This window comes from Leucoraja erinacea, chromosome 16 (assembly GCF_028641065.1).
Source record: "Leucoraja erinacea ecotype New England chromosome 16, Leri_hhj_1, whole genome shotgun sequence".
NCBI lineage: Eukaryota > Metazoa > Chordata > Chondrichthyes > Rajiformes > Rajidae > Leucoraja > Leucoraja erinaceus.
In genome coordinates this window covers 22,891,766-23,035,944 of record NC_073392.1, presented here as the reverse complement: position 1 = coordinate 23,035,944, position 144,179 = coordinate 22,891,766, and the positions used below count along the sequence as shown (strand labels likewise).

The window sequence follows — 144,179 nt, the reverse complement described above, 5'->3', positions numbered from 1 at the left end:
AATTGTACTAACTGCTGTGTGCACTCTAGGTATTTGGTACATCAAAAGGCATTAAAAAAAATACAAGCTTGTAAAGAGTCATAGAATCTTCATACAGCATGAAAACAGGTCTTTTGGCCCAACTCATCCATGCAGATTCATGTCCCATCTAACATTTGGTTGCATTTGGCCCAAATCCTTCTAAACCTTCACATCCATGTAGTTGTCCAAGTGTCTTATAAATATTGTTGTTGTACCTGCCTCTTCAACCTCCTTTGCTGCACATTTCACATACTTACCACCTTCTATGTGAAAAAGTTTCCCATCAGGACCCCTTTAAATCTTTCCCCTCTCTCCTCAAACCTAAGCCCTCTAGTTTTAGACTATCCACCTTATCTCTGCCCCCCTCATGATTGGATAAACCTCTTTCAGACCACCCCCTGGTTTCCAGGCATGAAGAAGTTAAACGCATTCCAGTTTCAATTGGCCCATTTCTTTTGATATCAGTGAATATGCTGTGTTGTGCATGGTCACTGACGAATGTAATGCGGTCTGTACTCCCATCAGCAGGTGTGTTGCATTGCAGGAGGCATCAGTAACCTGCCTCCAATGATCAGTGTATTAGTGACCAAAGGACATTTGATTAAAAAAAAACAAACAGCTGGAAGAACTTAGCAGGTGGAATGGAATGGGCAAATGATGCTTCAGGTCTTGACCATTCATCAGTCTGTTTGTTGTCTATGCAGAAAACAATAGTCACTAACAGTGTCGTCAATGTGGGTTGAAGGTGACTGTAAAGGTGCGTGGTGGTGCAGTGGTCAGTGCTGTTGCCTTGTAACTCCAGTGATCCTGCTTCAATTTGACCTCAGGTGCTGATTGTGGCGAGTTTTTTCCAGCCTGATAAAAAATGTCCACGAGTAAAAAACTAGTCGGGAGGATGCCCCGAGTACCTACAGCTGGCATAACGAGCCGTTACACTATATCTACGGACTCCTACAGACCCGTTACGAACATTCTGCCAGTTTGAATCAAGGGGAAAACTCGGCAGAATTTGTGAATAACTCGGGGAAATTCGTGAATAACTCTGGAAAGTGGGAAAAGGCCCTTGAGTGTTTCCAGAGCTCTGTTTGTACTTCAACATTTATACCCTGTCCAGAATTTCCCCTTGGGTCAGCTGATCAGGAAAGATTAGTTGTGTTATGTAGGTCAGAGTCAAAGACAAGCGAGGCCAAATAAAGGCAGTGAATTCCCTTCCCTTAAAGACATCAGAGGGATGTAAACAACAATAGTGGCTTCACAGGAACCATCACTAACACTGTGAATTGAATGTAAATTCCCCATCTCCTGTCTCTGATTATCCACCAGGTCTTTTGATATTTTTCAGGAGAGAAACAGCTATTACACAGTCCTCCTGGTAAACACCTCACCTCAGACATCAATGCCAAAACTGCCTCCTGACCTCTGTCACCCCCTCTGACCAGTATGTACCAGAACAGTCTCCCATGTCCCCCACCTTTCAAAATAGGGGGGGACGTGTCCCACCTGCCCCCCCCCCCCCCCCCCCCGGGATTTCCGCCCCTGGTTAGCAATACCTCCAGTCAGCCAGACCCTGAACTCTGGAATTTGCTCCTTGCATCTCTGTTGTTCTTTACAATGTTCCTTAATTTGACCTGGCCTTTGGTCACTTACCTGAGCCTCCCCACCTCCCGCAAGGAACATTGCAGTGATTTACCCCACATGAAATGCAAGTTGTTGTTGTTGTTGTTGAAGGAGGGATGCTAGCTAGCTTGCAGAGGACATAAAGACACTGTATAGAATCATACTTGATATCAGCAATACCAATATGTTTGCAAAGCACGAACTGTAATAGAAAGAAAAACAGCGGGAACTTATCAGAAATCAGCAAAGGAGTTTGAAGCGCAACAAGCCAAGTTCGGCTCCATCCCCTGTGTACGGATTTTCGTAAATGAGGTGGTAAATTCATTTGAGAAGATGTTGTGTGAGATCAGTTCATTTTGACAGCTGCGAGAGAGAGCAGCACTGAAGCTGGGGAATCCATCAAGATGTGCAATATGCTTTCTCCGCCAACAAAATCAATTCATGCATCTTCAGGAGAAATTTATCAAAGTAATGTTGTTTCTGTGTTTAGAAAACAGAGTCAACTCTGCAACCTTTGTGGAGAAAAATGTTTATTGGATTTTTATAAGATGCTATATCAGGTGCAGGGGCTCAGATGTACTCGTACAACATGAATGCGGTGAGATGGGGATGTAGGTAAAATATAGCCAATAGCCAGTCACTGAAACCATGGGAAAGCAAACAGCCATGTATCATTGCAAAACCTCCAGGACATCATAGAACATTAAATTGCAGCAGAATTAATAACAGGATATTTTACAATTGTTTCCCTCGGATGAATAACTGTAACATTTTGTTTCACTGCTACACGCACACAAGCTAGCACTTCCTCCTTTGTATACTTAACATTTGCCATGAGTTATCCTCAGTCCTCACTCCCTCCTTCTACCTACCAGATCTCAGACACCCGGACTCCAGTGGAAGGCATACGCTGGGGTGAGAACACACCTCTCTAGCCCAACAGAGGGGGCCACTCACATGACACTGGTGTCTCCAAGTCATTACTGTCTGGTCAGCACAGGCACAAGCAGCAGGGACCCAACCCCGTCACTCAGTTCAAACGCGGCTGACGGGGCCTTTGGCCTCAGGACTTACATGCGCCATTCCAAGTCCTCGAGAAATGACAAAATGTAATGATCCCACCCCCACACACCTGGAATTCTAAAGACTCACGACTCTCCTGTGGTCTCGTGCTCTATCCCGATCCTGAGAGTTTGCCTACTATTTCAGGACTCTCACCAGGGAAAGCAACCTGTTGATGTCCAATATATCACTCCCAGCAAGAAGCAAACAAAGACAGAACGTGCTGAAAATATCCAGCAGGTCAGGCAGCACCTATTAAGAGAGAAACAATGTTCCAGCATGGTGACTTTGCACCAGGACCAATCGGAATCTAAATGTTTCAATAAGAACCTTTCTCATTCTTCCAAATTCCACATGGTATTTACTCTCACCAATTTCTACAGATGCAACATAGAAAGCATCCTATCAGCTTGGTTTGGCAACCGCTCTGACCAAGACGGCAAGAACCTGCAAATAGTTGTGGACACAATTCAGACCATCACACAAACTAACTTCCCCACAATCAAAGGTAGACACAAAATGCTGCAGTAACTCAGCGTGACAGGCAGCGTCTCTGGATAGAAGGAATGGGTGATGTTTCGGGTCGAGACCCTTCTTCAGACTTCCCCCAATCAACTCCATTTATGCTTCATGCGGCCTTGGGAAAGCAGGCAACATAATCGAGGACCATTTACACCTACACTCCAGTCAGCCAAACGATACAAAAGCTTGAAAGCATGTAGCATCAACTTCAAGAATTATCTTCACTGCTGTTATCAGACTCTGGAACAGATCTGCAACATGCTAGTGATGAATTCATGTTCTAATCTACCTCACTGCTGCTCTCGCACTTTATTTTATCAACACACTCCCTTTAGCTGTACCATTCTGCACTCTGTAGATTTTCTCTTTTGCACTACCTGATGTATTCATGTATGGTATAATCTGCCAGGATTGGATAGTACACAAATAATGTTATCACTTTATCTCAGTACATGAGGCAATAAAAAATCAATTACCAATCCCAATTGGCAAATTCTATTCTGCCTTTCTCCCAAGGCAAATCCAGTGAAGCTTCACAGCTCCCCATTCTCTGTCAGCCTCTAAAGAACATAAGAGCAAGGATACACCATTTGGCCTTCAACCCTGCTCTGAATTTAAGATCGTGGCTGATCTTCCATCTCGGTTCCACTTCCCTACCCTATCCCCATATCCCTCAATTCTCCCAATATCTCAATTTTGAATGAACTTCGTGACTGAACCTCCAATCTTTGAGTTCAAGAATTATACATTTTCACCACCCCGTGAATGAAGAAAGGTCAGTATGGGAATGGTTCGCTAACAGGACCTCCAGCAGGACTTGGTGAACCAAGTACGTGTCCGGCAAAATGGTTGCGTAGTCTATGCTTGGTCTCGCTGATGGATAGGAGGCTGCAATGCAGTAGATGAGGTTTGAATAGGACACATGAACCCCTGTCTCACCTAGAAGGGCTGCTGAAGTCCCTGGATCGAGATGAAGGAGGAGGTGTACTCACAGAAGTCGGGGACCGTTGTTACATCTTACACAGTTGCAGTGGAAAGTTCCTGGGTTGCTTCGGGTTGGGTGGGGAGGGATGAATGAACCAAGAGTTGTGGAGGAGTGATCTCTATTGAAAGCAGAATATGTTAGGGACTGGAAAATGTGACTAATGGTGAGGTGAAGATGAAGGTGACAGAAATGTCAGAGAATGATGTGTTGGATGTGGAGGCTGGTGGGGTTCCCCAGGGCACTCTGGTTTCCACCCGTAAACATGCATGTTCATTAATTGGCCAGTGTAAATTATTCCTGTAGTCGTAGGAGAGTTGATGTCCATGTGAGACCAAATAGGTTAAGGGGGTATAGAGGGGCAATGAGCTTGATGGGAATGCTCTAACACTTGGCATAGACTTGGTGGGTTGAATTACCTCCTTCTCCATTGTAAAGAAATATGAAATTATGGAAGGAAATTGGGGGTAATGGTTTTTCCCTCTGCTTTTGCAGAGGATGAAGTGAGCACATACATACATGCACTTCAGCCTGGGATACGCATGCAGTTTTGTGAGCTGATCTTCGGTATTCTGATTATTTTGGCAATACATGGAACAAAATAGATCCTTAACTGTTGGCTTCAACCTCCCACTAAGGAACTGTCTGGTTTTTCACTTGCCAGCATAAGTCCAAGGATGAACAATGCCTACCTCAGCTCCTCAAGCCATCTCGCACTAATCAGTACCGATAGAAGTGCAGTTGCTGGTGCCTGATGAGATTAGCTTCAAAATGCTGAGAGAATGAATGAAGTTGTCCTTCCCAATTCAGCTCGAAAAACACTAGTCCACTTCATCAGGGCAAAACCCAGCCACACGGCTGCAAGAAGCATATTTCATTAATTATAAATCACAACCAGATTTAACACTGTACACATGGACATGTATAAATCTAATCTCCCTTGAGTCACACTCTACAAAGGTTGCACGGATATTTCAGTGTGTCATTGTAACTCGGTGCTAATGGACGTGATTATTAACTACAGCAGGGACCAGAGTCTGAAGTTACAAATTGGTCAGATTACTTTAACTGTGGTTCCTTTGAAAGCTTAACGAATAACTACTTTGAAAAGACACTGTTAAATGGCAGAAGTCGGTGTGTGTAATTAACAAGTTCTGAGGAAGTACATATTCACCGGTCTCTCCTCGGGATAGAGGCATTATCTTTTGGAATGAAGTCAAGCAACTCTTTTCACTTGGGGGGGAAAATACATTTAACTGGTAGATTCGAATGCAAGAAACTCAGAGAATGAATTTGAAATGTTGGCACATAAGAGATTGCTGATAAGAACACTTACATCTGGCTATTGTTCATCGGCTATAGCTCACCGTTCAATATCAACATCCCCACCAAACTTATTATTAAATGCATGGAGCTGGGTCTCTGCTCATTCCTATGCAGCTAGATCCTGGACTTCCTCATCGACAAATCACAATCAATACCTTCCTCCTCCACCAGCATAGGAGCACCTCGGGACTCACTGCTCTACTCACTCTATATCCAACTGTGTCGCCAGACACGTGTGCAACAGTAAATTTGCCGATGATACCACCATTGTTGGAGGAATAACAGCAATATTGAGTCGGAGGTAGACAAAAATGCTGGAGAAACTCAGCGGGTGAGGCAGCATCTATGGAGCGAAGGAAATAGAGCGGAGGAAATAGAAATTGAGTCGGAGTACTGGAGGGAGATTGAAAATGGTGCCTGAACAACAATCTGAGTCTCGTATTGCATTTGGGTAGCTTACAACCCATCAGTATGAACTTTAATTGATCTAATTTCAAGTAACTCCTGCATTCCCTCTCTCTCCACCTCCCCCATCCTAGTTGTCCTACCTGTTCCACTGGTCACATCCATGTATCCTTGTTATCACACCTTCCCCAGCCAATGATAGCCCATTATGGGCTCCACCCTTCCAGAAGTCGTCTGCTTTGGCCTTATTTCACCTCCACACCACACACCCACCTCTACTTTCAGTCAGAAGAAGGGTTCCGACCTGAAACGTCACCGACTCTTTTTCTCCAGAGATGCTGCCTGACCCGTTGAATTACACCAGCATTTTGTGCCAATTTTCTCTCAACATTGCTGTTGACAATATTATGTCACGTCAGGGTGAGTACCCCCCTCCCCCGCCACGGGTACCATGTAATCCTGTGCTACCCGCTCCATGGTCGGATAGTCGGCGACTAAACCGTCTCCCCCACCTGGTTTGCCAGGTGAGGAGGGGGTTGTGGACCTCCAGCAGGACTAAAAACAAGACCTGTCAAAGAGCAGATGAGCTCCTAGCGAGCCAACGGCCATCCACACTTCAGTAGAAGTTGCGATCACTGTGGTACATAGCATTGTAAGGCACCGTGCCCGTTGATGTTTTCACTGAGGATGACGATTCTCTCAACATAAGCAAAACCAAGGTGCTGATTGATCCTTTTAAAAGGGGAAAGCCGAGGATCCACAAACCTGTCTTCATCATTTGTTGGTGGTGGAGAAAGTCAACAACTTCATGTTTCTGGGTGTGCATATCTTTAAAGATCTATCTTGGGGCCCATCATAAAGAAAGCCATATTTATTCTACCGTTGGTGGAGAGATTCTTGGTAAAGCAATATGGTGCGAGGTTATTGTAGACAGTGACGCAGGATTGAGTTTACAATCAGTTCTGCTGTAATCTTACTAAACAGTTGAATACACTTCAAGGGTGGGGTAGGGTGGTAGTTATGATCATAATGTGAATGCACACACGTGTCATAGTCTGGCAGTAGTGTCAGTAGGGCTGAGAGAGGATAACAACCATTAATATGTTTCCGTAGCACTATTAATGAAGAATGGTTATACATGGAAGTTTAGATAAATATTTAAAAAATGACTCCCTTTCAAAGAAGAATGCACAGTCTTTACCCCAGGGTTGGGAATCAAGAGCATAGGTTTAAGCTGAAAGGGGAAATATTTAATAGGAACCTGAGGGACAACATTTTTACACAAAGGTGGTGGGTATATGGAACGAATTGCCAGAGAAAGTAGCTGAGGCAGGTACAATAACATTTAAAAGATATTTGAATAGATTCATGGATAGGAAAGGTTTATAGGCATACAGGCCAAATGTGAGCAATTGAGACTAGCTGAGATGGGTCATCTTGCTCGGCATGGATGGGTTCTGCCAAAGGGCCTGTTTCTGTGTTGTATCACTCTGAATTTATTTGGACAGATGACCAAATATTTGGCTGGTAATTGATGTTAGGATGTCTTTAATTAGGACAGAGCGACAGTAAGCCAAAGGTCGGGAGGAAGTTCTGGAGCTGATTGTGAATTTAAGCTTCAGGGATGGAGCAGTGAAAGCCAGAGAAGTGGGAAAAGCAAGTGGAATATGCTGACACTTCAAATGATAGATGAGTTTCCAAGGACTCTGGGGGATCTTTGTTGTAGAAAACTGGAATGTCAGTATTCAGTATGCAAGGGAAACTAAAATCAGGAAGTCTTGCTGCAATTGTATGGAGCATTACTGAGCCTTTTGTGGGGAAATGTGTACAGTTTACTTGTTGAGCTAAATATTTAATCTTCCAGAGGGTTATCTTCTTCTTGCGTAGGGCGTGCACAGCCTAAAGTTGTAGGACAACTTGTTCTATTTGATCTTACTTTATTGTGCACGCCAGGTTGATTGCATTCGTTGAAACAGGGCGGACCACGTGAAGGTTGCAATCTCCCACCCCCAGAGGGTTGATACTTTGGAACTCTCTACGCCCATCACCCCCCTCTCCCCCGCCCCCGTCCCCACCCCACCCCCACCCCGAGGGAGATCGCTGAGTATTTTCAAGGTAGATTTTGTTATTAAAACGGATCGGTGATTATGTGAAACAGAATGGAAAAAAGAGCTGAGGCCACAGTTAGCGCAATATTGATTGGCAGAAAAAGGTTTGAGTTGCTGAGAGTCTCCTTCGCCTGTTTCCTATATCCTGATCTATGTTCATGTCATTGATGGATTGATAACATGAAGTGCTTCCTAATTTGAATCTCTGACAGGGAGAATTTCAAAGAGATACGGAATCAGTTGCGTTCAGAACCGATTTAGTGATGGAATGATTTACATCACTGTCTGAGTTTTTTTTCTGTGATGGATTGAGCTAAACTAAAGAGATTAAATTGATGTGTAATTTGTATTAGTGATGGAGCGAGTTAAAATAGTTATTGACAGCTCTCCAATACCACGGAAAACGACTGGGACTAGTCTCATGGTTATTGGTTGCACTGTCGGAAAAAAAGAAATGGATTTTCCTGATGTCTGCAGACACTACTGTGCCGTTTGTCAGAACCAAGCTTGTGGACTGTGGATTTGGTGAAAGACCAGTGTTACTGTAGGCTCGTCCTGTGGCAGCCTTCCAATAAAACTTTGTGTTTTGTTTGCTTGAAATGAAATTACAAGCAGGGGGAATAACATTGATAGACCGGCAAATCTTCATCGCAAGTTTGTGATCATATCGGAAAGGAACTTTTGCTAATGTACAGTTTGCCTTATTATTGTGCAAATCCCATCCAAAGACCCTGGGACTAAAATTATGGTGGAGAATGCCTGATGGAATTGGCCAAAAAATTAGTTGTGTGGGGTTCATTGCTCCAGGGCAGAAGGCATCAGCTGGGCTCCATTGGACCACATGGCTCAAGTGACCTGATGCATTTGGAGTCACATCATGCAAATAGCTTCCTGAAACTTGTGAAATACATAGATCACAATGTCAACTTAAAGTTTACTGATCTGGTTTTCATTGTGTGGAATGATTGGGGATGCCATGATCACATTGAGTGGCGGTGCTGGGTTGAAGGGGCGAATGGCCTACTGTAGTGGCAGATTTTTATATTGTTCAAGAGATTACTCCCTCTAGCCACTAAAGTAGACTACATGATTAAGGAGAATATTCTCTCACTTCTTCCTTGAATGGGCCACCCATTATTTTGGCTGCTCTTGGCTCATGGGTCCCCATTCTAGATTCTCCCTCAATAGAATGTATGCTCTCCACATCTAATCTGTCATATCCCACAGGAAATCGTGTTTTGATCAAGTCCCCTCTAAAGGTCTCCATTATAAACGTATTTCCACTCTTCCAATCTACCTGGTTATGGCCTTTGCTTTTTTTTTTTAACTGTAACACTATATTCAGCACTGTTTATTTTCTCTTTTGCACAACATGACGTATTCATGTATGATATGATCTGCCTGGATAGTATGCAGTACAAAGTTTTACACTGTATCTCAGTACACGTGACAATAATAAATCAATACCAATACATCTCCTCTTCCAAACTCCGGGGAACCACTTCCAGTGTAATAAGATCCTTAGATAGGGAGACCAATCCTTGCATGGTGTTTCGGATGACATCCATACTCTGGAATTGTATGCACTCTAGACCTCAGAGATATATGGCAACCATACAGAATGCTCGGTAGAAACACAAAGTTCTTATGTTATTTTCAGTAACCTAATGCAAGCATTAATTTGCATTGATAGGTCATGCGTATGGTCTCATGAGACACACACAGGCATACTAGAATTCTGTGCTTGAGTTACAACTGTGCCCACAGCACCAGGCCCACTCATGTGCCCCAGAACTACAGCACTCATGGCCCATGCATGACCAGAGACCCAGTACTGCCAAATGTATGCATTGGGATTGTGTGTTTGTACTCATTCATCAGATCTTAGGGCTGCACCTGCATGCTTGTACCCCTTGCCAAGCACATGCTCCCATTGACCCCACAAATTTTGATTGATGCTTGGCCCCACACATGTGCATCAATGTATGGCCACACACATGTGCATGGATGCGTGGCCTCACATGTGTGCATCGATCTTGGCCCCACACATGTGTATTGGTACCTGGGTTTGCATCCACACTGGTACGCTAGCCATGTATGTGTACGGATGGGCATACACATTGATATCTGGTTATATAGACTGCAGAAGCCCCCTGGTGCGCACGCACCCTGTGTTTGGTGCTAAGGCTCTCACTGCAGCCTGAACACTTTGTAGTGTGTCTGTTGAAGAGTTCCCAGATAGAATGGATGGCTGTCGACACCATAAACTTCATCCCTACCATCTTAGCAGGCACATGATCCAGTGAGACTAGAGCCGTTGACTAACACAGCAAGTATTCTCTTTATATTGTGTAGAGCAAGCCCAGGGATGAAGTGTGTCTGGGCAAGGGTCTCGACCCAAAACGTCACCCATCCATGTTCCCTAGAGATGCTGCCTGACCTGCTGAGTTACTCCAGCACTTTGTGTCCTTTTGATGAAGTGAGAAGGTTCCCTCCAGTAAACCCTTGCACCACTGGAAATTCACTGTTGGTTCCAGTCCAGCCTGAATCCCACCATTGTATCATACACTGCACGGGCAAATTCATTTCATTTCTCATTTAAGTCTCATTTAATTTAGTAATCAGCAGCGGAGGTTTGTAAAGGTTGGTTTGTTGCTATAGTGACTGTTTTCATTTACTGATAACACTCTACCATGCAGCATTTTTCCATTCTCCTGACCCAGTGCCGTATCCCACAGGGCTGCTTCCTCATGCACAGTTTGTATCACAGACACAGACATTTATTCCCCAAAGAACCCTTCCAAACATGAACATTTATCTTTGCCTTAGAAGGATTGTAAGAATTTCTAGCCATTACACAGTGATATAAAGCTCCAACCAACAATTTCATCTCGTCCTTATTTACAAATCAGCATCATCTACCAATCATGCCTGCACTGACCCAGTCTGACATCGCATCATTTATTCTGAGCAGTGCCCAAAGATTCTGGAGGTAATTCCACGGACCTTGCTGACTCTGGGGTCACTGAGGTTGCAGGGGTGCAGGAAGTGGGTGAGGTGGCCGGTTCCCAACTCCTGGCCTGCGGGAGCTGAAGGGATTAACGAATCTCGAGAGACCCACACCAGGGTCACATACTTATAACCTACTTCCTACTCCTCTGTCTCCATGTTTCACCTAAACTACCCAGCAACGTGTGGAAAAGGGCCAACTCCTGCAGCGTTCAATGGGTCTTCCGAACCAACTGAACACAAGCCAGAGTCCCCAGCACATCCCACATACTGCCAAGATGGGGAGCGGGTCCCACTGGAAGCCGGGCAGGTGAAGAGGGTTCCCGACAAGCGAGGACATCAGTCAGGCTGACAGAGAATTGAGGTCAAGGGCAAGAGGTGGTCCATTTATCCCCAACCTGACATGCACGGCTGAAGGTTCCCAGCAGGCCACAGCCCTTGCATGGCCAAACTCAAGACCTGGATGGATCGCGGCTTAAGGGGGCGCCTGCCGAGCCGGGTCCTTGTGGCCGAACAGAACACCTGAAGGATCACAGCTTCAGAAGGAGCCCACTAAGCCATGCTCAATAGACCCAGCGGGAGGGGGAACCCGCCGTGCCCATTCCCCACATCCATACGGAAGACTTGGCGTATCACGGCTTCAGGGGGTGCCCGCTGAGCCAGACCCCGGTTTGTCCACGAAGACAAGAGACTAGGAGGATGGAGCTGGTGATGACAACGATGGGTAAAGAGTGAGGCCGGGAGGAGAGGGAACCGGGCTCTGGCCTACCGCGCCTCGTGGTCAGCTGCGGGAGGCACCCCCGGGGGTCAAAGGTGGATAAACGAGGTGATGGCTGGAGGCCTGTAACAGTCTGGGACTTGCCTGGAACAGGCACCGCTCATAAGAACTGGAGCATGGTCTTTGATAATGGCACCAATGCATGGCTCCCCTTGCATGCGGGCACAGTAGACTATACACTTTACACTTGCTAATCGAGGGTAGCAGTTATGGCAATACTCTACTGGATTGTTTGAAAGAAAAATAATTTCACTGTATTAGCACTTCACACATGTGACAATAAAAGCACCAATGGACAGGTGATGCAGCCCTTGTATACACACAAGGACCTACAAGGACCTACCGACTGCGAAGGCCGGTGAAGGACGCAAAAAGGAGGTACAGGGACAAGATGGAGTCACAGATGGAGCAGCAGGACACCAGACACCTGTGGCAGGGGCTACGGACTGTAACCAACTACTGGAGCACCCCACCCTCATCCGCAAGTGCCGGCACCTCCCTAGCTGATGACCTGAACTCCTTTTACACTCGTTTCGAGAGGGGCAACACCACCTCAGGTCTGCCGACTATCGACAATACCGCCAGCGGGCTGGCTACCGAAGCTGAAGGGAGGAATGTGCACACATTCTCGCTGTCCGAGCACGACGTGAGGAGGGCACTGACACGGGTGAACACGAGGAAAGCTGCAGGCCCCGATGGCATCTCGGGGCAAGTACTCAAGTCTTGTGCTACGCAGCTAGCTCCAGTGCTCACTACAATATTCAACCTCTCCTTGGACAAGTCCGTGGTCCCTGCCTGCTTCAAAAAATCCACCATTGTACCGGTACCAAAAAATGCCTCCCCAGCCTGTCTGAATGACTACCGTCCGGTGGCCCTTACCTCGGTAGTCATGAAATGCTTTGAGAGGCTGGTGAAGAAACACATCTGCGCCTTCCTCCCTCGGAACATGGACCCGTTGCAGTTCGCATACCGTCCAAACAGATCCACGGACGATGCGGTCTCCCAGGTTTTGCACACCGCTCTCTCTCATCTTGACAGCCAGAAGGGGGGCTACGTGAGGATGCTGTTCATAGACTTCAGTTCAGCCTTCAACACGATAGTCCCCACCAGACTGGCCGGGAAGCTAATGGAATTGGGGCTCAACACCTCCCTGTGTGCCTGGGTCCTGGACTTTCTCACTGCCAGGCCCCAGGTAGTCAAGATGGGAGGGAATACATCAAAGTCCCTCACCCTGAGCACAGGATCGCCCCAGGGTTGCGTCCTCAGCCCCCTATTGTACTCCCTGTACACACATGACTGTGTGGCTAGGTTCAGCTCCAACTCAATAATTAAGTTTGCTGATGACACTGTGGTGGTGGGCCTGATCTCAGACAATGATGAGAAGGCCTACCGGGAGGAGGTGGCTGATCTAGCACTCTGGTGCCAGGACAACAGCCTCCTCTTGAACATCAAAAAAACTAAGGAGCTGATCGTGGACTTTAGGAGGGCACATCATCCGAGGACGTACACTCCATTGAGGATAAATGGGGATCCTGTGGATAGGGTGAACTGTTTTAAATATCTGGCAGTCCACATCACTGAGGATATGACATGGACATCACACATCTCAGCACTCGTGAGTAAGGCAAGGCAGCGCCTTTACCACCTCAGGCAATTGAGGAAATTCAGAGTGTCTCCGAGGATCCTCCAGTGCTTCTACGCAGCGGCTGTGGAAAGCATCTTGTCCGGAAATATTACCATCTGGTTTGGGAATTGCTCTGCCCAGGACAAGAAGGCTCTGCAGAGAGAGTAGTGCGTTCGGCCGAACGCACTATGGGAACTTCACTCGCCCCCCTGCAGGAACTATACATAAGGAGATGCAACTCCAGAGCCAATAAAATCATGGGAGACCCCTTCCACCCATGCAACGGACTGTTCCAGCTGCTACGGTCAGGCAAACACCTCTCTTGTCATGCTGTTAGAACGGAGAGGTTGAGAAGGAGTTTATTCCCAGAGGTCATTCGGACTGTAAACGCCTATCTCACCAGGGACTAACTTTACTGAACGTTTTTCCTTCCAATATTTAATATGTAAAAGAATATGTGTGTGTTTATGATTGTGTCTATAGTTTGTTTGGTTGTTTGTTTGTTTGTCTTTTTGCACAAAGTCCGCGAGCATTGCCACTTTCTTTTCACTGCACATCTCATATGTGTATTTGACGAATAAACTTGACTTGACTTGACTTAAAATTGACACAAAAATCTGGGGTAACTCAGCAGGACAGGCAGCATTCCTGGAGAGAATTAATGGGTGAAGTTTTGGGTCAAGACCCTTCTTCAGGCCAACGTGGATCCACTTTAATTCTTACTGAAAGCCAACCCCACCGGAGGCTTTAAGCTCCCAAAGACAACACCTGTAGTCCAATGACTCGCATGAAAAGAGCAAAAGAAGTCACAGTTTGTTTCTCTGCCAGGGAAGCATCTGACTCACAATGTGAATTTCTCCCTCAACTGGCTGCGAAAAATCCTTCCAGTGAAATGCTTGTTGGAATTTGCACAGATGGCACCGACACATACTGTACATTGGAGGTGTTAAACAAGCTGGAAGAAACATTGCACGGTGAAGATTGTAGGCCAGTTGAAGGGAAGAGATATACGCAAGATGTCAAATTGGTGCTCACATCACTCATTCGTGTCAACAGACCATCTTCTGGGCCCGCCTTGAAGGGCTTTGCTATGAGATTCGATAAATATTTCCACATGCACGCTATCTGTGCAGAGGGACTGAAAGATTTCAGAATACTGCACTGCAGCACTTGTTTCCATGGACTAGTGGTGGATGAAGGCTTATAGAGTTCTGCAGGGCTGTGAGAAATGGCCAATGTTGAAAAAACCTTTGTTGGTAGACAGACTCATCAGAAGGAGGTAGAGTAGAGGCTATTGAGAAAATTGTCAGTGACTGAAGGTTTACTATATATCTGTGTGAACGCAACAAGGAGGTTCAGTGAAGCTTTGTCAATTCAATACTGAGATACATTCGCACTCTTCGGTGATAATGGGGAAATCGGTGAATCTCGTCAAGAGTCAAGAGTGTTTCATTGTCACATTCACTGGGAATGGAATATTTAAATTCTTCCTTGCTGCAAATTTACAGGCAGTAACACAACAACGCAAGATGCTGCCTGTCCCATTGAGTTACTCCAATGTTTTGTGTATCGCCTACAACAAATAAATATACACTAAGCACTAAAGCAATAAATCATCAGTTATACTAAATAACCAAACCATGCATTAGGCCAAACCACATTTGTGCAAGTTAAAATACGTCGTACAACCTTTATACATCACTCATACATGTCAACAGACCATCTTCTGCCTGCCTTGAAGTCCATCAAGTGCTGAGGGAGGGTTGTGATTAGGGTTGTTTGGGATAGATGGTTGAAGTGAAGAAGCTGTTCTTGAACCTGTTTCTATAATTAAGGTGATTTTGTTTGCAAGTTTGGCCTAAACTGCACAGATTTCCATGACAAACTTTTGAAAGACAAACAACTTACAAAAGATTGCTTCAAAGAAAAATATGTCCAAGCTGAAGCTTTGCAATCAGCACAGGGAGAAGAGTAGAGTTCTTCCTAATTACAAGGGGGCTCGAACATGGGGGGCATGGAGAGAGTGAAGGAAAGTAAAGCTGAGGCCAAGATCAGATCATCCATGAACATTAAATGGCAGAGCTGCTTGAGGAGCCTCCAGCTCCTGTTTTAATGTGCCCCTGTAAAGAACAATTACTGCTGAATTAGTCATAGACATATAGCACGGAAACACATCTTGCATATTAGTCATAAAGTTGTAAGGTCATTCAGCATGGAAACAGGCCCTATGACCCAAATTATTCATGCCAATCAAGAACCCATCTAAGCTGCATTTGACCCAAATCCCTCTAACCTTTCCTATCCATGATTCATGTACCTGTCCAAATGTCTTTTCAATGTTGCTGCCGTATCTGTTTCAATTACTTCCTCTCGCAGCTCGTTACATCTTTGTTCAACTCTATGTGTAAACAAATGACTCTTCAGGTTACTATAAAATTGTTTCTTTCTCATCTTAAACCTGTTCCTCACAAATTCTTGATTCCCCAACCATGGGGGGACAAGACCCTATCTATTCCACTCATGAATTTATACACTTCTGTAGGATCACCCCTCAGTCTCCTGCGCTCCAAGGAATACAGTCCAAACACTCCCTCGAGCTCTGTTGAGTCCCAGCAACATCAGGTTCTGGTCATGTGGTTTGTGGGTAATTGGCTTTCCTTACAGGATATACAATGTCTTACTCAGAAGGCAATTTATTCTTTACACAATACTACATATGGTTTAATATTGTACTGATACCTGATACATGCTCCAAGGCCAAGCTAGCACTAAAGCCTGAGGCTTGATTTTCCCATTCTTCATATTCTGAGTATCAAAGAACCAGAGACGCAATGAGCTTTCAAATGATTTTGCCGTGCCTAGACAGCCCGATGACCACGCAAAGTGATGATACCATTGTTTATTGATTGTTTGGTGCACCCTGCCATCAGTGACAGGTCCATCAAACTGTTCTATTTGGCTATATAACACATGGGGGTATGCACTTGCATGGCACTTTAATGCAGCAAAGCTGCTGATAAAGTGAAGCTTGATGACAAAATCCCTGAGATCTTACACTTTTTATTAAGGTGAGGCTCCAGGAGATGCAGGGGACAGTTTCAAAAGGTCAGGTACCAACAAAGAAAACCAGCTGGAAAGGATAATCCTGGAACATTAATCAGTCCAGACAGAGGTTTAGGTTTAGGTTTATTATTGTTATGTGTATCCAGGTACAGTGAAAAGCTTTGTTTTGCATGCTATCCAATCAAATCTATACTATTACTATTCATAAGTACAATCAAGTCGAACTCAAATGCAATAGATGGAGCAAAGTGAAATATACAGAGTGCAGAATATAGTTCTCAGCATTGTAGCACATCAGTTCTGTAAAAGCCCAATGTCTGCAATGGGATGGAGGAAAATTGAACAGCAGCCCTAGCTTATGGAAGGATATTTCAGAAGTCTGATAACAGAGGAGACAAATGTGTTCATGTGTCTGGTGCTGCAGCTTTCAAGCTTCTGCATCTTCTGCCCGATGGGAATGGGGAGAAGAAGCAACAACTGGGGTGGAACGTCTTTGATTATGTTAGCTGCTTTCTCGAGGCAGCAGGAAGTGAAGATTAATAAAATGGTGGGGAGGCTGGTCTGTGTGATGGACTGGGCTACTTCCACAAGTCTCTGCAATTTCTTCCAGTCTCAAGTAGAACTGTTTCCAAACCATGATGTAATGCAACCCAACAGTATGCTTCCTATGTTGCAACTGCAGAAATAACTGGAGACATACTGAATTTCCTCAGTCTTCTGAGGAACTAGAGGCATTGGTGTGGCTCTTGGCTGTCGCTTCAACGTGGTTGGTCACAACACATTGTTTGTAATATTGATTCCAAGAAACTTGAAACTCTCAACCATTTCCACTTCAGCACCATTGATGCTGATTGAGGCATGTACTCCACCATGCGTCCTCAAGTGTATAACTAGCTTCTTCATCTTGCTGACATTGAGGGAGAGATTGTTGTCCTGACACCATATGACTAAGTTCTATCTCCTTCCGGTGCTCTCTCTCATTATTGTTCATGACCCAGACCATCACAGTAGTGGGCCATCTACAAACCTGGAGATGGACTTGAGGCGTATTTGACCCCACAGTAATGAGTGTACAGAGAGTATATTAGAGGATGGAGAACGCATCCTTGCGAGGCACTGGTGTTGAGAATTATTGTGGAGAAGGTGTCGTCACCTATCCTCACTGATTGAGGTCTGTGGGTCAGGAAGTTGAGGATCAGGTGGCAGAGGGAGGAGTTGGGAGATGATTATGTTGAATGCGGAGCTCCAGTTTAGCATGTCCATGTGTCTTGTCAAAGGATCAAGGGCAGAACTGGCTTATTGAGCATGGCCCGCTCATAAATCAACTGAGCAGCATCCTCTCTCAGTGCGTATTAAAGTCCAATAGCTGCAGTGGATTTAGTCACAGAGTCATGCAGCACAGTCAGGCCTTTCAGCCCATCGTTGTCACGTTGACCTTTTTGCCTATTTACTCTAATCCTATTTGCCCACATTAGGATCGTATCCTCTGGGCCCTGCCTATTTCAAGATTCAAGAACTGCTTTTTCCCCGCTGTGTGATCAGACTCTTGAATGGACCTCCCATATTCTTGGGGTGAATTCCCATCTACCTTGATGCACCCCTTATACGTTTTATTTATCTGCACTTTCTCTGTAGTTATACTATTGGCTGCACTGTTTATTTTTCTCTTTGCATGACCCATTATACATATATACGGTTGCATTGTACTCGTGTATGGTATCATTTTGACTAGATAACATGCAAACAATGTTTTTCAATGCATCTTGATACACATGACCATACCATTCCAATATTTATGCCCCAAACTATGAAGGAAGAATGCCATATATCTTCTTCACTATCGTATCGATCTGTGTTGCCACTTTTGGAGAATGATGTTCTTGGGGCCCATGGTCTCTCTGCTGATCAATGTGATGATTGAAACTGAAACCGGGAAGAGGGCTGCTTTGCAGCTGATGCTGTGTGTAGCATCTCACCACAAAGTAAAACAGCACGATATACAAACAGTTAAGCACCAGGCCCTTTCTGGCTGTGTTATAAAAACTATTTCTAATAGAAAGTCTTTCAAATCAAAGAAGGGGATGCGGATTTTAATTGAGAGTGATGTTGGGGATTGTCAAGTGTGCCCTTGGTGCAGGGGATTGGCTGAGGAGCCTGGAGCTATATGTGTTCTCTCTGGAGACAATCAAGCAGAATATGAACTATGGGGCTGGCATTAGTGTCAATACAAACACAATTGCAGGCTTCTGACATATCTCACAACAAACTTCAATTACTGGAGCTTGGTCCTGCCTCTGGTAACGGCAGCGCACTAAGCTCTCATGCCTGATGACGAGCCATCCACCTCAAATGTCACCTCTGCTTCCCTCTCCACGGAAGCTGCCTGGCCTGCTAAGCGTTTCCAGCATTTCCTGAGTTATTTTCAGATTTCCAGATTTCTTTCAGACCTGAAACTTCTTGCCTTTCAACCTCACAGACGCTAGTTTGTGATCGCTGCTGATGATCCTCGACCCACTCGATGGTACGAACTGACCAACGTTACATTCAGGGCCTAGTGAACACAGGGCCAGGGATTCCATCAAGTTCTGCTGCAGAAACCACTTTTCACATCAACCATCCTCATTTGTCACCTCGCCAGTCCCCATCATAGTAAAATGCACAAACCCATTCTGACAGAGTCATGGTCAGAGTCAATAAACAGTCTCGCTGGTGGCCAGGGAAGGGTGGCAGACTGGGCCACCCCTTCACACAATCCCACTGCTTCATGTTTTGTAAGGCCCAGAATCTCCGTAGCAAAAATTATAGAGCAGAGCAAGATAGACAACTCCTCCGAAATCCAATGGGCTGACGTGTAGTACGGAACGTCACGGCCGCCATTTGTTTATGCCAAACGCGACATCTTTGGTAGCGGGGATGGACTCCAGTTATACAATCTGCTCTTACATCAGGTCGAAGGGAAAAGCAAAGATACTGGAGGCTCCTCTAGTATCTTTGGGGGAAGAGGACGTTTCCTCCACTCCTGAGTTGATCCAGGACTGATTCTTGGCCCCCCGATACCAGATGAAGGAAGGTGGCTGGTGGGAGAGCCTCAAGCGTCTGCCCGCGATCGGCGCTCCCGAGGCAGTGGGCAATGCTCCTCTAGTATCTTTGGTGTAATCCGTTCCAAAGATTGATCCATTCTAATACTTTGGTGTAATCAGTGTTGTAGGGAAAAGTGTGTTATATATAATCGATCACCGCATATTTAGTTAATATTATTGTAAATTTTATTAATATTATTGTAAATTGCTGCTCAATAAAATGGCGTTGTGTCATACCCATGTCATATTACGCTTTTTTTCGCAGTGGCGCATCTTGCTCTACTCTATAATCTTTGCTCCATAGGGTCTTACAGGCCTTGCAGAGGCCTCACGTGCTACTGTGCTCCAACCACTAGTGTGGCACAGAGCTTTGGCCCCTCCTCTTTTTAATTTTTCCTACAATGTTCCCTCTGAGGAATAGGGAGAGAACTTGGTCCATCCATTCAGTAAGGCCATATTTGGTCTGCTCCTTAACCCTCCCGCCTCTCGAAACCCATCATCTTCAGTTCTGGTTTCCACTGGTCCGGCCTTGCTGTGTCTGGGCAGTAAGTTTCAGCTTCCCCCTTCTTTCTGTTTGAGGAAGACCTTCCTGGATTCCTATACTGGGCAAGAAAGATTTAGAGGCATATCTTTCAAGCACAGGCAAATGGGACTGGCTTAGGTGGGCAACTTGGTCGGCATGGATGAGTTGGGTCAAATGACCTGTTTCAGTGTTGTATATCTCTCTGGTTCTATAACATCTTGGAACAGCCTGGCAGTAATTTAAAAACCAGTTGCCTTGAACTGTAGCCCTCCACCAGCAGAATCAGTTGCTGCCAAATCTTTAAAATATGAGAAATATCTCAACGCAATATTGAATGTCAAAACATTGCAGCTACTCAGTGGGTCAAACAGCATCTGTGCAGAGAAAAGAGAATTAACAGGTCAAGAACTTGAATCTCACATACTAATGAAAAACCAAATGATCTCCTTCTCCCGACTCATTTGACGTCCCACTCCTATCTCCAGAACTTTATAATTCATCAAACCTGGGCAGGATCTTCACAGTGAAAGGTCCTGGTGAGTGCAGTAGAGCAGAGGGACCCAGGAGTGCAGGTACATAGTTCCTTGAAAAGAACATCGCAGGTGGACAGGATGGTGAAGATTCTTTGGCATGCTGGCCTTAATCAGTAAAGGATTGAGTATAGAAGCAGGGATATTATGTTGCAGTTGTACAAGACATTGCTTAGGCTACACTTGGAGTATTGTGTTCTGTTTTAGTCACCCTGCTGTAGGAAAGATGTCATTAAGCTAAAAAGAGCACAGAGAAGATTTATGCAAATGTCGCCAGGACTTAGGAGTCTGAGTTATAGAGAGAGGTATGGGCAGGCTAGAACTTTATTCCTTGAAGGACAGGAGTCCGATGGGTGACCTTGTAGAGAAGCATTAATACGATAGGTGCATGGAGTCTTTTTCCCAGGTTTGGGGAATCAAGATCTAGAGGGCATAAGTTTAAGGTGTGAGGGGAAAGATTTTATAGGAACGTGAGCGACAACCTTTTCACACAGAGGGTCATATGTATATGGTACAAGCTTCTAGAGATAGTAGCTGAGGCAAGTACAATAGCAATATGTAAAATACATTTAGACAGGTCCGTGGAAAGGAAAGGTTTAGAGGAATATGGGTCAATGTGTGCAAATGGAGCTGGCTAGATGGTAATCTTGGTCAGTATGGACTATTTGGGTCAAACAGCCGCTTCTGTGCTCTATTTTTTTTATTTTTTTTTTTTATATTTTATTTTATTAGAAGTAAGCACAGTCATATGGCACCAAAGTGCCTAATATATATTTTCATAATACATTTTATGTACAACTTCTTTTTTTTTTGTTACATTGAAAAAAGATGAGAATAAGAAAAATAAGTTAGATAGTAAAGGATAGAAAAATGTGAAATATATAGTGTGTGAAGAAAGAAAACGAGTAAATGAAGAAAGTTGAGAGAGAAAATAGTGAAAAGAAAAGGAGATCATTATTTATAGTCTTGACCAACCCTCGTCCAGTCCTGAAACAGTTATTTTTTACAATTGTGTTGCACCATATGATTCCAAAAAAACGACGAATGGAGACCAACTCGTTATGAATTGGTCTGATTTATCCATTCTGTGCTCTATGACTATGATTCTTTAATTTAGTTTCAATTAGATTATTTCATTCAAGGAAGTACAAACTTGGTGTACTCCGCACTCCTCCTCACCGCTTTAATCTGCGTGCCCTGGTACTGTCAAAGTGACTCCTCCAAAGCTCATGTTTCCTTCTAACCCATGCAATATACAACCTTTTCCCATCCATTCTTCTTGAGAGAAGGATGACACCTCAGTTATGACATTTGAACCCAGTGGAGCAGTGGTGGACATCCAAAGAATGGCATTGTCCTAGAGTGTGTACAGTGTTGTTGTGAATTAGTGGAGATTCCAGGAATGAGTGCAGGACTGAGCGCAGTCCAGCGAGAGGTGTATCCAACCTGGCCCCGGTGTTGCAAGAGGAACAGCAGCTGGACTGAAAGCAGTAGAGGTCGGTGGCAGGTTCCTCACGCAACATTAAACCTGTCAACCCCCGCACTCTCCCTGATCTCTCTGATAAAGATGATGATTACGTGAAGTGGCACAGCACGAGCTTGCAGAATGCCAGTTGCTGCACTGACACAGGCTCGCAAGCACAATGCAGCCAGCCAGAAGATGACAGGCCTGTACCGAGGTTGACGCATCACAGGAATATACAGAACTAAGAACAACATCCCATGCAGACGAGGCATTTCTCTGAACTGAACAGTTCCGAAACATCATCCATTCCTTCTCCCCAGAGATGCTGCCTGTCCCACTGAGTTACTCCAGCATTTTGTGTCTATCATCAGTTTAAACCAGCATTTGCAGTTCCTTCCTACACAGTACCTCACTTTGGAATGTTTTGATTTTTAATAATTTACCCATGAGAGACTCAATATAGGGCCATGCTTTTGAACTTCCAGCAATGGATTCAGCAAGGATGGGACCACCTTGGACAGCAATGAGACAAATGCAAAGGCAGACCACACCCCAGGCCAGGTGGATACTGAAAGACCACTGATTCTCCTGGCCTGACAGAAATCATTCCAGAATTGTCCTCAGTGACACACTCTGGGGTTACCCAGACACTCCACCCCTGAAATGGGCAGGAACAGCATTTCCAAAATGGTCCAAATCTATGATGTTGAAGGCTCTCCATAAGTACGAGTGCTTGGTGTCTCTGAGCTGTTTGTAAAGGTTCTCTTCCATCCTCTGCAGGAGGCTGGTTGATGTCCAAGGACCCAGGATGGGTGGGACAAAAGGTGAGGAAGGATGTGAGAGGTTGCAGTGAAAGTTGTCTGGAGAACTGGGGTCACAAGGAGACGTTGAGATTGTGTCCTTAAGAAGAGAGAAGAGTGCAGGAAGAGTGGTTGAGCTGCATGGCATTCTGGGAAGGCTAAGCAGGATAAACTGTAAGGACAGTTCCCTCACCAAGGCCTCAATCTGAAGAAGGGTCCTCGACCCAAAACGTCACCTATTCCTTCGCTCCATAGATGCTGCCTCACCCGCTGAGTTTCTCCAGAATTGTTGTCTTCCCTCAGTAACACGCAGTTTGTTTGGTGGAATGGTAAGAAGAGAGATGAGGCTTACTGCCTGGGAGGGTGTTGGTGGCAGAAATCGCCATCACATTCAGCATGCAAGAGTAGGCAATAGAGGTATGAACCATGGAACCATAAACAAAGAATGGGAGTGATATTAAAGACCATTGCCCCTGGAGTGCACACACTGGACCAAATGGCCTCATTGTATGGGCTTATTTCTGTCCTTTCTAAACTGTTTTTGCATTGTTACATGGAGTCCACCTGTGTATGGCATATGTTGGACACACAGACGCACAAATGTACACACACACACACACACACACACAGATACAGATACTAATTATCTGTACATACTAAGCCTGGAGAACTGGTAATCCAAGAATTTGAGATTGAAGATAAAAACAGAAATTGCTGCAAACACTCAGCAGAAAAAGCAGCATTCACGGAGAGAGAAATCGGTAATATTTCAATCCAAAGATCCTTCACTAGTGTTTTAAGATAACATCCGATGAAGCAGGAAGATATACAGTAGTAACTGTACACAGGAGTCGTTATGCCTGAGAGTCCACAGTGCAAAAGGACAGAGTACCTAGATTCAATAGTAATTTTCCAGAGGAAAATTGGATGAATTGTTGAAAAGAAAACATTTGCCAACCATTCACCCGGTGAGTAATTTGTAGACTGAATAGAATCCTGATTCAGTTGCATTGGCCCATCACTGATCGCCTGCGCTTACATAGTGCACCCACGCGTGTTTCAAACAGTGAGCAGAGAAACAAAAAATGCTGCCTCCAGCACCGCAGGATCCAGCGCTGCGCCTTCCCTGTGCATCCTGTGATATTGCATTTCCAGAATGCATCACTGTTGGAAAGAGAGAGCTGCCTGTGTGTGGCTGGGATGTGCAGCGTGAGTGAACGACTGGTGAATCAGTCAATGTCTCCGAGTGTCCACAGCTCCTGATCACCGAAGCTGAATTTCAATGTAGCTACAATTTGTTCCTGCTCTGAGATGAAGTCTTGATTCCAACCTGACCCTCATTCCAAACAAATGCATGGAACTGATTTAACCAGCAGACAAAGCACATGATAAATGAATGTAGAAGAGGAAATAGGAGGTTGCCAGAATAAAAGGTGTGCAGAAGAAGCCCTGACATGGATACAAGCCCTTGTGCATTTTAATGGAGCTGATTATTCATTTTAGCTGCAGGAATATTAACATAAATGGAGTTTTATGTTAATGATTGTGGCCTTACAGGGAAATGTGTCTGTGAAAGCTCAAGAGGTCCTTGAATCACAAATGTACCACAGCTAAACTCGCAGATAATAAGCAGCCAATCATTTTGTTTACACCCATTCACCCATGGTGTATAATTTGTAAATTCGGCAGAAGACTGATTCACCGACACTGGCCCTTCACTGATTGTCGGCATCTCCGGCCAATCACATTGCACCAATGCTCCACACGGTCTATAAACGGGCAACACCTTCCTCTGCTCTTTGATGAGGCACCTGATCTGAACCATGTCATTTAAAATGCAGAGAACATCGCACGTTATCTGTGTGTGCTTTCTAGTGTTCAGCGTGTTTATGTTTTTGTGTGTATGTGTGTGGTGTGTGAGTCTATATGTGATGTGTGTGTATGTGTATGTATGCTGCCTGGTGTGTGTGGTGTGTGAGTCTATATGTGATGTATGTGTATGTATACTGCCTGGTGTGTGTGGCGGGTGTGGAGGGTTATATGCATGTGTGGTTGTGGCGTTTCTGCCTGTGTGGTGTGTGTGTATGTGCAGTGTGTGCGTATTGTATAGATGGTTGTGCGTATGAGTTCGCGTCTGTAGTTTTGTGTCAGTGTGTGTCTGTGTGCATGTGTCCTTGCGTGTGTCTGTGTGCATGTGTCTCTGTGTGTGTGCGTGCATGCATGTATGTGCGCATGTGTGTGCGCATGTATGTGTGTGTGCGCGCACGCATGTATGTGTGCGTGTGTGTGCGCATGTATGTGTGTGTGTTACTCTTGGGAATAAATGACATCTCACTCAAGTCCAAAATATTGGTGGTGAAGAACCCTAGTCACAAATCTACATTAACACTATCAACATGTGGGCGGAATCCATGATTGTATTTATGAAAAATATATCCAGAGGGCTCACCGCAGGGAAGGTCATCACCAATGTTCACCTCTACCACCTACCCTTGGCTGAATTGTTCCCCAATCCATCCACCCAGGGGCACAATGGATGTGATCTTCACTGTGTGACAACTCCAAGAGAAATGCAGGTAGCAGCACCCTCCACTATTCACCACCTTCCAAAGCCTCTGACTCCATCAATCAGCTGCTCACAGAAATCAGTCATTTAACTTGTTGTTCTTGACATGTGGAGATGACCTCGGACCATCTGTAATATAAGGCCACATCATCTGCACGTATCAAGAAACATGAGTTGAAAAATAAAATTTGTGGCGATTTATTTACGTTTTTACATAAATTACATTGGAGTGAATGTTATTCCACACCAGTAATTTTGGCTAATAATTTGTAAATTCTGTAAGGGAGAACTATTGTAAGGTCACAATGTTCCCCATGTGGAGTAGAGCAAGGTGCATTCAACCATGGTGACTGTACTCCACGACTAATGTATTGAGAACCTCAAGTTCATGCATCAAGAGCACACAGAAATCTTGTGGAAGAGGTACAACACCTCATAAACTACATACCCGCCCGGCACCATCAGCCACCAGTGGAAGAGTCTGCAGTTCACACTTTGGCCTCATCAGTCACAGCTGTACAAGAAGTTGGTGAGGCCGCACTTGAGGTATTGTATTCAGTTTTGGTCATCCTGCAAGAGAAAATATGCCATTAAATGGGAAACAGTTCAGAAAAGATTTATGAAGATGCTGCCAAGAACCAAGTGACCTGAGTTATACAAAGAGGTTTGGCAGGCTAAAGTGGGAAAAGGGGATTAGCTTAATTGGACACTTGGTTGGCATGGATGAGATGGGCCAAAGGGTCTGTTTCTGTGTTGTATGACTTTATAATCTTGTTTGAACCTACAAAACCAGAGTGGAGACAAGTCATTCATTATCCCATTGGACTGACTGAGAGTCAAGAGCCAAGAGTGTTTTATTGTCATATGTCCCAGATATAACAATGAAATTCTTACTTGCTGCAGCACAACAGGATATGTAAACATAGTACACTGTAAACAATATGATAAACGAGAGAGAGAAAAAAAGTTCAGTATGTATATATACACATACTCACAAGCACACACACACACTTATATATACACACACACACACATACACATATACACACACACACACACAGATATATATATATATATACACACACACACACACAGACATATATACACACAGATATATATACACACACACACATATATACACACACACACATATATATATACACATACACACACATATTCAAAAAACAAACAATAGTAGTGCAATAATAAAATAATAATAATAATAATAATAATAATAATAGTCTTTTGTAGTTCAGAGCTTATTTGAGGTTGTAGTGCTTAATAGCCTGATGACTGTAAGGAATAAGCTGTTCCTGAACCTGGACGTTACAGTTTTCAGGCTCTTGTCCATTCTTCCCGATGGCAGTGGTGAAACGAGTGTGTGGCTAGGATGGTGTGGGTCTCTGATGATGCTGGCTGCCTTTTTGAGGCAGCGACTCGGATAAATCCCTTCGATGGTGGGGAGGTCAGAGCCGGTGATGGACTGGGCAGTGTTCACAACTTTTTGCAGTCTTTTCCGCCCCCTGGGCGTTCAAGTTGCTGAACCAGGCCATGATGCAGCCAGTCAGTATGGTCTCTACTGTACACCTGTAGAAGTTCAAGAGAATCCTTCTCTGACAAACCAAATCTCTGTAATCTTCTCAGGAAGTAGAGGCGTTGATGTGCTTTATTTATAATTGCATCAGTGTGTTGGGTCCAGGAAAGATCTTCGGAAATATGCACGCCCATGAATTTAACGTTTTTGACTCTCTGCACCATCATCCCGTTGATATAAATAGGATTGTGGGTCCTCATCCTTCCTCATCCTAAGTCCACAGTCAGTTTGTTGGTTTTACTGATATTGAGAGCCAAGATGTTGTGTTGGCACCATTTAGTCAATCGGTCGATCTCACGTCTATACTCTGACTCATCACCTTCTGTAATTTATCCAACAACGGTGATGTTGTTGGCAAACTTGAAGATGGAGTTCGTACAGTGTCCGGCTACACAGTCATGAATATGGAGTGAGTAGAGCAGGGGGCTGAGCACGCAGCCTTGAGGTGCTCCCGTACTGATTGTTAACGAGGAACAAGTATTTTTGCCAATTCAAACAGACTGTGGTCTGTGGATGAGGAAGTCAAGGATCCAATTGCAGAGGGATGCGCAGAGAAACAGCTTGGTAACCAGCTTTTTTTGTATCAAAAGCAATTTATCTGATTTAATTTAATGATCAATTTAGCATGATATAAAAACCAAAAAAAAAACTGTGGTGACATACCCACCACCATATTACAAAATCACCAAATTATTTAGACACTGAATTCCAAACAACTATGTTACAAATATACTAATCACTACTATACAATCCTGGTAAAAAGGCAAGCATCTGGCCCGGGCAAAGCCCTCTTCTGCCTGGCGCCATGACACGCGGATGGCCAGTGGATGGCCTCCGGACCTTGGCTACAAGGAACGCTCTACAGGTCCCTCTACCCTCATCAGGAATGACACTGCACTTGATCTTGGAGTCCTCCAGGGCTGCCAAGAAGGACCTGAGCTGATGCCAGTTGTTCCCCTGCACCTCCTTGCCCATCCCCCTGCTTTTGAGGATGAGGTTCAGCAAGCAGGTGAGCCTGGGCAGGTTTGGCCACCGGAGGGAGGCCAGTCTGGACTGATGTTGGGCTCCTTCGGTGGCCTTGATGAACTCGCGGATTTCCTCCACTGGAATCAGTGGAGTGGCGCGGGGGGGAGGCGAGAACATCTATTTTCCATTGTCCGAGGAGTCCCCCTCCACTCGCTCACTGCAGATGGAGACACCATCCCCCATCCACGGACACCCCTTTAGTGCTCGACACTCCCCCCCCCCCCCCACCCTGTGCGGCGGTTACATCTTCACAACCTGCTGGCCTCTCCTCCACCTCAGTCCCAGCCCTGGGCCAGTGGCAGAGGAGCCTTCCCCAGGTGTACACGGGGAGTCAAGACTATTGGCAGTGGGAGCGTCTATCCCTCCCCCAGTTTGGCCCAGTGTGAACTCTGGTGCACCAGACTCAAGGAGTTCCGCTGGAGCCGGGTCCTGAGGGAGAGAAGGGCTGGTTTCCCCTCCCCGCCTACAATCTCTACTTCCAGTCTGGTGCCTGAATCTTGACAGAGTGTTGAGGTTAAAGCTTGGCCAGATGGGAGAAAGTAAGCTATCGGAGATCAAGGCCACTCAACCATGGAAAGTCAAGCTGTGCCAGCACTCAGGGTGGACAAGACAGCTGATTGATTCACATCCGCCAGTAGATTGATTTCCCCCACAAGCAACAGGAAGGAGGTGTAATGATACCCGTGTGAGCCAAGCTGCTCCTGGTGTTGCTCAGACAGCCACTGGCAATGACAGCCCTGGGGGTCTTCAGGCCCAAAGGCCAAGGACCAAATGCAAGAAACAACTCATTTCTTTCTCTTTATTCATCACTACCGGGAGCCATTAGTATTCCATCGCTGTAAATGTTAGCTGCTTTAGCTCTTTTCCAAAATGTCTTCCTCTCCTGACACTCTTCTCATCCCTGCCAAGCCATGCTTACAATGTAAATTCTGGAAAAGTTAACTAAAAAACTTTGGTCATGATTTAACACCTCACCACCAACTCCCTCACCTCCCCTGGGAGCAGGAGATTAAAACCTCAGAAGCCTGCTGAGGCTCACTTTCACAGGACTGTTTTGAGTACTCTCAGTGGAGTTAGAGAATAAAACACTGACACCAATTTGAAGTGACGTTTACAGGTGTGTGACTTTGTCGCACACTCCTTTCCCCTGCAGATTGGGCTGCAGTCGAACAAAGAATAAAGCTCCCCCATACTGTGCATGTTTCCCACCTTCTAAATGCCCAGCTCAAACACAGATATCAAAAACAAAGCTCCATGCACTCCTAGATCATCTCTTATACCACAGAGTATTCATGAACATGTACTGTAAGTGGGTGCCGGACAGTTAACCTCGCCAGCAGAGCTGTTTGTCAAGCCTGACTTGTATCTTATCCCCATTTACCCCCTGTGGTTCTCTGATCCTTAGGCTGCAGTTGCAGTCATAATTCTGGTTGTATATGAACCTCCAGGATCTGGGAAAGAGGATTCCAGACCTTCACCCATTTCTCTATGAGGAGATTACTCATCTGTCAGTTCAACTCTGCCAAAGTACCAAGGGCAGTGGCGGACTGACCAGGGTGTCAGCTTGCCCGATGGCAAGTGGGCCCCTGATGAAGTGATAGCAAGTGATGGCAAGTGGGCCCCTGTTAAATGATAGCATTGTAGTTGTGGGTGGGCCCCCTTTGTCTCCTGGCAACCAATATTTTTAAACCCAGTCCGCCACTGACCAAGGGTGCCAGATCATCGGAGATTTACTGTCGGTCGGTGAAAGAGGCAGATCCCCATGGATCATCCTGTTCCTGGGTGATCCCGTGGTGGGCATCTTCAGCATCAGCTGTTAAAGTGAAGCCGACTTTGCATGTCGAGTCGGGGAGCTCCTTCTGGATAGTATGAAGCACCGTGAGTTTTCTAACCATTACATTTTCATTCAAATCGACATTTTGCTTATCGGTGCAACAAGAGTTGTTCAACATCACCGGGGCACCTGACAAATATGATGTCAAATGAAACTCTGCCTGCACATGATCAATATCCCTCCATTCCCTGCATATCCATGTGTCTATCTCAAACCCTCAAATGTCACTATCATATCTTGTCCACCTTTACTCCTGGCAACGTGATCCAGGCTCCCACCACTCACTGTAAAAAAACAGCCATGCACATCTCCATTAAACATTGCTCTTCCCACCTTAAAGCTATGTTCTCCCAGTCGCCTCCTGGCGAGGATGCGACTATTCTCCGAGTCGCATCCTCGCCCCCGTCCTTGCAGCCTCCCACCTGGATTGGAGTGCCTTTCCTGCCGGGACCGGACCAGAGTTCCAGCAGCGGCGGCGCAGCGCTGGATACATCGCGGAGCAGGCGATGCCGTTTGAAGCTCCGGAGTGCTGGGCCTGCTGCAATAACATTGTGGGGCTGTGGTTTGAAGAGCTTCCAGTGCGGGCGGCGCTGGCTTCAACATCGTGGTGCCTGGGGCCCTTTGCTGAGGGCCGCCAGCGTGGGTTTCCGTTCGGCGCGGCCTGTGGATTTCGGGAGCCGCGGACTCCGGTAGGAAGTGGCCGATTCGGAGATCCATGCCGCTGAGGTTGTTCTCCCGTTCCGACGATGGGGTTCCATCATCCTGGCGAGAGGGCCTGAGCATCGAGCCACCCGTAGTTGCGACTGCAGAGGGCTGCGGAGGGCTCGAGAGGCCCCAACCACGGGTGTACATCAAAGACCATCAAAGAGAAGGATGACTGAACATTGGGCCTTCCCTCACAGTGGGAAACTGTGATTCCGGGGATATTTATGTTAAAATACTACCGTGTTTTGTTCTTTTTTTTTCGTATGGCTGTATGGTGACCCCAAATTTCACTGTACCAATTGGTGCAAGTGGCAATAAATGTCTCTTGTCTCTTATCTTGTCTATAATTATATAACACACACACATATATATTTTTCTAGTTTCTATTCACCTGAGCTACTGAGTGAGCTGCTGGCATGAGCACCCGACCCCGTCCTTCTCAACACTCCTGCCCTCCCCGCAACTTTATCCCTGGCAGTCCAGCCGTGCTAACCCGGGCCAGATTCCCCACTCTCTGTGGAAGGAACATAGGCACATTTTGGCTTTTTATTGTGATTTATGGATTATGCACCAACCCACTCAATTTTAAATAATTCAACATCGAAATTCATAAACAAGGATAACACTTTTTATTTCTGTCATTCATGGTAAGATTTACATAGTTGACATTGTTTTGTGTGCGTGATATACTGGGTTGCAGTGTTTCGAATATCAGCTAACTAATGACGGCAGTTCTTTGACAAGTACTCCGCAGTTCGATGTCGGAGGTCTTTCCGACGAGTATTCTGGTGACAAGTATTGACAGGCACTCCGTAGTTCAGCGTAGGAGATCTTGTCCATGAGTATTCTGGACCCATTGTCGACATCTGAAATTACAGAAAATATCATATAGGACTAACTTATAAGAACAAATTGATAATAACTACATACCTGCAGAATGAATGATATGTCACTTAAATGCAAAAATTGTTTTCAGGGGTGGGGAGAGACATGTATATTGAAAACACATTTTTCCTCTAATATGTCAATTTATCTTAAATGTAGAAGAGCTTATTAAAATCTTCTTACACTAGCATGCATACCTTATACAAGAACAAAACCAAAAATGTACAGCAGGTGCATAAATCCTTGTAGGAGATGGGCAGGTTGACAGAGCGATTAATGAAGCAAGTAGGATGCTGGACCTATTAACAAAGACATTAATATAAAAGTAAAAAAGTGATGCCATATAATATAATACATTGTTGGGATCATAAGAATAGAATTGTATATGGTTATATGTTATATGTATATGGTTACAGTGGGAAGGAAATGAAGGCTTTAATGTGTGCTCCTCGCGGCATGTCGTAGTTCCCTTAGATGTGGGAGCTGCACAAGTGCAACAGAGTCTAGATCAAAGATCATTGTCCCTTCTACGATCTTTGGTCTAGATGTTCAGCTGAATGAGAGGCTGAAAGAAATTACATTATTTAGCCTGCCCGATCTCTCCCACTTGATAGCTCAGTTAGTCGAGTCCTGGCAACGACTCGACTATCTGAGCTATAGGGAGAGGTCGGGCAGGCTAAATAATATTTTCACTACACAACAGAAAGTAAATACATTTTTTCTCACCTTTTGGTTTTTCATGGGGAACCTGCAGACAGGCCGGGTCGTCAACATTGGCAATTCGAGCAAATTATAGTGGAGCAGTACGATCCGCTTGTAGATGACAGAAGCCGGTTACGGGAATGTCGCTGAAGATTACCCATCAGCTACTACGGCTTTCTCGCGGAGTGAACCATCTTGCTCTGCTCTAAGATATTTAGTGAAAACTCCCTACACACTGTCATTGTGAGACAGCAGCTATACCAGTTGTGCAATTACGTTAATATCCCCAACCTGTCCCCCAGGGCACATGACTGATACCTGACAGCCTGGGTTCACACCAGTGGGGTAAACACAGGTGATCTATATCTGCTCTCTGCATTGTTATATAGACAAGTATGCAGTTCTGGTTGCCATACTATAGAATGTAATTAAGTTAGAGAGGGTGCAGAAAAGATTCACAAGGATGTTACTGGGTCCGGATGGCTTGACTTATTTGGAGAGACAGGATAGGCTGGGACTAATTTCCCTGGTGCGTAGGAGGCTAAGGTGTTTCCTCGTAGAGGTTTACAAAATGATGAGGGTTATAGATGAGATGAATTGTCACAGTATTTCTCCCAGGATTTGGGAGTCTAAAACGAGAGGGCATAGTTTTAAGGTGAAAGCAGCATGTTTTTCACACAGAGGGTGGTGAGTATATGAAACAAGCTGCCAGAGGAAGTGGAAATGGAGGGCAAAAATTACAATGTTTTAAAGGCATTTAGACAGGTACATAGATAAAAAAAAGGCGAGAGAGATCTAGGCCAAACACAGGCAAATACAGCTAGTTCGGGAAGGCACCATGATTGACAGGGACAAGGAAGCACATTTTGAGCAGAATTGCTGTTTCTCCTGGATAAAGATTTTGGTCATCTGGGCATTGGCAGAGAAAACGAAGGCCAGTGCTGTGATGTGACTTGAATTTTCGGGAGACGGTTCACAGATGTGTACAGCACAGGAATGTCGGTGTCGAACTTCATGCTTGACTGTATATTTTCCCCTCATATTCAACCTTCCAAAGCTCAGCTCCTCACACTTACTTTGGGAGGAGTATTACTTGTTTCTGTAAGTATCACCATGGAGACATAACTGTTACAGTTCAGCTCAGTAATTCTGCCAAGTGTGAAGCCCTTTTGAAAATATTAAGGTGTCAAAACACCTGGCAATGGTCATTTTGGGAAAAGGAGCGTGTGATAGAGAAGGGCTGGGAGAGTGGAGCAACACCTGGAAAACAGCAGCTGCCCTCTCTGCATCAGGGGCTGAGTGAATTGCTGCCTTTGAAACGGATTCCCGGTTGTAGATCATTGTGAAAGGCAGCGTGACATTTAAAGCACCGTGGCCGGGGAAGATGGAAGTCAATGTCCCTCAGTCTCCCTGCTGCTTATCATGTGTATTTTGTTTCTCTGCTCCCAGGAGCTGCGGTGACTGTAAACAAATTTAACTCCAATAATACACTGACAGAAGGCATTTGGTCTCCCATTTCAACCAATAATTGGCTTGCAATGTCATCATTCAGTCAGAAGCTGCCTTCAGAATAATAATTACTCCTGTTGAGAAGCTTGTAGAAATCTGTGCTCCGAGACTAGCCTCGTCTCCTCTGCTTTGTCCAGCACAGGGACAGGCACCACACAGTCACTTGCCTCTCACCCTACACTGGAATTGAAAGCAAGCGGGCACAACAACGATTTTTCTGGAGCTTTGCGGTTCAGATCTCACCTCATTTTACTTTGCTTTCTTTCCTCACATACATAAAAATATCATTATCAACAACTCATTTTCCAGCAGACCTGCCCACCTTCACCCTCTCCTCCCATTGCAAGGCACCATCTACCACCAATTATTTCCATCTCATTTTCCTTTTTTCCTTTTTTTGGGAGAACGATGGATGCGTCTCTCTCCCTCCCCCATCTGGCTCCTGCTGTCCATCACACTCCAGCACTCCTCAGTCCACCAATCTCACCCTCTCCCTCTCCTCTTTATTCCAGCATCTCCCCTCTTCACTCCGTCCTGATGCAGGATCTTGACCCGAAATGTTGACCATTCCTTCTCCCCCTCTGATGTTGCTTGACCCGCTGAGTTTCTTTTTTTTTTTTAATCTTTAAAAATATTTTCATTAAAAGTGATGTACAATAATATACTACATGAATAACATATTCCATTTCATGTACAACTTTTTATTTTTAATTTAATAGGAGAGAAAAAAAAGATATGAAAAGCAAGAAATATAGGGAGAGAGAATATTATACAGCTCGAGAAAGAAAAGAAAAAGGTGATGTGCATTAAGCAAGAAGAAAAAGAAAAAGAATAGGAGAGAGAAAAGAGAGAAGAAAAAAAAAAGAGAAAGAAATTGAAAGGGATATGCCCGCTGAGTTTCTAATAATGGCAACAACACCTTTCCTTCAAACGTCAGGAATCAAGATCAAGACTGGAGGAGGGAAGGAGCAGCCACTCCATGCTACCTTCCCACTGAGCACAGTGACTTGCTTCAATGGATGGTGTAGGTGAGTGGCATTGAGAATGGCTTGTGAGCAGCAAAGGCTGGTGTCCTTTTTCACTGGACAACAAGAATCAACTGAAGACTGAGTTAAGTTTAGTTTAGTTTTGAGATACAGTGTGGAAATAGGCCCTTCTGAGTCTGCGCCGGCCATCGATTCCCGCACATTAACACTGCCCACACACTAGGGATCATTTACAATTACACATACAAATCTGTAGATCTTTGTATTGTGGGAGGAAACCGGAGATCTCGGAGAAAACCCAACAAGGTCACAGGGAGAACGTTGAAACTCCATACAGACAGCACCCACAGTCAGGATCAAACCCGAGTCTCTGGATCTGTCAGGTAGCATCTCTGCCACTGAGCCACCATGCCACAGGAAACAGGAGTGAACAGGAAACAGCTGGGCTGTGTGACACATTGCTGGGTGTGCAAGGATCAACAGCGTAGATTCACAGAGTTCTGGAATAAGTGAGTTGTTGTGTGAGTTTAGAAGAATGAGTCAAACTCAATGAAATGTATACATTTCTCAAGCCTGCTCCGCCATTGAATATAGTCATGGCTGATCTCTGCTGGCCTCAACTTCCCTTATGTGCCAGTTCCCCAATGGGAAACCGAGTTGAGGCTTTTACAGTGTGACAAGTGCAGGGGATTTGGACATGTGATATTAGGGCAGATGATCAAAAGCTGATCCCACAAGGTTTCAAAGGAGGTCAAAGGAAGGTGCAAGATAATAGGGGGTAGGGTGGAGACAGACATAGAGAGAGAGCAAGTGAATGGAGAGAGATAAGGAGAGAGAGGGAGACAGAGTGGAGAGAAAGAGAGGGAGAGAGGTGGAGAGGGAGAGGTTGAGTGGGAGGGAGAGAAAGTTGGAGAATATGAGGGATGGACAAGGAGAACCAACGGGAGAGAGTTGGAGAGGAGAGAGAGAAAGTAGAAGAGAAAGGGTGACTGGGAGAGAAGGAATGAGGGAGAGTGATGGAGCAAAAGAAGGATAGTTTAGGAAAAAGGAGGAAAGGGAGAGAGAGAAAGTGGGATAGATAGGGAAGTAGGAAAAGAGAGAGAGGGGGAGAGATCTGCAGAGAGTGCTGGACTGAAGTCTTTTGTGTTAAGATAAATAAGTAAGACTCCCCTTCACTTAGCTTTCCTCCATTCTTCTCTCCACTGAGTTCCACCCTTGCCCTCCTCTCCCTCCAGCATTGGTGCAGCTTTGGCCAACAAAGGGTGCTTCAGTTTAGCCATGGAGTGCCTGTGCCGGAGCCCCTGATATTTAACCCTGTCGGACGATGATAGAATACTTCAGCTCAACCTGAAAGGAAATAAAAATCAATTTCCCAACAGATTTTTTACGTCCTCCACCATTCTTGCATGATGAAGTGTTGAAAATTGCAACTCGTGGGTGCCCAGTTATATGGTGAAATATGTCTGGGTGAGAAGGTTGAACAGTCATCAAAGTGTGACTGCTGTTTCAGCTCAATGACAGAGTGAGTAAGGGTCAATGTTCACACACGTCTCAACGAATAAGCCAGCAATGGTTGAAAACTGCCCGCAGCCATAGTGCCCGTTCCGTTGTGGATGCCCTTCTGATCTTTCCACAGATCACTGTAATCTGGGCTGTAACGTGTACTAGCTGTCCCATTGCAGACTCCCCTCACAGCCAAACCACAACAAAGAGGCAGCTGCATGGAACCTGCTCATTGGCTCTTCAAATCATGTTAACAAACACACATACACATGCACACACACGTACACGTGCACACGTACACGTGCTCCCACATATGCACATGCACATACACGTGCACAAGCACACGTGCTCCCACATGCACAAGCACACGTGCTCCCACATATGTGCATGCACACACACACACATGTACATCCACTCACACACTCCACATATATCTGAATCTACTCACATACCCAGTTACATCTGCACATTTCACTGAACAGGTTCAAGAACAATTCCAAACTACCATGGACTTTGTACTATTAAGGTTGCACTATGTACTTTTACTTGCACAATCATGGTCTGGTTTACTAGAATTTAGAACATGATGGAAGAAAGTAAAGCGGACAGAATGGGCATGACAGGGAGTGAGGAATGACTGTTGGATTGAATTGCACTTATTTTGATGCAAGAGGCCTGATGAGTAAGGCAGTTAAATTCAGGCCATGGATAAGTAGGTGTGACAGGGATGTTGTCGCCATTACAGAAACCTGGCTGAGAGAGGGACGTTCCAAGGTACAGGTTCTTCAAGAGAGCAAGAGGTGGGTGTAAAAGAAGAGGGGGTGTTACCTTATTAACCAAGGAGAATGTCATGGCAGTTGTCTGAGACGACATTACTGCCATTTCATCCAGTGAGTCTGTATGGGTGGAGCTAAGAAATTAAAAGGGGATATTCACCTTGTTGGGAGTGTCCACATAGGTCATGAGGATGTGGCTAGGGTCTCCATCCAGGCCATTTGTTTTGCACTGATTCACTCTCGGGAAGGCCAACATTACATCTGCCACAGTAACTGTTGGCCTGTACTTGTAAAGTTTTAGCAAGTAGGAATTTCATTATTCCAGTGCATCTGACAATTAAACAGTGTTGGACACTAGAAATACTCAACTATACACATTCAGACTCTTACATGTAAGTACAGAAGTCTTTTTGATACATGCATACAAACAGACCCCACACAGGCAAATAATATAAACATACACAAACAGACACATAGAGACGTCACGGTATTGAGTGCACAGAACATGCACGCGCAGCACAATTCCGGAAACATGGAAGCGTGCTCATAGAAATGAGCAAACCCATGCAGTAACCCGTGTGCTAACACAAACATTTTCTCCTCCTGTGGCAAACCCTCAGGATCGAGGGTGACTTAGTTCCAGTTACAAACTGTGGGTCCTGAGCTCACTGTGGGATTGCGGATTCTTCCACCGATGCAGCATGAGGTGCCCGAGAGGGAGAGAGCAATAGATAGTTGTGAGCTGGTGTGCTCACATGTCTGTGTGCTCCCCATGCAGGGCCTCAAGGTGTCAGTACCATCCTGAATGCTCCTTCCCAACTTTGAGCACTGTCAGGAGTCTATGGAGATGTACTTCGTTAAGGAGGCTTTGGGTAATTGTTACTCTGTCCCATTTTGTTACTTAATTGTTACCTCTGTCCACCTGATAATCTTTTGTCATGCCCGAGCATGGAAACGGATGTCTTTTACTGAGTAGTGTGCCCCTGTCCCACTTAGGAAACCTGAACGGAAACCTCTGGAGACTTTGCGCCCCACCCAAGGTTTCCGTGCGGTTCCCGGAGGTTCCCGGAGGTTTTTGTCAGTCTCCCTACCTGCTTCCAATACCTGCAACTTCCGGCAACCACCTGCAACCTCCGGGAACCGCACGGAATCCTTGAGTGGGGCGCAAAGTCTCCAGAGGATTCCGTTCAGGTTTCCTAAGTGGGACAGGGGCATAGTGGACACATCACACATACAATCAAACACATATACACATGCAAATCGACATCACAGACAAACAGACATGCAAATAGACACACAAGGACACACCCTCACGCATGCAAACAAACACGCATTTTCAATCCGGGGAGCGCTGCATGATGGCTGCCTCTGCCTACAGTCTGTTTGTTTTTTTAATCTTTTTTAATTTTTAGTTTGTTTGGAGTATGTTTGGCGGATTTTTTTTCCGGTGTTTTATGTGGGGGAGGGGGGTAGTGTAAAGGGGAAACCGTTTTTCAGTCACTTCCTGGCGAGGATGCGACTATTCTCTGAGTCGCACCCTCGCCCCCCCCCTCCTCGCAGCCTACCAACTGGATTGGCACGGCCTTTCCTGCCGGGGAACGGACCAGAGCTTCAGCAGCGGCGGCGCAGCGCTGGATACATCGCGGAGCAGGCGATGCCTCACCTGGGATCGCTGTTTGAAGCTCCGGAGTGTTGGGCCTGCAGCATCAACATCGTGGAGCTGTGGTTTGTAGAGCTTCCAGCACGGGCGGAGCTTACCAACATCGCGGAGTCTTGGGACCCTTTGCCGAGAGCCGCCAGCGTTGAATCTCTGCCCAGCCTGGCCTGTGGACTTCGGGAGCCGTGGACTCTGGTAGGAAGTGGCCGATTCGGAGGTCCAAGCCACTGAGGATAACATCAACGAGGAGGTTGACTGAACTTTGGTGCCTTCCCTAACAGGGGGAAACTTTGATACCGCTGTGGGGATGTCTATGTTATACACTATCGTGTTCTGTGCTTGTATTTTGTTTTATTCGTATGGCTGTATGGGAAAAAGCATTTTGTTGTCCCAGTACTTGTACTATGGACAATGACAATAAAGTTGAATCAAATCAAATCAAATAGACACATGCACATGCACACAAATACAAAACCACACGCATACTAATGCAAACATACACACACGCAACTGGACACGCGTACACACACACACACACACACACACACACACACACACACACACACACACACACACACACACACACACACACACACACACACACACACACACACACACACACACACACACACAATATGCGTTTGGTTTAAATCTCAGTTGGAGCTAAGTGCAGTTTGAAAAGCTAATTTCAGGGAATGAGTGTGAACTAATTGAAGTGATGCTGAGTGGATTGTAAAGAAGCAGCACATTGATTATCACACAAGTAGGAGTCGTTTGGAAACCGGCAGCAGGGCTATAAAGGAGCTGGGTTTGAGCCAGGTCTGTCAGCATGTTTTCAAGTCGACAGAATCGCATCAGCCATGTTCTCAGTGGATGTCCTGCTTGCGCATTCTCCGTGCTGATGCTTGTCTGCCTGCAATGCTTTCTGTTCTGTGCAGAATGGCTGCAAAATGATTCCTTTCTTCAGACCATTAGATTGTGCTTCTATTATTTTACAATAAAAGCAAGGTGTTGTATCTAGTGTCACTGACAACGAAGTGAAAGGTAATGACAAGGATGATTCAGCACTTAACCCTGATCATAAATCAACATTCTCCGGCCCCAATCCCATCTCACAGACAGATGCCCGACAGACAACTCAGGCTAAGTGCTGGGAAATGGAATCAGTATACGTAGGTACTTAATGGTAGTTATGGGCATGGTCTGCCAAAAGGCCTGATTCCATACTGGAAGACAATGATCCCATCGTATATCATGTGACAATCAGGATAACACAACCAGACACTGACCCAGAGACACATACAGACCTGGCGTGATATTCACACACACACACACACACACACACACACACACACACACACACACACACACACACACACACACACACACACACACACACACACACACACACACACACACACACACACACACACACACACACACACACACACACATTGGTTCATGCTTTTCCCAGGCTCTCCTCCCTTCCTTTGTCTCTCTCATTCCTCCCTTCGCCCCTCCAGAGGCCGCCCACAATAGTGGGAGTGGAACTGCCCGTGGTCTGTGTCGAGGGTACGTTTGCCGAGTGGTGATCCAGTTATTGGGAATCACATCACACCTTCAGATGGAAACTCCATGGTTTACAATTCGGCCTCAGCATGATTCAAGGTGAGCAGGAGGTTTCTGATGAAGGAGATCAGTTGCACGCTCCAACCGACTGCCTTCTCACACTCCACGACAAAGTCTCCCTGCGTGTGGCGGTTTGTATCACAGCAGGAAGACCAGTTGTGCTGCTATGAGAAGGTGGCAGGGAAAAGTTTGCCTTGAACTGCTGCAATCTGTAAAGGTAGGCTGGCAACCTTGGGACCACCACTCCCAATCCCAATGCCTGCCAGGAATATGTTGTAGCTGAAGGAAAGACTGAGCCTGGGAACGTTACAACCCACAGCAGGCAGGGACATTTGAGGAAGCACAGGAATTTGTCTTCCCCTGCCTTTCATAGGACAGGTGTGCTCTTTCAAATCAGACTAACCTTTGGGACAGTCCACCACGTTCCAGGCACTCACTGCTCTCCATGTAATAAAACTTGTTCCACACATCACCTTTAAACTTTCCTCCTCTCACCTTAAAGCTATGAGATTTCCACCCTAGGAAAAAGGTTTGGACTGTTTTTCTTACCTATGCCTGTCATGATTTTATATATTTCTCTCACTAATACATTGGGTATGTGGAGCCAGCCATCATCTGAAGGCCAGACTGAGACAGTGGGTTGTCATCACTAGTGTAAACAAGTGGCCAGTAGCAGTTGTCTAAGATGAAGGCTGGTGGTTACGGGGAAGGTGAGGGGTGGGGGTGGACATTGTGTGGTTAACATTGTCTTGCCCCCACAGTTCCAACCTGGGGGTGGGGGTAGGGAGCAGATCTGCTCAGTCCTGCCCACACTCACACACCAACTAGGAGGCCACTGGACGAAGGTCAGCAAAGGTCACAAGCCACCCGCTGAGCTTGGGATATTGAGATGACTGATTCAAACAAGGAAATATGCACCAGATATGAGCCAGAACAATTACACTTTTACTTCTTTCAGCTTTACAGGCAAACAAAACAAATATATGTACAATAAATTGTCAGCTATTCGAAGCTAACTAACTATGATAGAGCAAAATAAAAAGTAAATTTAGTGTCTGAAGAAGGGTTTCGGCCCGAAACGTTGCCTATTTCCTTCGCTCCATAGATGCTGCTGCACCCGCTGAGTTTCTCCCGCTTTTTTGTGTACCTTCGATTTTCCAGCATCTGCAGTTCCTTCTTGAACAGTAAATTTAGTGTGGTGGATGTCAAGAGTTCTGCTTTACACTGGGATACTTTATAATGTGCTTCAATAATGAATCATCTCCAACCTTCCGCAAAGTTCTGCACAGCTAGACGTCAGTGCCAACCCCGAGAGATCCAGTGTCGTCCTGCCACTGAAGGCAGGTTATCAGTTTGCCCGCACAGTGTCCCTGCACCAAGTAGCTGTGGTTGAAAAAGTTAATTACCCACATCGTTTCAATCTAAGTACCTGCACCTCCAGACTCCAGCCTGAGCAACAGAAATGTCAGCTTCACAAAAGCACTGCTGCTTCTATTGTCTGCAATAGATTGAGTGCAAAAATCTGCAAAAGGCACTCGAGGGTTTGCACCTCAGTGTCACGCTTTCCAACAACAACTCTATAAAGAGCGATAATGAACAGATTACACATTCCATAAGAGTGGTGACTTCTATTTCACACCAAACGCTGGCATTTCAACATGAGATAAGGAAATCAAGTGGGATTGCAATTCTGATTCAAATAGAAGTGGAATTAATGTGTTTTAAAGTAGTTAACTTTGGGTGCTTCAGTGTTTCGTACAAGGAGATACGGGTATAACCGTAGAACACAGGAGCTGCAGTAATGAGGTGAAGTTCTGAAAACAGCTTCTGCACTTGTATGTGGAATAATTCCCGAAGTTCCCTGTACTCAGCTGGACACACTGGAGTATTGGACTCTAATTTAGTGCAGAAAGAAGTCGCCTTTAGTGCAGGGCAGAGAACATCCACCAGAATATGCCAGGTATGGAACCTCAGCTATGTGGGAAGATATAGGAAACTGGGATTATTCTCCTGTGCTGAATAGGAGTTTTGTTCGAGGCATTCACAACAATAAAAGGATTTGTTAACTTGAATATGGATAAACTGTTTTCACTGCCAGTGCAATTAATAGTTTAGAATCTGGATTTAAGGAAATGGGTCAGAAGCAGAGATAAGGAGAAAATACAGAAATACCAGGAATGTTTAACATGTCCAAGAGCACCCACAAAGAGAGAAACCTTTCAGGTTAAAGATCTTTTCAGGTCAAAGAAACAGTGGGTAGCGTCAGATAGCACAGCTTCAGCTTATTGGGTACCACCACTCTTGTAAACCATCCAAGGACACCTTCTCGCACTGAATACAGTGTTGTACGGTTTCCTTTACAATGGCGAGATGAAGCGTGGACTAGATTAGTGTGCACAGTTAAAGCAGATGGGAATGGGAGGTGGGGAGGGTTAGAGTCATAGAGTAACTGAGATATACTGCATGGAAACAAGCCCTTCAATCCACCATGCCCATTCTGGGCGAGTATCTGATCAAATTGAAAGAAGTACATCTGCTTCTGTAGCTCCCTCTAGTTTTAGAATATTCTACCCTGAGAGCATTCACTTTATCCATACTTCTCTTGATGTTTTACACCTCAATAGGTTCACCCTTCAGCCTTCTATGCTCAAAGAAAAATGTCCCAGCCTATCCATTCTCTCCCTATTATCAGCAAGTCCAGGTAACATCCTGGTGATTCTTTTCTGCACCCTTTCTAGCATAATGACACACTTCCTATAGCTCGACGACCATAACTGAATCCATATCACCAAGTCACTATTAATCCCGTGCAGTTTACAAGGGAGTACAGATACCATGGAGTGTACCTGGACAGTAAACTGGACTGATCCAGGAAAGCGGAGGCCCTGTACAAGAAGGGATAGAGATGGCGGTACATTTTTAGAAGGGCCCGCTCCTTCAACATCTGCAATAAAATGCTGCAGATGTTCTACCAATCGATGATAGCCAGTGCCATCTTCGCTGTTGTGAGCTGGGGCAGCAGGCCGAAGGTCACAGACGGCAATAGGATTAACAAACTCATCAAGCAGGCTGACTCCGTCCTGGGGGTGGAGTTGGGTTTATGGGAGGTGGTCTTGAAGGGGAGGATGCTTCTCAAACAGCGTAGCATCTTGGACAATACAGCTCACACCCCCCCCCCCACTTTGACACATTGGTCCTGAGGAGCACTTTCAGCAACAGACTGGTTACACCAAGATGCAGTACAGAATGACACAGGAGATCCTTCTTCCCTGTGGCTATCAAACTGTACAGCTCCTCCCCCCTTTTGTCGTAGGGTAGACTGACTCCCCCCCCCATCTTTGCACATCCCCAATCCATTTCACTCGTCACTTTAATTTCATGTTTCATGTATTTTGTGTTTTTATGACTGTCAGCAGATCAATTTCCCTCCTGGGATAAAGAAAGTTCTATCGTATCGTAATATATCTTACTCTTCTGGATGCATCCACCATGGGGGACTTCATCAAATGCCTTACATAATCCATGTAGATCCATGTACATAAGCAGCTGAGATGTAAATGTAGTTGGGTTGGTTAGAAATTTGCAGACTATACCAGAATTGATGGAGTGTGAGGTGTTGCACTTTGAAAGGTCGAAGGTAAAGGGAAAATATATAATTAATGGCAAGACCCTTAACAGAGGGATCTTGAGGCTCGCGTCCATAGCTCCCTAAACGTGGCAACACAAGTAGGGTGGTAAAGAAGTCGTATATTCAATCAGGGTTTTGACAAAAAGAATCAAGAAGTCATTTTCCAGCTTTACAGAGTTTTAGTTGGGCCACATTTGGAGTATTATGTACTGTTCTGGTCATCCCATCACAGGAAGGACATTGTCATTTAAATCATTAATGTAGATAACAAACAGAGGACCCAGCACAAGTAAGTCATGCGGAACTCCATTGGTCTGAGGCCTCCGTCAGAAAGGTAACTCCTTCCTCCAAGCCAATTTTGAATCCAATTAGCTAGCTCACCTGGGATTGCATGCGTTCTAACCTTCCAGTCCAGCCTATCTTACAAGGCCATGCTCAAGTCCAAATAGCCCTCATCAATCCTCCGATGTTCTCTTAAAAATCTCTATCAGATATGTGACATGATTTCCCATGCACAAAGCCTTGCTGGCTATTCCTAATCTGTCAATGCCTATCGGAATGGTAGTAAATACTGTACTTCAAAGTCCACTATAATAACTTTTTCGCCACTGACGTAAGTTGTTCCCTGGCTCATCTTTGCTCCCCTTCTTAAATAATGGCACAACATAAACTAACCTCCAGTCTTCCGTAACTTTGCCTGTGGATAGAAATGATGCAAATATCTCTGCAAGGGCCTCTGCAATTTCTTCCCTTTCTTACCACAAGGTCCAAGGATGCACTTGATCAGGCCCTGAGGATTTATCCATTTTTATGTGCTTTAAAACCACCAATACCTACTCTTTGGTCATTCATATATGATCTAAGACATTGTGTCTCATGCCGCAGTTACTTAGTTTCATGATCTTCTCAGTAAAAATGGATGAGAAATATTCATTTAATAACCAATGCACGAGATGGGGGAGGTATTAAATGAATATTTCTTATCCATTTTTACTTTTGCTTTTTGCTATAAGAGAGAATACAGTGAAGTTGCACCAGATTGCCTTCTGAGATGGTGGGACAATCAGATAAGAAGAGATTTGCTCAATCACCCTTGTCACCACTATAGTTTGGAAGAATGAAAGGAGATCTTGTTGAAACGTACAGAATTTTGATGGGCTTCAACTGTCTGGATACAGGGAGATGATTTCTATTGACCAGGGTGTAGAAGATCACAAACTCGGGGTAGGGGCGAAGAAAAAGTGTCCTGATTCAGAGGGTGATGAGTTTGTGAAATTCTTAAGCATAGAAGTTGTGGAAGTCATATTGATAATTTAGGTGTCAAATCATCCTCTACGATAATTCTCAACACAGGTGCCCTGCAAATATGTGGTCTCAACCTCCGACTGTACTCCTTATATACTCACAACCCTGCAGCCAAATACCAGTCCAACTTAATCTACGTTTGCAAACAACAACATAACATCAAATAATGATGAGATGGAGTACAGAAAATAAATTGAGAAACTTGTACCTTAGTGCTAAGACAACAACCTCTCCCTGAATGTCAGCAAGAAAAAGGAGATTGTGATTGATTTCAGGAAGCAACGCAGTACACACACCCCAGTCTACATTGATGGTACTGATGTAGAGACGGTCGAAAGCTTCAAGTTCTGGGAATAAATATCATCAGCAATTTGTTCTAGACCAGCCACATCAAAGCCATGGCAAAGAAAGCAAACCAATGCCTCTACTTCCTTAGAAGGCCGAGAAAGCTCAGCATTCAAAAATCCTAACCAACTTCTACAGATGTGCAGTAGAAAGCATTTAATCGGGATGCATCACAGCCTGGTTTGGGAACAGCTCCATCTAAGTGCAAGAAATTGTCAGAGTTGTGGGTATAGCCCAAACCGGCCTCCCTTTCATTGACTACATCAACACCTCACACTGCCTTAGCAAGGCTGCCAACATAATCCCTCTTCTCCCCATCCTATCAGGCAAGAGATACAGATGTTTGAAAATACATACCTCCAGATTCAGGAATAACCCTCTCATCAACTAGAGTGCAGTCCTGACCTCCCATCTACCTCATTGGAGACATTTGAATTATACAGTGCCCTACATAATGTTTGGGACAAAGACCAATCATTTATTTATTTGCCTCTGTACTCCACAATTTGAGATTTGTAATAGTAAAAATCACATCAGATTTTATTAAATGATATTTTTATTCACTGTGTAAAAATTACAGCTGTCTTTAGACATAGTATTGGACAATGTTTGGACCACATGGTTGCACAGGTGTTTGTAATTGCTCAGGCCTGTTTAATTGCCTCCTTAATGCAGGTATAAGAGAGCTCTCAGCACCTAGTCTTTCCTCCAGTCTTTTTTATCACCTTTGGAAACTTTTATTGCTGTTTATCAACATGAGGACCAAAGTTGTGCCAATGAAAGTCAAAGAAGCCATTATGAGACTGAGAAACAAGAATAAAACTGTTAGAGACATCAGCCAAACCTTAGGCTTACCAAATCAACTGTTTGGAACATCATTAAGAAGAAAGAGAGCACTGGTGAGCTTACTAATCACAAAGGGACTGGCAGGCAAAGGAAGACTTCCACAGCTGATGAAATAAATTTATCCCCCACCCTTGCCACTCATGTGGCCCACTGGCGTGGAATCCCTTCCCTTATTTTGAGGGGCGTTTCTACCACACCCTGCCCCCCATGTCCAGCAGCGGAAGGACCCTAGACGGTGGTCCTCCCCCACCGAGCCTTGGTGTTGGCTGCACCATGCTTCAGTGCGTCCGTCAGCCCATACTCCTGCAGTCTGCAGCAGGCCAGTCGGCAACATTCCCCGATGGACATGGACGCTGGGAGGTCAACAATGCTTGGGCAGACCAAAGAGCATCTTTCACCGAGTTGATGACCATCTAGCAGCATTCGATGTCACTCTGAATGCGTCCCTGGGAACAGTCCGTAAATCACATGTTCGGAATAAATCGTGACAGTTGTACAAGACTTTGTTGAGGCCCACATTTGGAGTATTGCATTCAGTTTTGGTCATCCTATTATAGGAAACTAGACTAAGTGGAACGGGTCCCATGTTCACATGGGCGGGCTGGTCCCCCGTTGCAATATTCCACCTCTCCACCAATTCCAATATTGGTGGCCAGTGGGGGGGGCTTTCTGGAGCGCTGGTATGGGTTCTTGGGGTGGCAGCTCAGTCCCTCAAGCAGCTCACTCACTCAACAGGAAGTAAGTGCATTTGCAGTAGTGTCTTTTAACTTCAAGCCAAAGCACTCAAACCACCATTTGCAATAAGTAGAGCCTTTCAACTTCAAGCCAAAGCACCCAAGCCACCATTTGCAGTACGTAGTGCCTTTCAACTTCAAGCCAAAGCACCCAAGCCACCATTTGCAGTAAGTAGTGTCTTTTAACTTCAAGCCAAAGCACCCAAACAACCATTTGCAGGCAGTGCCTTTTTACTTCAAACAAACCATATTTTCATTTTCAAACCACATTAAGGGGACTCACAGTTGAGTAGTCATGTGTTCAGTGTTATTCAGAGCTCAGAGAGATGTGACCCTTTGGCTTCATCCATCTTGCAGAAACTGAGTGAGGCACACCACTTCCTGGTTTTATAGTCCCTCCCTCTCCCTCCAGCAGGGGCAGCAGAGAGAATGGTGAATTTTTTAAAAACATTAATATCTCTCTGATTTCAACCATGGGAAAAATCATCCAGTCCAGGGAGGGGGGCTCTGAGCGAGGTAGCTAAAAATGACGGCCGTAGGTGGCGGCGTTCTCTCGGAAATCGCAGCACAGTGGGCCAAAAGCGATCAAGATCAGACTTTTAGTGATATAGATATAGATATGTCATTAAGCTAGAATGAGTGCAAAGCTTTACAAGGATGTTGCCAGACCAGATAGACTGAGCTACAGTATAGGGAGAGGTTTAGCAGGCTAACACTTTGTTCCTTCAGCACAGCATGCTGAAGGGTGATCTTATTGAGGTGTATAAAATCATGAGGGGAAAAAGTAGGATGAGTGCACAAAGCAATTTACCCAGAGAAGGGAAATCAAGAACCAGACTACATAGTTTTAAGGTGAGAGGGGATAGACAATTTGGGCCAAAGAGCCTGTTTCCATGCTGTATGAATCTTTGCCTCCAGAGGGCACAGGTTGTCATGGACAAGTTGGGCCAAAGGGCCTGTTTCCATTACTCTATGACAATAGAGAACTTAGTTGAGAGAGGAAAGATTTAATGGGAACCTGCGGGGCAGTTTTTTTTTCACACAGCAGGTGGTGGGTATATGGAACGAGCTGTCAGAGGAAATGTTTGAGACAGACACAATAACAACATTTAAAAGATAACTGGACAAGAACATGGATAGGAAAGGTTTAGTAGAAAACGGATCTTGCGTACTTGGGGTATCTTGGTCGGCATGAACAAGTTGGGCCAGAGTTCCCATGCTGCATGACTCTACAACCAGGCAGTGGTGTGGGCAGTGGGCTCCAGCAGCCAAACCCATCACTCTGGGCAGTGTAACGACTGCATCAGCAGCGGGATGGCTCGAGGTGAAGCAGACAGGAAAGGTCCCGAACCAAAATGGCGTTTGTCCATTTCCTTTCACAAATGCTGCCTGATCCGCTGAGTTCCGCCAGCAGTTTGACTGCCACTGGAAATTGCCTCTGGTTGTGATAGTGAGTGATGGGATCTGAAGGGAATTAATGGGAAAATAAAATGGGATGAGTGTTTGTGAGTGCTTGATGATTGGTGCAGATAAGATGCGCAAAGGGTGTGTTTCTGTGCTGTATGTCTCTATGATTTGAAGTCTCACCAAACTTACAGTTGAAAATACTTTTCCCCTTTGCCAGTCATTCTCAGTACAGTGCCGAGACCCCTTTGTTTAAAATCCCAAGAAACAAGGCACTTAAATCTCTCAACATTAGCAGACACCCAAGCTTCCAGTATATTTTGCAGAACATTTTAATAGGGGAGGGCACAGCTGCTAAAACAGCTAAAGGGGAGCAAATAGTTAAGACCAACATTATGTCTGCAGATACACCATTCAGCTTCCAATGGATGATGAGTGGGTCTCAGTGTGCAGGCGCTGAGCTGGAGTGGCTGTGCCTGTGAAACAGCCTCAGTTACACATGTATGAATAGACTCCTCTGTGGAACTGGATGGGCTGTCAGTTTGCAATCATAATGAGAACGAGATGCTTGCTGCACTAATGGAAACTCTGCTTTGTTAATATAATAATATTTATATAGAGAATTAATTAAAGTCACTTTTTATCTAGCAGACTGTCATATTGAAGATCTTGTTCAAACTCAAGGGATGAGTTCAGTGTGAAAAGCATCTCGTTATCTCCCAACCTCGGTGCAGGGCAGTCTGGCAAACCTATTAACTCCTTGATTTTATCTCACTAAATGGGTCAAGTTTCTCATTTAACTTTGATTTGTCACCGTATTCAAAATGGTGATGAATTGCTTTCTGTTCATAATGAGTAGAAGTTCGTCTGCAGTCTGCCACAGTCTGTGAAATTACACTGCACGTTTCCCAATACTGCTACAGGTCTGCCACAGGCAGCTGGGCAGGAAGAAGTTTTCTCTACCAGCTCGAACCAATGCCCTTCACAACCAAGAAGGTATTTTTCCAGAGTGCATTTTTGGAAATATTTCCCTGTTTTCTGAGTCTAAATCCTGGAATGCCATTCCCAGCAGCATTTAAGAACATCTTTACTACAGGACTGCTGTGGTTAAAGAGGCATCACACCACCATCTTCTGAGGGGCAATTAGTAATGGACATCAACTGGTAATCTTACCAGAAACACCCACATCCCAAAATAATGAATTTTAAAAAGTCACAGGCATAAGTGCAAGTGCAAGCTCCATGCAGGTCAACATGTTGACAGAGAGTGCACCAGATGTTGCTGGGCCTGGTCCATAGTTGCATCCACTTGGAATGGGGACGGACTTTGCTGTCACAGATTATAACTATCTTTGATGACAAAACAGAAGTACATGATTAAACAATTAATAATAAATAATAATTAAAATTAATGTTAATAAAAATATTTTAAGCTTATTAAAGTAATACAAAAATAATTTTAAACCATTCACATATACATCCCTTTCCTTCAAATTCTTCATCCTAAATCCCCAAAAACCCATCCAGACTGAGACCCAGATGTGTGTGGGTTAAGCCATTGCCCCGCACTCACTGCCCAGAGAGTATAGCATTGAGCTGCCTCATGATGGCTGTGGTCACAGAGTTGTACACCATAGAAACATGCCCTATGTGTCTATGCTGAGCATCATCCCTATCTATGGCAAAACACGAAGAGCTGGAGTAACTCAACCGGTCAGGCAGCATCTGTGGAGGGAATGGGCAGGTAACATTTGGGGTGGGACCCTTCTTCAGATTTAAGAAGGGTCCTGAACTGAAATGTTCTCTGTCCATTCCTCCACAGGTGCTTCTTAATTCATTGAGTTCCTCCAGCACTTTACGTTTTGTATCAGTATCCCTATCTATACCATTCCTGCTTACCTCCATTAACCCCATATCCCTCTATTCCCTGTTTATTTAAGATGCCCTTTAAATGTTGTTACTGGTCCTCCTTCCACCACCTCCTCTGGCAGCTCATTCTAGATACCAACTATTGTGTGCATGAATTGTTTACCTCCCAGATCCTCTTTAAACCACCCACTTTGCAGTTTAAACCTATAACCTCTAGATTTTGGTATTCCTACCATGGTAAACAGATTCTGGCTATCTTCCCTAATTATGCCTCTCATAATTGAATATATCTCAGTCATGTCACCTCTCAGCCTCCTTCACTCCAGGGAAAATAGACCCGGCCTATTCAGTCTCTCCTTATAGCGTTAGCTGTCTTCACGTTCTCTAGCTTAATATTCCCAATGCGGCCTGACCAATATTTTATACAATCGTATCATGATGTCCCAGCTCTTGTAGTCAATGCACTGACCGATGAAGGCAAGCATGCAATAAGCCTTCTTCACCATTCTGTCTACCTATGTCACCACTTGGCCATTGGAGAAAAGAAATAAATGAACTGAGATACAGAAAATAGCAGGTGCTGGAAATCTGTAACAAAATACACTGCTGAAAATACTCAGTAAGTCAAGCAGGATCCATGGAGGGAGAAAGACAGAATTCACGTTTTTGGTGGATAATCTTGCATCAGAACTGACCTTTTCTTTACACAGAGGAATGGCTGATGATCTGAGGTTGAATACAAGATTGAGTCCTGAGGGATGAAGTGTTGTTCCTCAGAGTTAGCATTTGTTTCAGTGCAAAATCATTTCAGTTTGCTCAATTGCCAGAAATGTCAGTCACTGTCATTATCACTTATTTCTTATCAAGGACATTGAATGCACTGAATTTACACACCACCACAAATGTCGACGACTGTGGTGGCACTTTAAACACACGCCTCCAAAATTACCGATTATGGAGGCTTGATTACTAGCTCAGGAATATAATTATCGCACGTATGGATGTATGTTGCCATCTCAGGTGTAATCACATCCTTCCTACGGTATGGAAACTAGAACTGTATACAGTACTCCAGCTGTGGTCATTAATGTCTACCACAAAGCACTAGGGTCCCATCACTGACCCTTGTAGTACACTGCTGGTCACAGACCGCTGGTCAGAAAACCTGCCCTGCATCACCATCTGCCAATTTTGGATACAATTTGCCAATTTGCCTTAGATTCCATATGCTCTAACCTTGTGGTGTGACCTTGTCAACAGCTGTACTGCAGACCACATCAACCCCATTACCCTCACTGGTACATTTTGTTACCTCTATGTGTATCCACGGGTGCGAATATCCACTAGCATTGTATCCACTGGTCTGGTATTCACTGCTGTTGCATCCACCAATGTATGTGTCTACCAGTGTATGTATCCACTGGTGTGAGTATCCATTGGTGTGTGCCTCACCAATACGTATATCTACTGGTGTGTGTGTGTATCCACGGGTGTGTTTGATTGCCAGTGTGCGTATCCACAGGTGTATGTATGTCTACCAGTCTGTGTATACACCAGTATGTGTATCCACTGCTGTGTGTATCCACCAGTGTGTGTATATGTAGTCAGCAGTGTGAGCATGTCCAATGGAGTGAGTGTTTAATATTGTAATGCTGTATAAATGTCACAACTTCTCCTGGACTGCTGCTGGTCATAGCCTCCCAATCCTTCTCTTTGCTTTCTGTCATTTGACTAATACTTAACGCGGTTCAGTCTAACTTTGTTCAACGATCATGTGAGTGACACCTAGCCACATCACATCACACGTGCAGAGGGACACACATACAAAGGCACACACACACACAGATCCCACACTCTCACACTCCCTCACACACTCCCACCAAGACTCACATCCACACACTCAACAAATCTCCACACTCCTCTCCTCACAGTGCCTCACAGTGACAATTTTGCATTCCACACTCACACAAAAACACTCCCACACACACACTCTCACACATCAACACTTTCAACCCCCAGACACCAACACCTCCATTTGCCCACATGTTCACACTCCCATACTCACGCTCTCCCTCCCACATACCCATTCATACACGATTGTACTGCCACCACTCCCATCCCCAAACCCTCAACACAACTCACACTCCCACCCCTTCTTCCACACTCTTGCCCACAATCGCACACCCTCACACTCCCACTCCCCCACACATAATCTCACACTCATACCCACCCTACGCTCCAATATCCTTACGCTCCACATCCATAGCCTCAATCCCACACACTAACACCTGCACACATCCACACCCTCAAAATCCCACTCACACTCTCCTTCTTGCACTCCTAATCTCCCAAAATATTGTACACTCACATTCGCACACTCACCCTCCCACACACCCACACCCTGCATTCCACACACTCACACCCCATACAACAGCACCTCCCTTCCCTTACCCACACCCATGCTCACTCACCCTCCACATTCCCATTCCCCAACATTATCATACAATTCCATACTACGATATTACCAAATCCTCACCACCCCGCGACACTCATATAATCTCACATTCCCACAATCTCAACTCAAACACTCCAAAACTTTCACACTTCCACCCGCACTCACAAACACATTCTCATCTGAATCCCCACCCCCATACACTCGCATTCTCCCTCCCACACTATCACTCTCACAATCCCACTCTTGCACTCTCATCCACACTCCCACATTCCCTCACATTCACACACTCCCCCCCATTCTATCACACTTATACATTCCAGCACTCCCTCTCACTCACAAATCAACACACTCCCTCCCACACACTTACACAATTTGACACCCACACTCTCACACTCTCGCATACTCACCGACACATCTCCCCCCTCCAACCCTAACACTCACACACTCACCCACACCCTCATCCAAATCCCGAAACACCAACACCTCCGCACTCCCACACGGTGGCACTCTTGCCCTTGTTTACACGCACTCTCTCCTTTTTCTCTCTCTTTCTCTAGGTATGTTACAAAACTTATCTTCAGCGGCGCTGCAGTTCTGTCACTTGCCGTGTGCGCGACTTTGGCGCCTTTGAGGAGGGGGACGGGATTACAATCCCGTTTTCTCCTGCCTGTCCGAGATATATTTTCTCGGGCTTCTACCTGATGCTGTAAATTCGTTCTGACAGCCGTTCTCTGAATGTTTTTTTAAAAACCGCGGGACAATTTCAGCGCTGGAGTAAAATAAACAACTTCTAATGCCATCACAGGCAACGGAACGGATCTCACGTACGGGACAAACATAAGGTAAGTCGTTTATTTTACATATAAACTTGCTTCTTAGGATTACATTAATCAAAATTTAACGTTGCGAAAATGTGATTTGGTCCCCATACGAACTGGCAGTGTTTTTCCTGCCGATATGGGGTTTAAATTCACCGCAAACCACAACATTCCAATCGATAGCGTTCCACAAAAACCCACTCGCTAGATGATTAAAATGGCCATTAATTTACGTGAATTAAACACTAAATTCCTTCCATTTGGCCTATAAATTCATGACAATGAGATTTTAAAATCATGTTATATTGTGAATTCTTGTGTGAATGTTATTTGGACACTTAGGCTATTTAAAAATGTTAACCTTTTCTTAAGAAATGGATAGATGTTTAGATCTAGTAATTGAATTTTGTAATTAGCTACAATTAGGTAACTAACTAATTATATGCTTTAATTTCAGATCATCCAAGTAACATTGTTTCATATTTGTTTCAGAATGCTTCAATCTATAATAACTGAAAATTTCTTTCAGTTCTCTTAATTTTTAAGAAAGTTATGGGCTTTTGACTGTCCACGATCACAGCTTTTGAATTACAATGGAAAAGCAATAGGGAACAAGATGCTAATTTCAGAGTATGAAAATGGCCATAACTTTTTTAATACTGAAGATGTGAAAGTGAATTAGGTGTCAAATTAAACTTATTTTTATGCTTTATCTGATGGGATAAATTGCAGATTTGATTTTTTAAATCTCAAAATATTGTGTCATTGCTACTTTCTCTCCCTCACTTTCTGTCCCTCTCTCCTGCTCTCTTTCTTTCTCTCTCGCGTTTTCTCTCTGTCCCTATCTCTCTCTTTCTTTCTTTCTTTCTTACTCTCTTTCATTCTCTATCTCTCTCCCCCTCGCTCATTGACAGAGTGAGGAAGACGCATTACAGGTGCCGTGTCCGTGTGCTTTGTGTCCACGGGTGAGGCTCTGCTTGTGTGAAACACTGCACCTGACTGCCACCTGCTGGCCTTCCAGTGATGTGCAGGCTGGACAGACTTTGCAGGTGAATTAAATTTGTCCGGTGTTTTGGGATCCCCAAATGCGACCTCCCTTCACTCACTGTTAGGACTCAAACTGTCCAGAGCCGTCCTCTCAACACTGACGTTTGCGTGCAAATGAAGAACATGTGGCATTCATTTCTACTGGGCGTGAAATACTAAGCTAATACTGCCATCTCCTGTGGCTTTCAGGACATCACAATCCATCCTGTTCCCCGACTGCAGGGACCAGAACAAGGCAGCCTTCGAATCAGAGGCAGCCTTACGCAGGGGAATGGGATGTTGCCGTCGTATATTGCATATTCTGAACGACATCTTGATCTGGCAGCTTTTGTACATGGAGCTTGTGTAAAGACAGAGACAGTAGACTCGGGTGGACAGAGGCTCACTGCCCCATATGGACTGTGACCCACTGCCCCAGGTAGGCAAAGACCCACTGTCCCAGATATACCGTGACTCACTAGGCAGCAAGATGGCTCAGCGGTAGAGTTGCTGTCTGTACAGCGCCAGAATCCCGGGTACGATCTGACTATGGATCTACGAGTTTATTATGACTGCGGTGGGTTTTCTCCAGGTGCTCCGGTTTCCTCCCCCACTCCAAATGTACAGGTTTGTTGTTTAATAAGCTTCTGTAAAATGTCGTGTATGGGGTAAGTGTAGTAGTGTGGATAGTGGTAGGGTAGTGTATGGCCTGTTTTGTCTTTGTGTCTCTAAAGTATAAAGTCACTGCCTCAGGTAGACTTCCGATAGTTGCGTTTAAGCCTTTTAGATAGACAAGTGGATATGAACAAGCAGATGACTTTGAGACAAGCAGATCATTTTCATTCCCTCACTTATTTAGCTGTAATCACATCCCTACCAAAGTCCCCAAACCTTGTACTGCCCATCTACATTGTGGGCAAGTTACATGAATGAATTACTCACTGACCCGCATGTCTATGGAACTGGAGCATTTGGAGGAAACACTTGCAGTCACAGGGAGAACATGCTAATTACACAGTCAGCACCAGAGGGAAGGATTGTATCCTGGTCGCTGGAGCTATGAGGCAGCAGCACCACCCACTGCAGCATCTGAGCTACCTTAATCAATGACTTAGATGGAGGGATTTTGGACTGTAGCCTAATTTGTAGAGTGGTGAATCTCTGGAATTCTCTGCCACAGAAGGTAGTTGAGGTCAGTTCATTGGCTATATTTAAGAGGGAGTTAGATGTGGCCCTTGTGGCTAAAGGTATCAGGGGGTATGGAGAGAAGGCAGGTACAGGATACTGAGTTGGATGATCAGCCATGATCATATTGAATGGCAGTGCAGGCTCGAAGGGCAGAATGGCCTACCCCTGCACCTCTTTTCTATGTTTCTGATATGAAGAAATGTTAATGGCCTGGGATTACAAAATGGTCAGGCACCACAGTGCATGAAGCACAAAACATTATCATGTCAGTACAGCAAGTAATTCAGAAGTTTTTATTGCAAGAGATCTGAAGTGTGAAAGACTGCTCAGATTCAAGGGTATTAGCTATAAGGATAAATTGGACAAACTTGGATTGTTTTCTCGGAGAGATGTATGGATAGGAAGGGGTTGTGTATGGTTCTGGTCAGCCATTAATTGGGTGTTGTTCTGGTCACTTCATTAATTTAGTGCAGTTCTGGTTGACCCATTACAGAATGATTCTGCTCAGATTCAAGGATATTAGCCATGAGGATAATGTTGGACAAACTTGGATCATTTTCTCTGCAGTATTGAAGGCTGATGTGATACCCAATAGAATAATATACTATTATGAGAGGCATAGAGGTTAGACTGTAAGAACCTTTTATCCAGGATGGAAATATCAAAGACTTGAGGGTTTAAGGTAGTTTAAGAGTAAGGTAGTTTAAAGGAAATGTGTGGGGCAAATGTTTTTCACATAGAGTAGTAGATGCCAGGTATGTTAGTGGTATTTAAGAGGCTTTTAGATAGGTACATATATATATATATATATATATATATATATATATATATATATATATATATATATATATATATATATATATATATATATACACACACATACAGGGAATGGTGGGATACGAGCAGATTCATCAAGACCTCCACCATCCAGGCTATGCCCTCTTCTTGCTGCTACCATTCAGTACTAAGTATAGAAACCTGAAGTCCATGCTTCTAGAATCAGGAACAGCTACTTTCCAACAACTATCAGGTTTTTGAACCGACCTGCACAACCCAAATTCTACCTCAGCAACAGAACACTACGGACTACCAGGGACTTGTCTTCCAATTTTGGTTTGCACTTATGCCTTGTTTTTTTTACACACTCTTTTTCTTTTTACTGGTTTATTGAACATATCTATAATTTTTGGTTTTGTATGTGTTTGGCTGAGTCTACATGCCTGTGATGTTGCTGTAAGCAAGTTTTTCATTACTCTTCTACCACACTGTACTTGCGCATGTAACAAGAAACACATCTTAACTAATATTATAAGGGAGCTGAGGGCATGGGTAGTGGGTAAATATTGTTATGGCCGAGAGTGGATTAGCTATGATTTTATTGGATGGCAGAGCAGGCACAAAGGACCAAATGGACTCCCCCTGCCCCTGTTTCTCATGGTTTTATGCTTAGGCTTAGTGCTGTAAATTATTTATATTTCTTCAGTAAGGACGGACAATAAAAGGCCAGATATAGCAGCCAGCTTGAACTGCACAGAGGTTTATTTTGGAAGAATAAAATCAAGTTTGAATTAGAATCAAATCGTCATAATATCCATAATCTGCAGAACACACATTTACCCCCAGAATTCTTGGATTTTTCCATTGTGGAAAGCTCCTGTTCCTTCACAACGTATGTGTCGCACCATACAGGCACAGTGGTTGAGGCCATATTTTCACGCCCTCCCCACCTGCCCAAAAGAGATACTGACACAATCTTGAATTGCTGCCATCCTCATGGTGCAGATGAGCTCACAATACTATTGTGAGAGGTTCCAGTGAAGAAGGACTGGTGTGGATGGCTTATCTGGGAGAGGAACCTGTAGGTGGTGGATGGTGTTTGCTTCGGCCTGCTGGCAGTACACACAGGCTTTAAAAAAATCAAAACACAGGCTTGGGAGGTGCCTGGATGAGCATGTTTGCAGACACTACACACAGCAGTCACTGTGCACCAGTGGTGGAGGGAGGAAGTGTTGTGGTGGGTGGGTGGGTGGTGGGGGAGTAGACGGGGAGCTAATTGAGCAGCTGCTTTGTCCTGGATGGCGCTGAGCTTCTTGTCTGTGGGGGTGAAGACTGTCCCCCAACTGTGACGTGCCTGAGATGGGTGGGGGGGGGGGGGGGGGGCGTGGGGCCTCGGGGTTTCAGGTGTTAATGCTTGAGACACACAGTGACGATGTAACTACTAGGTTTCCCCAGTGGCTTCGACCCAGACCCAGAGCTCTTGTTGGAGGTGGGAAAGGGGCTGTTCTGCGAAGCAGTGGCTCCTGTGAAAAGACAGAGCTAACGTCCATTTGCCCAACACTGGGCACCACTCCCACTGTCCCGACACCATCCACTCTCACTGAGAGGCGGAGGGGGTTTGAGGGGGGGCTGTGGGTGACAGAGGAGGGCAGAGAGGGAGAAGGAGTTGGAGAAGGGTGGAGGGAGACAGAGGAAGATCGAGGGGAATGGATGGGGACAAAGGAAGATGGGGAGAGACAGAGGACTGAGGGAGATCCAGGGAGACAGAGAGAGATAGAGGGTACAGCCTGGAGGGAAGTCAGAGTCATCATGTGGAGAGGTTTCCCGAGATAACAGCAGCCAAATAATCATTGTGAAGAGAGTAAGGCGATCAAGAGGCTGTGAAAAGCCCAAACAAAGGTCAATCATATGAGCTTTGAGAGAGTCGCAACATTCAGTAAGTGAGGTAACACCGCAGAACTCCAGCGTCGGGAGGAGATAAGGGGTGAGGAAGGGGCTGAGGCACGGCTGGGGTGGTGAGTGAGGGTGAGTGGGGGATGGATGAGTGGGAGAGTGAGGGCGAGTCAGAAGGGGAGTGCTATATCTTTATAATGTTTGGAGGCAGTGTGGTGGAGGAAGAGAAAGGACGTCTATCACAGTGAGGAAGGAAGGAGGGGAGGAGGAGAGAGGGGTCCCGGGTGTTGGGGCAAGGAGGTGGAGAGTAGGTGTGCTGTTTCAGGCTTCCCCAGCGAGGGGTGGGACACAAGCGAGGGCCGGGAGGAGGTGGGTGTAGATGTCAATGCCAGTCAGGAAGACCTTCTCGTTGAGGTGCTCATTGTGGTCGTGCAGCAGGATGGGCGTGTGGTTCATCGGGGAGAATCCAATGGCTGGGTAACCAATCTGTGAGAGTGAAAGGAAGGTCAAAGAGCAGCTTCACCGTTACCCCCACCCACTCACCTCAACACCCCCACATCCTCTCACCCACAACCCCAGTCTCCCATCCCCACTCCCACCCAACACACACTCACATCCCCACTCCCATCCCACACCCCAAACACACTCACACACCCCCACTTCACATACATCCACCAAAACAACCTTCAGCCCCACACCCTCACCCCCACATACCCATGCCACATCCCACCCGCTCACCACAAACATCCCCACCCCCACATACCTCACATCTCAGTCACACCCATACACTTATTCACATCCCAGACAGACAGATAGCCAGCCAGACAGACGGACGGACAGACGGACAGACGCCCACCCACTCTCACTGTTGACCCCAGCACCAGTCGGGGCTACACTGGGTCAGTGTTCCCCAGCTGTCCCGAGGCCAGGCTGTGGTTATTCTCACCTGCCGGATGAAGCGACTGTCGGTGGAGGCTGGGAAGATCTCACACTGCATCGTCATGTCCCTGGAACACAGGAGGAGGCGTGTGTGAGTGAAGGGAGTCAAGCGAAAGGGGTGTGGGTACGGGGGTGACAGGGATGTGAGTGATGGGGAGGAGTTGGGTGATAAGGCTGTGAGTTTTGGGGGGAGGTGAGTGACGGGGAAAGGGTGGGTGATGGGAGTGTGAGTGGCAGAGTGGGCGTGAGTGATGGGGAGGGAGTGAGTGATGGGGAAGGGGTGAGTGATGGGGAAGGGGTGAGTGATGGGGAAGGGGTGAGTGATGGGGAAGGGGTGAGTGATGGGGAAGGGGTGAGTGATGGGGAAGGGGTGAGTGATGGGGAAGGGGTAGAGTGATGGAGTGGGTGTGTGGCGGGGTGGTGTGAGGCAAGAGCCCCAGCGTCCTGCACCCACTCACCTCTGTCGACAGGCGTTGCTGAAAGCACTCCACCAGGGATCTGACGGATCAATTGACGTCAGCTTATCACATGTGGTTTTCTGAGAAGGAGAAGAAGACGAGAAATCACCTCCACGCGCAGACCCAGCACACAATCCTAGTCACTGACCCTGATACACAGGCGTGGTAGATAGACCCATCACTAACGCTGTTACTCAATCTTAATCAGTGACACATATACAGGTTGATCTATTCAAGGAGGCTCATTTCAAAGACCTTGTGTGGACACTGGATCCAGGTTTGATTCACCTACTTCGGCTAACACAGTTGTGGGAGGGCAGCTGGTTACAGATTAGAGGGTAGTCTGCGGCCGTCCCTCTGCTGCCTGAGTTTCTCCTCAGGTTGTGGGAGCTGTCAACGTAGGGAGGTTTCATTCCCTCACTCAGGGCAAGAGTTGAGTATGGTGTCCCGATGTGGGGACAGGGTAAGAGTCAGTCTGGATGAACTCCAGTCAACAACAGTCTAGACAAGAGGGAGTCCTGGCTGGATAGAGGGTATCAATGTGAGAGGAGCTGGTTCCAGGCTTACCACAGAATGGGAGAGGCTTGCCTGGGGAAGCTGCACGTGTTCTGGGAGTCCCATCACCCCGACAGCATGATATCAGTCCAGACACATTGTCTGTATATATGCAGACGAGCAGTCTAGCTTCACATCACTGTGGGTGAAGGCAGAGTTACCAGGTCTGAGCTGGAAGACCATTTCTGCAAAACCTGCCAGATTGTTCCAGGGAGTTGGATCCCTCCAATGCTGTCAAAGTAATGACGACTGCAAGTTCTTGTAATACAAATAGCACCCGTCATATTAATACCTGCAAAAATTCACAGACAACTCCTTCCCCTGCTTTCTGACACCACTGCTTCATTTGTTCCTCAAATGCCTGAAAGACAGAAAGTCACAGTGGTCTCCATCAGTAGACATTCAAGAGTCCCACTCACTCCCTTCTGTTGAAGTACCGCAGGAATCCCTCCTACCTCTCTCTTTGCCATCATTCATCACGTAACACATCATGACTAACCTTGAGGTCCACAGCTGGAGGAATCCGGATATCAAAGCCTGCCATTAACTCATCAGGGATAACGTTGTATGCCACGCCTCCTTTCAAGGAGGTCAGGTTGACAGTGATGACATCTCCCAGAGTCAGGCACTCACTCTGATTGAGTCTAGACACAACACAGGAGACGGTTATTCTCAGAACCAGGAATGGTCTTAAGGGTTTAAGAAGGAACTGCAGATGCTGGAGAATCGAAGGTACACAAAAAAGCTGGAGAAACTCAGCGGGTGCAGCAGCATCTACGGAGCAAAGGAAATAGGCAACGTTTCGGGCCGAAACATCTGAAGAAGGGTTTCGGCCCGAAACGTTACCTATTTCCTTCGCTCCATAGATGCTGCTGCACCCGCTGAGTTTCTCCACCTTATGGTCTTAAGGGTGCTCTCTCTGCGTCCTCCTACCCTGCCTTATCTTGTGGATATGTCCTCTTTTCAGGTGCTTGCTGACCCGATCTGGGCCCTGTGCTCATTCGGCCTGTGCAGTTCATGCTGGTTGTCCATTATCTGTATCTACTGGTCTTTGCTGCCCCATTAGATGTACGGTTGTCCCACACTTACCGTACTGTATCTATGCCCATGTTTTTTTTATTGTCATGACTTTATGCACTCCAGTCATGCCCCCCTGGATATGTCCTCTGTAAACCATTGCTCCTTGCCCTGTGTGTGAAACTATTAGAACAGTAAATACAGTCACAGTCCTTTCAGCGCATGTTGACTGAATGAACCTTTATTATTGACAGTACTTTTGGTCACCTAGTGCTAATCCAGGTGCGCCGTAAAAACCATCCTATAGGGATGCATCGTCGTTTGGTTTGGCAACAGCTCTACCCAAACTTCAAAAAGTTGCAGAGAATTGTGGATGTAGCTCAGTCCATCGCACAAACCAGCCTCCCCCCTCTTCCCCATCAACTCCATCTACATTTCCTTGGGATAGCAGCCAACATAACCATGGACTACTCACACCACAATCATTCCCTCCTCTCCCCTCTCCCAGCTGGCAGAAGATACAACAGCCTGAAAGCTCGTATTTTCCGTGCTGTGATCAGATTACTAAAAGGTCATTGCTTAAACTAGGATGTAGGCCCAATCTCCCGTCCTAACTTATTGTGGTCCCCACATTTTTTTCCATCTGCACTTTCTCTGCAGCTATAAAGCTCTATAACATTGTGACACGACATTCTGCACTCTGGTATTTTTCTCTTTGCATTACCTGTTGTACTTGAGTGGGTTGGGCTTGATTGTACTCATGTAAAGTAGGGTTTGACTGGATAGCACAAAAACAATTATTTTCTCAGTCGACGTGACAATAATATACCACGATAAATAATAGTTCACTGCATCACTCAGTGTCAATTATTTGCTTGGAAGTATTTCAACATTAATTTAGCACTGAGGCTTAACAAGTTGTGACCCTTGTAGCTTCATAGGCAGTCAGGACCCTGGGATTACCCATTGCTCACCAAACAGGCAGAGGGTTAGCAATCTATCATCTCATCCAAATGTGGCACCCGTGTCTGCAGCGTTATATAATTGCCAGTCAATAGACAATAGATGCAGGAGTAGGCCATTCGGCCCTTCGAGCCAGCACCACCATTCAATGTGATCATGGCTGATCATCCTCAATCAGTACCTCGTTCCTGCCTTCTCCCCATATCACCTGACTACGCTATCTTTAAGAGCTCTATCTAGCTCGTGTTAGTGGTGTGTCTGATGTGAGTGACCAACAGTAGATATGACAGTTAATTCAGGAAAACCACCACTATCCCCAAGATGAATGAGAATACGTGTGTAGCCTCACCTCTTCTTCTCTTTCTCTCTGAAGTCCAGGAACGAATTGATAACTCGACGCTTCAATGGTTAAAAGAATAAAGAATTAGCAGTGTCTAAATCCTAATTTTGCTTTCTTTCTTATCTTCAGCTTCTCACCATGGTATCATTAAAAAAACTACACCCCCCACATCTTCAGCCCCTCTCCTTAACCATTGGTCTCCAGATGCCCAACATCTACACCTAATTCACGCCTCACTAAATCCAGAGATCCCCATCTTCCCAATTCCTGATCTCCCTAATATTCCTCACCGATCCCTTGCCCATCAATGCATGGAATATTGCATTCCATCAGGGAATCTCACACATCCTCATTGCAGCATTATGACTCTCCCTTATTTTCACCACCTCACACCCAAACCTCACCCCAGCAACATCTTGCACTGTCACAGCGGCTTTGTCCTCACAGATGGACACTGACTTGAGGGACGGACGGAGAGCTGTGAGAATTTCTGGAGAGGAGGAGGAAATAGGCAAGGAGGGAATGAACGGGATGAGAAGGGGATAAGTGTGTAGGGGTCTGAGGAAGATAGGATTACAGAGACATAATGAATGGATGGTGGAGGGACTGGGACGTAACGGAGGAGTTTAAGTCATAAAGGTGGAGTTGGGTCTGGAGGGGCCGAGGGGTGTGGAGATCTTCCACTTTACTTCGACACTTACCACCTTTTCTCCAGCGGTGTTCTCGATGAAGCGAGACCCATGTCCTGGGTTACCTGGGCAACGCACTGATACCCCTGACAGGCAGACAAAAATTGGCACAGATTAACAACTGTTAAAATTCCCTTGTCTAACTATTTACGTTTCTGTTATGAAGGCAACTAATATAATCAAAGACCCCACACCACCTTGGTCGCTCCTCGTTGCTATCCTCGGGTCGAAAGTACAGGAGCTTGACAGCTCCGGGTTCAAAAGCAGCTTCTTCCCATCCTATCACAGTCTTGAACGACCCAGCACAATCCTAACCTTAACTATTCACCCACACTGAACCACGATGGACGTTCCACTATTAGGATTGTTTTATGTACTATGGTTTTTGCACTAGGGTGGTCACTAGTTTGCATAGAATAACCGATAATTAGTTGTGTATTTTTGTTTTGGCATCTAATATGCCTGAAAATCTGCAACAAGTAAGTATTTAATTGTTCCAATGCATATGACAAACAAACACTCTTGACTCTTATGATACTTTATTTCTGGGAGCTGATCTTCTGATCCAGACATTTAGTTGCCATATTAATCACTCTCAGGGAAACTTCAGAGTGCAGCTCTCCCTCCCTCTCTCTCTCTCATCCAGCACTAGTCACAAACTTTCCTATTGCAAGCCTTGAAGTGCTTGATGCACTGGAAGTGTTGGAGGGATTGAGTTGAGGAAGCTCTTTACATACAGATTGGAGTACCCACCACACTCATAAAAGCTTATCAACTTAACAAGTTAATACACCTTCTTGCTTTGAAGATGTTTCCTGTCCTGTGTGTTTCATAAAATATTTCCTTGTTAGGGAAAGTGTGGGCTGAATAGTGAGTGAAGTCCCTGCTACGCGGTTCAATTACCGTTCACAAACCACAACATTATTTCCATAAAGACAGTATCCATCTGCCAATTCATTGTAGTTTCCAGTGATTGTCTAATCCAACTTGGGACGGCAGGAAACTATGATGTGTCTGAGCAACTTGTGTCGTGTAGCAGGGGGAGCACAACTCATCAGCCAAGGCTTGCTGAGTCTAGGTCCCAGATGTATCATTCAATTGTAAAATACAAAGTTCCGGTTGGACTTAGCTGGCCAGGCAGCATCAGTGGAGAGAAATTGTCGATGATGTTTTGAGTCGTGACCCTTCTTCAGGCGGATGGAATAGGGAGGTATGGTGGGAAAAGCCTGGCAAGTGATAGCTGGATACAGGAGAGGGAGGAGGTGATTGGCAGATGGGTGGAGCAGTGGGCAAAAACTAGAGATGAAAAGGAGGGAAGAGTATCAAGTAAGAAAAGAACAGTCAAATGTAAAGCCAGCACCAGGAATTTGGTTGGAAGGGGACAGGGTGAAGTGGAGAGAGGGGAGATGGTGAACTTGGAGATAGGAGAGGCGGGGATGTACCGTGGAGGGCAAAACTGCTGGGTGTCCCAAACGTTATCTGCCAATTCTCCTCCACAGATGCTGCTCAACCCACTGAGTTTCTCCAACAGTTTATGTTTTGCTCTCCATTCTGGCATCAGCAGGGACTTGTGTTTCTATTTTACCATTTAGCTGGTAATAAGCACCCTTTCAACATTCCCCTGCGCAAGCTGGTTTGTATAAAATACAGAACAGAAACTGAAACTGCTAGAAACTTTGCTGTTTGAGAAAAACAGGGTTATTTCTCAATGTTTCAAATCAAAGAAGGGTCTTCTGTTTTTATTTGGATTTCCAATATTTAAGAAAGGCTGGAGAGAGAAAACAGGGAATTTATAGACCAGTTAGCCTGACATCGGTGGTGGGGAAGATGCTGGAGTCAATTACTAGGAAAACGGACAAGGGAGAACCATTGGATATAGTGTACCTGGACTTTCAGAAAGCATTTGATAAGGTCCCACAAAGGAAATTAGTGGTCAAAATTATGGCACATTGTATTGGGGGTAGAGTGCTGACATGGATAGAAAATTGGTTGGCAGACAGGAAACAAGGAGTAGGGATTAACGGGTCCCTTTCAGAATGGCAGGCAGTGACTGGTGGGGTACTTCAAGGCTTGGTGCTGGGACTGTAGCTATTTACAATATACATCAATGATTTAGATGAAGGGATTCAAAGGAACATTAGAAAATTTGCAGATGACACAAAGCTGGGTGGCAGTGTGAACTGTGAGGAAGATGCTATGCAAATGCAGGGTGACTTGGACAGGTTGGGTGAGTGGGCAGATGCATGGCAGATGCAGTTTAATGTGGATAAATGTGAGGTTATTCACGTTGGTAGCAAAAACTGGAAGGCAGATTATTATCTAATTGGTGTCAAATTGGGAAAAGGGAAGTACAACGGGATCTGGGGTTCCTTGTTCATCAGTCAATGAAAGTAAGCGTACTGGTACAGCAGGCAGTGAAGAAAGCGAATGGCATGTTGGCCTTTATAACAAAAGGAGTTGAGTATAGGAGCAAATAAGTCCTTCTGCAGTGCACAGGGCCCTAATGAGACCACACCTGGAGTATTGTGTGCAGTTTTGGTCCCCTAATTTGAGGAAGGATATTCTTGATATTGAAGGAGTGCAGCGTAGGTTTACAAGGTTAATTCCCGGGATGGCGGGATAGCCAAATGCTGAGAAAATGGAGCGACTGGGCATGTATACTCTTGTGTTTAGAAGGATGGGAGGGGATCTTATTGAAACATATAAGATTATTAAGGGTTTGGACACGCTAAAGGCAGGAAACATGTTCCCGATGTTGGGGGAGTCTAGAACCAGGGGCCACAGTTTAAGAGTAAGGGGTGAGCCATTTAGAACGGAGATGAGAAAACACTTTTTCTCCCAAAGAGTTGTGAGTCTGTGGAATTCTCTGCCTCAGAGGGTGATGGAGGCCAGTTCTCTGGATACTTTCAAGAGAGAGCTAGATAGGGTTGTTAAAGATAGCGGAGTCAGGGGATCTGGGGTGAAGGCAGGAACGGGGTACTGATTGGGGGTAATCAGCCATGATCACATTGAATGGCGGTGACTGCCAATCACCACCCCCCCTGGACACTTATTATTATTTATTCAAATCATTTGCTATGTCGCTCTTCCAGGGAGATGCTAAATGCATTTCGTTGTCTCTGTACTGTACACTGACAATGACAATTAAAACTGAATCTGAATCTTCTAGTTCGAAGGACTGAATGGCCTACTCCTGCACCTATTGTCTATGCCATGATGGTATAGTACTGAGCTTAGCTGCCTTCTAAGCAATTGACCCAGGTAACAGTGGCACAGTTGCTTCACTGCACCAGAAACCTGGGTTCAGTCCTGACCTCAGGTGCCATCTTCATGGAGTTTCAACGTTCTCCCTGTTTTCACCAGATGCCCGAGTTTCCTCCCACAACTCAGTCTAGTGGATCAATTGGATAATTAGCTGCTCTTTATTGCCACTGGTATATAGGGTGTGGTAGAATTTGGGAGGAGATGCAAGAATGTCAGGTGAATAAGGGATTAATGTTAGATTAATATAAATAGGTAGTTGATGGTTGTACTGGACTCATTGGGCTGAAGGCTCTATTTCCATGCTGTATCTGTCTATGATACAAAAATTCTCCTATGCAGCATAAGGAAGTAATGCAATGCCTCAAATTCAGCAAAGTCCATCATGGTCGAAATCTGATTTTAATAGAACGGATGAATTCAGTGTCCTCGGGTAAGAAAAACAATATTAGCAGGAAAATGTAGTTATTTGGAAGGCCACTGTATCCATGCTGAACATAATCCTATACATGCTAATCCCATTTGCCCGTATTTGACCTGTATCCCTCTATGCCTTTCCTGTGTAAATATCTGCCTATATGCATTTAGAATATTGTACTTGCATCTGCCATTAAAATCTCCTCTGGCAGCTCATAGACATCACCACCAGGTGAAAAACTTATCCCTCAGATCTCGTTTAAATTTCTCCTTTCTCAAACCTATGTGCTCTAGTTCAAGACTTCCCTGCCTGGGAAAAATATTCTACCTTTGGCCCTCTTAAGTTTATAAACCTCTGTAACCTCACCCCTCAGCTTCCTACATTGCAGTGAGAATAAACCCAGCCTATCCAATCTATTCGTATCACTACAGCCCTCCATTCCAGGCAACATCCTGGTACATCTCTTCCTGGTGTGTGGCGACCAGAATTGTGCACAATACTACAAATGTGGTGCAACCAATGTTTTGAATAACTGCAACGGGACATTCTATCTCTTATACTCAATACCCTGACCTATGAAGGCAAGCACACCAAATGCATTCTTCACTACCCTATCCACCTGTGTTGTCACTTCTGCAATTATGGATTTGTGGCCTCATTTTCATCTCATCAGTTTACCCAATTATATTAACGGTGTTATTTGCTTTGGGTTTCTCCTTCTTTTGCATCCTATTTTTTTTAGTCTATTTTAGCATGCAGTACTGTCTTTCCTATTTTTTCCAATCTTTGTGTAAAGACTTCTAGTAACAGATACTGCAGTCAACAAAATCATTTGAGATAGTGAAAACTGTAATCAAATATCTCCTTACAAAGAGAGCCATGGTTTTGCCTGTGCCTCCTCCTAAGTAGGACCCATATCCTAGTGAGTTTTCCAGTAGTTGAAATGAGAGGTCCACAGCCTGAAAGTCAGTCCATCCTTCTCTCTCTCTCCACAGAGGCTGCCTGACCCACTGGGTACTTCCAGCGATGTCTGCAATATTTTGTTCTCGCTGTCGCCTCACCACCCTTCAGAAGTTTTGTTTACTGGGTATAATGTTCGGCCTGAATGCTAACCAGTGACCCCCAGCCCAGCACAGTGGAGGCTGCTTCTCGAGGATAAACTGCCCAACTCCTCGACTGCAGTCACAGCACTCGACAGGAGTGACACCACAGGGCAAAGCGTGATGAACAGCATTTGAAACCCAAGCACTAACCAGCAGCCAGATCGCAGGAGCTAACAGGTACTCACACCAAACGTTCCTTTCACCGTAGAACACTGTAAAGGTTTCACCAGGGTTGGCCAGACCTGGAGACAATAAGTTCAGTAATTAGTAACGGTGCTCAGAAATGCATGACTACATCTAGTGTAAATATTACAGGTGAAGTGTGGACAAAGGGGCCCAATGGCCCACCGGGTAAATACACTGCTGGGAACTAATCAATGGCCCCAGGATCAAACTCCAGTCTGCACAGACGGTTAGGGATGGAGTGGGGAGAAATGCCCCATGGGAAAGCTGAGAGACATTGGCCTTTGATTGTCAAGGAGTGGGAAATGGCGCAGCCCCACAGGCCTAAGGCCTTGTTGATGGTTTACATCAGGAGCTCAATTCTCAGGCAGTGCATAGTGGAACCTGAGGCTTCTGGGGTTTCTTAGTATCTCCACCTGCAGTGGGCTCTGGCTCAAAGCCAATGCTATCAAACGGCTCAGCAGAATCTGTGGATGTGTTCGCCCATTGGTGATTCTGCGGCAGAAACTGGTTTGACGAGATAGCAAGAGTGGATGGGCAGCAAGCAACGGCTGGGGTGGTGGGCAGGCGGCCATGGCAGGGTCCGTGATGGTAGGAGTGCGTACCAAGTATCAGGAGTGAAAGACTGGAGGAGAAACCAGAATGGGTGGGTAAAGACCAGAAGCAGAGAACTGGGGGGGCAGGCGGCTCTGACTCTGATGGGTGAGGTGCCTTCATGTACACCCGGATGAGCTGTGAGAAAGGGTCTGGGCCATGCCGCAGTGAATTGATGGGCCCTGAGTCTAGGGGTCGGGTACTGGGCCAAGGCTGGGTCAATCTGGAGCAGAAGGAAACGGTATGGGTTTGAGTCAACTTTTAGCTGGTCTACTGCTTGTGTGCTGCTCAGTGGTAACAAATGCCTGGTTCCTCTCCATGCAGAGTATAGAGCATACTGGAATCTCAACCAGCCCGAGCCTTTAATGCCTTGCATCGAGAGAGAAGAATATCCACATGTGCTTCTTAGGGTAATGATCTCCCTACTTTTTAGTCAGAGGGATTCTGCTCATCCCATGCAGTGCAGCCAAGATGTGGTGAGCTGCAGGGTGTGTGTTCTGGGCATGTCTGTGGGGAACACAGGGAGATGTGGTGAGCTGCTGGGTCTGTGGGGAACACAGGGAGATCTTGCTGGAAGGCCATGACCTGGAGCTAAAAAAAGCAGGGACAGAAACAGAAATCTGAAATTGGAAAAAACTTGGGGAAGAATTGTGTCTTACCTTCATCAAGGGCAAATCCAATATTCAAAGCTCGGAACTCTTCACTCTCGACCAACTTTTCCATTCCATTCCGACCTCCAATCTCCTCGTCTAAGGCAGAGGAAACACACTTCAGACACCACTGCAAGATGTCTAGCCGCAACACTAGTCTCTCCAGAATGTACCTACACTGTGAATGGGAATGGAGATGAGCAGGGATGGCACCTGCCTTGGCTCGGTTGTCTTGATCTCACCCCATGCATTGTGGCTTCAATGCCAATGCCCGGCCAGCACTAGTGCCCAGTGCAGTCAGTTTGGCCTTGCTGAGGGAGTGCCATCTTTCAAATGGCATGTTGAACCAACCACCTATCTATGGATGCTAAACACCCCACGCATGCCACAGCCAAGAAAGCACACTGGTGCCTCTGCTTCCTCAAATGATTGAGGAAATTAGTCATCACTCCAATGATAGCTTTCATTTTTTTTTACAGATGCACCATAGAAAGCATCACAGCTTTTTATGGCATCTGCTCTGCCCAAGACCCCAGGCATTTGCAGAAGTTGTGAACACAGCCCAGTCCATCACGCAGCCCAGCATCACCCCATCGACTCGATCTACATTTCACGCTGCCTTGGGAAAGCATCTAACATAATCAATAATCACTTACACTCTTCTCCCCTCCCCCATCAAGCAAATGGCACAACAGTTTGAAAGCACATACCTTCAGATTCAAGAATAATGCTCTACCAGACTTGAATGGACCTCTCACAAGCTAAAACATATATTTCCCATCTTCTATTCTACCTCGCGATCCATCTACTTTGTTATTTTCTGCACCTTTTAATAATAAACGATTGCCAATACTAATACCAGGACATTGGACGAATCTCAACATTGACAGGGTAAGGCACTAACTAGACACCTTTCTCTTTCCCTCTTTCCCTTCAAACAGTGGGTGGCACAGGGTCAAAGGGAAGCATATACAAGGGTGGTTACAGTGCTACTAAAACTAAAACGACAAAACCACTAGCAGCCCTAGGCATCAGATGTCTGAGCTTTTAATCCTTACCAGGAACAATCGACAGGTGAATTGTCCTTGGAAATCTTTTGCCCTCCAATTTCAACCTTCGAATTGCTTCAATGTACCTGTGAGGAACAGGTAATAAGTGATACTGGAATCTACAGGATTTGTCACTGAATCAGAGTGTTATACACTAAGCCACAATGAACAGCATACAATCACAAGGATCCCATTACATGCTTTCAATGTGAAAGGGTCACATTGTCCAAGTGGGAAAGGCCAATGTACATTAGATACTCATACAACAGATATGGCATGGATTGGAGGGAGCTGTCAACTTTTCAGGTGATTTCTGATCAATTCGACCTGAAACATTGTTTTTCGTTCACCAGATGCTGCCTAAACTGTTTTTCCAGCATCGTTTTCCAGCATTCAGCATTTCCAACATCTGAGGCTTACTTTTGAATGCCTTTATCCAAGCAACCATTCAACGCCCATGTTATGTAATTACAGAGACATGACAATGGACTCAGAACACATACATTTCCCATGTACCACCATGGGCCACTCGACGACAATAGACCATAGGTGCAGGAGAGGGCCATTTGGCCCTTCGAGTCAGCACCGCCATTCAATGTGATCATGGCAGATCATTCCCAATCAGTACCCCGTTCCTGCCTTCTCCCCATATACCCTGACTTCGCTATCTTTAAGAGCCCTATCTAGTTCTCTTTTGAAAGTATTCAGAGAACCGGCCTCCACCGCCCTCTGAGACAGTGAATTCCACAGACTCGCAACTCTCTGTGAGAAAAAGTGTTTCTTCGTCTCCGTTCTAAATGGCTTACCCCTTATTCTTAAACTGTGGCCCCTGGTTCTGGATTCCCGTTTTTGCTACCAAAGTGGATAACCTCACATTTATCCGCATTAAACTGTATCTGCCCACTCAACCAACCTGTCCAAGTCACCCTGCATTCTCATAGCATCCTCCTCACAGTTTACACTGCCACCCAGCTTTGGTGGCAAATCTGCAAATTTGCTACTGTTACTTTGAATCTCTTCATTTAAATCATTCATGTACATTATAAATAGCTGTGATCCCAGCACCGAGCCTTGCGATACCCCACTAGTCACTGCCTGCCATTCTGAAAGGGACCCGTTAATCCCTACTCTTTGTTTCTTGTCTGCCAACCAATTTTCTATCCATGTCAGCACTCTACCCCCAATACCATGTGCCCTAACTTTGCCCACTAATCTCCTATGTGGGACCTTATCAAATGCTTTTTGAAAGTCCAGGTACACTACATCCACTGGCCCTCCCTTGTCCATTTTCCTAGTTACATCCTCAGAAAATTCCAGAAGATTAGTCAAGCATGATTTCCCCTTTGTAAATCCATGCTGACTTGGACCGATCCTGTTACTGCTATCCAAATGTGCTGCTATTTCATCTTTTATAATTGACTCCAGCATCTTCCTCACCATCAATGTCAGGCTAACTGGTCTATAATTCCCGGTTTTCTCTCTCTCTCTGTCTTTCTTAAAAAGTGGGATAACATTAGCTACCGTCCAATCCACAGGAACTGATCCAGAATCTATAGAACATTGGAAAATTATCACCAATGTGTCCACGATTTCTAGAGCCACTTCCTTAAAAAGTACCCTGGGATGCAGACCATCAGGCCCTGGGAATGTATGAGCCTTCAGTCCCATTAGTCTACCCAAGACCATTTCCTGCCTAATGTGGATTTCCTTCAGTTCCTCCATCACCCCAGATCCTCTGGCCACTAGTATATCAGGAAAATTGATTGTGTCCTCCTTAGTGAAGACGGATCCAAAGTACCTGTTCAACTCATCTGCCATTTCCTTGTTCCCCATGATAAATTCCCCTTTTTCAGTCTTCAAGGGTCCAACTTTGGTCTTAACTCATTTTTTCTTCTTCGCATACCTAAAGAAGCTTTTACTATCCTCCTTTATATTCTTGACTAGCTTACCTTCGTACCTCATCTTTTCTCCCCGTATTGCCTTTTTAGTTATCTTCTGTTGCTCTTTAAACATTGCTCTTTAAACAGGATTGTAGATTGAGTTGATTTTTCCCTCCTTCCAACATGGAAATTAATTCTAACTGTAGTTCCCACCCCAATGTCAAAGCAGGAAAGGCTCGGACTAAAATTTCAAAGTGGAGCCCTCTTTAAATGAGAACAGAGCCACACTCATGATACTCTGTCGGTCATGCAGCAACTGTTCTCATATAAGATATCATTAACCTGCAGCATTAACGGCTCCTCTTTACACAGATGCTGCCTGGCCAGCTGAGCACTTTTGTTTTTATTTCAGTGTCTGCAGCGTTTTGCTTCTTCATTACTGGGACCCACACCTCTGCTGGTTTGCTTGCCTCGGTGCCAATCCTGGGGCCACCCTTGGGTGTCAAACTCACTGAATAGTCACACACTTCATGTCCTGTGATCCTCGGCCGTATATATTCCCCTCTTCGTCCTTCTGAGCTGCAAATGGGTCAAACCTCCAGTGTTGCTGCAGATAGAAAGAGAAGAGTGAGCCCAGATCTTCACCGTCCCATCGGCTCACTAACCCCTGCCCAACCCCCCCCCACACAACCGCACAAAGCCACCCACACCTGCCCAACTCCATCTCTCTCCCTTACCTCGAATACTGGAACCACGTCCATGTGGGAGTTGAGGAGGATGGATTTCAGCTTGGGGTTAGTCCCCTCCCAGCTCAGGATGAGGACCCGGAGGCCAGGCACAACCTGTACAAGAAGAACACAAGCCTCAGCACCGGCTGAGCTCAGAGCCATGGACTTAACGCAGCCCCCTGACAAGAGGGAACATCACAAGATGCTTTGCAGAAAAAAGAAGTGGCATGCAAATAAGCCTGATCAAAGATATGGAAAAAAGTGAAGAGGCGGGGCAGCCAAAAAGTGTAGGAGGGAATTCCAGAGCTCAGTGCGTGGGCAGCCAAAAAGCCCGTTATATTTATTTGCCACCCACTGCACTAGAGCTAATTTACAGCAGGACATTATCCTACCAGCAAATTTTGGTATGTGGAAGGAAACTATCCGTCAATAGTGGAAAGATAAAAATGTCATAATCCTGAGACCAAACTATAGTAGCAACAATCCAGGTGGCTGAGCAGGTTGTGGAGATTTTTGTCAACCAGCCTGTGACGGGATTTAAACATCAGTAGGGAAATTCTCAATTGGAGGTGTTGTTGGATGAGTCACAAATAAGGCAGGCTGGGTAAGGATGGAAGTCTTCCCTCCAGATGGATGTTAATGAACTAGATGGCATTTTTAAAACCAACTAGTAAATTAGTGGTCATCAATTTTAACACCTGTATTTTCTTTTACATTTCAGTTTACTAATGAAATTTAGCTTCTGTGGCTACTGTGTGGGATTTGAACTGGATTAAGATTAGGGTTTTTAAATTCTGGCCTCCAGGTTACTGGTCTAGAAATTGACTGCCTTTCTATAAGACAGGTGTTTTACTGCAATTATACAGGGTCTGAGGAAGACCACGCCTGGAGTATCATGTTTAGTGTTGTTCTATACCGAAAACAGAATGTAATTGCTTCAGTAGAAATGCGGCACAACAGTATAATTCAACCTATTTCCTTCGCTCCATAGATGCTGCCTCACCCGCTGAGTTACTCCAGCATTTTTGTCTACCTTCGATTTTCCAGCATCTGCAGTTCCTTCTTAAACAGTACAGTATAACAGACTGGTTCAATGGACGGTGAGTTTGCCACATTAGGAAAGATTGTCTTTACTCTCAAGAATATATAAACCAGATAAGATACTTAATTGAAACACATAGAACTCAACATAATAAATATGGGGTCGATATTTCCCCTGCCCATGGCGACTAGACCTGAAGTTCAGTTTCAAAACAGAAAGCAAGTCATCATGGATGGGAAAGATTTAAAGTTATTGAGTTCACTGAAAAGAGAGATTGATGGATTTCTGGATATTGAGGGAATCGAAGGGCATCATGTCAGGGCAGGAATGTGGAGCTGAGGTGGAAGGTCAATCATGATGACTGACAGAGCAGATGCAAATGGCCAGACAAACTATTCCTGCTATTTCATATTAAATCTTGGATAATTCTCACACCTCCTCTTCCCAAAACACTTGTATAAAAATGATCCAAATTCATTCTTGTGAAACTACTCTACGGTGTTGAGCAGGGGCTTATCACTCACCTCGATTTTCTTACAGGGAAGACCCAGTTCTATACTGAGCTTCTCCAGGAATTCAATGGCACCATCTGAAAAACATAGTAATCACTCAATCTGTTGTGCAGTTTGTACAAATGTGGTGGTTATAACAATTGTTACCAATATCAACAGAAGTAATGTCATCTTACAAGGGCAGGTCAGAGATTGGGTGTCCTGTGGTAGGTGATTCACCCCCTGACATATACAAGGATAAGAATACTCTCCACCAGCCTGCATGAGTGTGGCTTCAACAATACTTAAGAAGCTCAACACCATCCAGAACAAAGCAAAGTGGAGTACCCCACTCCACTCCACTCCCTCAATCATGTAGTACACTTTTTGCAGTATGCACCAACTACAAGGAACTCAGCAGGTACTCCACATGCCTGTTCAGTCATTCCCACCACCTTTACCACAGCCAGCATGTCACGACATTAGCAACCACCCTGCAGATTCCCCACACACCATCCTGCCCTGGAACTCCATCACTGGCCCTTTGTTGCGGTATTCCCAACCCAAAGCAGCCAAAATAACTTTACTGCACAGGCTGCAGCAGTTCAAAATTTCAGTTCGGGTCACTGTGGCAGATGTTGATGATTGCTTGCCTGGGCAAGATCACCCAAATCCAGTGAAAGAGCTAACCCATTCCTTAAAACATACTTTTCCAATCCATCTACTGGCTGTCCACTCCGTCACTTTCACCAGTGGGCATGTTCAGAAATCTTTCCCTGTCTTGAACACAAGCATCCTTTGATTTATTCTGCTTATTTCCATGATAAAGCCATAGTGTCTCTGGGGATAGTGTCCTTGATTAATGATCTGTTTATGTAGCAGAGTGTGTCATACCCTTTAAAAGAACACCATACCAAAATACTCATAATACATTTCACCCAGTCTTTCATTAACAAAGAGTGGCACAGTGGCACAGAGCAGTGTTGCTGCCTTACAGTGCTAGAGACCCACGTTCGATCCTGACTACAGGTGCTGTCTGTATGGAATTTGTACATTCTCCCCATGCAATGGGGTTTCCCTGGGTGCTCCAGTTTCCTCCCACACTCCAAAGATGTACTCCAAAGGTTAATTGACCTCAGTAAAGATTGTAAATGGTCCCTGAATGTAGGATGGTGCTAGTGCATGGGGATTTCTGGTCGGCACAAATTCAGTGGGCCGAAAGGCCTGTTTCCGCGTTGCATCTCTCTAAACTAAACTAAAATCCCATTTAGTGAAACACCTGCGAGGAATATGCCCATGTTGTGATTTTGGAATCAATGTAACTACCCCAGGTAAGAGACATTTGACCTTATACCAGTTCCCAAAACTGCCCAATCTCATTCCCCTTAGCTGTAGACCTTCCTGGATGAGGAAATGCCCCCAGGATGACTATCTTGCTGTCCTAACGAATGCCTGTATTCACAATGGTGAGAGTTTTTTAAAATTTTTTATCAGAGTTGTATCACCCAAAATATTATACTAAACACTGATGCCACTAACAGTTGGATCAAATATGCACCTGTGCATATGTCCAGTTGCCACCAAGGGCTCTGTACCCATCTCAGTAAGGGACATCTGAAAGTAGCTGGAGGTCCATACATCCAACGAGAGGCAGGAAGGCTCCTCTGAATGAAGGAGAGATAAGCCAGTGCTTAGCCATCCCATTACCCCCTTCAGGCTTCTGCATCAAGTGGTTGGACCTAGTTAAATGAGTGACATTCATTCTCCTTGTAGTTAAGATGAAGTGTGCACAACAGCCTGGCAAGTCAGTCGCATCTGTCCAGCTGCATGTGGCCTCGCCCACAGCTGGCTTCAGAGGCTGGGGGTTTGTGAGAAGAGTTATGGAAATAAAACCATTCGCCGAAACTGGTGCTCCTTGTCATTTGGGGGGGGGGGGGGGGGGGGGGGGGGGGGGGGGAGTTGGGAGTCACAATTCCCAAATGGGGCTCTGCCCATTTCCCCACCCACCCCACAAAGTACCAAGTACAACCGTCCAGAGTAAGTTGGATTTAGATGGGAATACTGGAACTGTAGCATAGGTCCAGAACATTGTCGGCAAATAATTAAAGCACCTCTGCAGTTAAATTGTGTCGTCGTGGTGACCCGCAAACTTTGCACAACCGGAATGCTGACAACGGCACTTGCTGCACAATAAGTGGTGCAAAGGTCAGTTGGGAGGCATGATCAATGATTAACGTTTAATTTAGTTTGGTGGTACAGCAGGGAAACCGGTTCTTCGGCCCACCGAGTCCACTTGACACGAATTATCCCGCTTTCTCAACAACTCGCGACACGCCGAGGGCAATTTACAGACGCCCGCACGTCTTTAGGACGTGAAAGGAAACCTCGGGCACAGGGAGAACGTGAATACTGCACAAGCAGCACCCGAGGCCAGAATGGAACCCAGGACATTGGCGCTGCGGGGCAGCAGTTCCACCAAGTGTTCCACCCTGTGTTGCCGAGCGTCACCCGACCCCACTTCAATGGTCTCGCATGCACTGTCGAAGTGTCCCGCCACATCATGTGCAGCCATCCCAATTTTAGTTACCAGTTTCTTAGAGACTGCAATCGCAGTCTGAACATTTCTAGCCATTTGGTCACCATTTATCACACTGTCCAACTACCATGAAAAGGACAGTGCATGGTAATAAACATATGCCGGCCTGATGAAAGTAAATGGAAGAGCATTTATTTTACTACATGTGATTACAAATTAATAGGTCAAAACTTCAAGCACTGTGAGAATAAGTAAAATAGTAGTCAGGCAGGAAGATAACACATGACATTGGGAGGCTACAGCTGAATCTCTGGTGCTCTGAGACAGAACTAAAGGAGCATCACCGCTGCCCCCTCTGCCCATAAACCTTACCATAGTCCGGCCGAGGGTGCACCGTCCTGATCCTCAGGTACTCTCGGAACAACCGGACTGATGGATGCTCCTCTTCCTGTATCCCTCCCATTCTGGGCTAAACCTGTCGACAGACAAGAGATACTGGTCACCGCAGCAGAAACAACAGCACCTGCCACGACAGGATGGGGAACAGATCGTGCAAAAGATGATCCGCTCGCTCGCTGCCCCATATCCCTCGCCCCGCGATCCCTCTCTACACCCGTGCAGCTCTCCCACTCACCGCTCTCCCGGCCCCGAACCCTTTCCCGGTGCAGCGGCGCGGACTCGGTTGTGGCCCCGGGATAATCTGTCGGCGCCTTGGGCCTGACCAAAGATCCTATAGCGGATTCTGGTCGTCGCTCCGCCCCGGGGAGGAGCGGGAGGCGGTCCCGGACTAGACACCCTGAGCTGGTGGCAAACACATCCCAGCGGACCGCTCGTCCCGGATACTGATCACCAATCCCCCTCCCCCTGGGTTACCTACTCCCCGAAGATCACTCCCCCCGATATTCAACCATTCCTCCCAGCCCCTCCCAAAAAGACCACCCTCCTCAGACACCCACTTCGCCCCCACAGGTCATTCCCTCCCGGATACTCACTCAGGTCACTCTACCCAAACACTCATCCTCACTCTCCCATGATCAGTCTCACATTCCCCCCGCAACACTCACCCCAGACGTTAACCACATTCCCCCAGGATCACACTCCCCAAACACTCATCTACTCCTGGGATCACTCTCCCTCAACTGTAATCCAACCCTGGAATCACTCTTCCCGAAGTCTTACCTTACGCCGAGGCTTACTCTCCCTTAACAATCACCTTTCTGAAATCACCCTACCCAGGCAACTAACCGCTCCCCAACCTCCGCCCCACCTACGGTCACACTCCCCTGGCAAGCAACACTCCTCACCCTTCCAGTCACAATCCCTGGACACTCGCCATCGCCTGCTAAATCACACTCCCTTGACCCTCAGCCTCCCTCCAATCACAGTCCATGGTCACACACCAACCACCACCCCGGACCGCCCTCCCTGGATCACTTTCCCCGGACTCTCACTCTAGAGATCACTCCTCCCGTCGCCGCAGAATCTCTCTGCCTGGCCACGACACTCAATCCTCCTCCCTGGATCAATCTCAATGGACACAGCCCACCCGGGAATATTTACCCCACTCACCTCCCAGCCCCGTCACTAACCCCTGACGCTCACGCTCCTTCCCTGGAGCATTCATACACTCGCCCACCATCCAATCCACCCCACCCACCTCCGATCGCACTTGGGTGGTAGGTGTGTGGAACGAACTGCCAGAGGAAATGATTGAAGCAGGTACAATGACAACATTTAAATTACATTTCGACAGGTACATGGATTGGAAAGGTTCATACAGATATGGATCAAACGCGGGCACATTGGACTAGTTTAGATGGGGCATTTTATAGGCATGAAGAGGAATTCCTACCTGCTTAAGCTTCACTACATTCATAAGTTTTAGATCTTTCGGCCCATTAAGTCTACTTTCACGTTCAATCATGGCTGATCTATCTTCCCTCCCAACCCCACTCTCCTGCCATCTCCCCTTAACCCCCGGCACCATTACTAATCAAGAATCTGTCAATCGCCACCTTAAAAATACCTCCACATTCGTCTCAAGAAATTCCTCCTCATGTCCTTTCTAAAGTCACGTCATTATATCACAGGGAGAGCCACAAGAGTCCGGGGAGCAAGGAGGAGAGAGAAAACACATTCGATGAGAAGTCCCTGCGTCGTGGACATTGAGGAGACCTACTGATATCCTGGCGATATATGGCGATTGATGTGACCGAGCGCTATCCTGGTGATTAACGATACCCAGTACTATGCTGGCGCTAAATGGCGTTTGATAGACCCAGTGCTATGCTGGCGATATGTGGCGATTAATGATATCCAATGCTATGCTGGCGATATGTGGCGTTTGATGGACCCAGTGCTATGCTGGCGATATGTGTCGATTGTAAGACCGGACGGGGCTACCGGCGTGGAGGCGGGGCTCGTGCGTCAGCTCATGAATATGTAATAGTTGGCGGAAAGGGGCGCCTCCACTCAGCGGTCGCCTCCCTGCATATTGATGAGGCATGGTTGCGTCGGTAGAGAGTATGCGCGTGCGCGTGCCGCTGAGCGCGATGAGGTGGCCGCGCTGGCCCCGCCGCCATCTTGTTTGTTTGTGCCCGGGTCTCCAGGCGGTTGTGACCGAATCGCCCGTTGCTCCGCGGCCCAGTAAGCGAGGCTGGGGGTTGGCCCCTTGCCAGGGTAAGTGTACCTGGCTGGGCTGAATTCTGGGCGTGCCAACCGGAGACAGAGAGAGGGGAGAGGAGTTGAGAGCGCGGGCAGGACGAACGGCGAGGCCTGTCAGGGGAGGCCCGGGCGATGTGGGTCTTCGGTCCAGGCGTGACTGTGGGTCGGGATGCGGGTGGGTTCCAGATTGCCCCTCCTCATGCCCATGGTGAGGGATTTGTTTATACTCCCCACTAGGCCCTGGGTGTGAGACCCCTTCTCCCATCATCCCCTCCTCCCCCACGCCCCCTTCTCCTCCCCCACGCCCCCCTTCTCCCTCCACCCCCACGCCCCCCCCCTCCTCCCCCCCCCCCAACCCCCCCCACCCCCCCCCCCAAACCCACCCCACTCCTCCCCCCCCCCCCCCCCTCTCCTCCCCCCCCCCCCCTCCTCCCCCCCCCCCCCCCCCCCCCCCCCCCCCCCCCCCCCCCCCCCCCCCCCCCCCCCCCCCCCCCCCCCCCCCCCCCTCCCCCCCCACTCCCCCCCCCTCACACTGCCTCCCACCCCCCCCTGTCCCTCCCCCCCACTCACACTGCCCCCCCCTCTCCCCCCCCACACTGGCCCCCCTCTCCTCCCCCACACTGCCCCCCTCTCCTCCCCCACACTTCCCCCCCCCCCCCCCCCCCCCACCCCCCCCCCCCCCCCACTCCCCCCTCCCCCCCCCCCCCCCCCCCCCCCCCCATTCCTCCCCCCACCCTCCCTCTCCTCTTCAGTTTTCCCAACAGATATATCTGTTAATCGAGTGTTGTCAGTCAGATATTTGGTCTATATTTTAAAGATAGTTAAGGTTTCAGTGCAGTTGTTGGTGACGTGAAGGTGGAGATTGCTGTGCTTTCAGATAATGCTGACAAAGAAAGCATAAAATCAAGGCTAGATTTGGGATACCCGCTGATTATTTTAGCTAAAAGCATAAAACGTTGGAAAATGAAACAGTCTGTCTGCTTCAGACTGAGGACTGAGAATTAATGTGTAGGAAGGAACTGCAGATGCTGGTCTAAACTGAAGATATACAAAATGCTGGATATTTTGGATACAAAAGGCCTGGAAAGGTCCAGGCCTTTCTTCAGATTGGTCAGGAGAGAGGGAGATACAAAGATAAGGAAGTGTAAGGTGTGAAAATGAGACAAAGGGGAGATCAAGGAAAATTTAGAATAAATTATTGTTAGCTGGGAGAAGGTAATAACAAAGCAAACAGATAAAATGTAATCGGAGACAGTCAGACTGATCATAGAACTAGAAGGGGGGGTGAAGAGAGAGGGAAAGCAAGGGTTACTTGAAGCTAGAGAAGTCAATATTCATATCACTAGGTTGTTAGCGGCCCAAGCGAAATATGAAGTGCTGTTCCTCCAATTTGTGCTGGGCCTCACTCTGATACTGGAAGAGGCCCAGGACAGGAAGGTCAGTGTGGAATGGGAGACGAGTTAAAGTGTTTAGTAACCGGGAGATCTGGTAGGTTTAGGCAGACTGAGCGGAGGTGAAAGTTCCCCCATCATCGTTGACCAAAAACTGAATAGATACAGGCACGTCAATGCAACAGGAATAGGAGAAAAATGTGATATCCATCAGAAGTTGATTTACCTCCAGATACTAAAACCTTTCCAAGATGGACGAGGCTCAAGTGCACTTATATTACTCAGAATATGCTTAGATTTGAACAGCAGCAACTATATTCAAGAAGCTTTATGTGCCATCCAAGATAACGGCGTCCTTTTAACTAGCAGCACTCGCCACTGTAAATGTTGAGTCCTGCGACCTGGAAAAGGAAGAGTGGGTTGGGGGGGAGGGAGGAGGAAGATGGGGTTGGAGAGGAAGAGGGGGTTCTTTACTGAAATTTTCAATTTGTCAACCTTTAACTTGTAGGATAATATAAGGTGAATGGAATGGAGAAATGGAATGCACCTGTAAATATTCCTCTCAGGTTTGACACTATCGCAACTTTAAAATACATTACTATTTCTTTATAGCCTCTGGATTCAGATTGAACAGTATTATGAGAGTACCGTTTCCAAACAAACTGCAGCTCATCACTATCGTTATGGCAAATGGGAATGCACCGTAAATGCATCCATTGCTGATATACATATTCCTCAAATTAGATTTATGGAAAAAGAAAAACAGAACACAACTCCCTGTGGAGCACCATGGGTAGATGTGTGGGTACACAAAGAGACTCGAGAGATTGCAAATGCTGGGATCTGGAGCAAAAAAAACAAACTGCTGGATGAGCTTGGTGGGATCTGTGAAAGCATTGATGGTTGATTTTTTGGGGACTGGTGCAGGTAATCGACCCAAAATGTGACTGTCTTTGCTTCTACAGACGCAGCCTGATATGTTGAGTTTCTCCAGCAGTTTGTTCTTGCTCCCTTGCTCTTGTTTCCAAATACATCCTTTATGACTCAGACCTATTTTCCGCTGCTAGTTACTGATAGCAGTGCTGAGCCATTTTATTTTAAATGGCTCAGTATGTAATGGAAGCAGGGGTTAAATTACTAAGCAAAATACATTGATGAATAATTTACATCCTAGTAAATTGGAAGTTGGAAAGTGTAATACTGCTACTTAAGAAAGGGAGAAATACAGAACCATGCATCAGTCCTGGCATTAGATGTCAGCAGAGTGCTTTTCCATCAGTAATGAACTGGTAATGGCACTTACAAAATCATTAAATGATTAGGTGGGGTCAAAGGGAAAATAGTGTTTGACAAATTTAATAGTTTTTTTAACTTTTAATTGGCAGAGTAGATAAGGTTGCTACATTAGACCTTCATGGGGTTGTGGGTAACGTAATAGCATTGTCGGAGGATTGGTTAAAGAACAGAATAAGAATTTTTATATTGAAGGTGTTGTATAAGCTGCCATACAAAGTGGTAAAGGTGAGTATAATTATGATACATAACTTGGATAAGCACATTAATAGAAAAAGTTTGAAGGGACATGGGCTAGGCGCAGGCAAATGGGGCTAGGTGGGTTAAACTACTTGGTCGGCATGGCTAAACTTGGTTGAAGGGCTTGTTTCCATGCTGTTTTGGTCTATGATTACGAATAAATAGGTTATTTTCAGGACTGTTTTGGCTTCGCAGCTGTCACAGTTTATATTAATAATTTAGGTGAAAAGACAGTGTAGTTTACAGATGAAACAGAGCTGGATGAAAAAGTGAGTTGAGAAAGGCACAGATAAAGCATTTTAAAGCCAAGTTAAGCAATGGACAGCAATATAGCATATGCGTAAAATGGAATAAAATATTGTCATTTAGTTTTGTAGGAAGGATGGAAGGCAATGTTTTATTAATGATATGGAGAGGTACATACACATACATAGTGTTTGGGTTTATGAGTATGAGTACAATACACATAGATAATGTATGTTAACAAAAAAACAACAAATTAATAACCCCAATTTGTGCATTAAGCCTGAAGTCCTTAGTGCAGCTAAAGATAGTTCACAGTTGAGGATTAGTTGTATAGTGTTGTAGAGCATTCAAGAGCCAAGTAGTTGTTAGGAATAATCTGTTCTTGAACCTGGTGCACAGTTTTCAGACTCCAATACCACCTTCCCGAAGGTAGTAGATAAATAAGAGTCTGGCCAGGATCGTGTGGATATTGAATATTTTGGAAGATAAGGAACTTTATTTTTTACAAAGGATTTTTTGAAATTTTCTATTTTGGATGGCTGCGAATACTCAGTTGAGTATTTGCAGTAGATTTTTCAACAACTGCTTTTTGGTGTCCCATCACATCATAAGCTGCATCTTGTTGCACTCTATTATCTGTAGCACACCTGAAATCACTAGTTCAAAATTTAAAACTATATGGTCCAGCTCTTTGCTCCTTTCAAAATATCAGCCTTTTTACTGCAAAGACATATAGCTAAGGTCTTAATGTCAGATAAAGATACAGTACAGAAACATACCATGCTGACCATCAACCACCCATTAACACTAATTCTGCATTAATTCAATATTTTCTCCCCACATCTCCCCCCCCCCCCCCCCCCCCCCCTCCCCCCCCATCCCCCCCCCCCCCCCCACCCAAGATTCTACCATTCGGTTACATGCTATGGGCAATTTATAGTAGCCATTTAACTTACCAACCTGTACGTCTTTGTGAATAAACTGGAGAAACCCCATATCGAACCGGAGAGAACGTGCAGGCTTCACATAGACCGCACCCAAGGTCAGGATTAAACCCAGGTCTCAGACACTCTGATGCCATATTTCTTAAAAGGAGCATGACTATGCTGGCCAATTATGGTAATTTGCACAAGATTTTGTGAGCTGAGGTGGAATTATGCACTTAATTATCTTTTTATTTAATTGCAGAGGATGTGTATAAACCTAAAAGATTTAATTAGAATTTTCAGAGCCAAATTTGGCATTTCAATAAAAGACTTCTGTCTCTTCTGCATTTGGGGCAGATGGCACATTTTCATATTCACATTCCCAGCTGATGTTATGCCTGAGGATCATTCAGCATGGTATTGCCAGTTATGAGGATCAGCATTGTTTTTCTCAGCAGTGCACAATGTGGTAGAGGCCAGTCATTCTTCACAGAAGTAAAATGTTTTTTTTAATTTTATTTCATTAGCTATCAAATTTATTTTGATACTTCTGCTCTGTATGACACATTCTTGGAAGTGCTGTTTTACAGAGGGTTTTCTCTATTCGATACATCCAAAATAACCTATATTGGAAAGAAGCAAGGTTGCTTTCCCTAATATACTGATTAATATATTTCTCAGCTGATATAATTGAAAAAACTAAAATTATATGCTCTTTATTTTAATGTTGTCTGTTGGACCTTGTGTATACAAATTAGTTGTCACATTTTCCACGCACAATACCGACCAAACATCGGAAGTTCCTGTTGTGGATGACGTCCTGGAACCATGAAAGTCCACTAGTGGCACTCTGGGCTTACAGAATTGAATGTCACAATATTGCTTGATTCTTAAACCCCTGTCTTGAACTTGGCAGCCTAAGATCTAATGTGGTAATTGAATTAGTTGCCACCACATGTATTGTGGAAAGATGAAAAGAATGACTGTTTCACAGATGTCACATCCATAACCTTAGAAGTGTTTAAAAAAATATACCCTACAAAAACCTTTATTTTCAGCAATGTTACTTATCAATAATTATTTTTTCCATAGTAGAGGTCATGTCCTGCGACAAAGATGAAGGAATGAGATAGACTTTATATTTTCCGCACAAAACCTGTTGAAAGATTGGGCTACCAGTTCAATGTCAGCTGCACTCCTAAGAGCCTGAGGTACAGTGACCCCAAATGTACTGAATGATAATGGGAAATAACCAAGTTGTCCACTTTATGCTGGCATTTTTTTAAACCTGACATTTTTTAATGCTTTTGTAAAATGCTCCACATATCTTACAAAGAATTATGTGTAAAGTTATCTCCTGAACAAACTGTATGTTGATGAAGATTATCAAATATTGTCTTGTCAGGTTCCATATGAGAGTCGTAATGGAAGATTTCTTATGCTAGATGTGGATCATGCAACTGAGCTTCTCAGTTTATCTGAAATTAAATCTACCTTTCAACTGCCATTAATCATACAAGATAAAAGTTTATGGAGAGTAACATTAAGTGCACCCTCATGGACTTTAGCCATGTGTTTGTGACAGTATATATTTCATAGCCATGCCTGTTTATTTTCTTCTTTGCCCTCCGTTATGTTTTAAGGAATGTTTAAAATGAGTTTTTATTGTTGAATTATTGGCTTTATTCTCTTTATCCCTCTACTAACACCTCCCTTCCTCTTTCTCTTCCCCACCCCATCAAAAGTCCCAGGTGAAGTGTGCATTACTGTAGCAGCAGAAACAAAGTTCTCAAAGTGCTGGAGTAACTCTGGGTCAGGCAGCATCTCTGGAGAACATGGATAGGTGAATTTTTGGGTCAAGTCCCTTCTTCAGACTTATTATAAGGGCTAGGGGAACAATGAAAGCTGGAGGAGAGGCAGGACAAAGCATGGCAGGTAATAGCTGGACAGAGGTGAGTTGTGGGGAGGTTTGATAGGCAGATGGTTGGAGCAGAGACTAGAGAGAAAAAAACAAAAGGACTGGATTGAAGAGTTGCGAATTGTAAAACGGAGGATGGGGAGGGGAGAAATAGATGGGAATCCAGGTGGACCACATGTGAGGGGGGAGCAGAGAGGGCAGGGGTGGGGTTGTTATAGGTAACCTAAATTTGAAGAATTCAATGTTCATCCCTTTGGGTTGTAAGCTACCCAAGTTGAATATGGGGTGCTGTTCCCCCCAGGTTGCGTTTGGCCTCACTTTGGCAGTGAAGGAGGCCTAGGACAGAAAGGTCAGTGTAGGAATGGGAAAGGGAGTTAAAATGGATAGCAACCGGGAGGTCCAGTAGGCCTTGGCGGACCGAATAATTTGTTCAGCAAAACAAGTCTATGCTTTGATTCACCGATGTATAGGAGGCCACATTGGGAACACTGGAAATAATAGAGCTGGTGCATGTGACCCTCTATCTCAGTTGGAAGGACTGCTGGGGTCCTTAGATGAAAACGAGGGAGGAGGAAAAGGGACAGGGATTATTTTTCCTGGGGTTGCATTAGAAAGTACCTGGGGAAGAGGTAGGTTGGGTGGGAATGGTTCACATTCCTTCCCACCTAAACTGATCCATTCCCCACATACTTTGTGCAGGTAATGCAACACCTATCCCAATACCTCATCCCTTGTCTCCATCAAGGGGCCCAGCAGCGATTACACGTCAGTAAACTGATTCATTGGTTGTGGCAACATTTAGTTGTGCATAACATGCTTTTTCCAATATTTAGAATGGCAGAGTTCTTGCAGCTTCAAAAGATATGCACCTCTTTTTATGGAATTGCTTAACCAGAGTTGCCATAGAATGAGGTATATTGCAGGTTATGAGGTTACAGGTTGTATTGAACACAGTGCTGCTGCTGTTGGCCTACAGTGTCTCGTATACAGTGCCCTCCATAATGTTTGAGACAAAGACCCATCATTTATTTATGTGCCTCTGTACTCCACAATTTGAGATTTGTAATAGGAAAAAAAATCACATGTGGTTAAAGTGCACATTGTCAAATTTTCTTAAAGGGTATTTTTATACATTTTGGTTTCACCATGTAGAAATTACAGCTGTCTTTGTACATAGCCCCCCCTCCCCCATTTCAGGGCACCATAATATTTGGGACATGGCTTCACAGGTGTTTGTAATTGCTCGGGTCTGTTTAACTGCCTCCTTAATGCAGGTATAAGAGAGCTCTCATCACCTAGTCTTTCCTCCAGTCTTTCCACACCTTTGGAAATTTGTATTGCTGTTTATCAACGTGGGGACCAAAGTTGTGCCAATGAAAGCCAAAGAAGCCATTATGAGACAGAGAAACATGAATAAAACTGTTAGAGACATCAGCCAAACCTTAGGCTTACCAAAATCAACTGTTTGGAACATCATTAAGAAGAAAGATAGCACTGGTGAGCTCACTAATCACAAAGGGACTGGCAGACCAAGGAAGACCTCTACAGCTGATGACAGAAGAATTTTCTCTATAATTTAAAAAAAAAAACCCAAACACCTGTCCGACAGGAAACACTCTTCAGGAGTCAGGTATGGATTTGTCAATCACCACTGTCAGCAGAAGACTTCATGAACAGAAATACAGGGGCTACACAGCAAGATGTAAACCACTAGTTAGCCGCAAAATAGGATGGCCGGGTTACAGTTTGCCAAGGACTGAAAAGAGCCACCCAAACATACTGCTAAAGCAACAAAGAATTTTTTCAAAGCTAAAAAAGGGTAAATACTTGAATGGCCAAGTCAATCACCCGATCTGAACCCAATTGAGTATGCCTTTTATATGTTGAAGAGAAAACTGAAGGGGACAAGCCCCCAAAAGAAGCATAAGCTAAAGATGGCTGCAATACAGGCCTGGCAGAGCATCACCAGAAAAGACACCCAGCAACTGGTGATGTCCATCAATCGCAGACTTCAAGCAGTCATTGCAGGCAAAGGATTTGCAACAAAATACTAAACATGACAACTTTCCTTTACAGGACATTGCTGTTGGTTGTGGTGCCCTGAAATGGGGGGACTATGTATAAACACTGCTGTAATTTTTACATGGTAGAACCAAAATGTATAAAAATCACCTTTATTAGAATCTGACAATGTGCACTTTAACCACATGTGATTTTTTAAAAAATATTACAAATCTCAAATTGTGGGGTACAGTGGTAAATAAATAAATGATGGGTCTTTGTCCCAAACATTATGGAGGGCACTGTAGCATTGAGCTAATCAATTTGAACCCATCTTGTTTGACACTGGTAGTGCCACACTTAATGGAATGCTCTTGTGTGAAAACAAGTTTGTCATTCACAAGTGAGTTTCTATTAGTTATTTCTATCATGAATAGGTACAACTATGAAATATGGATTTGTGAGAACAAGATTAACAAGATTACTATTGAAAGCAAAAAAACCCAGTAAAACGGCAATAATTCAGCATGCTCTGGAATTTGATGTTGGATTAACAAATTTTCCAGTTGTTTAGATGCTATTTATATTAAGTTGTTTTTAATTGATACACAGTTTTGTACTAAATTACCGAGTGCAACAGGTAAGTTTGAAGGGATTGCCGAAAATGGGACCCTGGTGAGTTGACAGGGTACTAAGGAACCAAGACTCGATGAGCTAGAAATGTGCGCAACACACATTACCTGATGACCATAATGCTGAAAGATCAGGATTAACAAATGGTTGGGTTATGGTTTGGACTGATTGAGTCTGGACTGCTATTGCTGGAAATATGGAAGATGTAAATGCTGGAAATACTGTGCAGCATATGTGGAGACTTGTAACATTTATATTTGTGTCCCACAAATTCTGTTTGCATATTTCCAGGTTTTTGCCCAGTGTTGATTCACTCTGACAGCAATGGATCCTGTTTCAGGCTTGATTACAAGCGTTGTTACTTAGTAAAAGTAACTAAGTATTAAATGGAGAATATTGATTTTATACTTGCTATTCATTTTATACCTATTCTAGAACAAATCGGCTAGAGACTGAAACTTGTCACTAACAGTGAAGCGGATCTACTGATGAATTGTTATCTGACATAGAATTAGAAACGTAGAAAATAGGTGCAGGAGGAGGCCATTCGGCCTTTTGAGCCAGCACCACCATTCATTGTGATCATGGCTGATCATCCCCAATCAATAACTCATGCCTGCCTTCTCCCCATATCCCTTGATTTCACTAGCCCCTAGAGCTCTATCTAACTCTCTCTTAAATCCATTCAGTGACTTGGCCTCCACTGCCCTCTGTGGCAGGGAATTCCACAAATTCACAACTCTCTGGGTGAAAAAGAGTTGTGAAATTGTGCAATTATGAAGTATTTTGAGCACTGCTGCATTAGATGCGTGTTCTTTGACTGCTGGGTCTTGTGGTTTACTCGGTTTTCAGTTTCATCAACCCCAACATTTGGTGCGTGTGTGTGCCCCCAGAGGTGGCGGGAGGCGAAGTAGGAAATGTGTTGACAATAAAGATATGTCATTTTGAATTGTGTAATTTGCCTTGTCTGCTACCCCTCTGTCATGTTGGCCTTCTACAAGATCATAACCATTCGTGCTCTTTTGGCCTGTTGTCCATTCCCAAATGTTGTCTTTGAACCCGTACCTACAGCTGTCAAAGCTTTAAGTTCCAAAATCCCTCCCCAAAACCTCACACTTTCCTTTTGACTTTAAAATGGTCCTTTAACCTCCTTTTCTCACCAAGTCTGTTCATCTGATCTGTTATTTCATTTTATGGCTGACATTTTATATTGATAGCTAACTTGTGAAGCACTGGGATGTTTTTGCAACGCGAAGGCACAATCTATATATTACTAAAACTCTCATCTTTGTTTGTCTGTCTGTCTTGAGTCATGCCCTGAATTACGCCAAAACGGTACACAATAGTGTTACACTTTTTGGACCACCTTAAATACAATTGTTTTGTCATGTGTATTTTATCAAGTTTCGTTCAGATTTATGTCATTTTACAAGTTATTCACATTTTTAACTTTACAAAATCCAGTTTGAGAAACATTTCTTCCATCTGCGCACTGGCAGTTACAGCTATGACGTCACAATGGGATCCAAATCCTTGCTGGCTCTCCCCGCAAAAATGTTGCAATCACAGAACACTGAGTCCTGCCAACAAAATTTTAAAGTTTTAAAACAGGGAGGCTGAATAGGAGGGTGAGGGAGTGCTGGGGGAGGCAGAGGAAGTGCAATTGGATTGTTTTTTTTAAAGTCCTGGCAGCAAGTGCAATTGGTAGGCTGAAGAGGAGGGGGAGGGAGTGCTGGTGGTTAAGGAGAAATTAGCTGTCCCTGTGCAGTTGGGGGCTATGGTGAAATATTGCGTTGGAATGAGTTGCGTTGGGGGAACGGGTGAGTGGTGGAATATTGCGTTGGGGAAACGGGTTGCATTGGGGGACCAGCCCTCCCATGTGACAGGGACCCAACAGGTCCCATTTGGTCTAGTGCAAATTAAAAATATTGATGAGCGATAAATCTGGGAAGTAAGAGGATCAGCAATTATAGAAAAGATTTAGTGTGAAGAGCCTTTTCAGCAAAGCACTTGATCCTTGGTAACTAGTTTATCAGCTGTAAAGCCTCTCACCGGGGTCACCTTTGTGTTCTCTGAAATCAAATGGCTGATTCAATAGGTACCTTTTCTTTGTGCTGATTTGCTTGTTTATTTTCATGCAAGGGCAATGCGTAATCAGACAGGCTGGTTCTTTGGCGTGTGTTCATGTCTGACGTACTTGTTATTTGTCATTGCTGTTGGAAAGAGTTCATAGAAATAGTGTACACATTGGTAGTCACCTTCACAGTGTGAAAAAGTTTTAAATTGCCAGATTGACTTCTTGGACCAGTCAACAGCTACTATATCTGGATACATTTTTAAGTAAGTAAACTGCCGTCTTATTGATATTGCATGAAAAGTAACCAACTATAATAGACCATAACGTGTGAAACTTTCATTACCTGGCATTGTAGTTATGTTGGGGTCATAGTGGTTTAAAAAAACTGATTTGTCTGCATGTTATTTGGGTACTTAAAATTTTCATTCAACAAGTTATACGATTAAATTATTTCAAAAGAGTGGTTGGTCTGACCATTATATAATGCAATTAATTACATTTGGATCTGTTTCTTTAAATGTTGCTTGTGATTGGAATGTTTAGCACATAGATCGTTGCTGGGATGTTTATTGTTTGTTACATACCTTAATGCATTAATAATAATAATAATAAATGTTATTTATGGGCGCCTTTCAAGAGTCTCAAGGACACCTTACAAAAATTTAGCAGGTAGAGGAAAAACATGTAAGGGGAATGAAATAAATAGTAGAGACATGACTAGTACACAAAGTAAATACAGAATTCAATACAAAACACAGTATGAGGCAATTAATGCACAGATGAAAAGTGACGGCACGTGGGGCTAAGGATAGGCAGAGGTGAAGAGATGGGTCTTGAAGCGGGACTGGAAGATGGTGAGGGACACGGAATTGCGGGTCAGTTGGGGGAGGGAGTTCTAGAGCCTGGGAGCTGCACTGGAGAAGGCTCTGTCCCCAAAACTGCGGAGGTTGGACTTGTGGATGGAGAGGAGACCAACTGATGTGGATCTGAGGGACCGTGAGGGTTGGTAGGGGGAGAGGAGGTCAGTGAGATATAGGGGGGGCAGATGGTGGAGGGCTTTGTAGGTGAGGATCAGGATTTTGTAGGTGATCCGGTGGGAGATGGGAAGCCAGTGAAGTTTTTTGAGGACTGGAGTGATGTGATGCCAGGATTTGGTATGGGTGATGATTTGGGCGGCTGCGTTCTGGACCAGTTGGAGTCGGTTGATGTAGGTGGAGCTGATGCCAAGGAGAAGTGAGTTGCAATAGTCCAGTCGGGAGGAGATGAAGGCATGGATGAGTCTTTCAGCAGCGGGCGGTGTGAGAGAGGGTCTGAGTTTGGCGATGTTGCGGAGATGAAAGAAGGAGGTTTTAATGACATGGCGGATGTGAGGCTCAAGGGAGAGGGTGGAATCAAAGATCACGCCAAGGTTGCGGGCCTGGGGAGATGGGGAGACAGTGGTGCCGTCGAGGGTGAGAGTGGGGTTATTGATTTTGCTGAGTGTGGCTTTGGAGCCTATGAGGAGGAATTCTGTCTTATCGCTGTTGAGTTTGAGGAAATTATGTTGCATCCAGGTTTTTATATAGCTGACAAACGAGTTGATATGGGAGAGGGGGGGGGGGGGGGGTTGGGGGGGGGATTTGGTACCAAGGTAGATCTGGGTGTCATCAGCGTAACAGTGGAAGTCCAGATTGAAGTGGCGGAGTATCTGACCAAGGGGGAGGATGTAGATGATGAAGAGGAGGGGGCCTAGTACGGAGCCTTGGGGAACACCTTGAGTGACTGGCTGTAGCAGAGGTGTGGTTGTGGAGGGAGATGAAGTGGGATCTGTTGGAAAGGTAGGAACGGAGCCAGCTGAGTGCAGAGCCTTCAATGCCGAGGTCTTTGAGTCTGGTGAGCAGGATGTTATGGTTCACTGTATCGAAGGCTGCGCTCAGGTCGAGGATGTTGGAGGCAGATGACAAAATTGATAGGGTTGTGGAGAGTGGGTATAGATTCATGCTACAAAAGGATATTGGGTGGAGCAATGGCAAGTAGAATTTAATCCTGACAAGTGTGAAGTTATATATTTTGGGAGGTGAAATAAGGATAAAACAGGGCGACGCTGTGGTAGAGTTCCTGCCTTACAACTCTGGAGACCCGGGTTCGATCCCAACTATGGGTTCTGTCTGCACAAAGTTTGTATGTTTTCCTCGTGACCTGTGTGAGCTTTCTCCGAGATCTTCGCTTTCCTCCCACTCTCCAAAGACGTACAGGTATGTAGGTAAATTGGTTTGGTAAATGTATAAATTGTCCCTCGTGTTTATAGGATGGTGATCATATGCAGGAATCGCTGGTCGGTGTGGGCCAAAGGGTCTGTTTTCGAGTTGTATCTCTAAACTAAACTAAACAAACCACGCACAGTGGATGGTAAAGACCTAGGGAGTATTGTGGAATAGAGAGACTTTTATGTATAGCCAAAGATCCTTCAAGTTGGCAGCTTAGTATGATAGGGTGGTGAAGAAGGCATACAGGGTGCGATGCTTCATTAGCTGGACATAGAATGCAAATGTCAGGAACTTATGGTGCAGCTTTCTGTCCAATATGTGAATTTGGTTGTCACGGTCAAGGTGAGCCAAAGGTTGGAGTCAAAGACTTATTTCTTAGTTTAGTTTAGAGATACAGCGCGGAAACAAGCCCTTCGGCCCACCGAGTCTGACCAGCGATCCCGCACACTAACACACACTGGGGACAATTTACATTTATACCCAGCCAATCTACAAATCTGTACGTCATTGTGGGAGTAAACAGAAGATCTCGGAGAATACCCACGCGGTTGCGGGGCGAACGTACAAACTCTGTATAGACAAGCAGCTGTAGTCAGGATCGAACCCAGGTTGTAGGGCAGTATCTCTACCGCCATGCCACCTTGCTGCCCAATTTGTGTTGTGTTTCCTAACATTTTTTTCTTCGGACATGTCCCCTTTAAATCTGTTGCTTCAGTGCAATCATTCCACGTGCTTGTTATTAGGCCACTTACTATTTCTGGCTCAGTCTTAACTATTTTGTACTATTGGTGGGTTAGAATTGAACATCATTTTAAAAATCTCGATCAGATAATAAATTTACTCCCTTTCTTTGTTGTGTTGCTGTCACTCTCCAGTTTAAGTATAGTTTAAGTTTAAAGATACAGCATGGAAACTGGTCTATCGGACCACCGAGCCCATGCCAACGATCGATCACGTATTCACACTTGTTCTATGTTATCCTACTTTCTAATCCACTCCCTAAACACTAGGGCCAATTTTACAGAGCTGAATTAACCTATGAACTTGCACATCTTTAGGATATGGGAGGAAACGGGATCGACCAGAAGAAACCCATGGAGAGCGTGCAAACTCTGCACAGACAGCACCCGAGGTCAGGATCAAACCTGGGTCTCAGATGCTCCAGTCTTTATAGAAGCTAAAAGTCTTGTGCAGTTCTTGTCTTGCTGCCTCCTGATTCCCATTAACTTGAAATTCTCCTACTGTAAATAAAACTGCAATTCAAGCGTAGAAAGATACTTTTAATTGTTTTAGTGATCAGCACAGGAAATTTTTCGTCATTTGTCAATATGATCTATTGAAATAGTGAACCTAATGGAGGTTTAAAGATATAGATTTTCAGTATGCTTTAGCATAGCATGTTGGAAATTTTCTTTAGAACAGCAGAATGGTAAACTGAGAAATATTCTGCTTCATGCCGTAACCTGTGGACTTGTCATTATGTAGTGATTGTATATTGGATTGTCAACATACGAGCAATGTGAAGGTTTAATAAATATACTCTAGTTTGTAATCCGACAATGTGAATATATGGCATTAAATCTGGCCTGATGTTGCTAGTTATTGATGGAAGATAGTGTGAAAGATGGTGTTTGCGATAAAGTGGTACAGACAATAAAGTGGTATATGACTTTTAATTACCAGGCAGACCAGAACATGTAAGTGAAATCAGCGTATTCTGCTTGTAATTATCCTCCATGGGTTTCATTTCTAACTTTTAAATAATCCTCAATCCCACTGTTGCAGAGAGAAGTTCCTTGTTGCTCTTCTAAAGGGCCTGTCCCACTATACGAGTTTACCCAAGAGCTCTCCCGAGTAAAAAAAATAAATCAAACTCGTAAGTACGTAGCGGGTACGTCGGAGCTCGGGACATCTCTTAGCGGTTCGTAATGTTAACGGCAGGTACTCGGGAAACGCGGTAAGCTCGTGAAGTTTTTTCAACAGTGTGAAAAATGTCCGCGAGAGCACCGAGTACCTACGAACGGCTATTACCGTAATTCTCCGAGTTCGAATCAGGGGAAACTCGGGAGAACTCTTGAATTCCCTCGTACAGTGGGACAGGCCCTTAAGTGTGTGCATTTGAAAGGGCAGCGTATTCCAATATGCCTGCTTGAAATAGATATTGGGATAAATAGCAATGGTAACATATACCACTTTCAATGGGCAATTAGTTTATTGTCACGTGTACAAGCTTTTTTGTTACGTGATATCCAGTCAGTGGAAAGACTGCATGATTACAATCAAGCCATCCACGGTGTACAGATACAGAATAAAGGGAATAACGTTTAGTGCAAGATAAAATCCAGTAAATTTGTAAAAGATAATCTGAGGGTCTCCAATGAGATAGATGGTAATTCAGGACTGCTCTTTATATGGTGATTGGATGGTTCAGTTACCTCTTTATATGGTGATTGGATGGTCAGTTACCTGTTAACTGCTAGGAAGAAACTGTCTGAATCTGGAGGTATATGTTTTCACACATCTATACCTCTAGCCTGATGGGAGAGGGGAGAAGTGGGAGTGTCTGGGGTGAGACTCATCCTAGATTATGCTGAGGCAGCCTGAAGTGTGGATGAAGTTAATAGAAGGGAGGTCGGTTTGCGTAATAGTCTGGGCTGCGTCCACAATTCATTACAGTTTCTCGCGGTCTTGGATCGAACATTTCCCAAACCATTTGGCGATACATACTGATAAAATACCTTCTACGGTGCATCTGTAGAAGTTGGTGAGGTATGTTGGGGACATGCCGAACATCCTAAACCTTTAAGACAGTAGAAGTGTTGATGTGCTTTCTTTACCATTGCTTCGATATGGCTAGTCATAATGGAAATTAACTTTTATCTAACCAATCGGTTTCAAATTTATGAAAGGTGTGAGATTCACCTGTGACATCTCTGATGACAGTTCTATTAATTTTAAGGCCACCTGGAAGTAGATTAAGATTGTACAATGAAATATTCTACTGAATAGTTGCAACCAATACAAAACTTTAATCAAAATGCTGCAATAACTGGGTCAGGCAGCAACTCTGAAGAACATGGATAGATGTTTCGGGTCTGGACCCTTCTTCAGTCTCATTGCAGGGAGAAACGGGAAAGAAAGCTGGAAGAGAGAAGGGGCTGAACAGATCACAGTAGGCAGCAGATGACCTCAAGCAAGGGGGTTCTCTGATAGGCAGAACATTGGACAAAGGCTCGAGATAGAAATAGGTGTAGGCCCAAAAGGGATACATATTTGCAAACACTGAAGCTTGTTGAAGGACACTTTTGGTGGAAGGAGTGGTCAGAGAGACGGTGCAAGGTCAGCCAGGATTCAGGAGAAGGGTGAGGGGGATGAAAGGGGAGGGGGAACTGGGGTGTTTGTAGAAGTTTGCTAAAATTGAATAATTCAATGTTCATACTGTTGGGTTGTAAGCTACCCAAGTGGAAAATGAGGCACATTCTATATTCCACATTGTCACAGAATTGTGATGTGCCAGTGAGTTGATTACTGGAGTTTAGGTGAGTTTACGTTTTCCTTTTTCCTTTCTTTCTAGAAGCAAGCACTGAGCAAGACATCAGTGGAGTTTGGAACAGCTCTTCGCTGGAGATATTTGGTCCTGGAGGCTGGTCCTCTGGCCTGTACACCTGCAGCCAGCGTAGCCAGGCCTATGCGCTGTGCTCCATGTCTCCTCTGAGTTGTGGCTCTGTAACGCAATGTGCCTTTTGGACATCATGGAAGTGGGGAAATATAGTAACAACACAGTTCCAGAGAGAAGCAAAGGAGTTCTCTTGGAGCCCTTCATCCATCAGGTTGGCGGGCATACCAGTATGATGCGCTATGATGATCATACAGTTTGTAAGCCCCTCATCAGTCGGGAACAGAGGTTCTATGAGTCCCTGCCACCAGAAATGAAAGAATTTACTCCTGAATACAAAGGTGAGATGTCAAGAATCCTCTTAACAGAAATGAGCAGAGTCTGCACAGTTCTTTCTGATTTATTTTTATCTATGGAATAAGTCTAAATTCAAATTACAAGAAAGCATGCATTTGTTTGGTTTAGAGTGAGCAGCTATCTGGTTGAAATGGGAACAGTTTGGCAGGATTTTTACTTCATTGAATCTGTTGGTCTCTACGGTATTTGTACTTTAAATAGATGCAGTATGTAATCCACTTCACTTATCAGACATGTAAGTTAGTCTTAACAGATGGATGGGAATAATTGTTTAAAAATAGTCCTTGGTGTTTGTTAAATTGAGCTTCAGCTATAACAGTGAGTTAATAATACATTTAACAAACCGTTAACATTAATTCAACTCCATTTTCTTCTGAAATGGCACAATAGTATTAGTGCTTCTGGCATTTTGGATTGGGTGAATGCACATAAATGCGAAGCTATCTGTCATTAACATGCAAACAGTGCTGCCTTTGGCTGAAGGTCAGATAATTAAATGCCAGACATTTGTGTGGAATCCAGTGGCAGAGCCTGATTGTATTGGGAAGAAGGGTGTCGAAATGGAGACCCCACACCTTTATGAATAGGGATTCCTGCATGGAGATCAAATTCAAAAGTTTAGCCATTTTTCTTATACTTTTATTGCAATATCTCATGAATGATTTCTTAATGTTTTGATGTTACTAATTTTCATATTTGTGAAATATTTAATTTATTTAAAGCTATTTAAATGTCGATATCAGTGATTTAAAAGCTTGTAAAAAGGCATTCCCTATCTCAGTTATAAGCAGCTTAGTTGTAGTTGTAAGCTGTTTGCATTTCACTTCTCCTTTCTGGATGGTTCCTGGATGTTCAATTGATCTCTGGCATCTGCACCAGGTAAGATCAATGAGGTGGAGATTGCAAGTGTCAAGTCCAGGCAGCTGAGAATCCAGCTGAGTTTCATCCATTAAAATTATTGATACCAACATAAATGGGTTTGCCTAGTTACCTGAGTTTCATGTAATCGTAGTACCATAGAGTGGACATCTAGCCTATACATGTGATGAAAGTGCCGGTTCTTCGTGTGAATTTCTAACTTGACCTCTTTTATACAGTTGTGCAGTCCACAAGATGTGTGAGATTTGGTTGCCATGGCATATTCCTGGTTGAGTTTACTTTAGTCCCATTTTAGTTGAGCAGCACTTCACTCTCTACCTGATTGCGAATCCATTTGCTAGGTTGTATTTTACCACTGACCCACATGGAGAACTGTCTCAATGACTTTGTGGTGGTGACCCCGTGCATTTATTGACTAACTCTCTTCAGAGGTCCTTTGATAAGGTGCCACATGTCGGGCTGCTAAGCAAGATAGGAGCCCATGGTATTAGGGGCAAGGTACTAGCATGGATAGAAGATTGGCCGACTGCCAGAGAGCAAATAGTGGGAATAAAGGGGGGCTTTTCTGGCTGATGTTCCACAGGGGTTGGTGTTAAGTCAACTAATTTTCACGTTATATGTTAATGATCTAGATAATGGAATCGATGGCTTTGTGGCCTAGTTTGCAGATGATAAGAAGATAGGTGGAGGGGCAGGTAGTGTTGAGGAATTAGACAGGGTAGCAGAGTGGACAAAAAAGTGGAATATAGCATTGCATAGTGTATGGCCATGCACTTTGGTCGGAGGAATAAAGGTATAGACTATTTTCTAAATGGGGAGAGGATTCAGAAAGCGGAGGTGCATTGGTATTTGGGAGTGCTGGTGCAGGATTCTTAAAAGGTTAATTTGCAGCTTGAGTTGGTAGTAAAGAAGACAAATTCAATGTTGCTGTTCATTTCAAAAAGACTAGAATATAAAAGTAAGGATGTAATGCTAAGGCTTTATAAGGCGGTGGTCAGACCACATTTGAAAACTGTGGACTGTTTTGAACCCCATATCTGAGGAGGAATGTGTTGGCATTGGTGAAGGTCCGGAGGAGAGTTATGATAATGGGATGATTAGGTTAACGTATGTGAAGCATTGGATGGCCCTGGGCCTGTACTTGCTGGAGTTTTGGAGGTTGGGGGGGGGTGGGGTCTCATTGAAATGCACCGAATAATGAAAGATCTGGATAGAATGGATGTGGAGAGGATATTTCCAGTGGAAGGAGAGTCTAGGACCAGAGGGCACAGCCTCATTATAAAAGGACATAATCTTTAGAATGGAGCCATGACTATGGGGGCCAAGTCTTTGTGTATTTAAAAGTGGAGATTGATAGGTTCTTGATTATTAAGGGTATCCAAAGTTCCAGGGAGATGACAGGAGAATGAGGTTGAGAGGGAAAGATCAGCCATGATTGAATGGCGGAGTAGACATGATGGGCCGAATAGCTTAATTGTGCTATGTCTTTTCAACTTATGAGGCCTGAGCTGTTAGTACAGTGGCAGTACTTTTAGTTACTGGTATGAAAGCTCAAGAATGGACTTATATTATACAGATATGTGGCATAAACTTAGTTTTGTGTTCCACTGATTATCAAAGATTGAGAGGCTATCTAAAGACACTGGTAAAAAAAAAATTGGAAGGTATTTATTTGATAAATACTTCCTCTGGCAGATGCAAAACAAGGGGCACTATCTTAAAATTAGATTGATGTTCAATAAGAGTGACATCAGGCAATCTGTAACTTTGCCCAAATGCTATAAAGACTGCAGAAGGTCCCCTGGTCCTTGCAATTCATCCCACCTGCCTCCACATTCGATGAATCATCAATCGTAATTTACACTGACTCCAACAATTTTTTTTTAGGGCTATTCAAGGAATGTGGACTTTGCAGACTGGGCCAGCATTTAATTGTCCATCCCTACTTGACCTTGCTAAAGTAGTGGTGAGCTGCTGCCTTGGGAGGTAGGTATACCCAAAATGCTGATGGAGTTCCAGGATTTGGACCCAGCAATGGAGAAGGAAAAGCATCCTATTTCCAAGTCAGGATGGTGTGTGGCATGGAAGGCCACTTCCAAGTGGTGTTCCCCTGATATTGACGGGATCTTATCCCCTTATCCTTAGATTTGGTAGAGATCGTGGATTTGGAATGTGCTGCCGAAGAAGTCTTGGTGTGCAGCTGCAGTGCTGCCTAAGAAGTCTTGGTGTGTAGCTCCTATAGATGGTACAAACAGCTGATACTTTGCGTCTGTGGTTGTGAATGAGGTGGCGATCAAGGGGACTGCTATGTCTTATACAGTATCAAGCTTTTTGAGTGTTGTTGTGTTGGAATTTGTCCAAGCAGGTAGAGAATATTCCATCATACTCCTTACTTGAGCATTGTGGTTGGTGAGACATTAGGAGGCGTAAAGGTGCTTAGTCTGACACACTGTAACCATTACTAAAGCCTTTATTAAAGCACATGGTACACACGTCCCAGCACTGGCTGCATCCAGCCTACAGGCATACCAGGACCAAAATGGGAGGAAGAAAGGGGAGGATATCATAGTTGTACTGATATGATGGGGCGTGTTAATGGTGATGAGGTAGCTACATTATAGGTTGCATGCATAAACCATCTACAGGAGGCAAGTTATTCGCCGCAGGATTCCTAACCTCTGAACTTGTCTTGAAGCCACAATGTGCGTGGTAACCCTTCAGGATATTGATAATGATGGCGATGCCATTGGATGTCAGGGTAATAGTTAGAACTTATTGAATATCATCATTGTTTGGCACTTGTGTTGCACAAATGTTACTTGCCAATCTATCAGCCCAGGCCTGGATATTATCCAGGTCTTGATACATTTGAATGTGGACTGAAGAGTTGCAAATTATGCTAAACATTGTGCACTTATCATTGAACATCCCTCCTGCCCTAATTACTGAATGAAAGTCATTATGAAGCAAATAAAAACGTTATAGCCTCTGGCGCATTCCCGAGAAACTCATGCAGAGATATCCTGTGGCTGAGACGATTGGCCTCCAACCGACTTTCTTTTTACTATATATGATTCTAACATGAGGAGGGTTTTTTCCCTTAATTTCCATTGCAATCGTATTCGATCAAGTGCTGCCTTGTTGTCAAGAGCAGGTACTTACACCCCTCTCTCCCCCTCTTCCCCCCCCCCTACTGTTCTTACAAACACAAGACTATTCCTTGCTGCTCCATTATTTACTTGATTCATTACTGATCTGCATCTATAGTTTGAGATCCAGCGTGGAAAAAGGGTCCTTCAGCTCACTGAGTTCATCCCTACACCAGTTCTACATTTTCCCACTTTTGCATCCTACACACCAGGGACAATTTATAGATGTCAATTAACCTACAAACCTGCATGTCTTTCGAATGTGTCAGGAAACAGGATCACCTGGAGAACACCACTGCTGTCACAGCGAGACCGGATAAACTCCACAGCACCCATAGGATTGAACCTAGGTCTCCAGCGTTGTGAGAGCAGCTCTACCGTTGTGCCACTGAGATCTTCCTCATCTTGGTTCTGTAACTTACAATACCCATGCTTAGTAAAAATCACACAATTTCAGTTTATAAAATTTAATTTGACCAACAGCCTCAATGGCTACTTATTTAGAATTTCCACCAAATTATGTGGGGAAATATTTATTGACATTGCCCAGAAATGCCCAAACTCTAACTTTGCGATTTTTGTCCCTGATTTCCACTCACCTGCTAAATCAGTTTCTCTTGCTGAAACAGATTGCTGGGAATAGTTAGCTGGTCAGGCATTGTCTGTGGGAAGAGAGAAACGGGTTATGTTTTGATCAAATTGATAAGAACTGCAAGAGTAAGAAAGCAAGTCTGTTTTGAGATGAGGAGGGGTGGAGAATGACTATTAGTGATAGGGTAGAAACTAAGATTTCCCTGGCAATGCAGTTGCTTTTGTTGCTGGCATTTAGAGAGTAAAAGGAAATTAATGGGCATGCTAAAACTGATGCAGAACGTAGCACATTAAATATATGAAAATTAAAGAAATATCTCTTGATTGCCTTTGAGAAATGTATTAATTCGCTCAAATACAATCATTCTTTCATCTATAATGAAGGAAATATAAGATGAGTATCTACCTTATAATTTGTCACTTTTAGTCCAATTATCAATGTTGATAAATTGGCTTGTGTCCTATTCCAAGACCAATCTATCCTTTCAGAATTACACATACACTGGATGGTGTGAGTAGTCAAAAGAGAATGTTATTAATCATAAGAATAGCTTTCTTCCTATTTTCCTCTTCTTTGTTTCTTCCCCTTTCTCCCACCTGTTTGCTCTTCCCTCTTAAGGACTCTGCCACAGTTGCACGTGCGCGTGTTAATTTGGAAACTATATGTACAGTATTTATTTCCTAATTCCACCGGATTTGGTTAGTTTGTGTTGAATTCATTATCTTTGTCATATTTTCATTGGAAATGTCTGCATTTAGGACCATTTAATTGTATTGGTAATGATAATTTTGTATTAATACTGAAACTATTATTGCAACTGAGAGTCAGTTTAGCAACAACTTACATTTCTCATAATCAATAGTCTCAAGGTTCAGTTTACATTAAATTAAAATATCTGCATTTGCTGTAAATCTGAAACACAAGATGCTGGCAACAGATCTACAACCTGAAATGCTAGTTTTACACAATACTACTTGAAACAAAATGTTTCCAGTGTTTTCTGTTTATATTCACTTTACGTGTTAACCAGTCCTTGGCTGTTCCCATAGATCACTTTGGAGCAGCTGTTAAATGCCAAGACACTTAAATAATGTTGTCAGCGCAAAAAGTGTTTGAGCTGGTTATTATATGGCCTGAGTGAGCTGCAACAAATTCTCATGTGTCAATGTAGCCTTAATACAAATTGGATTACTTCTAAAGTGGTTACTGTAGTACTAATACTGTAATGTAGCAATAACCCCTGGGTTCAGATATCTGCATCATATAATGCTAAAATAAGACGTGCTGTCTTTATTTTAATAGCTTGACAGATTTAGTGATGTCATTTAAGAGCATTTGCACTGGTTAATAAGCCAAAGTATAGTGTTTGTGGCAATGATTCCTCCGGGGTTGGGGAGGAGGTGGGGTTATCTTTAATCTCATCTGAGTTAATGTTGGAGAGATAAATGCTTTTCCCCATGGCAGAGAGCAGGAAGAGCCCCCTGGAGTTACCATGGTCAGAACTGTTTCCTTTCTTGGAGATGGTCACGATTGCGGCATCTTTGGGTGTTCCCTTGAACACCCTCCTCCTCTTCCCTGATGTGGATGATGAGATTGCGGAAATACAACAATCCCCAAATAGTACAAAAACAATGCTAAGGAATTCAGCGGGTCAAGCAGCATCTGCAGAGGCAAAAGGTGTAGGTTGATGTTTCAAGATAAGGCCTTGCATCAGATCCTGATGCAGAATCTGGCCTGAAACGTCAATTTACTCCTCTTGCTTACACTTAAGCTGCTTGATCCACTGTGCTCCTCCAGCATTCTGTTTTTGTTTTAGATTCCAGCATCTGCAGTGTCTTTTACCTTCAGCTCCAAACGGTAAGCTATTCTAATTTGTTGAAATGGATCACAGTTCCTTCATGGCAAAATCTTGCCGTTCCGTGCTCTAACAGGCATGTTCAATTACTTTCATAACAGGAATCAAAGCAATTCAAGGAGGTTGATATTCTCATGTGTGTTTAGTTGTAGTCAATAAACACCAGCCATGCTTGAAATAATTATATTCTGAGAATGAGCAGTATAGAAAGGTCCTGTTTAAATAAGACTTTTGTAGTATCCAGTCAAGTCATTGTAACACTGGAAGAATATCAAAAGATGTTTGTCATAGTTAAACATCTCAATGTTAAACGGCTGCCTCCTATTACCTCAACAGTTTGCCGTAGCTTTTTTCGGTCTTATTTTTATTGATCTTATTAAATGAGAGTTTTTTTTGTCAGGGTGATTAAATTATTTCAACATGATAATTCTAATATATCTTTACCTAACTTGTGCCAAGTTCTATCTTTGTAATTCATACAAATTTGTGGAGAACTTGAAGATTGGGGGAAAAAAGAAATTTACGAACATTGTTAACCGTTAGCAACTGTTTCCTCCTTTAATATTAAAAAAACAAAAGTTTAGTTTAGAGATACAAAGTGGAAACAGGCCCTTTGGCCGATCAGCAGTCATCTGTGCACTAGTTCTACCTACAATAGGGACAATTTACTTAAGCCAATTACTCTACAAAACTGCACATCTTTGGGAAATGAGAGGAAACTGGAGCTCCCAGAGAAAACCCATGTGATCACAGGGTGAATGCACAAACTCCGTACGGACAGCACCCGTAATCAGGATTGAACCTGGGTCTCTGTTGCTGTAAGGCTGCAACTCTACCACTGCGCTACTGGGTTGCCCTTACAAGAATTAAAAATAATCAAATAAACATTTATTAAAAAATGGTGACATTGAAAGCTCATAAATCTCTAGCGGAGGTGATCACTCTGGCACATAATATTAAGGAAAATCAAGAGAGATTTTATGTACATTAAGGAAATGTACTGGCTTGCGAAGCAAAAAGGGCTGTTGAGCCAAAACCAAAGCGGCCAACGTCAGGCAACGCCATTGTAGTGGGAGACTCCATTGTGAAAGACACGGACAGGGGTTTCTGCGGCAACAGACGGGATTCAAGGATGGTGTGCTGCCTTCCTGGTGCCAGGATCCAGGATGTCATGGATAGAGTGCAGAAAATCCTCAAGGGCGAAGGTGAACAGTCGGTAGTGGTAGTGCATGTCGGCACAAGCGATGTTTGAAAGAACGGGATGAATATTCTGCAGCGTGACTTCAGAGAGCTGGGAAAAATGCTGAAAAGCAGGACCTCCAGGGTTGTTATCTCCGGTTTGCTTCCAGTTCCTCGTGCTGGCGAGAGCAGGAACAGGGAGATACGGGACCTGAATGTGTGGCTGAGGAACTGGTGCACGGGGCAAGGATTTAGATTCTTAGATCACTGGGATCTGTTTTGGAGTAAGGGGGAACTACAAAAGGGCCGGATTGCATCTTAACAGGTGGGGGACCAGCATTCTGGCAGGCAGGTTTGCCACTGCTCCACGGGTAGTTTTAAACTGAATAAGGGGGGTGGGGTGTCAAATGGGATAGTCGAGGATGGAGTTAAAGGGAAAGGGTTTCTTAAATGTGTGAGCGTAGAGACAGGGGTGTAAAATGAGGGTAGAAGCAATAGGTAGCAAGGTGAAAAGTAAGTGGCAGGCAGACAAATCCAGGGCAAAAATCAAAAAGGGCCACTTTTCACCATAATTGTATAAGGGGTAAGAGTGTTGTAAAAACAAGCCTGAAGGCTTTGTGTCTCGATGCAAGGAGCATTCGTAATAAGGTGGATGAGTTGAATGTGCAGATAGCTATTAATGACTATGATATAGTTGGGATCATGGAGACCTGGCTCCAGGGTGACCAAGGCTGGGAGCTGAACATTCAGGGATATTCAATGTTCAGGAGGGATAGACAGAAAGGAAACGGAGGTGTGGTAGCGTTGCTGGTTAGGGAGGAGATTAACGCAATAGAAAGGAAGGACATTAGCTTGGAGGATGTGGAATCGGTATGGGTAGAGCTGCGAAACACTAAGGGCAGAAAACGCTAGTGGGAGTTGTGTACAGGCCACCTAACAGTAGTAATGGAGTTGGGGATGGCATCAAACAGGAAATTAGAAATGCGTGCAACAAAGGTAAACCAGTTATAATGGGTGATTTCAATCTACGTATAGATTGGGTGAATCAAATTGGCAAGGGTGCTGAGAAAGAGGATTTCTTGGAATGTATGCGGGATAGTTTTCTAAACCAACATGTAGAGGAACCAACGAGAGAGCAGGCTATTCTAGACTGGGTATTGAGTAATGAGGAAGGGTTAGTTAGCAGTCTTGTTGTGCGTGGCCCCTTGGGCAAGAGTGACCATAATACGGTTGAGTTCTTCATTAGGATGGAGAGTGACATTGTTAATTCAGAAACAAGGGTCCTGATCTTAAAGAAAGGTAACTTTGAGGGTATGAGACGTGAATTGGCCAAGATAGACTGGCAATTGATTCTTAAAGGGTCGACGGTGGATATGCAATGGAAGGCATTTAAAGGCTGCATGGATGAGCTACAACAATTGTTCATCCCAGTTTGGCAAAAGAATAAATCTGGGAAGGTAGTGCATCCGTGGATAACAAGGGAAATCAGGGATAGTATCAAAACAAAAGATGAAGCGTACAAATTAGCCAGAAAAAGCAGCCTACCAGAGGACTGGGAGAAATTCAGAGTCCAGCAGAGGAGGACAAAGGGCTTAATTAGGAAAGGGAAAATAGATTATGAAAGAAAACTGGCAGGGAACAAAAAAACTGACTGCAAAAGATTTTATAGATATGTGAAGAGGAAAAGATTAGTTAAAACAAATGTAGGTCCCTTGCAGTCAGAAACAGGTGAATTGATCATGGGAAACAAGGACATGGCAGACAAATTGAATAACTACTTTGGTTCTGTCTTCACTAAGGAAGACATAAATAATCTGCCGGAAATAGCAGGGGACTGGGGGTCAAATGATATGGAGGAACTGAGTGAAATCCAGGTTAGCCGGGAAGTGGTGTTAGGTAAATTGAATGGATTAAAGGCTGATAAATCCCCAGGGCCAGATAGGCTGCATCCCAGAGTACTTAAGGAAGTAGCCCCAGAAATAGTGGATGCATTAGTGATAATTTTTCCAAACGCTTTAGATTCTGGAGTAGTTCCAGAGGATTGGAGGGTAGCTAATGTAACCCCATTTTTTTAAAAAGGGAGGGAGAGAGAAAACGGGGAATTACAGACCAGTTAGTCTAACGTCGGTAGTGGGGAAACTGCTAGAATCAGTTATTAAAGATGGGATAGCAGCACATTTGGAAAGTGGTGAAATCATTGGACAAAGTCAGTATGGATTTATGAAAGGTAAATCATGTCTGACGAATCTTATAGAATTTTTCGAGGATGTAACTAGTAGAGTGGATAAGGGAGAACCAGTGGATGTGTTATATCTTTACTTTCAGAAAGCTTTCGGCAAGGTCCCACAAGAGATTAGTATACAAACTTAAAGCACATGGTATTGGGGGTTTAGTATTGATGTGGATAGAGAACTGGCTGGCAGACAGGAAGCAACGAGTAGGAGTAAACGGGTCCTTTTCACAATGGCAGGCAGTGACTAGTGGGGTACCGCAAGGCTCAGTGCTGGAACCCCAGCTATTTACAATATATATTAATGATTTGGACGAGGGAATTGAATGCAATATCTCCAAGTTTGCGGATGACACGAAGCTGGGGGGCGGTGTTAGCTGTGAGGAGGATGCTAGGAGACTGTAAGGTGACTTGGATAGGCTGGGTGAGTGGGCAAATGCATGGCAGATGCAGTATAATGTGGATAAATGTGAGGTTATCCACTTCGGTGGCAAAAACAGGAAAGTAGTCTTTTATCTGAATGGTGGCCGATTAGGAAAAGGGGAGATGCAACGAGACCTGGGTGTCATGGTACACCAGTCATTGAAAGTAGGCATGCAGGTGCAGCAAGCAGTGAAGAAAGCGAATGGTATGTTAGCATTCATAGCAAAAGGATTTGAGTATAGGAGCAGAGAGGTTCTACTGCAGTTGTACAGGGTCTTGGTGAGACCACACCTGGAGTATTGCGTACAGTTTTGGTCTCCAAATCTGAGGATAGACATTCTTACCATAGAGGAAGTACAGAGAAGGTTCACCAGACTGATTCCTGGGATGTCAGGACTTTCATATGAAGAAAGACTGGATAGACTCGGCTTGTACTCGCTGGAATTTAGAAGATTGAGGGGGGATCTTATAGAAACGTACAAAATTCTTAAGGGGTTGGACAGGCTAGATGCAGGAAGATTGTTCCCGATGTTGGGGATGTCCAGAACAAGGGGTCACAGTTTAAGGATAAGGGGGAAATCTTTTAGGACCGAGATGAGGAAAACATTTTTCACACAGAGAGTGGTGAATCTCTGGAATTCTCTGCCACAGAAGGTAGTTGAGGCCAGTTCATTGGCTATATTTAAGAGGGACTTAGATGTGGCCCTTGTGGCTAAAGGGATCAGGGGGTATGGAGAGAAGGCAGGTACAGGATACTGAGTTGGATGATCAGCCATGATCATATTGAATGGCGGTGCAGCCTCGAAGGGCCGAATGGCCTACTCCTGCACCTATTTTCTATGTTTGTATGAAATAAGCTAACTAGAGAGAATAGGGCATCTCAGAAACCAAAGTAGTTGTCACTATGTGGAACTGCAGGGGATGGGCATGGTCTTCTAATGTAGTACATCTCTGTTTTTATTGTGGGGAAAGACCTTGGGGCAGTTAATGAAGATATCTTGAGATAGTGAAGGAGTTGCTCAACATCCGAAGGCGTATGAAGCTAGATAAATCTCCAGGTCTGAAGTGATGCACCGCGACACTGGGAAGCTTGGAAAGAAATTGCTGGTGCCCTGGTTGATATATATGAATCATCATTAGATGCAGGTGAATTTCCGGAAGACTGAGTGGCTATTGTTGTACCTCTATTTGAGGGCTGCAAGGAAAAGCCTGGGAACTTTAGACCAGTGAACCTAACATCTGTGGTAGGCAAGTTACTGGAGTGTGTTCTGAGGGATAAGATGTATATGCTTTTGGATAGGTAGGAGCTGATTAGGGATAGTCAGCATGGTTTTGTATGTGAACGATTGTGTCCAATGAATCTGACTGGAGGGCTGTGACTAGTGGTATGTCACAGAGATTGGTGCTGGCCCATGCTGTTTACAGTTTATGTCAAAGATTTGGATGAGAATGTAGACGGCATGATTGGTAAGCTTTGCAGATGACAATAATTTGGATTGGATTGTGGATAGCGAAGATGACAATAGACAATAGGTGCAGGAGTAGGCCTTTTGGCCCTTCAAGTTAGGACCGCCATTCACTGTGATCATGGCTGATCATCCCCAATCAGTACCCTGTTCCTGCCTTCTCATACCCCTTGACTCCGCTATCTTTAAGAGCTCTATCTAACGTTGGTTAGTAAAAATTACAGCAGGATCTACATCAATTGGATAAGACGGCTGAGGTATGCTTAATGGAGTTTAATATAGATAAATGTGAAGTGTTGGATTTTGGGAAGTCAAAGCAGGACAAGATATATGCAATGAATGGCAAGGCCCAAGGCAATGTTGTAGCGCAGAGAGATTTCGAGGAGGCACATAGTTCCCTGAAAGTGGCGTTAGAGGTAGATGGGGTAGTGAAGAAGGCTTTCAGTACATTGGCCTTCATCAGTCAGGTTATTGAGTATAGACGATTGGCACAAAATGCTGGAGAAACTCAGCGGAACAGGCAGCATCTCTGGATAGAAGGAATAGGTGATGTTTCGGGTTGAGATCTCCAGCATTTTGTGTTTCTTCGGTGTAAACCAGCATTTGCCGTTCCTACATATTGAGTATAGACGTTGGGACGTTATTTACAGTTGCGCAAGACGTTGGGGGGGCTGCATTTGGGGTTTGATCAGTTTGGGTCATCCTGCTTTAAGAAGGATAGAAGCTGGATCAAGTGCAATAAAGATCTATGAGGATGGTGCTTGGATTTGAGGGTTGAGCTATCAGGAGATATTAGGCACGCTAGGACTACGGACACTCCTCGACTTATGTAAACTTGCACTCGAGTAAACAATTCTGTATTCTGTCCCTAGTGGAATCAAGACAGATTGTAATTTCCACAACACTACGATCACTCGAGTTTATATCTGAGGTTCCTTGTGACTAAACGATTGCAAGACAGGCGGTAGAAACAAGCCGGCCATGACGGCAATGCTTACCTAGAAGACCACACGGCATAATAAGTGCCTCAATGATAAGATGGAACTCAAGGTGGCAATGGTGGCGGTGCTTGCCCAGAAGGTAGCATGCTGCAGAAGTGCTCCAACAATGAGACGGCACTCAAGTTTACAAGTAACTGCATTCCCCGTAAGATGCAAAGTGCTGGAGTAACTCAGCAGGTCAGGCAACATCTCAGGAGGACACGGAGGTTACTCCAGCACTTTATGATTTAATTTTTATAGGCAGCTGCCACTCCAGGAGTTTAAGTTGCTGGGAGAGTGATAAAGACTGGTCACTGTCCCATTATTAGCCGCCCTAAGCACAGTTTTAACACTTCTGATTTATTAACGCGGTGTGAAAGAAGGGGAGTTTGCTCTCCATCAATTTGGGAACAAGCAAAACAAAAGATGACCCATTTGTGGCAAGGTTTTGAGTTATTAGCTGTTGCTGAGTCATAGCTGGATGCTGCTGAGATGGCGAGCTTTAGACTAGCAGTATTGACTTGCAGTTTGAGCGAGAAGTGAGACAAGAACCCCATTGATTGTGATAAATTGGTTAGCTGGCACTGTTGTCAAATTAGGATCACAAACCATTTAAAACCACCCCGGTCAGTGGACAGTTCTACAAAGAAATAGCAGATATGACATTTCAAAACAAAGAATGCACAGTGATGTAGTAACTCAGTGGGTCGGGCAGCATCCCTTGAGAACATGGATAGGTGATGTTTCGGGTCGAGCCCCTTCTTCAGATCTCTGAATTAATTTGGGCAAGGGATGGAAATCAACACAGTTGCTGCTACGTTGCTAGTAGTGCCTGTGGAAAATGAACCTTCAGCGTGCAATTCTGGAACTAATGTGTAATTACCCCAATTGAACTATGCATACTGCTCGTAAATTGTGAACTTGTAGATATGGAACTGAAGGGCTGATCACTGAAGGCACAGAACATCTCTCCGATTTGCATAAGTAAATTAACACTTGTACAATAGTACTCTACGCGATTCCGGCTTGTGTAAAATCTGAATTGCATTAGGGTTTATGGAATGTTGGGGAAATGGATAAGGTGAATGTACAGTCGTTTACCCAGAGGAATCGAGAATTAGAGGACATAGGTTTAAGGTGAGACTTGTTGAGAACCTGAGGAGCGACTATTTCCACCCAGACGGTGTTGGGTGTATTGAACAAACTGCCAAAGGAGGTAGTTTAGGCAGGTACTATAATAACATTTAAAAGATATTTGTATACATACCTGGATATGAAAAGTTTAGACGGATATATTCCAAATGCAAGCAGGTGAGACTAGTGTAGATGGGAAATCGTGGTAGCCATGGGCAAGCTGGGCCAAAGGGCCTGTTTCTGTGTCGTATGACTCTATGACCTAAAGTAGCTGTTTATGTCACTAATTTTATGAGTTGCCTGGATGAATATCACGACCTCTTCAGACCAGATCTGCCTGTGACTACTGAAGCCTTGTATATACAATGATATTTCTTATTGTGCTTGGGGCTGATTATTAATAAAACTGTAATTCTTCAAATCATGCAGCTATCCATGACTGTCAGGTAAGGCCCTAACCATTATCAGCTAATGCCTGGTTAGTTCATGCCACATATTGCTTTGCAATACCCAGTAACAGTGAGGCCTTCCTGAGGTGCTGCGTGGCAGAGGCTTTTCCGAGGTGCCTTGGAACTGAGAACCCAGCTGAAGGCTCAGCGGGCTGAGGAACCGGGAACTCTCCCGGAAATCCCGAAGGATTGACAGGCTGCGGAATTGGGAACACGCCCGGAGAACCTGAAAGATCGGCGGACCAGGGAACCAGGAACCCGTCCGGAGACCCCGAAGGCTTGTGCTGCGGAACCGGAGAGGGAGTCGCTGGAGACATGGAACACTGGGAGCAAGAGCTGGTAGGAGGGTGAACCAGGGTCATACTTCCAGCACTTTTGACGTTGGATGCTGGAGGCGGCCCCGGGATACACAGTTGGTCAGGTGAGGAGAGAGACGTCTGTTCGCGGTCTGATCCAGTTGAAGACGGGAAGGCTGTGGCTTACCTGGATCGGGAACTGCTTCAGTAGACTGAACACACAAGGGCGGATCGGACTTTGGAAATGGCCTCAAAACATGGCAACGTTTACATGTATAAATATGCAAGAAGAATTTAACTCTGCAGTTGCACACGTGAGATATAAAGCACCATTAAATCTTCTCTCCTTGACATTTAAAAGCAGATTCATTCAATATCCTCTGCAAAATCTATCATTAAAATTGGTTAGCCATGTATGCACTACAGCAGGATATTTCCTTAAAGTTTTTCCATTTAAAAAAAAATGCAAATCTGTGTGATAACGTAATGTACCTTGTCTGAGAGAGTGCAGCTGTGATGACACACAAGCTCAATGTCATCCAGGCAACGCAACCTGTTTGACCCCCCCCCCCCCCCCCCCCCCCCCCCCATGTGCCATTCTATTCATTCACATTCTCCATGCTGATCAGCCATATTTGCTGTTTATGGCAAACACATAATGCACCATAGTCATTCACCAAGGGTACTTTGACAGCTCTCAATTTGTGACTTTGGGTGCCATGAAAGGCAAGAGCTACAATTACACAGCTATTACTAACTTATGATACGATAGAACTTTATTTATCTCGGGTACGAAATTGATCTGCCAACAGTCATAAAACCAAAATACATGAAACAAGAAATTAAAGTGATGAGTGGGAAGGATTGGGGAAAGAGGGAGGGAGGGGGCGGGAAGTCAGCCTCAGTCACCGTCTACTTCACGACAGAAGGGGGAGGAGTTGTACAGTTTGATAGCCACATGGAAGAAGGATCCCCTCTGGCGTTCTGTCCTTCATCTTGGTGGAACCAGTCTGTTGCTGAAGGTACTCCTCAGGTTGACCAATGTGTCATGGAGGGGGTGAGCTGCATTGTCCAGGATGTTCTTCAGTTTGAGGAGCATCCCCCCTCCAAGACCACCTTCCATGAATGCCCCAGAATGGAGCCAGCCTTCCTGATGAGTTTCCTGATCCTATTCCCGTCCCCAGCCTTCGCCCCGCTGCCCTGGCACATGGCAGCGAAGAAGATGGCACTGGTAGAACATCTGCAGCAACTTACTGCAGACATAGAAGGAAGGGAGCCGTCTCAAAAAGTTCAGCCGGCTCTGTCCCTTCTTGTACAGGGCCTCAGCGTTCCTGGATCGGTCCAGTTTACTTTCCAGGTACACTCCAAGGTATTTGTACTCCCTGGTAAACTGCACATCCACACCATTGTTGGAGACGGGTGTTCCTCTCCTCCTAAAGTCCACCACTAACTCCTCGAGTTTCCCTCTAAGACGTCACTCAATCAAAACCATGTCCTTGCCTGCAATGTCTGCATTCCATGAGAATATATAGTATTAAATCAAATGACCTCAAACTTCTGTAATTTATTAATATTACACTTTTTTCACCAATCACCCAGTTTGGACAGGTAAGAACATTTTTTTTAATTGTGGACCAGCTTAGAAAGCTTTGGTAATCTAGGGAGCAATCTTTGAAGCACCTTGTATTTTATATTATGAACACTGACCATGTACCCAGCACTCATTATAGATTTCCCTCATTAATCAAACAGGGAAAGATAGCTGCTTGTAAGCTTAAGAGGGAGGCAAAGCGTGCAGCGTCACACTGATTGTCCATTTCAGTTTTCAGTGCTGATTGGCCTATTAAGTGTTTAATAACATTTTTCTTTTCAAATTTCTGTGATTACTATTTGTGATTTTATTTAATAGTGGGGAACATCTGATGCTACAAATACATGCATGTACTTACTTTGCAATAGCTTTCTCAAGCAAATTGGGAGACAACATTCACTCAAAGCCAATTTGCTAGTCTCGTAAATACCAATGTTCTTCCTGTCCAGGTGTTGTGTCAGTATGTTTCGAAGGAGGTCGTGATGGTTACATTAACTTAGTCGCATACCCATACGAGGAAAGTGAAACTTTGGAGCAGGAAGAGGTTCAAGAAAGAGAACAGCCCCGCAGGAAGCATTCCCGGAGAAGCCTTTACCGGTCAGCTAGTAGCAGTGAGCATCTGATCCAGATAGCGAATTCTGACTCCACAGAGAGGTAGGTGGAGTGCTTTCAGGATGTTTATGGGTATGCTTCTTTGTGGATTGTGTCAGTAATCTCATAAAGAGCCACAATTCCATCAAAAGGTTTGCTCAGAATACTCCTGAGGCAAGCTATAGTTTGTAGACCCAGAACTATACATATTATTTTCCTATGGGGCAAGTTCCTGGTCTCAGTTATACCACTATAGATTTGTCATGGAGCGATACAGAATCTGTGGGACTCGCTGACTGAAAAATACATTAAATTACATAGCAGTGACAAGTACTTAAGAATCCTCAAAGGTATGTTCCATTGACAAATAAAGACTTCATAAGAAGAACAGATTGCTGAGCAAACAACAAATCGGGGGGGAAAAAGCATACAAAGTTGAAGATTAGTGGTATGCCAAAATAATGGGAACATTTTAAACATCAGCAAAATATGACCAAGAATAATAAACAGGATGAAAATAGATAATGAAACTTGCACAAAATGCAAAAATCAATAAGAGCATCCACAAGTGTATAAAAAGAGTAGATATGGCAAATGTTAGTCCCTTAGAGCAGGGGTCTCCAAACCTTTTAGCATGAGGGCCACATTATATATTTGGCACATTTTTGTGAGCCGTAGGAAAAAATAAAGACAATAGATGCAGGAGTAGGCCATTCGGCCCATCGAGCCAGCACCATCATTCACTGTGATCATGACTGATCATCCACAATCAGTACCCCGTTCCTGCCTTCTCCCCATATCCCCTGAATCCGCTATCTTTAAGAGAATTCCACAGATTCAAAACCCTCTGTGTGAAAAAGATTTTCCTCATCTACGTTCTAAATGGCTTAACTCTTATTCTTAAACTGTGGCCTCTGGTTCTGGACTCCCTCAACATTGGGAACATGTTTCCTGCTTCTAGCGTGTCCAAACCCTTAATAATCTTATATGTTTCAATAAGGTTCCCTCTCATCCTTCTAAATTCCAGAGTATACAAGCACAGCCATTCCATTCTATCAACATACGACATTCCCGCCATCCCGGGAATTAACCTTGTGAACCTGCGCTGCACTCCCTCAATAGCAAGAATGTCCTTCCTCAAATTTGGAGACCAAAACTGCACACAATACTCCAGGTGTGGTCGCACTAGGGCCCTGTATAACTATAGAAGGAAAGAAATGTCAGTTTTGCTATAGGGACTCGAATATTCCAGTTCCGATGATGGGTAGTGAATAGACAAGGAAGCTGATGGCGTCCGTGGGCTTGGAATGGACTTTGGCCACTCGCGTTTTCTCTGAATCGGAGATAGAGACGGCGAGAAAGCAAAGGGAATATTTGTGGCTTGAGCAGAGGAAAGTGGGAGCTGGTTGGAAGCTGGCAGTGAGGGAGATGAAGCATTAAAGCGGTGAACGAGGGCAGGAAGCAGCACCGTTACAGACATGATGTACCTGAGAGAGAGGTGAGGGAAGGGTCTGGCGGCGACTGAGACAGGAATGATCTATGTATTCTACAGGGAGAGAGACCGAGCCTGAGCACAACGGGCTCCCACCTGGAACTGGGAATTCGGTTTGAATCCATTCCTCCAAAGATCCGTTCCGAAGAAAACAAAACTCTTGTGTGGAGAACAAATGCTGCAAACACGCTACAAATTCTCTGAGTCGCCAGACTTTAGGACCCGGGGGAGCCCAGTGCTAAGAGTTTGCTGCGGGCCGGATAAAATCTCATGGCGGGCTGGATGTGGCCTGCGGGCCATAGTTTGGAGATCTTTGCCTTAAAGGATGAGGTTAGAGAATTAAAGGGAAATATTGACTATCATGGTGGAAGTGTCTCAATAATAGAAGAAGAAAACTAATGGAACTAAAAGTAGACCTGTTCCTTGGACTTGACTGCCTACATCCAAGACTGTTGAAAGGATTAGATAAAGCAGAGTGCTAGCTTACTCTCTATTTTCATCCTGTTTGTTATTTTTGGTTATCTTTTGCTGGTGTCAAAAATGTTCCCATTATTTTAGCCTGTCACTAATCTTCAATATTGTATGCTTTAAGTTCCAATTTGTTGTTTCCTTAGAAATCGAGATTATCCTTCTTGTGGACTCTTTGTTTCTCAATGGAATATATAATTGAGGATTAACATTTACTGTTTGCTGCTGCTTATCTAACAATGTATTTTTTCAATCATCTTTAGCCACTGAGTGGCTTTTCATACTGCATACCTCTTCATTGCCTACATTACAATTTAAACTGCATTAACGCCCAACTTGAACGAGATTTGAGTTGTTATTTTAAGTAATTTTTTAGTAAAGATAATTTCACCTCTATTGTGAGAAAAGTTTGTCTTGTTTCTCAGAACCAGGTTTTGTAAAGGCTGCTATCATAATACCAATGTGCTGTACTTGGGTTCTGGATTTTTATTAAGTGTAATCTGAAAACCTTTAAGAACGAAGCATATGAAAAGCTTTAAGAATTAACGATGGCAGTGTTTGATTTATTTGATTTGAGGACTGGATGAAACTTGCAGCCCAACCTCTCTTTAAATCACCAGAACTGGTGTGACCCTCCAAGATGATAACAAAGCACTCAATCCTGATTGCAGGAGCATATTCTCTGTCCATTATTGGAATAGGTGTTCTGTCTTGGTTTGCATGATAGTTCCAGCTGGAAGAGAGTGCTGAGAAGATTTAAGGGGATATTGCCAGGACTTGAGAGAGAATATTCACGTCTTCCAGGGATGCTGCCTGACTGGCTGAGTTATTCCACCACTGATTTGTTTTTTAAAGCATGGAATACAGCAACCCTTTCCATGGAATGACCAGGTTATGGCATTAATTGGAAAGTCACGTCCACCAAACCCATTGAAGAAAAAAATCCTTGATTTTAATGGAATGAGACTGTGAAATACGCCCACGAAATCAGGACAAGAAACCAATGCTTTAATTGGCACAACCATACTGTCAACCTCTACTTTTAAATTTTAGCTGCAAAAAATGTTGTACAAAATAGTGATGTGAGAACCTAGGCGAATGGTAATTTAAAAGTGTGGCTGTGAAACTTTTCCCAAGACCAGATAATTGGATTGATATTAGGGAAAGTAGTGGGCAACAGTTTGTGTAAGTAATATGTGTCTATGAGCATAGAAGTTGACAAGTCATGTTACAGTTATTTGCAGCCTGAAGAAGGGTCTCGACCCTATACGCCATCTATTCCTTTTCTCCAGAGATGCTGTCTGACCCACTCAGTAACTCCAGCTTTTTGTGTCTTGCATATTTAAAATGTTGGTGAGGCCGCATTTAGAGTATTGTGTTCAGTTCTCGGCACTGTTATGGGAAAGAGATTATCAAGCATGTTGCCAGGACCTGAGGGCCTGAGCTATAGGTAGAGGTTGAGCAGGCTTGGACTCTATTCCTTAGAGCGCAGGAGGATGAGGGGTAATCACATAGAGGTGTACAAAATCATGAGAGGAATAGATCGGGTAGACACACAGTCTCTTGCCCAGAGAGCCCAAAAATTGAGAACCAAGGAACATTGGTTTAAGGTAGAGGGGGAACGATTTAATGGAACCTGAGGGGTAACTTTTTCCACACAGAGGTGGGTGTATGGAACGAGCTGGCAGAAGACGTAGCTGAGGCAGGTAATAATAATAATAATAATAATAATAATAATAATAATAATAAGCTTTATTGTCATTGTACTTAGAAATACAACAAAATTAGGAGAGCTACTCCTGATCAGGGCAACCCAAACAAGTCCAAACAAGACAAAAACACATCCAATACATTCAATACATTATTTAACTGCTTAAAATAGTAGATAAATTATAATTATCACACCTAGATAGAACATTGCACTGGGAGAATATCACACTTTGATATTTAATAAATACTTTAAAAGAATTTAAAAAAAGAAGAAATATATGTGAGTGGTCTGATTTATAGTGGAATGGATGACAGCATTCTCATGTCGTGTGGATATTTGAGTTCTAATGGCCCAGGGAAAGAAACTGTTCTTGAGTCTGTTTGTCCGGCTTTTGACGCACCTTTACCACCTACCAGAGGGCAGGAGGTTGAACAGGTACTTTGGATCCGTCTTCACTAAGGACACAAACAATCTTCCTGATATAGTAGTGGCCAGAAGAGGGAGGAACTGAAGGAAATCAACATTAGGCAGGAAATGGTGTTGGGTAGACTGATGGGACTGAAGGCTGATAAATCCCCAGGGCCTGATGGTCTGCATCCCAGGGTACTTAAGGAAGAGGCTCTATAAATCATGGATGCATTGGTGATAATTTTCCAATGTTCTATAGACTCGGGATCAATTCCTGTGGATTGGAGGCTAGCTAATGTTATCCCACTTTTTAAGAAAGGAGGGGAGAGAAAACAGGGAATTATAGACCAGTTGGCCTGACATCGGTGGTGGGGAAGATGCTGGAGTCAATTATAAAGCCGCACATTAGCAGTACAGGATCGGTCCGAGTCAGCATGGATTTACGAAGGGGAAATCATGCTTGACTAATCTTCTGGAATTTTCTGAAGATGTAACTAGGAAAATGGACAAGGGAGAGCCAGTGGATGTAGTGTACCTGGACTTTCAGAAAGCATTTAATAAGGTCCCCACGTAGGAGATTAGTGGGCTACAAAGCCAATGGTATTGCCTCGTGCTGACATGGAACCCCTCTTTCAGAGTGTCCCTGAAAGAAAGTTATTACTCATATGACAGGTGACATCCAGGTCCGATCGCCGCCCCACATCAATTAAATATAGCCTAGGGCACATGGTATTGGGGATAGAGTGCTGACATGGATAGAGAAGTGGTTGGCAGACAGGAGACAAAGAATAGGGATTAACGGGTCCCTTTCAGAATGGCAGGCAATGACTAGTGGGGTACCGCAAGACTTGGTGCTGTGACCGCAGCTATTTACAATATACATCAATGATTTGGATGAAGGGATTCAAAGTAACATTAGCAAATTTGCAGATGACACAACGCTGGGTGGCAGTGTGAACTGTGAGGAGAATGCTATGAGAATGCAGGGTGACTTGGACAGGTTGGAGGAGTGGGCGGATGCATGGCAGATGAAGTTTAATGTGGATAAATGTGAGGTTATCCACTTTGGTATCAAAAACAGGAAGGCAGATTACTATCTAAATGGCGTCAATTTGTGAAAAGAGGAAGTACAATGGGATCTGGGGGTCCTTGTTCATCAGTCTATGAAAGTAAGCATGCGGGTACAGCAGGCAGTGAAGAAAGCGAATGGCATGTTGGCCTTTATAACAAGAGGAGTCGAGTATAGGGGCAAAGAGGTCCTTCTGCCGTTGTACAGAGCCCTACTGAGACCACACCTGGAGTATTGTGTGCAGTTTTGGTCCCCTAATTTGAGGAAGGGCATTCTTGCTATTGAGGGAGTGCAGCGTAGGTTTACAAGGTTAATTTCCGGGATGGCAGGACTGTCATATGCTGAGAGAATGGAGCGGCTGGGCTTGTACACTCTGGAGTTTAGAAGGTTTAGAGGGGGGATCTTATTGAAACATATAAGATTGTTAAGGGTTTGGACACGCTAGAGGCAGGAAACATGTTCCCGATGTTGGGGGAGTCCAGAACCAGGGGCCACAGTTTAAGAATAAGGGGTAAGCCATTTAGAACGAAGACGAGGAAACACTTTTTCACAGAGAGTTGCGCGTCTGTGGAATTCTCTGCCTCAGAGGGCGGTGGAGGCAGGTTCTCTGGATGCTTTCACGAGAGAGCTAGATAGTACTCTTAAAGATAGCGGAGTTAGGGGATATGGGGAGAAGGCAGGAACGGGGTACTGATTGGGGATGATCAGCCATGATCACATTGAATGACAGTGCTAGCTCGAAGGGCCGAATGACCTACCTCTGCACCAATTGTCTATTGTCTCCTGATACGAGTCCGACCACTGTAGTGTCATCCGCGAATTTAATAATTGAGTTTGTGGAGTGGATGGAAGTACAGTCGTAAGTGCAAGGAGCAAAGAGGAGTGGATTCAGCACACAGCCCTGTGGAGAACCAGCGCTAAGTGTGAGGGTGGAGGAGCAGTGTGGGCCCATTTTGACTGTTTGTGGGTGGTTAGTGAGGAAGCCATGCGCAAGTGAGAGGGGGGAAGTCTTAGTCCGACAGCATGGCAATGTTTAAGAAATATTTGGACAGGTACATCGATAGGATAGGTTTAGAGGGATATGAACCAAATGCAGGCATGTGGAATTAGTGTAAATCAGATGCGTTGGTTGGTGTGGGCAAGTTGGGCTGAAGGGCCTGTTTCTGCGCTCTATGACTCTATGATATGCATTTGTTGTCATTGGTGTAAAGGGGTTGGGGAAGCTCATATTAAGTATTGTTAAGGGAAGACAGTATAAAGTGAGCAATGAGGAAAGAGATTGCAAGTTTTAGATGGTGGTTGCCTTAATTAGAGATTAGTCAGGAAAGCAATAAAGGTCCGTCCATTGATGAAAAGTAAATATGATCTACAGGTGGATGGTGGAAAATTAGGATTCTAAGTGCAGTGTTAAAAGGTAGAAAAAGTGAAAGGTGAGAAGATGGCAAAGATAATAGAAAGAAAGTGATATATTCATTGGAGAGATACTGCCATTGTGGTCTAGATGAGGCAAGTGTGGTAGGTATAATGAAACAGGGTTTCATTTAGGATGCTGATACCACTCTTCAGCCAGGTCATTGCAATTATCCATAATAAGCTTCTGGGTAATAGATTTTCTTCACATATGAATATAGAAATGAAAGTTGAACTGGGGTGGGATACACAGGGCCAGCACGGGGTGGGATGTGATGAATGGAAGAGATGCAGGAAAGATTAGCACCCACTGGTTACATGGTTGCTGCTCGCAAGGATATGCTGGGATGAACACATTGATGGCACCTATCTTGTGCCATAGATGGTCAAAATTGGGTAGGCAACAAGGAAAGTAGGTAAGCAAGTATTGAAGAGTTGAACCATCACCTATCTATGTTCTCCAGATATGCTGCCAGGCCCGCTGAATTACTCGAGCATTTTGTATCCTCAAAGTGATGGATAAAACCGGACTAGCTGTTAAAAACAGGCCATGGAAAATTTAAGGCGTATATGTCTTGACATGCAACAGGTTCAGGATGCACAAATCCTGGCTGTAAATCAGGAAGAGAGCACCCAAAAAGAAGCAACCCATACCTAAAGTAGTGGTTGTTATTGATAGAGTGGAATCAGCATTGTGCATTACAAACGTGCAGGTTGCAAGAGTGATGTCACAGTCATTTGAGTCTGGCAGCCATCTGTAGGACATTGGACTAGAGAGAGTGTAGATGCTCGAAACATGCAAAATCTATTTTGGGCGACACAAATGCTGGCAAAGTTCGAGGTCACCATGTTCCAGAATTGCTGGGGACGGGAACCTCATTAGTCCTAATGTCGTTCAGAGTCGGCATGTAATATCAGATATGAGTTATAGGTCACATATAAAGATTTTTTAATGAAATGTATGAATTTGTTGACGTGTCATTTGAGTCTTGGATGTTGCGAGAAGTTAAGATTTTGATAGCCAAAACGACTAAATGTTTGCTGAGGACAACGGAGTCAGCATAGCATGGCGATGGTAGTGACAGTAAACCAACTGCTAACAGTGCCAAGGCTAAAATGTGCAGTGTGTTTTGCAAAGAAAAACCTGAACTGTGAAGAGATCCATTTGGAGGAAATGGAAGGAGATGATGTTCAAGTTAAGGACAAGGCAATGTCTTACAGAGCTGGTCATATAACTGGTCCATAAGCATAGACACAGAGCTAACTCTTCCTCAGCACATCTGCACACTTTGAAGATTTAGTCTTTTAAGGATGAACAGCCAACCTCAGCTGAGGCTCTAGGCATTGTACTAAACTGAAATGCAAAAATCATCAAGTCAGTGATCTTTGGTTACCAAGCCTTCAAGTGCCAAGTGATGTTTTTGTCTCCCACGTCCCACAATGTACTTACATAGGAATTAGTTAGGCCAGATCAATGATATACTCAAATGTGCAAGATCATTTTTGCAATGGATAGTATAATAAAGTTATTTTATTCTATTATGTTGATCATTTTTGTAATCCAAAATGGAACCAGTAGTTTGTCCTTTGATAAATAACATTGCTCATGGTGAGTTAACTTGCATTTCTAAATTTGTTTATTCTAAGAACTACTATTCTGGATAAAAGAAACAGCACAAATTAGTGCTGTAACTGACGAGCTGCTAGTCGATATAAATGAGATCTCCCAATGGTAATGGAGCTGGTGATTGAAAGGCAATTCCTGATCGCAGGGGATTCCCCAACTTAGATCTCTCCCAGCACCCAAGACTCAGCCCTCCAGCTCGAAGGTTTCTCCATTCATCACATGCACAGAATGGAGGCAGTGAGGAAAGGAGGGGTGGTGGCATCTCCCTCATGGTAAGCTCTTAGTGGTGCTCAAACTTGTGGGGCCTGTCCAACTGCTACTTTTTGCACCTCAAACACCTGGAAGTGTAATACTGCCCCTTCTACCTCCTGAGGCAATTCACCTCCATCAACATGACTGCAGCACCCCATCTCAGGCAGACATTCAACTAGCATTGGAGGAGTTGCACATTAACAAACACCAGATGTCTTTCCTATCATAGTCGTAGACTTCAACAAAGCCAATTTGAAGAAATCACTCCCAATCTACCACCAGTACGTGTCCTGCAGCACCAGATGATCAATTGCTGCTATTTCACCATCGGAGATGCTTATCGCTCCGGCCCCCGTTCTAGGAAATCGGACCACTTGGCTGTGCTGTTCCTTCCTGCATATGTACAGCGACTGAAGAGCATAGCGCAGTGATGAGGACTGAACTGGGCTGGACAAGGGAGGCAGAGAAACGACTCGGATTGCTTGGAGCCGGTAAACTGGGAGATGTTCAAGGACTCGGCAACAGACTTAAACGAATACGCCATTGTTGTTACAGACTTCATAAGGAAATGTGCGGAGATGTGTGTTCCCACGAAAACCATCAAATTGTTCCTCAACCAGAAGACTTGGATAAACCATAACTCTGCAATCATCTGAGGACCAGATTTAGTTTAGTTTAGAGATACAATGCTGAAACAGGCCCTTCAGCCCACCGAGTTCACGCTGCCCAGCAATCCCTGCACATTAACACTATCTTACACACACTAGGGGCAATTTACACATACACCAAGCCAATTAACCTACATACCTGTGCGTCTTTGGTGTGTGGGAGGAAACCGAAGATCTCGGAGAAAACCCACACCGTCACGAGAAGAACGTACAAAGTCCGTACAGAGAGCACCCGCAGTCAGGATCAAACCTGGGTGCTACAAGAGCTGTAAGGCAGCAACTCTACTGCTGCGCCACCATGCCGCCCTCGAGATCTCGGGCATTCAAGTCTGGCGATGCATATTCATCCAAGGTCTAAGTGTAATAAGGCCATTTAAAAGACTAAAAGTGACTTTTACTCTGGAGAATGAGACAGATGTTCAGTAGCTGTAGCTGGGCTTGCATGTCATCACTTCCTACAAGGCAAAAGGGGGCAGCACAAGCGACTAGGAGGCATCAATCCTGGGCGAGCTCAATGCATTCTACGCATGCTTCGATGGGGAGAACACTGGTGTGCCTTGCCAGGCCCCATAGCCTCCGATGGTATTGCAAACTTGGTTAATGAGGCTAACGTCAGAAATCCTTCCAGAAATCGTCTGGGCCTGATCACGTTCTCACAATATGTCCGGACGAACTGGTTGGAGTTTTTTGTGGACTTCGTCAACCTCTCATTACTGGTCTGAAGTTACCACCTGCTTTAAATGGGCATCAATAATACCGGCATCAAGGAAGAGTAAAGTGGCAGGCATCAATGACTAAGGACCGGTGGCACTAATGCCCATGGTTACGAAATGGTTTGAGAGGTTGGTTATGTTGCATATCAACTCCTATCTCAACTAGTATCTGAATCTACTACAAGTTGCTTACTGCCACAGTAGACTAGCGGAGAATGTGATCTCACTGGCTCACCACTCCACACTAGATAATGTGAACAATAAAAACGCATATGTCAGGTTGTTCATAGATTACAGCTCGATGTTCAATTACTTCATGCCTTCCAAACTGATTACTGGGAACTTGGTCTACACATCACTCTCACCTGGATCCTCGTCTTCCTCATCAACAGAACAGAATCAGTACGAATTGGCAGCAACACATCCTCCTTGATAACCATAGGCACTGGAGCATCTCAAGGCTGTTTGCTCAGCCCTCACCTCTGCTCACTAAACCCGTGACTATGGCCGAAAACAGTTCCTACTCCATCTTTAAATTTACCGATGACACCTCCGTTGATTACGGATGATGATGATGAATGAAGGAGATCGATCGCCTGACTGAACGGTGCTAGAACAGCAGCCTTGCTCTCAACGTCAGTAAAACTAAGAACTGATTGTTGACTTTATAAAAGGAAGGCCAAAGATCCAAAAACCTGTCTTCATTGACAGCTGGAGCAAGTCAAAAGCTTAATTCCTGGGAGTGCATATCTCTGAAGATCTGTCCTGGACCCAGCACATTGATGCAATCATAAAGGAAGCCCATCCACACCTGTACTTCCTTAGAAGATAGAGGAGATTTGGCATAGCGACAATTACTCTAGAACTTTAGAACTTTTAGAGTAAAGGGCATATTGACTGGTTGCAACGAGGCCTAGTTTGGCAAAATTGAACGCCCAGGAACGAATAAGATTGCAAAAACTGGTGAAAACTACCCAGTCCAACATCACCACCTCCCCACCATCTAAGGGATCTATAGGAGGCACTGTCTCAAAAGGACAGCCAGCATCAACAGGAACCCACACCACCCTGGCCATGCTTTTATTTCACTCCTGCCATCGGGAAGGAGATATAGGAGCCTGAAAACTATTGCCCGGGTTCAGGAGCAACGTCTTCCCAACAACCATTTGGCTATTGAACACTGCGAAGTCCAACAAATCTCCAAACTACAAATTGTCTCAATAGCACTGGGAACTTGGGAGCATTGTTTTTGTCTTTGCACTATATTGTTTGTTTTTATATATTGAACTACTTTTTGTTGTTTATGAGGGAGTACCATGTTTACATATCTGCTGTGCTGCTGCAAGGAAGAATTTCATTGTTCTGTTTTGGTAAATATGACAAAACTCTCTTGACTATTCCTGTCTCCAATATGGGCTGGCTGTGCATATCCATTTCTGAAGGCTTCTGTCAAAAATGTAAATTGTGGAAATTGTTTTTTTTTTTAAAGGACAGGGATGGCACAGCTAGTAGAGCTTCAACCACCCAGGTTTGTTTGTATCCCATGGTACAGGTGCACAACCTTTTATCCAGTGTTCCGGAAACCGAAAAACTCCGAAAACCGGCCATTTTTTCCAAGATGTCGTCTGCACACCAAAGAAACGACCCACGGTCATCCCTGGTCTGTACTACTGTCACGGTGCCTCCTCCCCGGAGACCGGGGAGGCACTTAAACATCTGTAAATCATTACTTAAATGTTAATCAGTTAGTTTGGAGGACTTTTATGTGGGTGGTGGGGGGGGGGGGGTTGAAGGGGTAAACTTTAATTCTTAGTCCCCTACCTGGTCGGAGAGGCGGGGAGCGGTCAATGCCTTACCGGGTCGCCGTGCAGTAAGCTCCGCAGCGCTGTGGCCGCCAACTCCCAGCTGGGGCTGCGGGCGGCACCGGTTGTAGCTCCGACCCCGGCAACTCTACCCCTGGCTGCGAGGCGCTCTAAATCCAGCGCCGCCCGCGACCGGACGCCCCCAGCTCCGCAAATGTTGGGAGTCGGCGGCGTCGCAGCGCTGGGATACCAGCGGGAAGCGGGCAATGCCTTACCGGGTCGCTGTGCGGTAAGCTCCAGGGCGCTGAGGCCGCCTTCTCCCAACGTTCGCGGCGCTGGATTTGGAGCGCCTCGCAGCCAGGGGTAGAGTTGCCGGGGTCGGAGCTCCAACCGGCGCCGCCCGCGGCCGGACGGAGCCCCCAGCTCCGCGATGTTGGGAGTCGCCGACCAGGTAGGGGACTAAGAATTAAAGTTTACCCCTTCACCCACCCACCCCACCACCACCACATAAAATCCCTCCAAACTAACTGACTAACATTTATGCAATGATTTACAATGATTCCCCGGTCTCCGGGGAGGAGGCAGTCTCTCCAGACTTTTCAAGCCGCCCGCGCTACCTACCTAATCTACGCTAAAAATCTTCCATTCGGAAATCCGAAAATGTCCGAAATCCGACAAGTGTCTGGTCCCAAGGCTTTCAGATTAAAGGTTGTGCACCTGTACTGTCCATAAATGAGCCATTAATGTTTAGCAGGGTCTGAGTGGGCCAAAGGAATTGTTTCTATATTTTATCTTTCTATGTCTGTGAATCAGTGGTATTGTCTGTGATGTAGAGGCGATGTGAGAGGCATATTGTTATTTTTGATCAACAAGTGAGTGAAGTGTTTTCAAGAATTTTTCTTTTTCTGAATTTTTCAATCCTTCCAATTTATTGCCCTCTCATGAAAATCTGATTCCAAGCATTTTAGTTGCCTTCCCATGCTTTACTCCAGTGACTATTCTACATGTATGGCTATTGATTTGTTTGGCTGCAATGCCCAGGTGACTTTGACCTGCTCTCATTAGCTAATTGTATGCACTTGCAATCTGGACTGATTTTTTTTGGGTATCCTTTTGCATAAAGGCTGAAACAAATTGTGCTGCCTAGTGTTGCTATATAAATGCCTTGTGGTATGAGACTGAGCTCAGCACCTTGGCGCTCACGAAAATTGAATCCATGGCTACTATAAAACAAGCAAAGTTTAGTGTAGAGACAAGAGATTGCAATGCTGGAATCTGGAGCAAAAGTTCTATCACATGGCTGTGATTAGCCATGATCACAAAGAATGGCAGTGCAGGCTCGAAGGACCAGATGGCCTGCTCCAGCACCTATTTTCTATGTTTCTAAATGCAAAGTTTACTCTTTTACGTTGTTTACTAATCCATGAGGTTTACTGCCTCCGAGCTGTACCATTGCGTGCCGTTGGTGTAATCGCTTTAAAAAAAGACTAGGATAAGTGGGATCGGTTGGGCCCCGTTTCCCCAACACACTATTCCACCACTCACCCGTTCCCCCAATGCAACCCGTTCCCCCAACGTAACCCCTTCCCCAACGCAACCCGTTTCCCCCAACGCAACATTCCACCACTCACCCACAGTCCCCAACTGTGCAGGTGTGGATCATTTCCCCTCACCCCCCCCCCCCCAACGCTCTGTCCACCTCCCCCCTCCCTCTTCTCTCCTTTCTCCTCACCTGCTCCACTCCCTCCCTCACCTCTCCCTCTCCTTTCTCTTACGCTCGATCTCTCCCTCCCTTCCTCCATAACCCCTCTCCCCCTCCCTACCCCCTCCCCTCCCTCTATCTCCCTGCTTCCCCACTCCTCACCTCTCCTATCTCACTCCCCCAATAAAACCAATATTTAAATTTCTCCTCCTCTCCTCCCATCACTCCCTCTCCTTACAACAATGTAACAAATCTCACATTGCACTGGGTGGAACACTGTTGATGGACAGTTTCTGTAAATTAGATCCCATTGTGACATCATACGCTGCTAACTACCGGTGGAACACTGGTGAGGGGCAGTTTATGTAAATGAGATCCCATTGTGATGTCATACGTTGCTAACTACCAGTGCAGATGAAAGATTTTTCTCAAAGTGAGATTTTGTGAAAAGAAAATGTCAATAACGTAAAATATAACATCAATCTGAGCGAAACGATAAAAACACACCACAGGACAATTGTGAGTAAGGTGATATAAAATCATAGTGCTATCGTGTGCCGTTTTGGTATAGTTCCAGACACACACAGTCACCCAGACAGACACAGGCACACAGACAGAGACAGACACACACAGACAGAGGCGCGCAGACACACAGACACCACCCCCACAACTGTGCAGGCGTGGCTCATTTCCCCTCATCCCCCAACACTCCCTCCCCCTCCTCTTCACCCTCTCTCTTCTCTCCACTCCCTCCTTCACCTCTCCTACCCTCCTTTCCCCTACCCCCGGCGCCAATTAATGGACTCGACTTTAGGGTCACCGTTAGCACTCCCATGAGCCAATCAATCCTCCCCACGTAGGGGGGGCGGGCAAAAATCTCACCCTCCTTACTCCCTTTGAAGCTGCAGATCCCATTGTCTCTCTGTCACCTCTCCCTCCCTCCTTTTCCTTACCCTCAGTCACTCCCTCCCTCGCCTCTCCGCTTTCGCACTCCCCCATTAAAATACAATGTTTAAATAACATTTCTTCTCCCATCCCCCACTCCGTCAACTCTCATATCTTCTGTATTGGCAGCAGAGATCACATTGTGATGTCATTTTCGGTTTTCGGAATCTTCACGGCAGCTTGTGTAAATGAGATCCCATTGTGATTGGATGACTGAGATGCCATTGTGACCATCACTGGAAGCTGCTAGAAACGTCTCCCACTCACAGGCAGTTATTATTTTCAAAGTTGCCTTTTTTTTAACTTTAAATATCAATAACGTGAAATGTTACATCAAATGTGAAGACAACGGGAAAAAGCTGAGTAAGATTCTGCAAAGAATTTCGCACTATTGTGTACCGTTTTGGCGTAGTTCATTGATCAGACAGACAGACAGACAAACAAGACAAGACTTTTAATAGTATATAGATATTGTGTTGGGTCAGAGCACTGTCAAGCTTCAAACAAGTAAATTTCTGTCATTCAGACTACTCATGTTATGGCAATTTGACGAATGGAAATTTGCCATAACTGATTTCACAGATCATATTTGTGTACTTGTGTGTTCAATGAACTGTTAAATTGGACTGGATATTCTGCATCAACTTCAATGTAAATTGGCATAAGGAATGTTTCTAATTTGTGATGTGTAGAGACAAGTATTAAATATTAAACGAAAGATGAATAAATGTTGACAAAGTACAATGTTGTTGTACTGTTTAGGTAGGTATTTGAAACTATAACTGGTTACAAGAACAGTGGGAAATTGCCTAGCAGGAATTGTTATTAAGCTAAACCAAAAGGGAAGAATTATGAAAGTGTGCTTGTGAAAGACCGGATCGATTGATTTTATGGATGGCAATACCTGGAGATGGGTGGATGCTAAGGTTCATTGTAGGAATACAAATGTGGGAGAAGAGGGCAGGCTATGACAAAGACTGGTTTGTTGATTACCACCACATGGTAATTAGCGAGTGTGGGTAGGAATGAAAAAGAATTGGAAGAACAGTTGTCTTCTCAAAATAACAATCATACACTTGATTAGAGGCAGATATTGGGATATCCTCAGAGTTTGGGGTTTATTTAGTGCGAGGACCGTACCAAACTTCGCAAAAGTCGCAATTTAATATTTTGCCTTGAGTTATCAAAATTACCTTCAGTAGCACCTAATGATTGCAAATTTGTAAACAAGCCAGCTTCTGTGACATCAGTGTATGAATGTACAGTGAGAATAGATAATGCTGTTGAAATAGGCAGTATCTATGGAGGCTGAAGAACACATTGTTTCAGGGTGAGAAATTGGGGAGGAAGGAAACAACCAAACTACAGTTTTATTTCAAGGTTGGAGAGTAGAATAAATTAAATGACAAAAAGGGATTATGTTTTGCAATACCATTTGTCCTGTCCTGTTCCTACATCCTATATTCTTCTTAGTTCTGAAAAATGGCATCTTTATATCGCTTTGGTACCAATATATGACATTGAAGTGAAATACTGGTGGGTGCAGATGTGTTATTAAATGACATGAGTACAGAACTGTTAAATAAGTCGAGTATGGAATATAACAAGTAAAACAACTGCTTTCAATTGGATGTAATAAAGCATGCGGAGAAATAACACAGTATAACATGTCATTTCCCATCTATTTGAAGTTTTGGATTGCATTGTGATCAATGTTTCTAGGAGGACCCCAGCCCCACATTTAGTGTGGACAACTGACTGTCATCTTCACATTTGAATGAATCGTTTTTTCCCATTTCATGGTGCTCCTTTGATTTTCGTATAGCCCTCAGGAACTGAAGAGTTCAAGGATGGAGTTACAGATTTCGTCTGACATTCCCTTCCAAATGCTGGATAGCAACAGTGCACTGATTTCAGAGAAGATCAGCTTCAATCCCTGGAGTTTACGCTGCCACAAACAGCAGCTGAGTCGGATGCGCTCTGAATCACAGGATCGGAAACTTTACAGTATCCTTTACTATGCATCTGTGTAACGTGTTGGGGCCAATGTTGTGACATCCCAATTACCATTACATGCTATGATTTGGTACAACTTAATATAACTGCAGTAGCTCAGAAGGTCTGATTAGAAAAGCATACCACATCAACATCTGAATGCACCTACGTTACTGGGGCAACCCATTAATGGAAGGTGTTTAGTGGCTGGTGCCAGCAGGCAGGACAGCCTGGTAACCAAATTCATACTGAACAAGATGGATTTTGAAAGTGAGGCAGTGAGGTTTGAAGAGGAACCCAAGAGTGTGATGGTAGGGGGGTCACAAATGTTGTGGATGTGTAATTCCAGCAACACTTCAGCAAGCACACCTACTGCTTTATTACCATGCACCATCTTGATCTTTCATTCACTCCATTAGTAACATATTTTGACGGCTGTGCATATAATCTATAAAATGTCCTGCAGCAACTCTCAAAAGTATCTTTACAAAATAGACCAATCCTATGATTATCTTAACCGAAAGAAGATAGCAGGAGGGCCTCGGGAACATCAGCTCTTAAATTTCTGTCAAAGTTGCAGATTGTACTGATTTGAAAATCAACTGGGTCAGAATCTCGATTTGCTTTCCTAACAGCACGGGGTTATTAACATGGAGTGCAGCAGTTCAAGATTCAGCAGGACGATTATGCAATTAATGCATATATGGCTATTGATGAGACATTCCAAGCACAAGTTAAAAAAAAAACTTTCCAGTACCATTTATAACATTGTAATATGTTCCAAAGTCCTTGGGGGAGCTAGCTGTATCAAGTGAAATATAACCCTACCCACATGAGAAGTTGATGATTTTTGACCAAAGGCTTAGTTAACGTAAGAATGGAAGGAAAAGAAAATCAAAGGTGGAGAGATTTAAGAAGATAATAATGGTAGAATTTAAAGTGAAAGTAACTAGCTGAAGGATCAATATGACCTGAGACATTAAATTTCACAAACAAATGTAGGTACAGGTTGATGAAATTTGGATTTTCCCTTAACATGGAGACTGCCTGCTTTTGGTATTCTGGGCGCATAAAGTTTAAAAAAATGAAAGGCATGAAGGTTTTGAGCTGCAACCTTTGAGCCTATCCATTATTTTCCATTACTTAACAGATTGCCAACGCTAAGTAAGATCAAGCATTCAGAGTTCTTCATTGGCCAATCCAGATGCAATAAAATGACGATTATGCAGTCTCCTTGTAATGGGAAAATCTACATTTCCTTTAACTGCATCTCTGAATTTGCTTTCACTGGGAAGCGATAAAAAGAATGCCCTCAACCAATTTCAGCATTAGCATGCCCATGAATAACCCAATTTCAGATAAAGATGGGCTTGTCGTTCCTGGAGTTTAGTCATGGCCTCTAGGTTTGCTGCTGAGGAATCCAGCATAATTGTGGAAATTATTGGAATTCACTCAGCTTCACATCAGAAGACAAAGAAACAATAAAAAAAATGTTGCTTTCATTTGATGTAATAATAATAAATACTTTATTGATCCCTTCAGGGAAATTCAGATGTCCAGAAGCCCCAAACCAACAAACCCACAGATTCAAAACGAATGCAGACAGAAAATAAATGTTTTAAATTATTCATGCATTTTGCAGTCTATATAAATATTTTTAACTTTTAATTCTGTTTTTTATGTTAATCATTTAAAATATCCCTAAATATCAAGCATATAAAAAATATTTTTACACCTATTGGAGTTGGGAGAGTGAGGCTCTGTCAGAGCGAGGAACTGGACACTGCACTGTTAGAATCCTAGTTACAGCATAGTTGGATTCCAACATGTTTCAGACCAGTGCAATCACGCCTTTATGTGGGCAAGGTGAGGGTGATGGGCACTGATCTCCACCTGAATGTCTAGATGTCATTCAACAAGCAGAAGTATTGATTTCCCATCAGCTGCGGCAATAGGTTATCAAGAGTTTCCTTGCTTTTGTTTAACCTAATGCCATGACACTGCATGGGGTCTACTCATTATGGATGATTTACAAGGCCCATCACTCCTTGCCTGTGTAGATTGTACTATTGTGTCTGTGTTGCCCCGATGTTCTGCCAATGAGCCAGCATGTCCCCAGTGATTGTGATGGAGGAATTTGTTTCTTTGGTTGTAAAGATCTCAAGCTGATGGTCTGTGGGACAGCTTCCAATAATTTAGATAACAGTCCCGAGATCATGTTGAGAACGTTACAAAGTCAAAAGGTTAGATACTGACTTTGGCCTATCCAACGGCAGCATTAATTTCAATCATAGGAGGTCTATCTGGTTTTGTTCTTATTTTGATGGGCATGGTGGTTTGGATGCAATTTTGGATTGTTTGCAAGGTCATTTAGTAGGTCTATTTAGAATCAGCTCTTAGTCCAGTGTCTTTAACTTGCACTGCCATTCCTTGCAGAAGGAGTTCTGTCTTTACTAGCCAACTCCTGAAGTGTTGGACATTTCTAATGGTTTAAGATTGCTTAATTCTTCAAGGGTGTTCAGGATCACCATCCAAACTGCCTCACCTACAGCCGACACCAAAAAGCTAAGGTGACATGCCTCAATGGCGACTGACCAGTGGCACTAATGTCCGTGGTAATGAAGTGCTTAGGAATTGTTATGGCACTATCTCAGTAAGAACCTGCAACCACTACAATTTACCTGTCAACACAATAGATCAATAGGGGATGCAATCTACCTGGCTTTCCACTCTGGACCACTTGGACTACAAAAATACATATGTCAGATTGTTGTTTGTAGACTAGAGCTCAGCGTTCAACATCATTTCCAAACCTCTTACGAAGTTGATAGAACTGGATCTCTGTCATTACCCTTGCAACTGGATTCTCAAGTTCCTCATTCACAGAACAGAATTTGTACAAATTGGCAACAACACATCCTCCTCGATAACCATCAGCACATGAGCACCTCAAGGTTGTGTGCTCGGCCCTCATCTCAACTCACTCTGCCTGATTGTGCAGCCAGGCACAGTGCCAACTCTTCCTTTAAATTTGCTGACGATGCTACCATTGTTGGACGAATTACAGATAATGATGAGTCGGAGCATAGGAGGGAGATAAATCGTCTGATTGAACGGTGACTTGCAACAACCTTATTCTCAACGTCAATAAAGCCAAGGAACTGATTCACAAACCTATCTTGATTAACGGGTTGGTGGTGGAGAGAGTCAGCAACTTCATGTTCTCTGGCATGCATATCTCTGAAGATCTGTCCTGAACCTAGCACAGTGATGCAGTCATAAAGAGGGCACATCAACCTCTCTGCTTCTTTAGAGGATTGAGGAGATCGGTATGTCAACAAATACTCTGAACTTCTACAGGTGTAAGGTGAGAGCACATTGACTGATTGCATCACGGCAGATTTGGCAACTTGGAACACCCAAGGACAAAGGAGATTACAAAAAGTGGTGAACACTGCCTGGTCCATCACAGGTACTAACCTCCCCACCATCATAGGGATCTATAAGAGGAGCTGCCTCAAAAAGGCAGCCAGCCTTATCAGACCTACACCATCCTGGCAACGATCTAATTTCATTCCTGTCTTTAGGAAGAACGTATAAGCATCTGAAAGCTGTAACATCCATGTTCAGGAACAGCTTCAACAACCAGGCTGTTGAACACAACAAACTCCAACTAAATTACAAACTGCCTGGGTTGCACTAGAGACTTTGTTTTGTTTTTACACTACAGGTGCACAACCTTTTATCCGAAAGCCTTGGGACCAGACACTTTTCGTAATTCAGAATTTTTCGGCTTTCGGAATGGAAGATTTTTAGCGTAGTGGTAGAGTGCTCGGCTCATATCCGCAAGGTCGCGAGTTTGCGCCTCGATCCCGGCAGTTACTCAATCGCGAGTTTGAGTCTTCAATGTCGTTTTTTCTTGCAGAATAGGGAGGGTTAGGCTGGGATCATTCTCTGCGAGATGATCTTAGTGCGGGAGGCAAGTGTAGGAGAGGTGTACTGACTGTGTGGGCAGAACTTTGGAAGTGATTGCCCACCATTCTCAAAAGCCGCTGTGTCTCCCTGTCCCTCCAACTCCAGAGGAATCCGCTCCCCGATGGGCCACTACGGCGACAAGTGGCAGTTCGCCCACAGCCCGAGCTGCGGCCCCTCATCCGCAACCCGGGTTCCTCTGGAGTTGGAGCGGGGCTGGGCTAGAGTTGTTGCTGGCTGTGAGTCTCTGGGATCTCCGTGCTTGCAGTGGGCCTGGGGGTCGATGTCCCGATGAGGGGGCGCAGCTCGAGCTGTGGGCGAACTGCCACTTGTCGCTGTAGCGGCGCATCGGGGAGCGGCTTCTGGTGGTCCTGACGTCTCTCAGCTCCTGTCCAGGGGGATGGCCGGAGACGTCAGGACCAACAGTCTTGCAGTCGGTGTCCTGTTGGTCCTGACGTCTCCGGTCACCCCCCTGGAATGGAGCTGAGACTGGGAACTGTACCGCCCTTGCCCCCTCCCTCTGCAACTGCAAACAACCCCATTCTCCTGCTCACCTGCAAGGGCGGTACAGTTCCCAGTCTCAGCTCCTGTACAGGGGGGTGGCCGGAGACGTCACAGCCCGAGCTGCGCCCCCTCATCCGCAACCCCAAGACCAAGACGTACTTTGCACACCATCAGCTTCTGTCCCTACGGGGAGCGTGTTCCTCTGTGGTTGGAGCGAGGTTGGGCTGCTGCTGGCTGTGAGTCTCTGGGATCTCCGTGCTTGCAGTGGGCCTGGGGGCCGGTGTCCCGTTGGTCCTGACGTCTCCGGTGACTGGCACTGGCTCCGACGTGAAGACAGTGCAAAGCCCCCGCGCCAGTGCAATGGGCGGGGAGCTGGAGAGGGGAGGGAAGGGGTCACACACATGGCCGGGAAGCAGAGGGGTGTAGGTGGGGTGAAACTGAAGGGAGCGACAATCTGCTGCTACCTGCCCGCTGAGTTAAAAAGTTCCCACGCAAGACTCACGATACACTGTGTATCGTGAGTCTACTGTGGGAACTTTTTTAACTCAGCGGGCAGGCAGCAGCAGATTGTCAATTATTAACCCTCCCGCGCAATATACCCTCACCTTCTCTTTTATGAATGGGGATTTAGTTCCCCTTTCTTCGAGGACCGACCGGAGGTTCCGCTGTCACCTCTGCGGGCCGCCCTCGGTGAACGTTTTCAAGGACTGAAAAAAAAATGTCCGGTATTCAGAGCTTTTCGTTATTTGGAAGTTCGGATAAAAGGTTGTGCACCTGTATATTGTTTTATTTACTGAACTTTTTTTGTTATTTTATCTATTAAGTACTGTGTTTACAACCCTATTATGCTGTTGCTGCAATGATTGCCATTGTTCTGTTTTGGGACACATGACAGCAACACTCTCTTGACTATTGACCCAGCAAAAGCTATATCCAAAAACCACTCTTAGCATAGAAAGTCCAATGAATAAAATTCTCCAAAATGACTGGGAATGTTATTTTCTCTGCCTGGGACCAGTGTTTTCCATGTCATCAATGACTTGCAAATACAAATTTTCAACACCAGCTACCTGGTGCCTTTAAAGTGGTAAAATGTCCCAAGGTTGGTCAAAGGATCATTATCGCCATAAAATCTTACAACTGGGTACTACGCATTCATTGTCACGTATTCAGCTATCTGTCTGTTATTGACTCTTATTTTTGTTTCTTTGGCTTTTACTCTGCTACTCCCATTTAAATCCATGCTTTCTTGCAAATTCAGCCTTCTGCAATATTTCTGGTCTTTCCACAAGGTACAGTAACATAGTAGTTATCGCAGGGTGAGTAGTTAGAGCTGTATTGATCCAAGGACGTGAATTCCAATGCTGATATGGCCGTTAAGTATTTTGATGCAAATCTACTACAGGATGAAATACATTGTGGACCGGCAAGTTCATGGTCCCAATCTCAATGCAGCCTCAGTCAAGCAGGGCTATGTCATTGCCCATCAACGCAGCATGATCAAGAAAATTTAGCGTGTTTTGAGTTGCACTAAAACTGTATTTCCACCATGGATTGTGGTTAAGTATTTTCAGAGATTATTTTAAAAATATTGTGAATCAAAGCAGTATTTTAAAAATTTCCTTTGTATGTTTGTAGCTGATATAAAGGCGCTGGAATGGGAGATGGGGAAGAAATGAGAAAATTTGATACATTTTTTTAGCTGTTGGGGTATATTGGTCAAAACTGAAATATTAATCCTTGGTTCATTAGCATTTATAACAAGAGTAGAAAGCTGGGATTAATAATAATGTGACATCAATGTATGTTAGCAAAACTTAATTACTTTTATATTTCATCTCCATTCCAGTAAAAAATAACATGTCATTTGGCTTCCTAGTAATTTGTTTAATGTATAGAATCCAGTTCCATTTGTACAGCAACACTGTAAATTCTGTGTACAAGCAACCACACGTTACGGCCGTATGGATTGCAGGATTTCACTCTCACAAACTTCACAAATCATTCTCCCAGAAATTTGAAATATTTTTTTTAAAAATCTGCTTACAGATCACCCATGTGTAACCAATCTTACTTTTGTTCTTCATTACAAAGTTGATACATTTTTCCTACATCATACTCCATCTGTCACACTTACCCATTTGTTTTATGTATTTTTCACTTCGTTGTCATATATTAGAGATGAGATATTACTTCAACAGTAACCATGATTTGTAACTTCTGAATGATTACAGATTCTGTAATTTGGTTGATGAGTAGGGTCCGAATGAAATAATTTATTTTAAGTATACCTTTGTGTTGAAATGTACTCAGAATCTCTGCTGTTCTTGCTAAAGACATTCCTTGACAGAGCTCCCTCCAAGAGTTTCTCCTCCTGGAGAATGTGGTTCATCACTTTGGATATCCTTGTATTCTGGATCTAAAGATGGGGACCAGGCAGCATGGAGATGATGCATCTGAGGAAAAAGCAGCACGACAAATAAAAAAGTGTGAGCTGAGCACATCAGGGGCACTGGGTGTACGTGTCTGTGGGATGCAGGTAAGTGACCGATTTAAACATTAAAAATAGTCCGCCATTCAGTTCAACTTTGTCTTCTCGAGCAAGAAGACAATTATTTTATTTAAAAATATATTACAAAGAATTGTAACTATTATAGTTACTTTCCAGTTCCCATAGTATTCCAAACAAATCCATATTGTCATGTAATTGGAAGAAACCAAAATCTCTGAATTTTCTATACTGAAACTTAATTTTGGTTTGGGGGAAGAGAAGTCCATTCAAATTTGGCACAACATCCCTCTTGTACTGATTTCATTATTCACAAAATGGGCACATTTAGCACGTTCAAAAACTGGAAGGTCTAGAGGTCAAAAACAAGAAGAGCTTGTCATTTATTAAGGGAGTCATGACATCTCTGGGCGGGGGGGTGGGAGCTGTGGAGAAGTAGGTCTATTCAATGAAATGTTGCAGAGATTGTTGTTCACATTGTTCCAATTTTTATTTTACTTTTGTGTAGTTTAAGATTGTTAACTGAATGCTAACTCGTCAAACCTGCAGGTTCTAAATTAAGACGCGTTTGAATTTCAGCTTTGACATTCCAAATCATGGCCGATCTTGTATCTCAACATTACTTTCTTGACATATACCAATGTTCTTTTGATGCCGCTAATATCCAGTAATATGTTGATCTCTGTTTTGACTGCCATCATTAACAACCGCATGATTTCTAAAAATTCAAAGGATCTGTACCTTCACAGCTTTCTTCCCAGCTGTTATCAGGCAACTGAACCATCTTATCACCAACCATCGACCTCATTGGAGACCCTCAGACTATCTTTAATCGGGCTGTACTGGATTTTATCTTGCACTAAGTGTTCTCTTTATCCTGTATTTGTATTCAGTGGACAGCTTAATTGTAATCGTGTATTTCAACAGACTGGATGGCACACAACAAAAAAGCTTTTCACTGTACCTCGGTGCATGTAACACTAAACTTAACTAATCTTTGGTGCAGGAAGAGAGAGGGCCAAATAGAGGTTTGGCAAACCCTGGTTTCTACCCTGGTCACTCTGATTGGGTTTACATCCACTTCAGTAACAAATGCAGGCATAACATACTAAAAAGAAAAATTCATTTCCTCAAGTGATATCAAACTTTCGTCTGTCAATCACTAACACCTTACTTTCTTTATGTTCACTGATAATCCAGCCTCACTGTATCATCCCTTCTGGTCAGTGTTCTGATTTACATACATGGATATTGCACAGGAGATCATGTGGACTGCTGTATCTCAGCTGTTTGAAAATGTTATCTATGCTGCTTCACTCCTCTGTTCCCATTCTGCATAAATACCCCTGAAGTACCCCCATTTCTAACACAACATTAAATCTGCATCCACAAACAATTAAGACAGTTTGTTCCATGTAATTCCAACACTACATAAAAATGTTTTCCTCTTATGTCGTTCCTGTATCCTCGGGTAATCCAACCGGCTCACATCATGGCACAGTAACCCATCTCAGTGAACATTCAGCCCACTGCGTTCTGCTGGCCCAAAGATTTGGCTATTTGCATTTAATTGTAATATGTACAACAACCGAACAAATGACATTCTTACTTGGCCTGTAAATATAAAGTACACTTAATAAACAAAAAAGTCAATAAATTCATAGCCCCTATTCAAGCTCCAAACCCCCAAAGTCCTTAGTGCAACCAAAGGCAATTCATAGTTGAGGTTAGTGTTGTGTAGTGTTCAAGAGCCTGATGGTTGTTGGAACTAACATATTTCTCAATATTCATGAACCCGTTGGTCACAGTTTACAGTCTCTTATGCTATTTGAGAGCTTAGGCAAGGTGCTGTTGGGTCTTTTGATTCTGGCTGCTTTCTTGAAGCTGCATCACCTTTAGATCCCTTTGATGGGTTGGGGAGGTCAGTACCGGACAATGTTCTTCAATCTGTGCAATCTTTTCTCCTGGGTGTTTGAATTCCTTAACCTGGAACAATGCAACTAGTCAATATGCGCTTGACCTACCAAGTCTCCACAAGGAAGTAGAGGCATTGATGGGCTTTCTTTATGATTGTATCAATGACTTGAGCCCAGGAGCTTGAAGTTGTTGACCCTTTCCACCGCCAACCTATCGATCAAGACATGTTTGTGCATCCTCGCCTTCCCCCTACTGAAGTTAACAATCAGCTCCTTGGTCTTGATGGTGTTGAGAGCAAGATTGTTGTTATGGGATCATTCAATCAGATTTTTAATCTCCCTCCAATATTGATTCATCATTACCCATTATTCGTCCAACCACGGTGGTATCTTTGGCAAATTTAAAGATAGTTTTGCAATTGTCTACAGTTATGGGTATAGAGTGAGTAGTAGTTTCATCCATTTCCCAGCTGTAAACAAGTGCTTACTGTACATTAGTCGGAAGGATTAATTGGAAGTTCAGGAACAAAAATTTCACTTGGAGTAGTGAGGGAAGGAACCAAAGTCCAGTCGGCCTCCTCGCTGATCTTCCCAGATGTTCACCCGTGGTTGGGGCCTCCCGAGCACCCCGTAGTCGCGGCTACGGGTGGCCCGATATTCAGGCCCTCTCGATGGAACCCCGACAAACGGGAGAACATCCTCAGCGGCCCGGACCTCTAAAACGGCCACCTCCCACCGGAGTCCGCGGCTCCCGAAGTCCACAGGCCGGGCTGGGCGGAGATTCATGCTGGTGACCCCCGACAAAGGGTCGCAGGACTCCACGATGTTGGTCATCGCCGCCCGCGTTGGGAGCTCCGCGAACCACGGCTCCGCGATGTCGATGCCCCAACACTCCAGAGCTCCAAACGGCGATCCCAGGTGAGGCATCGCCCGCTCCGCGATGTATCCAGCTCTGCGCCGCCGCTGCTGGAGCTCTGGTCAGTCCCGGCAGGAAAGGCCGCGCCAATCCAGTAGGTAGGCTGCGGGGGGCGAGGACGCGACTCGAATAATAGTCGCATGCTCTCCAGGAAGCGACTGAGGAACGGTTTCCTCCTTACCGTTCCCCCTCTCTTTTCCCCCCCCCCCCCCCCCACCACCAAACCAAAACACCCTCCAAAAAACCCCCCCCCACCCCCCCCCCCCCCCCCCCCCCCAAAAAAAAAAAAAAAAAAAAAACCAAAAAACACAACAAAAAAATAAAAAAGATACCGGACTGAAGGCGGAGGCAGCCATGACAGCGCCCCCGGATGTCCCGAATTCAAGCCATTCCACTTTATCTCATCTACCTTCTGGAGAAAATATAGGCGCTTGAAAGCCCAGTGGTCCAGACTTAAGAAAAAGATTATTCTCCACTGCTATCAGACTCCCAAATCAATTGCCTCTTTTCACACCTCCTTCCCACATCCTCTTTAACTCTATTTGGTTATTTTGGTTATCGCACTTTAATATAATTTTGCACGACTTCAGATTGCACTACAATCTTTCTGCTGCTTTGTATTTATTGTGTTTTTTGTTGTATCTGTCATTAGCTGTTTACTCTAAGCTTCATGTGAACAAAGATTTCATAACATCCCAGTGCAGTACTTTTTTATGATGGTATGCACTGGTATAGCACAGCATTATTTCACTTCCAGGTCACGTGACATGTATGTCTATCAATCATGTGTACTGGCACGAATGTGTCTGCAAAAAAAAAAGCACTGCCAGATATATATGACAATATACTATTCTGAATCTAGGTTATTTAATTTTGTTTGTGCTAAAACCTAACCATCCTGAATGCCAAATTGAGCAGTGACATTTGTTTTTCCAGGTGTATCAGTTAGACTCGGGGCACTATGTATGCAGGAACAAGTACTACGGCCGAAGTCTTTCCATTGAAGGGTTTGGGCAAGCTCTGTATGAGTTCCTGCACAATGGCAGGTATCTGCGAAAAGACTTATTTGATGCAATACTGCAGAAACTTCGAAGTCTCAAGGGGGTTCTAGAGAAGCAGGCTTCTTACCGCTTCTACTCCAGCTCCTTGCTGATCATCTACGATGGAAAGGAGAAAAAGTTGGAATTGCGACAGAACTCTGCAGAGACATTGAGCCAGGGCAACCTGCAGGATAGCATCAGTTCCTTGCCATCTTCATCTTCCTCCATGAGCAACACTGAGAACCTGCCAAATATTGACTTGAGGATGATTGACTTTGCCCACAGTACGTACAAAGGGTTCCGGGATGACCTAACTGTGCATGACGGGCCAGACAGAGGCTACATCTTTGGACTAGAGAACCTCATTAATATCCTAGAAAAGATTCAACTTCAGAATCAGTAGCATATTCAAAACTCTTCCTATTTCTTTCCATATTACTCCAGGGAGGGGTGCGAACTTCTCTCTTTCAAGCACATGCTTATAACTGCTCACTTTGATGCTCATCACAGCAATGACATCACAGAAAAAAATTGCTGTCAATTTCTGGCAGATTATTAGACAAAAAAGTTTGTTGTTTGAACTGTTTGTTATACCCCCAGTGTGTATATATATAACTGTTATATAGTCACGTGGAGCAGCACTGCCTGTACTGACACTGGTGCAATGAAGCAATGCCATTCACTTACTGAGTCCTGCACTAGAGTGGAAATTGCCAGTGTGAGGGCAGCCACTTGGTACCAAAGCAGCAAGCAAGCTAGGTAATTCCTTCACTGTTCCCAAAGACTGAGGCTGCATGAATAGCTGTACATTTGTAAATGTTGGGTCAAATTTCCTCATTTACGACCACCTGAATGTGAGTAAAGAACTCCATAATCTAACACTCAGGTTCTTTAGCTGACAGGTGTGCGCAGGTTTGTTTTAACTTTCACTTTTTCCCTTCAATATTATTCTCTTCTGTACTTTGCCAGGTTAATCTCTTATTGTGCCAGCAATTTAATGCACAGAGCCTATGGCTCACCTGATTTTTGGAAGGCTGTTGCATGTTCTACAGAAGGGAGATTAGACTAGCGTTCCAAGAGTTGGATCACGGACCAACATTGTTTTACTGCTGAGGACTGTGTGCCACAATGTCGGAGCTTCTCAGTGGCAATAGATATGAGTATCTTGATGCAAGAGATTTTTGCGGACTAGCACAAACTTGTTGATATTGTTTAAGTAAGCAGGCAAGTAGAAAGCTAAGTGCTGTTGCAGGCTTCCCATGAACGTTATTGGAAGTGTCATAAGTGTAGAAATACTTCCCATTGTTCATACCCCTATCATTTGGCTTTCACCTGTTATTTGTAGCTGCATATATACATTTTGCTGTTTCTGGGGAGAAATTTCGTGTTTTGTAGAAAAGCACATTGCCCTGTATTCCTCTTAATATAAAGCACTTATGTGGCCATCTTTTTGTTCAGGATATGTTTATTTTATACACCTTTACGTACAAATATTTCCAGTATTTAATAAGTTGCAACTAATTTTACTGTGTAATTTTTAAGATTGCCGTGATGTTATGTTGATCCTAATTCGTTGTTTTTGTCTTGGTGTACATTTCAGTCCAGATCATGACATACTGAAGAGCCCTGCCTTACAGAATGCTGTCCACCCCCTTTCACTGGCATGTGTCAGAAAAGCTGAAAGCTGCTGTGGCTTGTTCCAGAAAGAGGCACGGTTTGGCTCAGCTGAATGCATAGCTCAGGTTTGCTCCAGTGTTAAAGCCCCGATTGGCTAGCTAGCAACTGAGAACACTGCCCCATGTGCTGAGTACATTGTGAAACTAATGAGCCTAATCGGGATGGAGTGCTGGCTCAAAGCCTAGGCTTAAATTTGAACCCATCTGTAAATGTTTTACTGTGAGTTCAGGGCATGTTTGGAGCTGCTCATAATGTGTCTATTTGTCCCCAAAAAGATCAACATATGTTGGATTTTCAGGTGTAGCACTTTCCCCAGCTTTGGATTTCTGCATGCCACTAAATGGAAAGTTGAGAGGTAATTTCATAATTCAAACAATTGATTAGGTTTTATGGGTTTCTAACGATGACATAAAAATATAATTTTGGGGTTATGTTCTGTGACGGACTGAAATGGTCCCTTTGATAAGATAAATAGAGTAGATATGGGGAGTCTGCACCATTTGCCAGAGAGAGCTGTGGGGAAGTATCTAGGTGTTATAGTTCTAAACAGTTTACAGGGACATTTTTACAGACATGTTTGATTTTGTATGATGAGATGATTCCTCTTCAGTGAATTCATTAACTATTTGAGTTGGTCTCCTTTGTGAAACTCATGGGTAGATTGGAACATGAGCCATGGACCAGTTATGTTATAGTTAACAATGTGAAATTTTAACTTCTATGCTTCACATCCTTCACAGATTTTGGCCTATACTCATGGTATGGCTACCTGTAAACAGTTATCAGAAGCAACTTTGGATTTTCAACAGAGAATACAAATCTAGGTTCTTTTTGAGATGCCTCTGAAGGTTCCACAGCAACTCAACAGGAATTGCAGTTCACCATTGACTCGGGCATAATGACTGGGTCTGAACATTCTTGCTTGTGTCTTTCACTGTGCTCGTCCCATATCAAAGTCCCTACTTCGTATAGGAATTAAGCACCGCATAGGTGGATAGGATAGTCTAGACACTCAGGAGCATAGCTGTCCTTAATGTAATGCACCGGGTCAGTGGGACAGAGCTGACGGCAAAGGCACTGTTTCCCAGTTTAGAGGGAAAATACTACCAGCTCACCTTGAATAGAACCCCATTGCAATGTGGAGCAAAGAACAAATAAGGTTTAAATCATTGCTCTTGAATATGCTGCATTCAGGAATACAGCAGCACGCAGCAATGTAAGAAGCGTGTTTCCCCTTCACCTCCCTCTGAATCTTTCAGTTTAATGCCACATACAAAACACTTAAGATTACGGTTGAGCACCAGTGAAGAACACTGAACAAAGACTATATGCACTGAACCTAAGCTGGAAATGGTTCCAAGGGTAAATGAGAGAGTGTGGAAAGGGCAAAGATCCTTGTGAAAGGAAAGACGTGAAGGGCTTTGGTGAGTTTAAAAAAATATTGGATTGCTTTTTAAAATATATATTTTGTTTTTGGTGTATTTGAGTAT

At 44.5% G+C, this 144,179-nt stretch overlaps 2 protein-coding genes across 7 annotated transcripts; one reads left to right on the top strand and one right to left on the bottom strand.

Moving 5' to 3' along the window:
* Nucleotides 1-57,426: 57,426 nt before the first annotated feature.
* LOC129704611 (aminoacylase-1-like) lies at nucleotides 57,427-79,746 on the bottom strand. Of its 4 annotated transcripts, none has more exons than XM_055647849.1 (15): nucleotides 79,498-79,746; nucleotides 77,844-77,946; nucleotides 74,969-75,033; nucleotides 73,412-73,516; nucleotides 73,187-73,281; nucleotides 70,804-70,880; nucleotides 69,755-69,844; nucleotides 68,504-68,560; nucleotides 63,549-63,622; nucleotides 62,857-62,906; nucleotides 61,027-61,171; nucleotides 60,820-60,888; nucleotides 59,973-60,052; nucleotides 59,522-59,582; nucleotides 57,427-59,061 (listed from the first exon to the last, which is right to left on the bottom strand). In XM_055647849.1, exons 2-15 carry the CDS (start codon nucleotides 77,932-77,934, stop codon nucleotides 58,897-58,899), a joined length of 1,224 nt encoding a protein of 407 aa, XP_055503824.1. In that variant the 5' UTR covers nucleotides 77,935-77,946; nucleotides 79,498-79,746; the 3' UTR covers nucleotides 57,427-58,896. The 4 variants fall into 4 exon arrangements, with proteins under 4 accessions (XP_055503824.1, XP_055503823.1, XP_055503825.1 ...); XM_055647848.1 differs by lacking the exon at nucleotides 79,498-79,746 and adding an exon at nucleotides 78,776-78,794; XM_055647850.1 differs by lacking the exon at nucleotides 79,498-79,746 and adding an exon at nucleotides 78,651-78,752.
* Nucleotides 79,747-79,993: 247 nt separating this feature from the next.
* Nucleotides 79,994-142,457, top strand: ip6k1 (inositol hexakisphosphate kinase 1). 3 transcript variants are annotated; one of them, XM_055647845.1, is made up of 7 exons: nucleotides 80,009-80,150; nucleotides 85,324-85,442; nucleotides 96,681-97,063; nucleotides 113,752-113,956; nucleotides 129,986-130,167; nucleotides 136,995-137,170; nucleotides 140,909-142,457. In XM_055647845.1, the coding sequence occupies exons 3-7, from the start codon at nucleotides 96,841-96,843 to the stop codon at nucleotides 141,413-141,415; spliced, it is 1,293 nt and encodes a 430-aa protein (XP_055503820.1). In that variant the 5' UTR covers nucleotides 80,009-80,150; nucleotides 85,324-85,442; nucleotides 96,681-96,840; the 3' UTR covers nucleotides 141,416-142,457. The 3 variants fall into 3 exon arrangements, with proteins under 3 accessions (XP_055503819.1, XP_055503820.1, XP_055503821.1); XM_055647844.1 differs by lacking the exon at nucleotides 85,324-85,442 and having other exon boundaries at nucleotides 79,994-80,150; XM_055647846.1 differs by lacking the exons at nucleotides 80,009-80,150; nucleotides 85,324-85,442; nucleotides 113,752-113,956 and having other exon boundaries at nucleotides 96,924-97,063.
* Nucleotides 142,458-144,179: the final 1,722 nt, after the last annotated feature.

Bases quoted from the DNA above. Each gene is read 5' to 3' on its own strand.
- ip6k1 (XM_055647844.1), top strand. From the start codon at position 96,841: ATGTGCCTTTTGGACATCATGGAAGTGGGGAAATATAGTAACAACACA. The intron at 97,064-113,751 runs GTGAGATGTCAA...CTTCCTGTCCAG, and splicing joins ATTTACTCCTGAATACAAAG to GTGTTGTGTCAGTATGTTTC. The intron at 137,171-140,908 runs GTAAGTGACCGA...TTGTTTTTCCAG, and splicing joins TACGTGTCTGTGGGATGCAG to GTGTATCAGTTAGACTCGGG.
- LOC129704611 (XM_055647849.1), bottom strand. From the start codon at position 77,934: ATGGGAGGGATACAGGAAGAGGAGCATCCATCAGTCCGGTTGTTCCGA. The intron at 73,282-73,411 runs GTAAGGGAGAGA...TTCTATCTGCAG, and splicing joins ACGTGGTTCCAGTATTCGAG to CAACACTGGAGGTTTGACCC. The intron at 70,881-73,186 runs GTGAGTTTGACA...TGTTCCTCACAG, and splicing joins ATGAAGTGTGTGACTATTCA to GTACATTGAAGCAATTCGAA.